This window comes from Jatropha curcas, chromosome 2 (genome assembly GCF_041381405.1).
Source record: "Jatropha curcas cultivar XTBG-Jc1 chromosome 2, XTBG_Jcur_1.0, whole genome shotgun sequence".
Taxonomy (NCBI): Eukaryota; Viridiplantae; Streptophyta; class Magnoliopsida; order Malpighiales; family Euphorbiaceae; genus Jatropha; species Jatropha curcas.
In genome coordinates, this window is record NC_143152.1 from 4,281,110 (window position 1) to 4,396,537 (window position 115,428).

Below are 115,428 nucleotides of genomic sequence, written 5' to 3' on the forward strand. Positions count from 1 at the left end.
AAAAAATATTGATAAATCGGATTTTAACATTTCTGTAACATCCCTTCCCGGTCCACCCGTAAACCCGAATAAACCGAGCCGAGACTGTAACATCCTACTGAATCGAATCGTTGCATAGAGTCGAGTCGAGTTGGGCCGAACAAGAACCCGGTTCGAGCCATTTAAATCCAGAGTGGGGTAGAATGGGATGTAACTTAAATAAGTACAAGAAGTGGACTTACTTGAATGAAACAAAAAGATCAAAGTATAAGGAGTAGGACTTACTTGCACTAAAATATAAAGTTTAGGTATTAAAATGTAACATATGGAAAATATAGGTACTATTTGGTAATTTTTAACACACAATCAAAGATAAATTTGGACTACACGAGACTTCCATTTCAGTTTGCCTTCTTCATTTTCTTCATCTTCATCTTCAACGTCTTCTTCATCTTCATCTTCCTCTTCATCTCCTTTCATCTTTCTCTTCATCTCCTTCCTTTCTCCATCCATTTTCATGTGATTTAAACACTAAATTCAACCTAGAACTCTATCCAAGTAAGTAGCCCTTCTTGATTTTCATACTTTTGTGATTTTTTAGATGATTTCTAAGAGTTATTATGTATAGGAGAGGGGAACTCAAAGTTGGAAGAAAAGGAAGCTAAGAAGAGGATTTAAAGCTCTTTTGGTTGAAGGTTTGATATCTCTTTTAGTTTTTCACATTTTCTTGCATGAAAACTTGTGTAGTGTCTTGATAATGAAAACATATATTGCTGAATGTTGAATTAGAGGTCTGTAAATGGTGATAAAGCATGGGATGAATTGAATGAATGAAGTAGATATTGATTTCATGCTGAACCCAGTTTGTTGGACCATTGACCAGAAACTTCACCCTGATTTTGACTCTGTTTAACGATGGAATTAGGAAGTGGTATAGAAGAGTTATTTGTTCCTCTATGTTTTATCTGTCCATGAGTTTTTGAATCACCTAATTTGGAGTTATAAATTGAGAGATATGACCAAAATAGTACAGACTATGCAGGCTAGAAATCAACAGTCTGGACGGACTGGAAGTTGCTCATTTCGGTAAATATTTGCCTACCTTACCAACGTAATTAAGAGATGTGGTAGAAGACAAATTTGTATCCTAATGTGTTAGCTAACCATAGAAGGAAGAATCACCTAAATTGGAGTTATATATTGAGATCTGTGACCAAAATAGTATAACTTGTGCAGGCTGGAACCCAACAGCAGGGCAGACTGACAGTTGCTACTTGAGCTCAATGTTTGACTACCTTAACAACGTAATTAAGAGATGTGGTAGAAGACAAATTTGTAGCCTAATGTGTTATCTAACCATAGAATGTAGAATCACCTAAATTGGAGTTATAAATTGAGAGATATGACCAAAATAGTATAAACTGGGCAGGCTGGAAACCAACAGCAGGGCAGACTGGCAGTTGCTACTTGAGCTCAATATGTGACTACCTTGCCAACATAATTAAGAGATGTGATAGAAGAAAACTTTGTACCTTAAGATGTTAGCTAACCATAGAATTTAGAATAACCTAAATTGGACGTATACAGAAAGAGTTATGATAGGATTTGTGAAACATGTACAGGCTGTCTGACAGATTTCAAGAACACATTAGAAATGATGTTGGAATGCATATGTAGATTCATTCACCCGAAAATTATTACTGCATTTTACCTTCTAAGTGAACTTAATTCAAACTAAGAATTTCCTTAATCTGAATGGTATAATTTAGTTACATAAATATTAGTAAGAATTGCATCGCGGGTGCAATAGCTAGAGTATTTCCATGCAAGTTACTTTATACATTATCAATGGTATGCATTATTCCTCATTAGATATTTTCTAAATAATTCTTGTATTATCACAATACACATAATATGCTCCATTAAGGTTAGGCAGAAACCACGTAGATAAGACTATGTCGCGACATAGGATAGCAGATCTGCGCCCCATACAGTTTGGTACTCCAGCTACAGGCTGTTGAGTGGATATGATTTATATACGGGCCATAACAGCCCAGCCATACAGTATTCATCCAGTTTCATACAGTTCATACAGTTTTTCTTATCACTTTGGTTTCACTATAACCTTATGGAGCCATGCAGTTATGTGATTTATTATTTATAAAGTATATACGATGGTTAATAAAAGTTGCAAAATTTATACAGCATCATGAACAGCAGGTAAAATCATGAAAGTATAATGATATGTGTGCTTATATGTTTATTGTTTTATTTCTTATTAAATTGAGATATCCACTGAGCATTATTTGCTCAGCGAGTTATTTATTTAACTCGTAGGTTTCGAGACTGGACCGTAGAGAATCAGCTTACAACTGCTGCAGTTCATCTGTGGAAGACTCAGTCTTCAGGGTAGCTATTCATTTGGATATTTTGATTCTTTCTATCCTTATCATGGCATGTACAGGGCACACAGTTGAGCCCATTTCATTTTGAAAATTAGTATCATGTCTTGTAAAAATATTAAGTACATATCTATATTTTCCTAATGTAAAAAGCAACAGCTTGACATCATAATCAGCATACAACATGATATTAGCATGAAAGGACATAGGTTCAACCAGATTGTAGCATCTCAGCTCGGTTCATTTGAGTTAACGGGTGGACCGGGAAGCGATGTTACAAATTTTGGTATCAGAGCACTAGTTTAGTTCCTCGGGCTTAAATGCATATGTCATTATAGTGTACATGCCATGACTACCCTGATGAACTAAGCAGTTGTTATTTTTATAGGAGGATGTCACAGGAAGGTGAAAGCGAGTCACACGCCTCCAGAGCTGTGGAGGGTGAGGCTCCAGTAGCACCAGGTCAAGAGGTGCTGTTAAAGCAACTTGCAGATACGTTTAGACAGATTGCAGGGGTGGTACCTCAGACATCAGTAGTAGTAGACAGAGAAAGAAAGTCCCCACTAGAAAAGCTTAGAAAATATGGTGCAAAAGAATTCAGAGCTAGCAAGGACGATAATCCCGAAACAGCTGAGTATTGGTTAGATGGTACTTTAAGAGTCCTGGAGCAATTACAGTGTACACTAGAGGACAAGTTGATTTGTGCCACGTCATTACTGATAGAGGAGGCATACACATGGTGGACTACTGTTCAACAGAGAGTACCAGCAGAGCAGCGTACCTGGCAATTCTTTTTGGATGAATTCAAGAAAAAGTTCATCACAGAGGCTTATCTTGATGCTAGAAGGAAGGAATTCTTATACCTGAGACAGAACAGAATGTCAGTTGCAGAATACGAAAGAGAATTCACCAGACTCAGCAGGTATGGTGACCGGATAGTGGCTACAGAGGCAGAGAGGTGTAAAAAGTTTCAGGAGGGCCTGAACGATGAGATTCAGATGGGAGTGGTAGCTTCCAGATTCAGAGAGTTCTCAGCTTTGGTAGAGGCAGCTCAGGAGATAGAGCGAATTCAGGCCAGTCAGCGTACCAGACGCCAGCGGTCTCAGCAGAAGAGAGATCAGACTCAGAGTGCACCCAGTACATATCAGTCGGAGAGCAAGAGATTCAGAGGTGGTAGTACTTCAGCTGGTCCTAGGCATCCTTTTAGCCACGGCACAGCTAGGGGTGCTCATGCGCCAGCGGCATCAGTTGTGGCTAGTTCTGCCGGTGGTGGTCGAGGTTCAGGCAGAGGAGCTAGTAGAGGCACCAGTAGAGGCACAGGGTCCGATGGTTATACTTTTCCACCTTGTGAGCATTGTGGCAGACGGCATGGTGGAGATTGTTGGATGGTGACAGGTAGATGCATGATATGTGGAGCATCAGACCATCAGAGGAGGGACTGTCCTAAGAGGGCAGAAGTTTCTACACAGTTCATAGCAGGCAGAGGTAGAGGTCGGAGTAGAGGTGAGAGCTCCGGAGGGCAGAGACAGCAGTCAGAGACTATGGACAGACCTGATACCAAAGTTCCAGCCAGGGTCTATGCTATGCGAGCCAAGGAAGATGAGGAAGCTCCAGATGTCATAGTTGGTGCGTTTTCTTTATTTGATCATACAGTTTATGCTTTAATTGATCCTGGATCATCACATTCATACATTAGCGTACCTAAACACTGGGTTAAAGGGTTAGCAATTGAGCATGTGAGTCAGGGTATTTTGGTTACTAATCCATTAGGAGATACAGTAAAAACTCATATAGTAGTCAAAGGGTGTCCAATTGTTATTCATGGAAAGGAGTTTCCAGGAGATCTTATGGAGTTACCATTCAGAGAATTTGATGTTATTCTGGGTATGGATTGGCTATCTAGACATCAGGCTATAGTTGATTGTGCAAAGAAAAGGGTGACATTATATACAACAGCAGGGGAAGAGATTACAGTCGTCGGGAAGCGACGAGATTTTCTGAGTAATGTGATATCAGCCATGGCAGCAAAGAGATTAATTCAGAAGGGTTGTGAAGCATACTTAGTTTGTGCATTGAAAGCAGAGAAAGAAAAGTTAAAAGTGCAAGACATACCAACAGTATGTGATTATCCAAACGTATTTCCAGAAGAGTTACCAGGGTTACCACCAAGGAGGGAAGTGGAGTTTACCATAGATGTCTATCCTGGAGCAGCACCAGTATCAATTGCACCTTACAGAATGGCACCAGTAGAGCTAAAAGAGTTAAAGCTTCAGCTACAGGAGTTATTAGACAAAGGCTTTATTCGCCCCAGTGTATCACCTTGGGGAGCACCAGTGTTATTCGTAAAGAAGAAAGATGGATCACTCAGACTGTGTATTGATTATAGACAGCTGAACAAGCTGACAATCAAGAATAAGTATCCATTGCCTCGAATCGACGATTTGTTTGATCAGCTAAAGGGTGCAGGCATGTTTTCTAAGATCGATCTCAGGTCGGGATACCATCAGTTGCGGATAAAGGAAGAAGATATCTCCAAGACGGCATTCAGGACCCGATATGGTCACTATGAATTTTTAGTAATGCCATTTGGTCTCACTAATGCACCGGCGGTTTTCATGGATCTTATGAACCGCGTGTTTCATTCATATCTAGATCAGTTCGTGGTGGTGTTTATAGATGACATTTTGGTCTACTCCAGAGATAGGGTTGAACATGATAAACATTTGCGGATTGTACTTCAGACACTGAGGGATAAACAGCTGTATGCCAAGCTCAGTAAGTGTGAGTTTTGGCTGGAAGAAGTTTCTTTCTTAGGACATGTGGTGTCATCAGAGGGTATCAGAGTGGATCCTAAGAAGATTGAAGCTATTATTGATTGGAGACCACCCAGGAATGTTACAGAAGTTCGAAGTTTTCTGGGTTTAGCCGGCTATTACAGAAAGTTCGTAAAGGGATTCTCCATCATTGCATCACCTTTAACAAGATTATTGAAGAAAGAGGTTGTATTCCAATGGGATGATAGGTGTCAGCAGAGTTTTGAAACTTTGAAGAAAAAGTTGACTGAAGCACCAGTGTTGACCCAACCAGTGTCAGGTAAAGAATTTGAGATTTACAGTGATGCCTCTCATACTGGGTTAGGATGTGTACTCATGCAAGACAGTAAAGTGGTAGCTTATGTCTCCAGACAATTGAAGCCACATGAATTGAATTATCCAACCCATGATTTAGAACTGGCAGCCATTATTCTAGCGTTCAAAGTATGGAGGCATTATCTATACGGTGAAAAGTGTTACATTTACACTGATCATCAGAGTTTAAAGTATTTACCGACACAGAAAGACTTGAATTCAAGACAACGGAAGTGGATGCAGATTCTGGCTAATTATGATTATGTCATTAATTACCATCCGGGTAAAGCTAATGTGGTAGCTGATGCCCTTAGTCGAAAACCATTGTATGCTTTGAGAGCAATGAGAATCAACATGGAGTTGCAACAGCAGGGAGCTATTCTAGCACAAATGCAAGTACAACCATCTTGGGTTCAGGAAGTTGCAGAAGCACAGAAGAAAGATGAGCACATAGCACTATGGGTTAAACAAGTACAGGAAGACCATGGTGGGAAATTCAAATTGGATAACAGTGGAGTATTGTTCTATGAAGACAGAGTTGTTGTACCACAAGGGGAAATCAGACAGAAGATTCTGCATGAAGCTCACAACAGTCCATATACAATGCATCCAGGCAGTACTAAGATGTATCAAGATTTTAAGAAAGGCTATTGGTGGCCCGGCATGAAGAAAGACATTGGAAACTTCGTAACAAGATGTTTGACATGTCAACAAGTAAAAGCAGAACATCAATTGCCAGCTGGGTTGCTTCATCCAATAACAGTTCCAACATGGAAATGGGATCAGATCACGATGGATTTTGTTACCGGATTACCTCAGACGCAGCGGAAGCATGATGCAGTATGGGTAATTGTTGACAGATTAACCAAGTCTGCGCACTTTCTACCAGTCAGGATGGACTATTCTCTGGACAAGTTAGCAGAAATCTATGTTAGAGAAATCGTTCGACTACATGGAGTTCCATCATCCATTATATCGGATCGTGATCCAAGGTTTACATCGAAGTTCTGGGGTAAACTGCAAGACGCATTAGGAACGAAACTACATTTCAGCACTGCCTTTCATCCTCAGACAGATGGCCAGTCAGAGAGAGTAATTCAAATCTTGGAAGACATGATGAGATCATGTGTTATAGAATTTGAAGGCAGTTGGGACAGATATGTACATCTCATGGAATTTGCCTACAACAACAGCTATCAATCGAGCATCAAGATGGCACCATATGAAGCGTTGTATGGCAGAAAATGCAGGACACCTGTATGTTGGACAGAACTTAGTGAGAAGAAGATTTTGGGTCCAGATTTGGTTAGAGAAACAGAAGAGAAAGTGGAAATCATCAGAAAACGGCTGAAGGAAGCAAGTGATCGACAGAAGTCCTATGCTGATTTAAAGAGAAAGGACATTGAGTATACGGTCGGTGATAAAGTATTTCTAAAAGTGTCACCATGGAAAAAGATCCTAAGGTTTGGAAGAAAGGGTAAGCTTAGTCCTAGGTTCATTGGTCCATACGAGATTCTTGAACGTGTAGGACCATTAGCCTATCGCCTAGCGTTACCTTCGACATTAGATCGAATTCATAATGTCTTTCATGTATCAATGTTAAGGAGATACAGATCCGACCCATCACACGTGTTATCAGCAGAAGAGATTGAAATTCAACCAGATCTCACTTATGAAGAAGAACCAGTTCAGATCCTAGCCAGAGAAATTAAAGAATTGCGAAACAAGAAAATAGCATTGGTCAAAGTTCTTTGGAGGAATCATAAAACAGAAGAAGCAACTTGGGAATCTGAAGAAATCATGCGACAACAGTATCCGCATTTGTTCACAACAGGTAAACTTCGGGACGAAGTTTTTTATTTAGAAGGGTAGAACTGTAACATCCTACTGAATCGAATCGTTGCATAGAGTCGAGTCGAGTTGGGCCGAACAAGAACCCGGTTCGAGCCATTTAAATCCAGAGTGGGGTAGAATGGGATGTAACTTAAATAAGTACAAGAAGTGGACTTACTTGAATGAAACAAAAAGATCAAAGTATAAGGAGTAGGACTTACTTGCACTAAAATATAAAGTTTAGGTATTAAAATGTAACATATGGAAAATATAGGTACTATTTGGTAATTTTTAACACACAATCAAAGATAAATTTGGACTACACGAGACTTCCATTTCAGTTTGCCTTCTTCATTTTCTTCATCTTCATCTTCAACGTCTTCTTCATCTTCATCTTCCTCTTCATCTCCTTTCATCTTTCTCTTCATCTCCTTCCTTTCTCCATCCATTTTCATGTGATTTAAACACTAAATTCAACCTAGAACTCTATCCAAGTAAGTAGCCCTTCTTGATTTTCATACTTTTGTGATTTTTTAGATGATTTCTAAGAGTTATTATGTATAGGAGAGGGGAACTCAAAGTTGGAAGAAAAGGAAGCTAAGAAGAGGATTTAAAGCTCTTTTGGTTGAAGGTTTGATATCTCTTTTAGTTTTTCACATTTTCTTGCATGAAAACTTGTGTAGTGTCTTGATAATGAAAACATATATTGCTGAATGTTGAATTAGAGGTCTGTAAATGGTGATAAAGCATGGGATGAATTGAATGAATGAAGTAGATATTGATTTCATGCTGAACCCAGTTTGTTGGACCATTGACCAGAAACTTCACCCTGATTTTGACTCTGTTTAACGATGGAATTAGGAAGTGGTATAGAAGAGTTATTTGTTCCTCTATGTTTTATCTGTCCATGAGTTTTTGAATCACCTAATTTGGAGTTATAAATTGAGAGATATGACCAAAATAGTACAGACTATGCAGGCTAGAAATCAACAGTCTGGACGGACTGGAAGTTGCTCATTTCGGTAAATATTTGCCTACCTTACCAACGTAATTAAGAGATGTGGTAGAAGACAAATTTGTATCCTAATGTGTTAGCTAACCATAGAAGGAAGAATCACCTAAATTGGAGTTATATATTGAGATCTGTGACCAAAATAGTATAACTTGTGCAGGCTGGAACCCAACAGCAGGGCAGACTGACAGTTGCTACTTGAGCTCAATGTTTGACTACCTTAACAACGTAATTAAGAGATGTGGTAGAAGACAAATTTGTAGCCTAATGTGTTATCTAACCATAGAATGTAGAATCACCTAAATTGGAGTTATAAATTGAGAGATATGACCAAAATAGTATAAACTGGGCAGGCTGGAAACCAACAGCAGGGCAGACTGGCAGTTGCTACTTGAGCTCAATATGTGACTACCTTGCCAACATAATTAAGAGATGTGATAGAAGAAAACTTTGTACCTTAAGATGTTAGCTAACCATAGAATTTAGAATAACCTAAATTGGACGTATACAGAAAGAGTTATGATAGGATTTGTGAAACATGTACAGGCTGTCTGACAGATTTCAAGAACACATTAGAAATGATGTTGGAATGCATATGTAGATTCATTCACCCGAAAATTATTACTGCATTTTACCTTCTAAGTGAACTTAATTCAAACTAAGAATTTCCTTAATCTGAATGGTATAATTTAGTTACATAAATATTAGTAAGAATTGCATCGCGGGTGCAATAGCTAGAGTATTTCCATGCAAGTTACTTTATACATTATCAATGGTATGCATTATTCCTCATTAGATATTTTCTAAATAATTCTTGTATTATCACAATACACATAATATGCTCCATTAAGGTTAGGCAGAAACCACGTAGATAAGACTATGTCGCGACATAGGATAGCAGATCTGCGCCCCATACAGTTTGGTACTCCAGCTACAGGCTGTTGAGTGGATATGATTTATATACGGGCCATAACAGCCCAGCCATACAGTATTCATCCAGTTTCATACAGTTCATACAGTTTTTCTTATCACTTTGGTTTCACTATAACCTTATGGAGCCATGCAGTTATGTGATTTATTATTTATAAAGTATATACGATGGTTAATAAAAGTTGCAAAATTTATACAGCATCATGAACAGCAGGTAAAATCATGAAAGTATAATGATATGTGTGCTTATATGTTTATTGTTTTATTTCTTATTAAATTGAGATATCCACTGAGCATTATTTGCTCAGCGAGTTATTTATTTAACTCGTAGGTTTCGAGACTGGACCGTAGAGAATCAGCTTACAACTGCTGCAGTTCATCTGTGGAAGACTCAGTCTTCAGGGTAGCTATTCATTTGGATATTTTGATTCTTTCTATCCTTATCATGGCATGTACAGGGCACACAGTTGAGCCCATTTCATTTTGAAAATTAGTATCATGTCTTGTAAAAATATTAAGTACATATCTATATTTTCCTAATGTAAAAAGCAACAGCTTGACATCATAATCAGCATACAACATGATATTAGCATGAAAGGACATAGGTTCAACCAGATTGTAGCATCTCAGCTCGGTTCATTTGAGTTAACGGGTGGACCGGGAAGCGATGTTACAGAGACGCTACAAACTGGTTGACTGAATGAACTGACATGCTGAAATCATAATGTATAATGAATCTAATATCATGCTGAGATTGCTTATAGTAATGATGTACTGAATATTTACAAGACATGATACTAGTTACAAAATGGATTGGGCCCAACTGTGTGCCCTGTACATGCCATAAAAAGAATAACAAAATGAGTTTCTACCCTGAAGACCGAGTCTTCTATAGATGAACGGCAGCAGTTGTAAACGGACCCTCTACGGACCAATCTCAAAACCTGCGAGTTAAACAGGTAACTCGTTGAGCAAATAAAGCTCAGTGGATATCTCAACATAAAACAACAATAAGCACACATATAAGCAAAAAGCATTATGTAAGTACATATAATCACACATAACATGCGGCTTTCATTTTACCTTAATGATCTTTCTTACTGTTTATTTTACTGTATGATTCATGCAGTAGCAAGTTAAAATATCTGTATGGCTCCATAAGGTTATAGTGAAACCGAAGTGATAAGATAAACTGTATGAAACTGTATGAATACTGTATACTTGGCTGCTATGGCCCATATAATCATATCCACTCAACGGCCTGTAGCCGGAGTAACAAACTGTATGAGGCGCAAATCTGCTATCCTATGTCGCGACATAGCCTTATCTGCCTGGTTTCTACCTAACCTCAATGGAGCTTCTTATGTACATGTCAATTATAACACCATAACACATAAATGGTTGCATAACTTCATAGTTCATCATGTTGATTTGATTTCACATCATATGAATGCTTGTATGTTGTTTTAATCCATGTTCTTATGTTGTATTTTTGTTGTAAAATAATTGGATGCATGCATGTTGAGCAAAGGAATGTAATTACATAGCAAATGAAAGGCAAAAGAGTGTCACAGCATAAGTTGGAGCTCGCCTTGCAACATCGCGAGCGCGAGAATCGCGACTGAGAGTCAGAGGGTTTCTGGCTCAAGTCGCGACCGCGTATGTGAAAGTCACGAGCGCGACTTGTGCATCCTGAGAGTCAGTGTGTTTCTGGCTGAAGTCGCGACCGCGCAGCACAAGTCGCGAGCGCGAGATGAAGTCGCGAGCGCGCTTGTGTGATTCGCGAGCGCGAGATGCGCACACTGAGAGTCAGAGAGCTTCTGGCCAAAGTCGCGACCGCGCATGTGATCCTCGCGAGCGCGAGTTGTGCAATTGAGAGTCAGAGAGCTACCTGACTCAAGTCGCGAGCGCGCAATGGGAAGTCGGGAGCGTGACGTGCTTTCCAGCATGCGCGAGCGCGCGACGTGATTCTGTGCAGTCTGTATTCTTTTGGCCATAACTCTCAATAGCTATCTCCAAATTGAGTGATTCCAAAACGCATGTAAAGCTAACACAAAAAGGAACAAATAACTCTTCTGTGACAATTCCTAATTCCATCATTAAATGGGTTCAAAATCAAGATGAAGTTGCTGGTAAAATTTCCAGCAAACTCTGTTTCCACTTCATATATTCATCCCCTGTTTTCACATCATGTCCACTCTTCTCACTCAACAATAAGCAACATATCATCTCACTAGCAACACACCACACAATTTACATGCAAAGAAAATAGTAAACAACATGAGATATCAAACCTTGACGTCAAAAGCTTGACCTCTGTTTCAGCTTCTCTTTTCTGCACCTTTTGAACTTTCTTCTCTTATACACAAGAATTCTCATAACTCGTCTCCAATAGAACTAAATGAAATAGGAAATAACATCACACTTCAAGGAATTCTACTTACTTGAAGTTGACTTAATGCTTAACTATGTTGACAATTGAAAGAAAATGGGCGGGACAAGTAAGAAGAGAAGGAGAAACGGGAAAATGGGAAAGTGAGTTGATAAGAACGGGTAGTCTCTAGATGAAATGACTTGGCTGTGTAAACTCCCCAATTGGTACCTCAAGTGTACAAAGGCTACAACTTAATACACAAGCTGTATATTTTAATGCAAACAAGTCCTAACCTTTATATGCAAATAAGTCCACTTCTAATCTCTTTCTACCCCAACCAGGTTTGGTTCAACTCGACTCAACTCAATGCAAGACTCGACTCAATGCAAAGACTCAACTCGGTAGGATGTCACAATTTCATTCATTTGCACGCAATCAAAAGAAGAATAATATATATATATATATATATATATAGTAATGAACTACCCCAAAAATAAAATTTGATGGATTTTTCATTTAAAAATTTATTTTTAATATCAACCCAATGAGATTGTATAATAAAATATTTTATTATTACTTAATCGGACTCGTAAACTAGTTTGAAACCTTCAAAACCAAGTAAAAATCAGATTAAATCCTGATTTGGATCAAACTGGTTCGAATCGAACCAAAAAGACCTAGAAACCCTAGACTTTCTTTTTCTTTCTTCTTCTTTCTTCTTCTCCCTTCAATGCCACTCAGCCTTTCTTTCTTTCTCTCTCTTTGGTTCTTGATCACCGATCAACATCAACACTGTCTTATCGCTGTCACTGTTCCATTGCCACCTTTTTCCTCTTGTCGTTTTTGTTTCTAGAAGATGCAGCGATTGTTGGAGAGCGATGATCTCATCTTCGATCGAACAGCGCTGCCCCCAACACTCTTCTTCGTTTTTCCGGTGGTTCCGACACTGATGGCAAGCATCAGTTGATCCCTTTCCTCCCTACGAACAAAGCGGCTATTAACGGCGAGGTTAGGGTAATTGTCGATCTCTCTCCGGCCAAATAGGCCATGTACTGAGTAAACCACCACTGAAAATGAGCTCATGAGTGAAATTCGAGCCAGATGGTGTGAAGAGCGCTCGACTCTGAGCAGCCACGATTTTTCGACCACAGTAGCCGGCAGCGCCTGCAACGAACTGACGAGTCTCCAGCAAAAACCTCGAGAGGCAGAAGTTTGAGAATTGCACACTGAACTTGATCCAAAATCAGATTTTTAATTGGTATTATTTAAGATTCAGTTTATTGAATTTAATGTAAATTTCAAGTTTAGAAATTATTATTTTTGGATTGAATTAATTTTGATTAAAGTAATTAAGGATTAAGTATAAGATATGAACTTTATTAAACTGGAGCAAATTATAATTGCTACCATAAAAATAAATTGAGCTAAGGATTATAAACCAAATAAGGAATTGAGTTGGATATTTAGTGTTATATGAGTCGTTCAGGAGATAGAAAGTAATTTGAGTAAAATGAAACTTATTGTTGGATCAGTACCAGTTATTTCAAAATTAGAACTATATAAACTAAGATGGTGATGAAATAGGTTACTTAGAGGATATAAAGTTTTGAGTGAAGATTAATCAAATAAAGGATTATTTATATTTGTTTATATAAATGATTTATTGTTTGATAACTGGTTAAGGAAGTAAATCATATCGAGATGAAGTAAAAATATCTGAGAATATATTGAGATTGGATTGAAGGTTATTTTAATCTATAAGCTATAAGTTGAATGTCAAATTAGTACTTGTAATGATTGAATTGACTGATTGTCCCATGGATGGGCTATGTAAGCAATAATTGATAAGTATATTAAGTTATCAGTATTCGGACAAGTGGAAAGTCCTATTTGAGGGAAGATACTACCAGAAATGTGAAAAAGATTTAGATTGATTATGTAATTTCTTATTTAAGGAAAGTCATATGTTTAGTACAGTCTTTTATTTATATTTGTGTTTTATCTAGATTGTCCGAGTTTGTCTACTGCTTCTGCTAGTCAAAATCCAAATGATGGCTTGCTCCTTTTTTTATTACTGTGAGTAGTAATAAATGATGTATACTATCATTTGCATACATGCATCAATCATTTTGTACCTCAAAAATATATATATACAAATGATACTCAGCCTTCACTATTTTAATACTATATTATGAGGTAACATTATTTACATTATGATCATCGAATAAATTATAATATTATAAGCATATGAGAATTATATATTCATTCCATAATTACATCATATGTGCATTATGATCTCCTATGTGATTTTCTATATTGTATGAGTTGATTGAATTACTAGCGATATAGTCATATTGTGCCTTGTTTGCAGGTGAAATTGGGATGAAATGGATCACCAATGGATTGTGATGACGGTCCGGGATCGTTGGCCAGGTATAGGAGATCAACGCCTCTATGTGCACCTGACGAAATTTGATATGAATGAAATGGCAAAACCATATAGTGGCCTCCTGTTGGAAGTGGAAAAGAAAGAGAAAATGGAAAAAAACAATGTGAGGACTGATCAAGTGAGAAATGGACCAATTGGCCAGGTATGAGGGATCGGCTCCCTGATGCACACGTATGAGAGGACAGGCCATGTGTGATGATGGCTTGTCGGGGATTTTGTGATGCCACTAAGTAATCTTCATTTGATGTGATTAATTGAAGGTGATATTATTTATGGATGCTGATATTGTGACATGCGCTTGACCGAATGTGTGTTCATTATATAAATGTGAAAAACATCATATGTGTTTGTTTGGACTATGCATTATTTATTATTATTCACTTAATTTGTGAAACTCATCCCTTCCATAAATTTTTCTCCAGGAGGAAGACATCTACTGATTCAAATAGGCTCTGCTTCTTTCTCTGTAGAGTTACAATATTAATTTTCAATTTTTGCTAATATTTGAATGTACAATATTGTGTATAAAAAAAATGTATCCATCTTTATACTGAGCTCCGTAGTTAGGGGCCCATATAATTTATCATGTAAAAGTTATTTGTGTGTTGTTCAATAAACTTGTGGATTTTCTAATTGACACTTTAAAAGTACGATTGGCCGAATTTGCCCATATTATAGACGACATGGATAATATATGAAATACATGCCTGACCTATAAATTATTTGAGAAATAGATGTTGGGCCAGAAATATGATTCGACAGTATGATTTAATAACGTCGTATTATGAGCTATTGTTCCTGTAATTGACTATAAAGAAATGGACTAAGGTGAGTTAGACTTACTACGGGTCTCGGGGGTCTTAAGCTTACCTGGGCCCTAGTGCCGGTCCGACCAATGGTTTTGGGTCGTGACAATTAAGTAACTCTACTACCCAATTTTAAATAGATTTAAAAAATTTTATATAAATTCAATAAAAAAATTTTGATGATCTAAAATAAATAATTTAAATAGATTAAATTATATGAACTAAATTTGTAATTTAAATAAATTCAATATATTTTTTTTCTATCCAAAAATTTAAAAGTTTGTAATTATATTTTTATATGTAATTATTAATTAGTTATAAATAAAATTTTTTAAAAAAGTAACAAAAAATTCTCTAAAATTCAAAAAACTTAAAAGTTATAAATATCTATTTATATATTAATTATTCAAATAATATATATATATTGAAAATTTTTGATTAGCTATGACTAAAAATATTTTAAGATATCTCGAATTTCATTAAGAATGTTTTAGAATAATTTCATTATTCTTCTCATTCCCACATTTTATTTATAGTATAAATATATATATTTAAAATAAAAAAAGAAAAAAATATTATAAAGAAAAAATAATTAATTTTTCATATTTATATAAAATCAAACATTACGACTAGTATAGATAGATTTTATTTTCAAACAATATTACTACAATTAACTACTGATATAATAATTCAATGACGAAATAGTACTTGTTTAACACATTAATTTTATTTTAGCATGCCAATAACTATGAGTATAAATGAGCAGAGTTGAACTCGAGCTTACCAAAATCAAAACTCAATTCAATAGTCTTTTATTCGACTTGAAGTTTGACGAATTTGGCAATATAAGCTCAAACTCGACTTAACATTCAAGTTCAGTGCAATCCATATCTATTTATTGCAAGTGAATAATGCTTTTATATATATATATATATATATATATATATATATATATATATTATCCAAGCATGAAACTTGGCTCAATAGTCTTTTATTCGATTTGACGCTTGACGAATTTGGCAATATGAGCTTAAACTCGACTTAACATTCAAGTTGAATGCAATCCAAATCTATTTATTTAAAGTGGATAATACTTTTATATATATATATATATATATATATATATATATATATATATATATATATATATATAATAAAAGTTCAATAATGACTCGACAAACTTTTGAGTCAAATATTATCTAAGCATGAAACTCCGTTCAAAGTCTTTTCGACTTGAAAAATTTGGCAATACGAGCTCAAACTCGCCTTACCATTTAAGTTCAGTGCAATGGAAATATATTTATTTCAAATGGATAATACTTAATATATATTATAAAAGCTCAATAATAACTCGACAAGCTTTGGAGCCAAATATTATCCAAGCTCGAAACTCGGCTCAATAGTCTTTTATTCGACTTGAAGCTTGACAAATTTGGCAATATGAGCTCAAACTCGATTGAACATTCAAGTTCAGTGCAATCCGGATCTATTTATTTCAAGTGGATAATACTTAATAATGATTCGACAAGCTTTCGAGCCGAATATTATTAAACTCAAACTCAACTCGTTCACTAAATAGTTAGCCCAAACTCGAGCTCAAGTTCGATTTGAACTAAATTTTGTTTTGCACATTCTTCAAGCTAAGCTCAAATAACTCGCGAGCCTAATATAAGAATTTTCTTGTGTGAATTATTTTTTTTTTAGTAAGAAAAGTAAAAAGGATATTGGAATAAAATAGAAAACAAACTTTTTTTTTTTTCATTCATTGGATCCTCATCATATCAAAAATTAAATAACGAAAAGAAAATATAACTAATGTTTTCAATATTTAAATATTCATTTTAATGCGACTCTTTTAAACTCCAAAGCACTTATTTTAATATTAATAGAAAATCCTAAAATTTACTCCATCATAATTAGGGATGAAAATATGACTGAATATTTTAGGATACCTATTACGTTCCGATTCGTCAAACGAGTATAGAATAATTATAAATTGATTTGAAATAGATAGGGATATTTGAAATTATTAACCATGACATATACGCAAAAACTATGAGTATAAGTCTATGAATACCTACGAGTATCTCACTCATTATTAATAATAAAATATATTTTAAATAAGTTCGGATTTGAATAGTTTAAAATATATAGATACTTTGTACATTTAAAAAGTACTTTAAACAATTTTAAAATAAATACGGGTAATAAAATTTTAAACGAGTTTTGGATACATGTATTTAAATAAGTTCAAAACTGATATAAATAGTAATAAAATTTTAAATGAAAATATGTATATGTAATCTAGAATTTGCAACGTTTCCATCTCTAATCATAATTGGTCGAATGTGGTAACTAATCTAATAGAGTAAGACTTTGAATTATTACTACTTGTTTTTGTAAATAATTCCTCAAATTTTCATTTAATGGAAATAACTTAATACTCAATCTGTCTCATAAAATTAGATTCACTTTATTATCCTTTTTCCAAATTACAGTTTTATCTCCCTATTCTCTATTTGACATGCATCTCGATCAACAAATACACTAATATTACAATTAATCAATTGAAATAGATAGAGTTATTATTGATAGCGAATTTCATTCCCCTCCCTATTATTTTTTATTTGTTTAAATTTTTATGTTTTTATTAAATAAGTTACAAATATATGTCTATTTTATATAGATCTATGTTATTTATATTTCTGTTATTTTTCGTGATTTATCTCCATCTTGTGTGGAGTTTGTGATATCTCCATTTTATATGGAGTATTTGTTTTGTTTTATTCGGCTAAGTGTGTAATTTACGATGATCTTTGTTTTTTGGAGTCTGATAGTACAACTTGATTATTCCTCCATTGGATTTAGTAGTTTAAATCCTTTGTGTTTGTCATAAGTAATTAGTTCATGGTTATTAAGCTATGTAAGGAAGATTTAGAGAGTTTATCTAACTAGCCATTTTGAAGATTTATTAACTTTTTTCAAGTTCACCTTCCAAATTTTATTAGGATTTCTTATTTGATCAATGAATAAAATTATATTAGTTATAATAGTTTGGTTCTGTGTCTAATCTTGAGAGGGTCATTCCTGTATTATTTGTATTGATTTGAAGTTTTATATTAAAAAAAATATTAAAATAAAAAATTATATTTTAATTAATTTTGAAATGTACTGCATATTGCATATTCAGATGAATATTGCTTATAAGGTTAGGAATTTGTAAGTCTGGAGACACCATAATTGGAATGTTAATCTGAATATCCCCCTAATTTGAGTAAAGTTATAATGAGCCAAGACAAGTTGAGCTTAAACCTGCCAATTTTTCAAACGTTCTTTGAGCCAAGCTCAAATAGCTCGCGAGCTGACTTAGCTGTTTTACACCTTTACACATGTAGATATATATAAAAACAAAAATACACATAGGATCGTTAATACAATGTTTTATTAGGAAAAATAAGCAAAAAATTATGGTTTACCCATATCAAGTACATTTTCCTAATAGGTGTGGAAACGAAAATAAACCTACTTTTATAGGATGAAGGGGTAGAAACTAAAAACTATGAACACCATTATTTCTTTTTTTTTTTTTACATGTAATAATTTTATTATTATGTTTACTTACAAAAAAAAAATTCTTTATTTAGTTTTGTTTAATTTTATCACAAATCTTTCATTTTATTATCCAAATTTCAAATACAATTAAGTCAAAAATTTCGTCACACCTCATGTAAAAAATAATATAAAAAACATTTCATAAAAATGAATCAATGATGCACGATTTTGAGCTCAATAAAATACATAAAAAATTAAAAAATATTACACAAAATTAAATTGCAAAGGATTAAAAGTTTTGATACCAAATTATTGCAATTTAAAGTTAATATATATATATATATATAATTTCTTATTATTGAAAACAAAATTATAATCCAGCCCGTTAAACATGTAATGTAACAGTAGTCTCTTAATCTCTCTCTCCATTTTAACCGTCTGTCAGACTGTCACACACAGCTCCACCACAATACAATTTTTCCATTGCCATTTTCTTCATTACCATAAGCCTCCAAATCATTTTTCTTTTCAATCCCATTCTCTCTTTCTCCATATATATATATATATATATATACACACACATATATATGCAGAGGCAAAACGCAGCAGCACCAAATCTCATCTTCATCAACCAAAAACCCCCCTTTACGTATCTCTTCTCTTTCTAAATCTCTCGATCTCTTTCCTCTCTAATCCTCTCTTTCCCTCCAAATCTATCCCATAATTTTGTTAATATTGATAAACCCATCACTTCTCGATCCATATACTATCCAGTTTTTGGTTCTTTAATTCAATTTGAATACTGTTTTTGATTCTGATCGATTTTTTTTTTCTTTCAATCGATCGGTTTTTGGATCCGTTTTTTAGCTGCAAATGAGGATGTGCAAAATGGAAGGATTTATGATGGATAAATCTATGTTAGTGTGATTCTATAACAACAATAAGATAAAATATATAGATTACAAATAAGATGCCAGGAATAGCGCAAAGAAATGAGCAATTCAGTAATGCATCATCGGGCGTTTACTCGCTCCCTGCTAATGGATTCTGGTCAAAGCACCGGGACGATGTTGGCTACAATCAGCTTCAGAAGGTACTAGTGTATATTGGGATTGAATCCGATCACTGTTTTCTATATAATTTTTGTGTTCCTTTTTTTTGGATTTCTTTTGGTAATTTGGTGTAGATTGGATCTTGCTGCTCAAGTTATTCAGTGATTTTGGTTTTTAAGTTCTGGGTGTTGTTTACTATTTCTGTATGTTAAGGTTGTTCGTATTCTCTTCCGCAGATCCACTGTAACACCTTGTTTATGAGATTTGCATATGGAGTTTTCTTTGCAATAGAGGTGGTGATTCTGTGGCAGTTACGATTGTGTATGCCAGTAGCTTTCTATTTTAGGTTTGTTTACCGGATAATATCAACCATTTTATTGGGTAATAGATTCGGGTTGAGATAATGGCATTTCAGTGCTCCGCCTGGTTGCTTACAGGACAAGTAGTTGTGTTATAATTATTAAATTTTTGGTCAGTCTAGTAAGAACCTGTTTCAAATATGGTTCAAAATTCTGCTAATGAGAATTGTTGTAGTATTGAAGGTTTTTCAATCCATTAGAAACTAAAGGCAATTCTGCAATTGGATAATGAGAAATTTTGAATGTGCCAAACTCCCCTTCTGCTTCCAGTGTGCAAAAATGTTTTGGTGTATATACCTTCTTATGCTTACAAGTACTGGCAATTTGTTTGACTTTTATCTTCATAAGAATTTCAGGACTGTGTTAAATGTAGTGAATTATGACCACTAATAACAAAGGTTTATGTACTTGTGGTGTAGTTCTGGAGTGAATTGTCACCACAAGCTCGCCAGAAGCTACTGAGGATTGACAAGCAAACCCTGTTTGAGCAAGCTCGTAAAAATATGTACTGTTCTAGATGCAATGGACTACTGCTCCAAGGTTTCTTGCAGATTGTCATATATGGTAAGTCTCTGCAGCAGGAGGGGCTAGGTGGACACTTTCCTTGCAACAGACCAGGGGCCTCAAAAAATCAATGCGATGGAGAATCAAATATGATGAATGGGTGCCAAGATGAAATTCAAGATCCATCTGTCCATCCCTGGGGGGGTCTGACCACAACACGTGATGGCTCTTTGACATTATTGAGCTGCTATTTTTATTCAAAGTCCCTCAAGGGTCTTCAAAATGTGAGTGCTGGTTAAATTTCATAATCCAATGACACTATCCCTTTCAAATTTAGTAGCTGAAGTCTGGTTGAATCAGGTATTCGACAGTGCACGAGCGAGGGAACGGGAAAGGGAATTGCTCTATCCTGATGCTTGTGGCGGAGGAGGTCGAGGTTGGATTAGCCAAGGAATGGCAAGTTATGGTAGAGGACATGGAATAAGAGAAACGTGCGCTCTGCATACTGCCAGGCTTTCTTGTGACACATTAGTGGATTTCTGGTCGGCACTTGGAGAAGAGACTCGACAATCTCTTTTAAGGATGAAGGAAGAAGATTTTATTGAGAGGCTTATGTACAGGTGTGTTTGCGCATAGCCAATTGCTTATTCTTTATTAACATCATTCAGTTTGAAATCAATGGACTACATAATGAGAAGTCTAGTTGGCCAACTCATGTTTATTTGAGCTTAAAACTAATTGCTGATAGCATCTTGGCGAAACTGGAAAGGAAGAAAAAAAAAGTAATTAGGCATTATGAAAGATGTAAAACTTGCAGTATGTGCCTCTAGAAAGCCTACAAAATGCAGATATGGTGCTGTCTTCTTTTTGAGAAGTGCTGATGCCTTAAATACCATAAGCCTCAGAATGTCAAATAGTTATTGCTCATTTGATCTTCTCAGCTTAGCATTCTCCCTGAGAGATAACATCACTAAAACAGAATATATCTGGATGGAATGCTGTTAGGAAGCAAGTGACTACATGTTTCACATTGAATTAAGGATAGTTTCAGTAGTTGCAGTTTTCCGTCATTGGTGATATTTTCTGTTTTTTTGGACAAGAGAAAATGTTGTCAATATTCAGAGTTAAAAATAGATGACTTCTGTTGGGATGAGAAACTAGCAAAGCTTCATTTCATAATGGGCAGGAATCCCTAATACTTATTCATCAAGGCAGTCTATTACAAATTCATCTTAACAGAATTTATTTTGTTGTTTAGTTAGTTTGTTTTCACATTTTAGTTTTCTTGGAGTGTGATGTTCTGTTGAGGTATGAAAGGGCCTAATTTGTGACATTGGACAATCTCCAAGAGCTATGCAGCAGATATCCTGACCACTACTTTTGTAGGTGTAGAATACCTGGTGTAACTTTGGGACGTAGTCTTTGTTTATTGAAGCATTAAGAAACAGAAGTAGAAGGCTGGAATAACTAAAACTTTGAAAAACCCTAAGGGATGGGGGACACTCACCCATCAAAATTACATCTTTTGAGGCAATCTTTATTGATGTGGGAGAAGACTTAAGGAGTAGAATTCCAACTTTCTATACTGGAGTAGACTTGTAAGAAAAACATTTACCCTCCTTTTTTGAGGGCAAACTGAATCAGGCTTTACAATAAAACTTGATCAATCATAAAGCAGACATATCTTTCTGTCTTTCTTTCAAACAAAACACATGTCCTCTTCTCCTAATGCAGCTTGATCTCAGTCTTGCTGATAGCCTGTATCATATCAAATATTTATGTTTTTGCTTTGGGAAAAACATCATATTTCACACAAATAGAATAGTTGGCACTGTTCTTGGCTCAAGAATAAGGTTATATTTCCTTGACCTTTTGAATGCATGTTGTTTGGGTAATCATATCTATTCATACAGTGACTATAATTCAAACAGATCGAGGCCACCTTGGCATGGTTAAAAAGAGAGAGAGGGAAAAAGGAAAGGAATTGATAGAAACTTCAGAAGAGCAAAGAACTTAAGTGCTACCCTTGCCTTTTCATGGATATTGGTCATAAGAAAATAGATGCCATTCCATTATGTTGGAAATGAAAAATATGGATGGATTTCATTGCCTAGAGCTGTCAAATTTTCAAGAGGTAGAATTGCTCTACTCTTTTATTTCCTTGGGTAGTTAGGTCTCTGAGTGATCTTTGAGAAATAAAACAAATGCAGGGAGTTTTGTTGAGAAGGAGAAATAATTGGACAGAAAATTCCAGTTCTTGAATTGATAGCTTTCCCCGGAAGGCAGGTAGCAATACTCTTAGGAAAACTGAAATTAAAAAAAAAAAAAAATCTGAGTTTGTATATTCTGCTCCCATTCATGTTAGCCTGTCCTTTATCAATTAGCATTGTCTTTATTACCATTATCAAAGTTTAGTTGTTTCAGTGGTCGTTAAAGCGATCCCCTTGTTGACCAGGATTATGTTGGTTAAGGCATTATGCCTGTAAAACTGGCATGCTAAAGTTGAAAAACATACTGAGAAAAGTGGGTATAATGATATAGCATATATCGGTTGGATATGAATGCATTAGAGACATGTAGAGGTTTTGAACTGATGATATGACAAAGATTTGGTTGTAGATTTATATGGATTTACTATTGATACACTTAAGTTGGGACTTGAAAGAAGTTGAGGGTGGGTCAAAGTGAAATTGAGTGTAAGATAGGAAGGGAGATTAGTTAAGTTTTGCTTCCCTAGTCTTCTGCATGGAAAATAAGTTTCATCATTGAATAATTATCATACTTTTAGGTTTGTTAATCTTACAGTTATTTATCTGATACCTTGTCATTCATGAGCGGCTCTTGTTCGTGCTCTTCCTTCTTTGTTTATTTTTATCTGATGATATTCGTTTTTTTCTGCTTAAAATGATCCTAGCGTAAGTTTTCTTTCAATTGTGTGAACAAACAGACGCCTACATCCTTAATTGGGTTAACAAACAGAAGCCTACAGCTTTACTCATTCCTTGAACTGTCACATATTTATTAGCTATTTTTTCCCTCTCCCATTGTAATATTTGCTATTAAGGTTAGGCAGTTATGTGTGTAAATAGTTATGGCTGCTTTTTCTTTACTGCTGATTATGTGCTGATAGTTCGTGCCAAACATTTTCCCTTCAGGATTTTGTGTTTATTCTTTCTCGTTTTCTTCAATGAAACATGTGCCACAGGTTTGACAGCAAGAGATTTTGCAGAGATTGCAGAAGGAATGTTATTCGTGAGTTCAAGGAGCTAAAGGAGTTAAAACGCATGCGGCGAGAACCTCGCTGCACCAGTTGGTTTTGTGTTGCAGATACAGCTTTTCAATACGAGGTATTTCTTTCACTTTCTGAATTTGTGATTTTGTGTTTTTGAAGAGTGAGGATATCATGGTCACCAAAGAAATGCCTGTCATGCTATTGTTTTTATTGATAGCTCATGTATTATTGACTACTAAATGAAATTTCATTAATGTGATTGTCATAAACCTAACTTTCTCTACTATTTCCTCAGGTATCTGATGACACAATTCAGGCTGATTGGCACCAAACTTTTTCTGATACTGTTGGATCATATCACCACTTTGAATGGGCAGTTGGAACAGGGGAGGGAAAATCTGACATTCTAGAATTTGAAAATGTTGGCATGAATGGAAGTGTCCAAGTTAATGGCTTGGATCTTGGTGGTTTAAGTGCGTGTTTTATCACTTTGAGGGCTTGGAAACTAGATGGCCGCTGCACTGAGCTTTCTGTGAAGGCTCATGCATTAAGAGGTCAACAATGTGTGCATTGCAGGCTAGTAGTTGGTGATGGTTTTGTTACAATAACAAGAGGGGAAAGCATCAGAAGGTTTTTTGAACATGCTGAGGAAGCTGAGGAAGAAGAGGTAGTTCAGGTTTAATTATACCTTCTTTTCGCTCCTCAACAATGCTTTAAATCTCATCAAATATTTTTCACGATAATTCCTTTTGACATTGTTGTTAAACATTATCTTTATGTTTTCTACATTTGTAGGATGATGATTCCATGGACAAGGACGGAAATGAGCTGGATGGAGAATGCTCCCGTCCTCAAAAGCATGCGAAGAGTCCAGAACTTGCTCGAGAATTTCTTCTAGATGCTGCGACTGTTATTTTCAAGGAACAGGCAAGTTTTATGTCCTTCCAATATGCTTGCTGTTCTTTCAGATAGTTCAAAAATGAATACCACTTATTCAGACGTTTATTCCAATCTGGAGCTCTTGAAATCCAAAATGTGCTTATGCTGGCTTCTAGAATTGGAAAGTATGTGGTAGGTTGCTTTAGGGAAAGCGGTGTCGTTTAAAAATGTCCACGGGAAGGAGTATTTGAATGAGTTCTTCGGCCAAACCATGTGAATTAGATGGGAGCATTGTGTAGATTGGGTTGCTTCTGTACGAGAAATTGTAATTCTGAGTCTGGACATTTGAATTTTCACATTTTCCACTAATTCTATCTCATTCATTTTTCAGGTTGAAAAGGCTTTCAGGGAAGGAACTGCACGCCAAAATGCACACAGTATCTTTGTTTGTCTTGCACTAAAATTGCTGGAAGAGCGCGTTCATGTTGCATGTAAAGAAATTATCACATTGGAAAAGCAGGTATTACTAGTGATTTGGGAAAAGATTTCATTTTGAGTTGTAAATCAAAAATAGGGAAGGTTTCATTTATTTTAGGAGAAAGGCTTAGTGCAATTGTTCCTAGCAGATGAAACTTCTTGAAGAAGAGGAAAAGGAAAAGCGTGAAGAAGAAGAACGGAAGGAGCGAAGAAGAACAAAAGAAAGAGAGAAGAAGCTTAGAAGAAAGGAAAGGTTAAAAGGGAAGGAAAGGGATAGAGATAAGAAGTGTCTTGAATCAAATCATACACCTGAAGTCTCAAAGGATGAAATATCTGCAAGTATAGATGAGGAGACTAGTAATGCCATCAGCTGTAGAGATTCAGTAAGTGAAAATGGTGACATTTCACTATCCAGGCCTGGGTCGCCTGATAGTCAAGAACGTCAATCCTTAAATGGGTGTGCCACTTCCATAATGCAAGACGACTCCTGTGGAAGTCCTGATGGAGAGGTTACTGATATGAAAGATGGATCTGGCTGTTTTACAATGGAACAATCAAAATTTTCTCGTCGGAGACTGAAATTTCGGAAAGAAGTTCAACTTGATCCCTCTTTGAAGTGGTCTGATAGACGTCGATTTGCAGTTATTTCAGAAAATGGGACTGTCGCTAATAGATCCGAGTCGAGACATTACAGTGATAATTTTGATAATCCTCCAAGGGGCGTCAGTGGGTTCAATAGGCAGTCCAGGATAAATGGACCAAAGACTAATGGTCGAAATTGTGGCCTTAAGTTCAATGAGAAATATCATTGTTTCAACAGCAGGATGAATGACAGATATGATTTCCATTCTTGCAGCTGTCACCAAAACAATGAATACAGGGTGAAGGTTGAAACTCAAGTTTCTACGGTAAGAATTGGCAGAGAGAGCAAATCTTTTGGCAAGTCAGAGTCTACACTGGATGTATCTAAGCAATTTTATCGTGGGAACAAGTATGTGCAAATAGATTACGGGCGTGAAGGTTGTGGAAGACCTAAAAGCAAAAGCATCACAACGAACAATTCTTCCAGCAGGGATTTGCTTCATTCTAAGAAAGTTTGGGAGCCCATGGAATCACACAAAAAGTATGCTCGAAGCAACTCTGACAGTGATGTTACCTTGAGGTCATCAACTTTCAAGGTTGAAGGAGTAGATTCTGATAATAAGTCATTTAAGTTATCTGGTAATACTTGTTTTGGTGGAGTTGCTCAAAATTTTGGAGAAATTGATCATGAAGATGATAATACAAGGAAATCAGGAAACTCTAGCCTTGGAATCAATAAAGGATGCCAGAACGGAAACAATGTGAAAGTGAAGGAGCCTTGCTACTCAACTGAAACTCCTTTTGAGGAAGTCAGATCATGTCTTGCAAAGAACTCTGCCCTGAATGGGACATCTGATCCCAGCATGAGTAGCACTTCAAATTCTGATAACTGCTCATCATGCCTCAGTGAGGGAGATAGTAATACAGCCTCTTCGAACCATGGAAATCTGGAATCCTCATCCACATCAGATTCAGAAGATACCAGTCAACAATCAGAAGGAAGAGAAACTTCACCATGTCAAAATGGTTTTTCCAATTCTCATGAAGCGACCAATGAGAACAAACCAAGTGCAAATGGAGGTGCGGCATTTGGAAGCAGGAAACTGTTTGAACTTCCACCAGATGGTCCAAGGATGAGTGGTTTGGGAAATACAAAACCTTCTCAAAATGCTGATAATGGTATACCAACTGTTGCAATAGGTTCGCAACATCAAGGCATGTTTCCACCTATGCAAAACCAAAATTTACAATTTCCAGTCTTTCAAACTCCTCCATTGAATTACTACCATCAAAATCCAGTTGCTTGGCCAGCTGCTCCACCTAATGGATTAATGCCCTTTCCCCATCCAAACCATTACCTATATGCTGGCCCTATTAGCTATGGTTTAAATGGAAACTCACGTTTATGCATGCAGTATGGTCCCGTACAGCATTTGGCAACTCCCATGTTTAATCCAGGTCCTGTTCCAGTTTATCAGCCACTCGGCAAAGCCAATGGCTTGAACTTGGATAAGCAAACGAAGACGTGTACTATGCCAGAAGTTTTAACTGAAGCTAAAAAAGAGAATGCAGCTTCAGCTGGATCATGTCCAACCGCAGTTTCATCAAATGGAGAAGGTGGGAAAATGGACAATTCTGCCAAATTGCATGTCAGTGACACCAGCTTTTCCTTATTCCATTTTGGCGGGCCTGTAGCGCTTTCAACAGGATGTAAGCCAAATCCTTTACCTTCAAAAGATGGGATTGTTGGAGATGTTTCTTCAGAAGTTACAGTGGAACAACTTGAAAATAGACCTGCATGCAATAAAAAAGAAACTACTATGGAAGAATATAATTTGTTTGCAGCAAGTAATGGCCTAAGGTTTTCTTTTTTCTAATATACTACTGAAAAGCTGTGAGGTGGCTGTTTCAGAGTACAGTCCCTATCTTCTTATATGCTATTGGAAGTTTGAGTACTTTGAAGCCAATACACAATAATCTTCCTCTGAGAAATTGCACTTTTATAGTTTCTTCAGTTGTTTGATAACTAATTTGTCTTTTTTCCCCTTAAATTTTCAATGTAGAGAGAGAGAGGTTGGAAGAGTGTTATAATGCTTTGAGATTTTCTGTATGAGGTCAGCTTTTTTTTTTTTTTTTTTTTTTTTGATATTCTATTAATGAAGCATTTGTTGGTATTAGATTTTTTTCCTCCTGGGTTTTGTATCTTTAGTTTTTGGTCTTTAGTACTTTGTAGTGAGATTCGGGTACAGGAAGCACAATTTGCGAGAGTAATGAAGTACTACTACTTCATAGTGCTTTTCTCAATAGCAATTGAAACAATCGCGCTAAACAGGTCTATGAACTATTTCATGCTCAAAAAGAAAAAGAAAAAGAAAAAGCAAAATTGTGGCTTGTATGAGTTCTACTACTATATTCCTTGAGTTTCACCAACCATTCTCATCTCTTCAATCTTAGATTTTAAATTTTCAACTCTTAATATTTAATTTTATCAAATAACCAACTTAGTCTTTACTTGTAATAATTCATTTCATTTCTTTTCTTTTATTTTCTTTTCTTTTTTTTTCATTTGATTCCATATTGTTTCTTGTATTTTAGTTCAGCATTATTCTGTCTTTTCTTTTTTTTTTTTTTAAATTGAATCGAATAAATTAATAATCTTTTATTATTTTGATTTTCTTATTAAATTAAACTACCACTAAATCTTTAGATTAATATTACTTAAAAAAAATTAATTATTTTATATTATTGAAATATTGCCATTATTTGTCAATGGATTTTAAAGTGTTATCGTTGTAGCCATGAGCCATTATCCCTCCTTAAAATTTTAAAATTTATATTGGTTTCCTCTTCCTTATAATAAATTTAAAGTTATATTTAATAAACTCGTAATAAAATGTAATTTAATATAATTAAAGCACTTTAGTGTAATATTTACATTAAAATGTTTTTGATTACACTACGCACGTTCATTACGGCTTAATAAATAGGGCTTGTGTACTTTTACCTTAATCTAAATCATGCATCCGTCCATAATTGTAAGCAATAAAATATGATTATTGAATGAAAATCTCTCACATTAGTTTATTAATTATATAAATAAACATGTTTAATTCTTAAATACATCTAAGTGGAAAATTAGTTGTCTTTTCTTCTTCTTATGTATATATATATATATATATATATATATGAAAACTACAATTCTAACAATCTTTATATTTCTACAATTTGATTTATTTGCGAAAAAAATTTGTCCTTGGGACATTTTTTTCAGAGCACAGGTATGAGAAAGAAACAGTATACATCCCTTACCAAAACTAAATTCCTTCTTTAGTTTGAAAAAAAAAAAAAAAAAAAGTTGTAAGAAAAATGCTGTTCTCAAACTATTCCTTAAAATAATTAGTGGATCGATATTGAAATCGCTTTATTGAGAGAAGACTTCATAAATAATTTCAAAGAGAAAAAGTTGCATTCATTTCATGGAGACCCAGACAAACATATTTGTCACAGCATGGAAATGTTAGGGCATACCAAATTGCAACAAATTTTCAAAGCTTGCTTTCTTTTGCAGAGCTTCTTACCGAAAAACCACCAATGAACACACCAGCATTGTACCATTGAATTCACATTTTAATGTATCACAGAATTCTTCATCCTACAAAAATGGTTGAAAATTGAAAATCTTTTCAGATTATTTTCCCAGAAAATCGTAAAACAGCAACATAGAATCTTGGCTCGTCCACAAATTCAGCCATCTCAAAAGCATTATCAGCTGCAACCTTCTGCAAGGTCATCTTATCAGGCAATTCAGAAACTACAACATCTTGGTATTGTTTTTTTAGCTGCTCTAATCCTTCTCTTCCTTGGAGATGGCTAATGACAACTCTTGCACCTATACAATCAATAGGCAATCTATCAAAAACTTCAAAATAGGCGTTCAAATTTTCTATGTATTTAAAACAAATTCATGATTCCATGCCAAATAAAACTTCAATATCACCATCTCACCACATTTGGGAAAAAAAAATCTTATAAAGTAAATATAGACCCGGTAAGGCAGTAAACTCCTTATTTACCTTGTGAGCAGTGTTTTGCAAGTGTCCCGAAAACCTGGTCGAGTTTAAACGGCAAGGCTGGCAGAAAATAGAGAAATACAACATCAAAAGGACCCCACTTTTCTGGCACATGTATCAGCTCTCCTTGCCAACATTTGACCTTGTCATATTTTTCTTTTATGCAAGCTAATAGAAAAAGTGAATCATGGACGACAAGCAAAAAACTGTATGGCAATGTATCAACTAACTGATCTACAAATTCTTCTGAACCAATTGAAACCAAAACCCTCGAAGTGTCTTCAACCTCTCCTGCAGATATTATCTGGCTAATTTTTTGTTTATGCTCTTCTTCAGAATTGATATCATCTAAATCAAGAAACGACCAATCTTTTTCTATAAAATCTTCAAAAGTGATTGCAGAAATTGGTCCCTCATCTGAAGGAATTGCAGCACCGATTAATGACTGGTGAGTGCACAAGGAAAGACGTAAAGAGGACGGAAATGAACAAGAAAGAGAAGAGACAAAATGAACACGATGACTGACAAAACTACTGGGAACGTACTGAGGTTGTAACTGATGACAAGGTGAGGAATGACAGGAAGGCAACTGAAGGTTGGGAGGCGAAGCCAATAACATGGGATTCATGGAAGAAACTATATGCATTTCCTGATGGAACTATTTATGGTTTAAGATGAGTAGTTCTGGTGTTTTAAATGGTAATTCAGAATGAAGCAAAAGGTGTTACTGTCAACGTTTACCCAAGGAACATATTTCGCTGATCATCTATCCACATTTATGTCCTGTCAAAAGAAAATACGAACTTTAGTACTTAGTTGCTAAAGTGTATTAAAGAATGGAAGGACATGTAAGACAGTAAGAGACAACAGTCGAACAGCCAAATAGGACTGCAACAGAAAGTCGCAGACCAATAGAAACATAGTTATTGTTTCTTTTCTAATGCGCAACATAATATTGACTTAAGATTAGTTATGCAACTCAACCAACAAAGACTTGTTCTGATGTTTAGGTATCTATTCTAATTTTCTTAACTTATAGGAGTAGGACGAACCTGTTCCTGAACTTAAATCAAGTCAAAGGTGACTGCAATGTAACTTTGTTTTACAAAAAAACTGTCAATGAAGATTCAGAAATTTAATAAAATCAAGCTAATAATATGACATGAGCTTTAGGCCAATATTGAGTTACACAATCTCAGAATCCATGAACTGAAAAATGAAAAGAATACAAAATATAGTCTAGCATAAAATTACATAAATTACTATACAGAAAATTGTTCGAACTGACCTGCCTGAAAGACTCAAGATTGGAACTTAAATCCTACACCCTACACCCTAAAACCCTCATTTAGTAGAGAAAATACCAGTGACGAGCAAATTTCGAATTTTGGAACAATCAACGATTATGATAAACATTTGTTTGTCTATTAAGAAGTTGCAGAATTCACACTAATGGGCTCCTAATGCAAAAAGAAGAGAACTAAAATTATGTGCATTTAATTTCAATTTTTCACCTACTGAGAATATTCTTCAAATCTTATCCAGAACCCATGAGAATAACAACTACCTAGACTTACTCTTATTCTTTTCTTCCACTTTCTCAGTAAACAAAAAGGAAAATAGAGGGAGAGAAAATATAGACGGAATAAAGAAAAGCATTGACAATGAATATATTGACAAAAGAGTACCAGAAGCTTAATTAGCGACTAAATAGACTAATATTCATAGGAGCAGAGCAAGAAAATTAGATAAAGAGGGAGAGAGAGAAAGGACGCTAACCTCCAGAGCTCGCCGGTGGAGATGAAACAACTACTATCTTACTAGCAATATATTCACCGGCGTGAGAAAGGGGCAAGCTTTTAACCTTTTGTTGTGACTTGTAAATTGTAATAATACCATACCAACCTGACAATTTTATAATTATGAAAGAAATTAAGAAAAATAAATAGAATTAAATGAACCGTGGAGATAACATATACCGTTTCTCACGGCCTTGTAAATAAATTTTTTAGTTAAATTTGAAATCAAAGGTATAAATTAGCTATTGAATTTGATAGCAATAAATAATAATTTAGGTTTCTTCTTTTTTTTTTTTTTTTAAAGAAGGTTTCTTCCTTTTTTTATATGTTTTACAATTGTTAATTTTAAATATAAATAATAATTATTTAATTTATATTTAAGATCTCAATTTAAAATATTAGTTTATCAATTTATTTAATAATTATTTAAGCTCATACAAAATTAATTATATTTCAGTAAACTCTAATTTTTTTTTCTTTGAAGGACAATGAGCTTTAATCAACATTATCAATATACTAATTTTTATCTCAATAATAAATTTATGATTATAGCAAATTATAACCCTAATTACAATAAAGTGTATCTTGATGATCGAGAAATCTCGTTCAAGTCAAGGAAACAGAATAAAAAAAGTAATTTCTTTTTGGAAATTTCAACCGTTTTGATCCATTTTAGTGGAGACGACATTTTTTTTGTTGTTGTTGTTGTTGTTTTTTTGTCAAATTTGAAAATAATTAATCAACAAATTTCTTCCGTTACTTCTAATTTTTCAATGTTCTGAGGTTTTTTTTTTTTTTTTTTTGAAGCGAATGTTCTAATGAGTTTGTTTTGGTCATATTAATATTATATATAGAAACAAAACACAGAAATGTGTTGATATGAAACGAAATCGACAACTTTGGGCAAAGCCCAAAAGATTAGGCTACCAACAAAAATAACACAGTCAATGAATTAAAATCCGCAAAAACCTTACTTGATATTGTTTTTCAATTCAACTCTCATCTTCTAATATTATTAACACAGTGACAGAGCATTTCGTCCAAAAACAAAAAGGAAGAGATGCCTAGTATTACAAGATGATACACTATTAGGAAAACTTCGAAACTTCAATCCTTATTAGGAAGTCTGACGAGAACAGAGTGCTCTGGCTTGTGTGTACACTCGTAATCAAGATGAACAAATGCTCTCTCCACTTCGGGAAGTTCTTCAATCTTTATCTGCAATGATTCTCCGATCGAATGGGCTTCCTTCAATGGCAAATCCTCTGGTAGTTCAATATCAACCTGAAGAAAAACACAAAACAAATGTAAATTAAAGAATTGAAGGTTTTTACTTCAATCTTATTTCATTTGACATTGCTATTTCAGTTGTTAAAAACCACATTATGTCGAAAATGTTAATAAGAAATCTTTAAAGCTAATTCTTAAAGTGAATTGCAGATGTTCTAGTCATAAAAGTTTCGAAACAACTAAACAGCAGTTCCAAAATCTAAAAACTAAAACAGAACTGACCTCAACAAAATAAAGAACCCCAAAAGTATATGCACGAACTGTGTCAACTCGTTTGATTTGAGGATGGTGTCTGAGGACGAGATATGTCAGCTTTTGCAGTACCTCAGGAGACGCTGACTGTCCGATCAAGGAGACTAAAGAAGAAGCAAATGTGAACATTTAAATATGACTAGAAGTTCTTGAACATGAGACAAAGATATTACATATTTTGCGGAAAATAACCTGCATTTTCTAGTACAGTGCCAGACCAATTTGAAATTGTATAAATTGCAAGAAGGATAGCACCAGCTGGATCAATCCACCAATAAAATTCATCACCAAGAACAGCAGCTACTAAACCAATTACATTTGTCACCACATCAAAATAATGATCCTAGCAAACGCCAAAAGAACGAGAAATGCTTTAAACATTGGTTCGCTAATTTATTATTTGCTGTAAATTTGCATTTAGGAACAAACCTTTGCATACGCCCGAACAATCTCATTTCTTGAACTTCGACAGTAACACCATAACACAAGTTTTATTCCAGTAGCAGTCAACATAATTGCATACAACCATATCAATTGCTCTGCACTCATCTTCTCAGAAGGTTTATTTTGAATCAATTGTTCTACTGCCTGGATCAGCACTTGGAACCCTGTATCAGATTATTTGCTAAAAACTTAAACCTCGTTTAAATTTTATTTACATAATTTAAAAGAGAATATCAAATATTTTAAAATGTACGAAGAAATCTCATATCTTAGAATATGATTCAGAAGAATAGACCAACAATAGATTCGGCAGTAATTTTCCTTCTGAATCAATAATTAATCTAATTCCATTTTTTGTTGAAATAAATAAGGAAATGTTAAAAAGCACATCTAAGTAAGTAACTGCTTTGACATTGAGATCGAAACTGTTTTATTCAAAAAAGTATTATATGAGCCATTAGGATATGAACACATGACCTTCTGCAGTATAAATTAGCTACTTGATCACTGAAGTACTAGCCCAATTGACATCAAAACTATCTTAGAAAATAAGATTTTGATTACTTTAGATTAACACACAGAAACTCATCAATCATACAAATTCAAAGAGAAATACACATGTTACCATATCGTACCAAGAGTAGCCATAACAGCAGCAAAAATGATGATGCCTACTGGTTGCACCCTCAACTTTCCAATGGGATATTTGTAAATATTTATGCTTTTCATTGACAAGTGTGTGAACCAAAGAATACCACCAGCCATTAGATCCAGTAAAGAATCTAGTGTTGATGCTGCAATAGCTAAAGAACCACTCCTTATAGTTGCATATATCTGCATTACATGACAATAATAACACAAATATAATTCATTTTCCCACAAAGACATGTTATGTATAAAAGAAAAGGGTAGAGATGTTTGTTTTACCTTAAGAACAAGCAAAAAAACATTTGCCCAGTTGGAAATGTTCATAGCTCTCTCATGTTGGGCTTGTTCTACATTTTCTTGCTCTTCATTGATAGCTTGCAAGTGTAGTGAATCAACTTCCTCAAAAGATTTTAGGGTTTCAAATTGTTTTTGATAGTATTCCTTTTCTCCTAATTAAAAACAAAATTAACAAATGTACATTGATTCATTAACATTATCATAATTACCTTAATTATAAATTTACCCACATAAATAAAATATGAAAGAAAATCAAATTATATACCTTGAATCAAGCCTTTGGTTTTAGAAATGTCAAGCTTGAAAGGGGTTTCAGGATCAAGACCAGCTCTAACCTTATCAGGTAAATTAGAGATGAAATCACATTTCAGATGAGTAGCAGAGGTCCGACGCCGTATTAATCCATTCTGATTATTGCATTGTTTAGCTTCACTTGACAGCAATGGAGTTCTCAAACAACTACCACCATCACCACCTTCCATAGTATTTCAAAAACCCAAAAGCCAGTATCTGAACATTGAATGATCCTGTGTCTCTTTATTCTGCGAAAAAAACGTGATCGAATTTGTTTTATCTTGTTTCAGGAAAATAAAAGAAAGACAAAAAAAAAAAGACTCAACTGCTTCACGCATTTAAGGGTTCGAAATGTCAACAATTGTCAAAAGACGGACTGTCCTGGCCGCCTGCAAACCCTAGCATCTTTGACCTTGTCTCTATCATAACAATGAAAAGGACAACCACTTCAATTTCACGTACAAAAATGGAAATCTAGGGAATAGATGTTGATGATTATATTCATGTCATGGTAGGTGTGCCTGGCATGCTGATAAGGTTTTTGAGTTACCTAAAATAACTCTCCAAAATTAATTTTCCATCTTTTTTTTTCTTGTTTCATTCATGTATTTAAAAAAATTAAGATATTACCCTCGCGAATTCATTTATTTGGACAAAATTTCTAATTAGATGTACCTGATTTATTTAGATAAAATTACTAAATTTAGTAAAAAAATCAATACAAAGTTCATATTACCCCTGTATAGTTTTCTTTATTGCATTAATTTGAAAGCATCTAGACAAACTACAAAAGTTGCATTCGATGTGGTTAGATTTTCAAATCAATACTTTTATCTCTTTCTCTATCCATCATGATTAAAAAAATGCACGGAAAATTCTTTTTTATGATCGCACTTTTTTTTTTTTTTTTTCACAATTCTTATAATTCCCTTAAACAACGGTACGATTTGAAATATTGTGCCACTTCTAAGTACCCTTCATTTTATTGAAAATTGGTCCGTCGATACTTGCAAAGTTCAGAATTATATGCAATGACCTTCTTGAAATGGAGAATGTGTTAAACAGTCTTTTCAATAGAGTATAGGTTTAGCATATTTTTTAAATTAATCGAATTTATTGAAGGAAGAAAATATGATTTAATTGACTTAAGTAAAGAAAGTATAGTTAATGCAATGTTGAGATAAAATTAAGAAATTTTTTTTTATTAATTCCTGTGCAAAACCATTTTTGTCCAAATAAATGAATAAGTAATAATTATTTTATTTAAATTTTGCTCTTATTTAGATATCTCTATTAAATTTTATTTTAATTAACTAAACGTTAATTCATTTATACCAAGGTCATAGGACCTACCTTAGCCATTACACTATGTTTGATTAGTATTATGGTACAAGGTTATATATTATAATGTAGTAATTCAAATAAACTTTTAATTTTTTTTTTCTCTCCGGACTATTTAACCCTAATTTTTATGTAGAGTTGTCGCTATTAATCAGCGGTAGCTCCCTACTTTTTTTTTTCTTCTTTTCACTCCTAATCTTTTATTCCTTTTTAATAAACTTAGATCTATTTTATTCTAATACATCTTTTTTTTCTTTGTTCTTTTGTCCCTTCTTCCACGAGAGTTTAGTATTTGTATGAGAGTTTAGTATTTGTGAAGGTTTGTTATTAAAAAATATGATATTTGATTTTATTTGGATGGAGAATTTAGATATTATTTAACTGATGTGTATCCTCTATCAATGGAAATTGGTAGTGCGACTTGTTTCTTCATTGATGCTATTAACTGCAAAGTGGCATAAACTCATTCGTGTAAGTCATATGCAATAAATTTTTAGAAAAGCAATCAAAGCATAGAAAATTCGGAAAATTTATTTTATCATCCAAATCAATTAAAGGATCATTTACTATTACGAAGATTTATATCGGTAAATGTCATCTCTAAGCAGAAAAATTTAAGATTATTTCTTTTAATTTTAATTTTATTGTTCAAAATAATATATATAGTTTTTTTTATCGTTAAAGCATCAACAGATTTTTTAATAGTAAATTTTATGTCTAATCTAACCTATTATTTATAATACTTGATTGCATCATTGATGAATTATTTTAGAAAACAAAACACCTTTAACTTGATGCAATTATGAATTACAAGTTAAAGTTTGACGAGGAGAATCTATACAATGACAGAAATAATCATTAATATAAAGAATGGTCGTGTCGTGGAATAGAAGTTGAGATTTTTTTTTCCCCCAAGACATCACCTCTTATACAAAATTAGGAGATCATTTACTTTAATAGTACTAATTGATAAAAAAATTTTAGATTTTGGTATACTAGTTAATTATTTATTATTATGAATATATAGACAAAGTTAATCGATTAAAGTTGACTTGTTTTGGTTCAAATATTCTCGGAAAGGTATATATATAGGGAAATATTCTTCTAAGGAAATTATCTTTTAGAAAGTGTGGATTTAACGTGTTTTGTATATAAATTATTTTTTTGTAAAATAAATTGTTCTCAAATTATAACACATAGTAAATATGATAAATTTATTGTATTTAATTAGAGAAGTGTAACTTTTTTCCTTATGTAAAGAAAGTTACGATCTATTTACTGAAAATGACAGTTCTCCCTTTAAATGACATTTTCCTTTAATTAGTGATAATTTTTATAAAAGAGAAAATTCGAATTCGAGATCTCTTACTATTTACATTTTCTACAAGATGTAGAATGATCAATCAGATCACATCTAATTGCTGTTTAATTTAAATTTTAAAATTTAAAAATTGAACTTTTGATTGAATTTATGTTTTTGGGTTCAAAGCCATTTAAACCGAACGGTTGAGATATTGGATAGTAATTCTACCATAATTTCATATTAATTAGATAAATCATGCAATTATTTTATGAAATGTTAAGCAATCATGGAAATTACTCTGTGGCGGAGTTAAAAATATTTTCTAGTAGAATCATTTTATTTAATTTAATTTTTAGTGGAGTGAATTAGATTAAAATTTAAAATTTTTCACTTACTATATTTTTTTAAATTTTTTTTATCAATTTAATACTATTTTATAATCATTTTTCAATAAATTAACCGGAGTAGATTGACCTCACTGCACATAATGCGGCGCGGTACCCGGTTAACTATTTAATTGTCCCCTGTTAACTACTTTATTTTATTTTTTTAAACCACCACTTTGAGATTTGATTTAACTATTGCTTCAAATCAAATCAAAACCAAACATGGCCAAATAAGAAAAAATATATTTATTTTGAAAATATTTTTTTAAGCAACTTAAATAATCTAACCTAATCAATAACCATTAAAAAAAAAAAAACACGCTGGTCACAATGTGACATTTGGAAGAACATATAAATCATGACTTTTGGAAATGATTTTGTCTTTTTTAAATGGAAGTATAAAAGACGAATATAAACTGCTATTATATTCTTTTCATTTTTTAATCGGATACTAAGCCTCATCAATTATTTAGATGATGGATGTAAAAATACAACATAGAAAAAAAGACAATTGAGAAAAAAAAAATAGTAGATTTAAAATTTTCTTTTCAATAATAAGGTGATATTACAAATCAATTTTTTTACACTGTATTGAGTTGATTTCCTGATAAAAAAATCATAAAATAAAAATTATCTCATTTATAATTTAATCCTATCAATTAAACCTTAGTAATTTTAGCATAGATTAATGGAAATAATCTAGAAATTTTCATATTTCTTTTGTTGACATTTATAAATTATATATGCATTTGCACAACTACTAATTACAAAAAATTGAAGTGACTTGATAAGGAAAATTATTATTGTACCAAATTCTATTGATGTGGATATCTATTCATTTACAATTTAATATATATGTTAAAAAATGCCACTTATGTTATAAGTTTGAATTCAATAAGCAAATTCAAACTCAACTCGTTTAAACCTATCAAATGATTTTTTAAAATTAATCTTGAGAAGTTTACAAGCAGTTATATATATAATTTTTAATTCATTTGAAATTTTTATGGATTAAAATAACATTACGGACTACAAACTAGTTAAAACGCTAAAAACTATTTAAAAAGTCGCTATTGAATACAACCGAAATATGTGTGTTTCTCTTGGATTTTTATGTCTTTCTCTCCATTCTCTTAGCTCTCCCTTATTCCATGACCCACCTTAAATCTAAGCCAACCCTTCACCTGTTTTACAATAGTAACCATAACCCACTAAATTCAGCAAACTCCCACTCAAAAATTTGCATCTTAAAGTCTCTACTAGAAGAAAGGTTTGTTCAAATTCTTTATATGGAAGAGGATGAGTTCAAGAAAACATCTTGAAACTATAAAATCAATTGATAAAGATAAAGAAAATTTGTAAAAAGTAAGAAAAAAAGGAACCTTTCATGGAATGTGGAGGTGTTTGGCATAGAGAAAATACAAGAAAATCTAGGCAATTAGGTTTGGGGTAGGCCATAAGGGTGCTTTAGGGATAAATATTGTATCTCTCTCATTTGACTATGTCTCTTTCCTTTGACTTGTACTAAAAAAAATGAAATAAAATGGATGTAACGACAAAATTATAGGTATTATAGTGTATTTTTTAAAATATAGGGATACACTAGTAATTTATAGCAAATCACATGGACAAAATTATAATTTTCCCAATAAAATTTTAATGACTTGAAATCATATTTTAATTCTATTTGTTAATGTAACTATATTTTTTAAATCATATTTATTCACTATGATTATATTATAATTCCATTCCATTTTATTTATTTTTTATGATAAAAAACTATTAAATAAAAAATTTAATATTTATTATATACAAAATATTAATTATAATGAAATCCTTTGTTGAATTTATTATTTTTTAATTCTATTATTTAATTAAAAAAATATTTTTATTGAATGGAAAAATAAAGATTAATTATAATGAAAAAATAAAATACTATCACTTTTATATTTTAATATGTTGCCATATAAGTATTTATGCTTTATAAATTATAGATTTACGATAGATATAAATATATAGATAGATTTTTAAATTAAATTAATGTTTAATTTAATTAAACTAAAATTTAATTTTATTAGTTTTTTTAGGATAAATTTTATTAGTTTTAAGACTTTAGTAAAAAGTATAATATCTATTACTATTTGTTTTCTCTTAGCATGATATTCGACTCGAGTGGGTATCACAAAATTTTTACTCCATAGTAAAATCGATATATATCCCAAGAAGTTGATTCGTGGCATAATGCCACCTGAAATTTTTAAATTTTAGTGATGCTATGTAGAATTATAATGTCACATATATTGGCGTTTTAAATTTTGATAGTTCAATATAAATTTTAATTATTAATTATTAATTATCATAATTAATAATATGAGTCACTCTCTCTTTCTCTTTCAAACCTAAAATTTAAAAGTTCATTTTTCTTCTTCCACAGACAGCCACCGGTGAACTATCACCGATGGTCACCCATTTTTCTTTTCTTTTTTTGTTTATTTTTTTACAAATAATACTCAGATCTGTGTATAGATCTGAGTTATTGTCACCCATACATTGAAATTTTATTCTTACATCTAATTTTGAGTTATTATTATCACCATTATGATGATTTTGTCTGACGTATTTTATTATTTGGATAGATATGTAGAAATAAGTGTAGATCTCCAGAAGAAATTTGAAGGTAATCAGATCGAAAAGACCATAAAGTAGAACAGTGGTCATGAATAGTGTCACGACCCATTTCCATGGACCAGACCGGCACTAGGACCTGGGTGGGCTTAAGGCCCCCGAAGCCCGTAGTAAGCCTACATTATGCAAATCTCATTTACTATTCATAATTGTGGATACAGGCCCAATAATTTATTTCAATTATGTACCACTAGTACAGTTCATCTACACCCCACCAGAATACAATTGCGGAACTCTACCTGTACATTTACATCATCATTTATTTATCATTTACAGTCTTCTATACTTATGTCTCAACTCCATAGGATTTTTCTTTCTTCTATTACCTGGAAAAAAAAATAGATAGGCAGGGGTGAGCACCAAACTCAATGAGTAGGGTTAGATAACCCTCTCACCCCACACAATCATACAGATGCTAAAATATTTTTATTTGTTTATCGATTAAATTTATGATTATGCAGTGTCACACAAATGGCCATACAACAGCAACCACAATTAGTATCACCTTCATATAATCACATTACGTGGAAATTAGTCAGTGGCACCACCTAAAACCCCAACGAGCCGTCCTCACACATGGCTCGCCCTCTCATACATGTGCACCAGGGAGCCGACCCCCATACGGCCAACTGGTCTAATCCTCACTGACCAGTCCTCTCATTGTTTTTCCATTCTCTCTTTTTTTTTAAAAAAAAAAAAAATGCCAACAGGAGGCAACCCGGTGGTCTCCATCCAATCTAGATCATCAAGTGCTCACAACAGGAGGCCACCCTGCGGGCTACAATCAAATCTAAATCATCAGGTGCGCAACAACAAGAAGCCATCCTGTGGTTTTCCATATAATCCATATCATCAGGTGCACACGGGGGCGCCGATCTCCCATTTACCCGGCTGACGGTCAAACTCCATATCATATCATATTCAGGATCCATATCACATAGACCGTCCTCACAAATCCATGGTGGTCCACATCATCCCAATTCCACACAAACAAGGCACAGCAATATCACATCACAGGTAATCAAGCATTATTTAATATCAACAAATAGTGCATCACAATATAGCAGTAATGCATGATAACATTTAGTCGTGAATGCATGAATGCAGGCGGATGAGGCGAATTATCTAACACTACTCACAGTTTTTTTGTTGTCCTTCAAAGGACTGCCTTTCTTATTGTGCGCTCCCAGCCTTTGTCTTCACAGTCCGAAACTTTATAAGTATCTATATAATAAGAAAATTCTACATAAGAATTCTAATTTGGAAAATGCAGTTTACATTCATTTATTTGTTTTCGTTACTCGTCGGTTCACTAACTTATCAAACTAAACTGTATATCTATAGTGCATCTTTATTTGATTTATTTCTTCTAGTTTATTCGTTAAGTAAAACGTCTAATTATTTGGTAATTAATATTTTATGATACTACTAATCAAAATATTTAATATGATTAATAATAATATTATTAATAATGATAATACGATTGATCATATAATATTCATAACGTTAATAACTTTAGTCGGTATTTAATTCACTGAACTATATATAAATTCATTCCTCTTGTTTATTTATTTATTTGTTTATTTATCCCTCTCATAATCTTATTCTATATTTTTAATTTCTATGAATAATTTAATCGCTATAAGTAATTTAGTTTCTAAAATACAATTTATTTTCTACTGACTTTTCGGCAGCATCTCCCCTAAAATTTGGATTATCCACCTGTTAAAATATCAACAGTTTATCTAATAATTTCAAACCACACGGCCCATCCATCGGGCAATTAATCAAATGACATTTTCCCATCCTCCTTCAATCTCAACATCACCACACAATCCAATTTATACATTACAATAACATTATTTTTAAACTACCTTAATTATATCAACACTAATATTATAAAGCTATTAACTACTCACAATGACCAAATTAAATTAACCAAATTAATTAACTACAAATAAAATTAATTTAATTAACTAACATTACTAACATTAACTTAACTAAACTAATTGACTACAAATAATAAAATTAATTTCATTAACTAATACTACTAAATTAATTAACTGCAAATAATAAACTTAATTTAATTAACTAATATTATTAACATTAACTAAATCAACTAAAATTATTAAAATTAAACTAACTAAATTTAATTAACTATCATTAATAAAATTAAATTAATTAACTAAAATGTATTTAAATTAATTTATACCCCGATATAAATTTTTTTTTTGTTGAATTTCTGCTAGCTTGGTGATCGGAGGCGTGCTGGAGCGGCGGCTAGGCGGTGGCGATGGCGTGACGAGCTGGGTGAGGCGCGGCGCTTGCTCGATCGAAGGCAGAAGGGGCTGTGGTGGCGCGATGAGCTAGAGGAGGAGCTGGCAATGACGCAGACCCAGTTGCAGGGAAGAAGAAAGGGAAAGAAAGAAAGAAAAAGGAAAGAAAGAAAGAAGAAGAAGAAGAAGAAAGAGGAAGAGAAGAAGAGGAGAAGAGGAGGAGGAGATGAGGTCGACGCAGGAGAGGAAAGGAAGAAGAAGAAGAAAAGAAAAGAAATAAAGTATGTCCAACTTCTAGATGATTCCGGTTCGATCCGAACCGGATCGGTCTGATTCAACGACTCATCTCGATTTTTACTCGATTTGCAGGTTTTTCACATGATTCTCAGGCTATTCATTTGGTTTTCGAAAAATCAATTTGATTTTTGGGTCCGGTTCGACTTATTTTGTTTATTTAGTTCGGTTTCGCAATATTTTCTCTATTTACTCAATTATAATACAATATTAATAGTAATGATATTTGATTTTAAGACAATTAATTTATATTGCAGTTACATACATATACATACATTTGTAATCAATTAGTAACTAGAGTCCCATTTTATTTCATCGAAACTTTTTAAGTGTTCTCTAATCGAAATTCCCGAATAATCTGTTTTTGGGCTTGGGCCCAACTCAAAAATTTGGGCTCGATTTGAGACTGTGTTACATTTACAGCCCACACTGTCAAAATTTCTTATTTTTGATTTAAATTAAATTTGAAAATTTCGAAAATAAAAATTCGGGGTATTACAAATAGCCACCAAGTGAAGTAAGCAATCGCGGATGGCACAAATATTATGCTCTGTCAACTCGATCAGATATTTCAAATCAAGATTGTGTTTTCTTATTTTTTGTATAAATAGTTTATTATTAGATTTCCAGAAACATGTTGATTTGTATCATATATCTCTATACAGTTTCCTCTTAATGAAATTTATAGTTTGATTTATTCTAAAATATCATAATTAATATATATTATTAAATAATTATAATAATTATAATATTGTAACATATTTTTTTCTCAATTAAAATTATATAATATTGGTATTAATTGTCATTCAATTATCATATTAATATATATTAAATAATTAAAATTATTATAGTATTATAACTTATATTTTAATTAAAAAATTATCATAATATGTATTATAACTTATCATTTTAATATGTATTATAACTTATCTTTTAAATTAATATTATTATAATATTGATATTGAATATCATAATTATCATTTATTATTATGAATGAAAATTTTATATTTAAAAGAATTGATAGGGAAAGTTAATGATGAAAATATTTATTAATAGTTTTACTAACCATAAATGTTTAAACGTTTCAATATTTATTCTAAAAATTGCAATATATGATTGTTTTTATTAGTTTTAAAGATGACATATTGAATTGCACATTAATTGTATATTAATGGACTATAAATAGAGAGAACTCTTTAGAGGTTTGGTAAAATGAACTTTTTTTTTATAATTTCAATAATTCTTATACAATTTATTTTTGACATTGATATAGTTGTTTTTCTAATTTCTATTACTCTATCAAATTAGGAAAAGTTTAATAAATCATAAAAGAAAGTGGTTTATGTGAAATTAATATATATATACGTCTATGATTGAATTTCTATTATCCATTTTGTTTTATTATTTTTTTTTATTTTTAATATCATCTAAGAAAATTTATTAAATTAATGAGTTTCGAATATATATTTCCTTTCCCTTTAATTTTACTATAGATATTAATTTTTATATAATTAGTCTGATGTTTTGAATTTGAAATAGATATTTTTTAATTTAAACAATTTTCAACAAAATTAATAAAAATTTAAAAATAATTTAAATAAAAGTTTTTTTAATTAAATATATATTTTAAAATATTATTAGATAATATCTCTAATATATATAAACATATTTACTGTGTTATGCACAGCCATGCTGCTAGTTTCAACTGAAAGTTAAGAAGTTAAAAAATTCTGTACCACTCCACACACAACTAATTTCCCCTCGGTGATTTCCAGTCGGAACGAACTTCACCCAGAAGGCCGGAAAGACCTTTCTCCTAGTTTCTCAGTTCTCAAACACAGCTTGCCGATGGCTACGCCTCAATTCCTCTCATCATTCAAGTATTCCGACAGCCTCACGGTTGTCGGAATCTCAATGTGTACCGCTGTAGTCTGTGAAGCCATCTCCTGGATCTTAATTTACCGCACAAACTCCTACAAATCTCTCAAATCCTCCATCGACAAAGCCTCTAAGAAGCTTGAGAACATGAAAACTGAAACCACCAAAGTCACCAACAAGAAATCTAAGACCAAGAAAATAGACCGTGTCGAGAGCTCTTTAAAAGAGTCCAGTCGTGATCTCTCTCTCTTCAAGTTCAAATCCGGTGCCGTTGTGGCCTTGGTACTGTTTGTCGTTTTCGGATTATTGAATTCGCTATTCGAAGGGAAAGTGGTGGCAAAATTACCGTTTAAGCCTATAGGGATCGTGATGAAGATGAGTCATAGAGGATTGCAAGGCGACGATGCGACTGATTGTTCAATGGCGTTTCTATATTTCCTTTGTTCAATCAGTATCCGTACAAATCTCCAGAAGTTTCTAGGTTTTTCACCGCCGCGTGGAGCCGCAGGGGCTGGATTGTTCCCGATGCCTGATCCAAAAACGAACTGATCGGGTTTGCTGTTATTCACTTATTGATACTTGACAGTCTATTAATTTTTAGTGTTTTTAGGTCATAATTATCTGTTTCTCTAGTGAGGAGTAGGATAAATGGACTTATCGTTGTTGAGTAGATGGATAATTATTTGATATTGGATTCTCTAAAAACTGGGATGACACTCCACTGTTGTTTTGGTGATTGTTGTGTTTTATAACTGTAATTTGGGCAACATCAATGAAGTGTTCTTGGTTTAGTTCGAATTAGGATTTTCCCCTGATTTTGATTAGCTAATTAGGTTTAGTTATTTACTGATTCTGATTAGCTGATAATTCTATAGACAATTTTCTGATGTTTGCCTAAATTATTTTTTTCTTTTAATTACATGCAACAACTAATATTATAGTAATACTTGCGCACACATACATGATCATTTTATGTATTTGGATTGATTTTGTTGAGAACTTAGTCTTAAGATTCATCATCTATAAACTAAAATGTCGAAATATTCAACAAATAGAATTTCAAAACTTTGTTTTGTACAATAAAATTCCATTTCGCTAGATAATCATTTGCAATGAGTGGTTAATAAAATTTGATTTTGTTATCCAAATGGAATCCAAAGTTTCTTTAGCCTTGTGTCTTTATAATCTGATTATTATAACCATGAATTTTACTTGGGTTCTGTGAAGATTGAATGTGCTATATGTTTATTAAGAAACGGAGTTGTTAAGATGCCATCTAGTTTTTAATTATACTTTATCCAAAATGTTAATGGATGACATTTTTTCTTTAAATCTCTAATTCCATTGCTTACGTGTATCTCCAACAATCAGCATGAATAAGTATATATGAAGATTTAAGGTTAGAGTTTTTTAATATCAAATCTAATATTAATTAGTTAGTACATCGGTTGAGGCTTTCCTTTTCAGTCTTCTTTTGCTTTAAGGATCAGCTCCTCATTTCTAGCCTTTTTTTTTTTTTGTCTTTGACATTATACTATCCAAATTATGCATTAAATTCTTAAGATTCTCTTTCTTCATTTCATTGTATGTCCTATGACAGTTTGAGTTTTGATAGAATAGTATTCATGAATCAAAGTTCTGCAAATATATTTGTCATGCTAACATTTGAGTTGTGACCAATATGAACTTAAGCATCAGAGTTCAGAGGTCTCTTTTGAATGCTTTTCCATGGTTAATACATACTGCAAGTTGGAGGCTTGGAGCTTCTTATAATTATCTTGATTAGACTCTTAGGGAAGAGCTATAGGTTTGGGTTATTACTCTGCAACTGTCCATAGGATCGCTTATCTGTACCATTCATGCAATATATGCATCGCATGCTATACATGATAACTGTGCAAGCATTGCATCAACAGCTTACATGAGTGATTGCCTGGATATTCAAACACAGTCCATGCTGATTGAGTAATGTTTGGAAAATTATTGTATATTGGTTGTCAGGATTAGTATATCAGACAGATGATATGAATCTGAATCCTGCCTTAACATATGCTCCATATTGCACTTAAAATTTTAATAAACACTGGATTTGTGAAGTTCAGCTGGATTTAAGAGACATGAATTTCCATTACAGCTATATGTTATATTTACAAATGTTGACTTGATTGTAGAAACATCCGGTGCTCATGAATTATGATGAAAAAAATCATTATTTTAAAAGATGTTATCTTAAACTCAAGTTGCTGCTCCCAATTCACAAACAGGGCTTGTGCATGATTTAACTGGATGTTTATTGCATTTGCTTTGGAGACATTTGTTAAAAATGAAGGAATGAATAAGAAACTTGCTGTCAACCAGTTTTAATTTAAAGTTGGTCTTGAATGTATTCATGATCTCAATTTGTATAACTTTTGTTGCCTTTCCTTGGACTAGGGTGTCACTATAAGTTCAACTTACAGATTATGATTAACAAGTCCTGCTCTGATTTATTTTGTGTTTGTCAAGATGCAACCTTTGGATTGTTTAGTACGTGTCATGTTTTTCATATGATAACCAGTTAAAATGGAAGTGAAATTGTTGATGCTTCTTATCTTTTCCATTTCTCTTTCTTTCCTTAGATGTTCCAAGTGTTGGAATGGCTTGTACATTTTTTCTTGAGTGCTGCATTCCTTATTGCTGTGAATTATATTGAAAGGGGAGAAAAAGTTAACAGCTTGTTTGACATGATAAGAGTCGTTTTTTTAGCTTTTGCTATTATAAATTCAGAAGGCGCCTTTTGATTAGATAACAGACGGCAAATTCTCTGTTGCAAATACTTCTTTCTTCTATTATTCTGTGTTGGCTTTCTTGTTTGCACCTTTGCTAAATTACTTCTTAGATAGCAAAATCCAAAATGGAAAATGTTGAACCAAACAGTACCCACAACTTATTGTGAATCTTGATTCTTGAATCTTTTCTTCAGGTTGTGGCTCTCAGATAAAGGTTTCCAGCAAAACTCATTATTCTAGTAGTCTTACACACTATGTATTTGTTTAAACATTTACTAGCATGCTAATCTTGCATACTTCCTTGTACTTGTTGTCTGTGTCCCATGTTGCTGTGCAATTAATAAATTGTTGGCTCGGTACACCTAGCTAGTTATTCCTCTTCCCACATAGTGGAAGCATGCTTATGTGTAGATCTTATTTGTTTTGGTTACCAGCTGGATGAATTTGGTTTTTTAACTTGGCATGCTGTTTCTTTTTTCATTATTTCTAATAGAAAAGGTTGACGTTATTCAGAAGAAAACTGCACTAGAGTTGATCTCTCAGGAGTCGGTTTGTTTGGGCTGAATTTTTAAATGCTGAATGATTCAGAAGTGGTATATAGTGTTGTTTTATAATTATAGAGACAATTTTATCTTTTTGCCCAATAAGTTACATATTTTATTGAATTTCCTCTAAAAAGAACTCTTTCATTTAGGCAAAATTTGACTTGCAAATTCAGCTCAAAACATGTTTATTTGTTATTATTTGAATGAATAAGACGGAGGTTCAATATATTGTTTTAAAACTATAACAAATAGGCCCTTAGAAGTTCTAGCCAACTGAATAGTCAACTCAGTTTCGGGGTTTTCCATCTTTGAAGTATTTTGCTTTTTCCCATTAGTTATTTTATAACATGCTGAATTGATATGGTATAGAAATGTAGGATATGATGTTACAATTTACATTGTTTGACACAGGGTAGGCTGTTCAGTTTTTAGGGGACCAAACTGCTATTATTTGTTACAGAATGCCAATAGTTTGTTATATTAGCTCATGAGAATGTAAAATACAACTAATTCTATGTATTGCTTGCTTGTCTACAACTTATTGAAGATCTTTTCTGGTCCTTAAATTGTCAAACAAAGTTTCAGGCCACCAAGTGGTGAAGCCTGACTTGAGATAAATGATATGAACAAGTTTATTGTTGGATAAGCATCCAATACCTTGTATTGCTTTGACAAAAATTGAGTTGCTGCTTTGTTTCCAGCAAAGAGCTGAAGTACCCAGCCTCCTTTGATGCTTCAATTGTCTTCTGTAGGCACTTGATTATCGGGCCTAAATTGTCCTAGAATTTTAGGAGTCTAAATTGAATAGAGTTGATTATAAGTCCAAAGCTCGAGAATGATAAAACTTGATTCGAGTTTAATCGAATTTTGATTTTCATATTTAGGTCATTTTCAATTACTCATTTGCAAAATATTCAAGTTCGGCTTAATTCAATTTGATTGTCATTGCACATCAAGACATAGTCTAATGATAAATGTATATGTGATATGTCTGTAGATTCATTTTGGAATCTCCTCTTTTTCAATACTAAAAAAGGAGAAAAATTTTGATTGTCATTGAGAAAATTTTAAAATTTAAATAAGCCTAAACATATCAAACTTTTCTCTTTGATATGCTACAAATATTTAAAAGGATGAGGTTGTTTTGAACTTTTAATTTTTTTTTTTTTTTAATTTATCAGAAGCTTATATGGGCCGACATGACACATAATATGGGTAGCCTTTCCTTTAACTTATCAAATTGGTGAAAACAATTATGGTAAAAAAAATTCGAACTTTTAACTTTTTTATGCTGTGATAAATATTATTTATAGTATGAAATAAGTACTCAGGACAATTAAGTTTTTAGTACATGATTAAAAAGACTACTTTGATGCTATTCATTTAAATTATGTTAAATAGATTTTAATAAAAGCTTACTTGATATAGAGATTCGTGTTAGAGACTTAAATTATCAATTTTATGAAAGTAATTGTACTTATATTAAATTTTATTAGAACTGGTAAAACTTACAAATAAATTTTTAGCTATAAGCTTAAAATTAAATTAGACTTCAATAAGATTAATAGAAATTGGAAATGCATTCGATGTTTAATAAAACAAAAAACAAAATTTGAAAATTCATACTTACGTCCTACGTGATGTGTGTAACTCTTTTTTTTTTTTTTTTAAATGTTATTAGTGGTCTGTTCCTATATATAAACCCTCCATCAACGCGAGTAAAACGGGAAATCCAAGTTCCCGCCCATTCCGAAATTCAAATTTACTTTTTATTTTTAACCGTTACGCAAGTGTCTTCCGTCTTTCCACTCTCTGGGATAGGAGGGGGAAAAACAAAACTTCTTTCTTTTAACTGAGAAATGGGCAGACCCAGCAAACGGGAGACCCGTGAGCTAGAAGACGACCCTATTTCCACGGCAGGAGGGGATCCCATTACTCTCTTGTCGTCAAGAGCTAAAAAGACCAAAAAAGCACGGGTAAATTCTGAGTTGTCGCTCGTCGGAAAACCCATTCCGGCCGCTGAAGCACGTAAAAATTGGCCGCTCCGCTACCAGTCCCAGGTTTTTCTTATCCTCTCTCTTTTTATTTGCGGTTCCGTTATCTGCAATTCTTTCTTTTTGTCTCTTATTCATATGCTTGTTTTTTCATCACAGAATAAAGTGAAAGGGTCTGTCACTGGGACTGCTGATGGGTAAGTTTTTGGTTTTCTAAAGGCATTTCTTTGAGAGAATTTTTTTTCGGGGCGTTGTTTATTTATTAATTTATGTAATTTTTTTGTTGGGTTCTGAAGGGAATCAAGAGAAGCGGAGGATTTATTGCAAGCAAAATACCACTATAAACAAGCAACAGTGGATGGTATTCTATATAATCTTGGAGAAGATGCCTACGTCAAAGTATTGCTCTTTGGCGACCACAATACCCTCTCTCTGTATCTTTTTTTGGCTTAAGAAAATTAAATTTCTTCTCGTTTCTATTTTGGGTTTTCCTGGGAATCTAAACCAGAAAAGGGGAAACTTTAAATCCTAATCGAGATGCTTGATGCAGTATAATTGCTTTTACATGGGTGTGTGTTTCTGTACAACTGCTCTATGGAGATAATTTTGTTTGTTAATTCTTTGCTTAGTTTTATTGAGCTCTGGGCTTTGTTCTCTAACACTTAAGAATTGAGTAGAAATTAAAACTTTCTGTTCCTTCCTCTTAATCAAAGGAAACCCATCCATTTTTTGTAAATGCCTTCTAGTTCCTTCTTTTTGGTTATCAAAATTACAATTTGATTATTCTTGCATTCAATTGAGCTGCCTTTCTTTATATTATATTTATATTAATAAAACAGAACCAGTTAGTAATATTATGAACAGTTAACTTCCCACTGATCTGTACTCTTAAAAGTAGTGTAGATTTGGAATAATCAACAGTCTTATACTAAATTGGTATTTTTCTGGTAACATAATGTTTCATTGTCGCACTTTTTCTTTGTCATAATGTGCTTGACTGTTATGCGTCATGTTGTATCAGGCTGACGATGGCAGTCCCAATTACATTGCTAGAATTGTGGAGTTGTTTGAAGCTGTTAATGGAGAGCCATATTTTACTGCTCAGTGGTTTTATAGAACTGAAGACACTGTGAGATGAATATTTCATTATCTATTTGTTTTGTTTATAATGTTTCTGGTCTATAAAATCTGAACTTTTACATGTTCCTAGGTTATCAAGGACCATGTACAACCTGCAGAAAGCAGACGGGTGTTTCTTTCAGAGATTAAAGATGACAACCCATTAAATTGCATTGTCTCAAAAATCAAAATTGCTCTAGTCTCACCAAATGTATGATTATTACATGCTTGTTGTTATATTATTTTGACCTTTGCTTTGTTTAATATTCTTGTGTTTTAAGAGATTCCATTTTTTTTTTACTTTGCACTACAGATGGATTTAGCAGCAAAGGAAAGAGAACTTCCACCTTGCGACCTGTATTATGATATGAAATACACATTGCCCTTTTTAACTTTTCAAACAGTGAAGACCGGTAATTGAATTTTTCTCTGTATTATCATTATTTTCTGTATTATCATCTGAAATTTGTCCGGGATTCGTATAAATACCAAAACTGTGATGACTATTCGGTCATTGTGTTTTTTTATTTATTATTTTTATAATTTTTTTTAATTTCTTTTTTTATGCTCAGTTAATTAAAAGATTTGTTTGCTGAAACCCAGATGATGCTAGAAGAGATAGTGGTTCATCATCAACTATATCAAGTGAGAGCGATTCAAACAACAGTGTTAATGATGTTAATGCTGCCAGTGAAAAAACTTCAAAGGTTCATGGGTCTGAGAAGTCAGAGATGCATTTGTTGGACCTGTACTCAGGTTGTGGTGCTATGTCAACTGGCCTTTTCATGGGTGCTTCATTGTCTGGTGTGAAACTAATGACTGTAAGTGAATTTAATGTTCTTTTTTTGGCATTATTGCACCTAATGATGTGCTAATTCTTGTAAAGTTAATAGCTTTTGTGATTAACTTGCTACTATTATTCTTATTATATCTATTTGCTAATAGGGATATGTTTATTTGTGTTTGGTAATACAGAAATGGGCTGTTGACATAAATCCTAATGCATGCAAAAGTTTGAAAATGAACCACCCTGAAACTGAGGTAAAATATGTACTCTTGCCAACATCCCTTGTAATATGATAATTTGTCTAGCTCTAGTAAAAATTTTCAAATCCTTAATGATCAACAGGTGAGGAATGAGGCAGCAGAAGACTTTTTGTCTCTATTAAAAGAATGGGAAAAGTTATGTAGGAAATTTTCATCATTTGGTTCTGAGGGACCTGCTGAGCAGAGTTCTAATTCTGTAAGCAATGAAGAAGATGAAGAAGACGAAGAGGACCGAGATAACGATGGTGATGATGACTCTGAAGTTCCTTCTGGAGAATTTGAAGTGCATAAGCTATTAGCAGTTTGTTTTGGTGATCCTAACAAAGTCAGGAAACGAGGGTTATATTTTAAGGTATCTTACTTTATTTTTAAAGGTTGGTAACTGGTCATGTGCTGTTATTATTTCCATAGTATTGTGGAGAGCATGGATTTTGGAAGCAAATGGAAGCTTTATGAATGAGGGTTTTAATGCTAAGTGCCGTGAGAATTAATACGTTGAACAATTCAATTAGGAAATTGACTTATATAAAGTTGGTTAAATACTGAACGGATTATGAGTTTACAGGTAGTACAGTCTTCAACGTTTATGAAGTATTTTGAGGTTTTGGATATGATAGATAATAGTCTTGTACAGCTATCAACTTTGAATCTTTGTGTGAATCACATTTGAACACTCATGTCTCTTAATCTTGTTTAGTTGTGTATGAATTGTGAAAGTAGATAACGATTCATAAGGCTAAGTTGAATGAAAGTGGAACTGCTAATCTTTCATTTAAGACATACGTACAGTAGGTACATAAGATTGAACTGTAATAATGCAAATAAAATATGAGAATAAATTAGTCTAAGCCTCCACTTGATGAATAACATCAACTGAAATTAGCTGATGGTTGTTATTAATGTGATTTGCTATCAGTTAAGAGTGACTGCAGCCTCAAATGGATTCACTATTCTTGTCACATGTAGATGCTGGATCTTTGTGCTAAAATTGAGGAAAAATATAATTATATGCAGTAATAGTCAATAGTTGTCTTAGAAGAGCACAAGGAGCATCATATGAAAAGAGAGTTGTGAAGGCAGATGGTTGAACCAGGAGATTATAATAGTAGTTACTGCAGGATGGCAATGAAAATCTGCTGAGGTCTAGTACAGAAGAAGGTTGATAATTGGAAAAGATTTCAGAAAGCCTGATGCATGCCTAGATATTGAATGCCTTAGATGCCTGCTAATTGATGTGGTTGAAAATTCACATTAATAAGAGTTTATATTTGGGAGCTATCTTTATTGATTCACTTTAGTTTTTCTGGATTAGTCATACTTTTGTTCCCTTAATTCAGTTCATTTGCATCCTTGCTTTGTATATATGAAATCATATAGGTGCGTTGGAAGGGTTATGGTCCGAGTGAGGATACTTGGGAGCCTATTGAGGGCTTGAGGTAATCTCATCACTGCATTCCTCCTTGAAATTTTCCCTTGTTGTCCATATTAACTGTTCTTGTTGCCTTCTTATTTACAACAGTAAATGCAAAGACAAATTGAAGGAGTTTGTGACAAAAGGTTATCAGTCAAACATCTTGCCTCTTCCTGTGAGTGCTTTGTTCTTTAATTTGTTCATTCCAATTAGCCACTTTGCCATCTTAAACGCCATTGGTTCTCATTTACTTTTTTGAATGATGTTCCTTCACAATTGATTATGTTCAACTGCATGTTTATATAGGGTGATGCTGATTTCATATGTGGAGGCCCCCCATGTCAGGGGATCAGTGGCTTTAACCGGTTTAGAAATTCAAATGCTCCCTTGGATGATCCCAAGAACCATCAACTGGTGGTGTACATGGATATTGTTGAGTATTTAAAGCCTAAGTATGTCCTCATGGAAAATGTTGTAGATATTTTAAGGTTTGCTGGTGGCTTCCTGGGGCGTTATGCCCTTGGTCGTCTTATTAATATGAACTATCAAGCTCGACTAGGAATAATGGCTGCAGGATCATATGGTCTGCCACAATTTCGAATGCGGGTCTTCTTGTGGGGTTCTCATCCATTGGAGGCAAGTCTACTTCTGAATTTTGTTCTAATGCAACAAAATACAAGTCTTACTGATCTTGATATGAATTTCAGAGCTTGCCCCAGTATCCATTACCGACACATGAAGTTGTTGCAAAAGGAGGCATTCCAAATGAATTTGAGGTATATATGATGCCAAAATTAAGCATTGTTTTTGGCTCTATAAAATATTCACATTGTGATTTTACATGAATCTAGGAAATTGCTGTTGCCTATGACAAAAACCATCCTTGTAAATTGGAAAAGGCTCTTTATCTAGCAGATGCAATATCGGATCTTCCGCAAGTATGAGTCTTACTTTCTTGTGATATTGATTACTTTGTCTCTTTGTTGGAAAAGAAAATATTGAGCTGTGAATTCCTAACACAGAAATATCCTCTTGGTCAATCTTAGGTGACAAATGATGAGAGTCAAGATGAAAGAAAGTATGGGACAACTGCACGAACAGAGTTTCAAAGATACATCAGATTGAAAAGAAATGGTAATCTTGTCTTAATGCTTCTGGTTAGTTTGATTCTAAGTTTTCAGCATGAGCAGCCACTAGACTTTGAAAAAGCATACTTTTCATGTGCATTTTATCTTCTTCAGTCATTTTTCCGTCTCTCTTACTGGGCTTTTTGTTGGTAGTTACTAGTTAATGCTCATGCTTAGGGGCTTTTCAAGTTGCATTTAGCTTTGGACTTTTCTTTTGTTAAAAAGGTGAAGTGTTTGCTTTTTTTTTTCTTAAGTTAATATCTAAAATGTTACTTTTATTTGAGGATTGGGTATTTTAAAAATTTTGAACAAAAATAAACATATTTAAATGTTGTTCTTGAACAAGGTTGCTTCAGATTCTACATAAAAGCGAGTAGAGTTCAAAGGGATTGAGGTTAGGTTTCTCCTTTGTTCATATGTTGCCTAACCAATATAGCTGACCAAAAAATTTATCTTGCGGACTTGGATCTAGTAGATAAATCACATGTCAGCCATGCCTGTCTTCATATTCTGCAATAGTTAGATGTTTAAATGGCCATTTTTTTTCCGGAGATAAGATGATGAATATTGTGATGGAAAGAGCAACAGAATTCTTGCATACTTTCATTATTATCTACTTGGTTTGTGATGTCATCTTCTTAATGACAAATTGTTCTGAATGTAGACCTAGTAGGTTATACAACTGCTGCTGCTCAAAATGTATCATGTCCTCGGAAGTTGTATGATCATCGACCTTTAAATTTGAACATTGATGATTATCAACGAGTGTGCCGCATTCCAAAGAAGAAGGTTTCTCTAATTTGTTTATTCTTAATCCACATGAATGGTTACATGAAGATCTTTCCTGGCATTTCTTCCATGGTTCTTTACTTTGCCTCTTTTTTCCTAGGGTGCAAATTTCAGGGATCTACCCGGTGTCTTGGTTGGTTCAGATAACAAGGTGGAATGGGACCCATCAATAGAAAGAGTAATGCTTCCATCCGGCAAGCCCTTGGTAAAGTACCATATCCTTGTGCATCTCCTAATTTTTTCTTCTCCAGGATTTCTTTCTCATTTTTGAATTATATTTATAGGTTCCTGATTATGCAATGTCATTTGTTCGTGGGACTTCTCAAAAGTTAGTACTTTTACTTTATATACATTTCAGCTCTGCTTGGATGGTTTTCTTGCGTAGATTCTTATATATCAATTAAATGTAGGCCTTTTGGTCGTTTGTGGTGGGATGAAGTTGTTGCCACTGTTGTGACAAGGGCAGAACCTCACAATCAGGTTTCATTATTCAACATAGTATACATATCTTATGCTGTTTCATGTGTATGTCCTCTTGGATTGGTATGTCTAAAAGAAATTATTGTGCTAGGTGGTTCTTCATCCTGTGCAAGATCGAGTACTCACAATTCGTGAAAATGCAAGATTACAAGGTTTCCCCGACTGCTATCAGTTATATGGACCTGTGAAGGAGAGGTCAGCGTTTCTTGTATACATAGGCTCATCCTCAAGTTTGTTTGGTATGATTGTTCTACATTAGGGAATTGGCCTAGGGATTTTATTCAGCAAAGCCATCTTACATTCTTTGTTTTTTTCTTGTGATTGTTAACTTTTCTGTACTTCCCTTAACACCCAAAAGGATACCATAGAAATCCAAATAGGATGAATTTATATATGAATCTCTATATGAATCTATATATGCTTAAAATTTGAATTTATTTATGCATTTTGCAATATTATTTATATCATTGGAGAGAATGAATAATTTGTGTAATAAATGTAATGTTTTTAAGACAAACAAAATTTCCATGTTTATAAAACTCAGTATTATTACACAGAAATGTATCATTTTAAAGTTGGCATAAAAACCTAAACCCATCCTCAGAATTCCGGGCAGGAGAGAGTTTGCCATCCATCTCTATCAAATTCAGTCAGAAGTTCTGAGCTTTAGATTGTCTTACTTAGATGTAGTTCACATTTTATATTCTATTATTCACTTTCAGTTCCTTTCCATTTGCAGGTACATACAAGTTGGCAATGCTGTTGCTGTTCCAGTTGCTATTGCACTGGGATACAGTTTTGGATTTGCATGCAAAGGATTTTCTGATAACAAGCCTCTGATTACCCTAACCTTTAAGTTCCCAAATTGCCTTCAACGATCATCTTCGATGCAAATGGAAGATGATTCTGATTGATTGGTGGAAATAATAATTTATATTTAAAAAAAAAATACATTATTTGCAGCAATTCAACAACTAGATACTGAAAAGAGCAACATTTCTATATTATAGGAGTTGTAGGGAAGCTATGTATTGAACAACATGATGTCTTATTCAACTGTTAAAAGACAATTTTCATCTTATTTTTGCTACCATTTCAGTTTATTATTTCTGTAATTCATTAAGTATCAATTTTTAAAGATGTTTAGATATATTATGTAGTCCAAACTTCCTCTCTCATTGTATTTGATTTTTGAACAATATAATAATTCATAGATGTATATTTAGATTATGATAGCATATTTTAATTATATAATTATATAATTAAAATTATTTTATGGAAAAATTAGGCACCATTATGGATGTTATTATATAACAATGTCTGAAGCTACTTCAATTAAATAGAAAAGGATTGGGAATTGAAGAATAGAGAAATCAAAATCAAATTAAAATTTTTGGTTCTTCAGCCTTCTGATTTCAATTCTAATTCCAAGAAATAAAAAGAAACTCAACTTCGATTTGATGTTAGGAATCAAATCGGGCTTAGCCTTAGTTCTTACTCTCCTAAAATATTTATCTACTCTTGGAGTCTAATGACTAATGTGCCCCTAACCTTCTAAGCCATGCTTTTATGTTTACTGTTTCATTTTTTATTATATAGTATTTAATTTTCCTTGAGAAAAAATAGGATATAGAGGTATAAGAGAGAGACAGATATTTGCATTTTTGGATGGGCATGGAAAAATGAGGGAAAAATCCAAGAAAGAAAAAGGGTTTTGGCTCTCTTCTTCTGTGTGAGTTCATAAGATGAGCCTATTGGGATAGAAAGCAGAAAGAAACTGACATTTTAGTTTCACCGTTAAACCTACCACCTTACATTTGGTTTGCCTCGGAGGACACGTGGCTCTTCGTTCTCAAGGGCATTAGCAACCCATTAATACTCCTTTATCGAGTAGGTTATAAAATGATTCCTTTTTATCTACGTACAAAATATTTTCTTTTTTACTAAATATTTAATTTTTTCTTTTGTATTTATTTGCACACTTTTTTCAAACTCAAGTTAATACTTCTGTTTAAAAAATTAGAGTGTTTTCAAATAAAGATAATATAGTCAATTCACTCAATAATTTATTATAATTTAAATAAATTGAATGATTTTCTTAAAGGAAATGAAATCTCAAATTTGACAAATATTTGGAACTGAGGGAATAAAAAACTTCTTAACAGTAATAACTCTAAATTTCAAGTTCTTGATCTTGCAAGTAATATTGTCTGAAAATACAATCATTTTTGCTAATTTATTCAGGTGTTTGATACACTTATTAGTAATTTTAATATTGCAATTTATCATATAATTTATCATAAATATTATTTTTATATTTTTTGAATGTCTTTAACGAGATTAAACTTTGATTTCTCTGATATGTTAGAGTTTTTTTTAATAAGAGAAAATTAGAGTTTTCGATATTTCTCAATGAATAAGTATTTATTAATAACGTGTAAGAGAAATTAATTATAAAAAAACAAAAGTTAGTGCTGATAATAGCGGGAATCATATAAGTTGACCTATAAAAGTATGAATTAGACAAAAAAACTGAGTCGTTTTGGTCCACCTACCATAACCCGAAACTCGAGACAGGGAGAAAGAGCTGTTGTCTACAACTATAAATTTTTAGATTTTACTTGTTTTAGTATGTAAAATGACAAAAATCCCAGCAATTTGTCTATATATTACTTATATGTTTTTTTTTTGTAATATTGCGTTAAATTATTGTTCAAATGAGACTTAATGTTACCATATTAAGGGTGCTGTTAGGAATCAGACCACCTGTATATAAAAGAACTTAAATATTATATATATATATATATATATATATATATATATATATATATATATATATATCTTCCATCTTCAAAATAAGATTTACTTACACTTACTGAGTTTTGATTATTTTTCACTTAAAAGCTTAATAACAATTAATCACATAGTTAATACTAAAAGAAAACATTAAGCTACAATGAATTAATCTATAATAATAAAAATGAAACCAAAATAATTTAACTAGGGTTAGGAGTGTGAAGCTAAAAACATTCCATTTGTAAGTCTAGAAAGCAAATTCTTTTAACCCTAGTTAGAATCTCACTCATCTTCTCACAGGCGTCTCACTTCACAAATGCATGCACTATGTACAAGTCTCACTTCCCCTCCCAAGTTACATTTTTTTTTTTTTTCTTTTTCAGAATGGCTCTATTATATAGTATAGATAAACCATTTAAATTTATAATTTTTTTATAAATGGGAAGCTGTTAGATTCCAACTTTAAACTTCCAATTTTTATTAATTCAATACTTAATTATTGATTTTTTAGTTTACAGCTAATTTACACTAAATGAAAATTAAAGAAGAATTTATATTTTCAATAGTGAGGAAATTATATAATACATAGGATACAAAATCACATAATATTCAAATTTAATTAACTTTAATTCTGTATTTTTAGTTTTTAAATACCGGTAAATTTTATTAATTCTTTTTTTTATACCATACTAAACTAAGGCCTTGTTTGACAACAATGTTTGAAGTAGTGTTCAGTGTTTTGATTGAGTCAAAATACTATTTTAATTAATTATTTGAGACAATGGTATTTCCTGTTATCTTCATTAATATTTAGTGTTTTATAATTTTTTATGATGCCTATATCCATCACTTGTCTTTACTTTATTTCCTGCTCATACTTTTTGTTTGTTATTTTATATTAAAGAGCTAATCAAATAATTATTTGTATTGAACACTTTTATAAATAGCTAACCCGTAGTAAAACTATTAATAGCTATTAAAACAGCTAACAGCTGCTAGAACAACTAAAATTACTGAATAGACACTAAATTTTAATTCTATATTTTTAATTATGAGTGAATAGTAGTAATTCCTTTTTTATATATGCATACTACATTAAATTTTAATTCACTGAGTATTAATACCATCTTTATTTATATTTATAAATTGACCCCCACTTCTACTTTCAATTCTTCTTTTTCTTTTTTCTTTTATTTTTTATTTTTTGAAAGTCAGTTTCGCCCTTATTTGGTAAGTGAATAATTTCAGGAAACGTTACCAGCAATGGTAAAATCCCTACCCAAAAAATTAACTTTAAATTACTAATTAATTAAGCTTAACACCAAACAACTCATGATAAATAGCCTTCTCCCTCAGCCATTGAAACCACACCAAGCCTCTCTCTCTCTCTCTCTCTCTCTCTCGCTCTCTCTCTCTCTCTCTATATATATATCTATCTTGTGAGTTACTAATCTTCTTTCTGGTTCTGTTTCTGTTTCTGTTTCTCATCATGCAAAGCCAAAGCCAAAGCCAAAGCCAAGCCAACTCTTGTGAGAGCTCAAACTCACCATCACTTCGAAATCCAAGTTGTTTGGTTTCTCTTTTGAGTTTCCATTGCCCCCACTGCTCAAAAGGCTTCCCTTCCTCTCAATCTTTACGCCGCCATCAAAAAGCTCATCGCAAAGAACGCAATGCATTGCGTAAAAGATTGATCCAATATCGGAAGCTTAAAGCTCAAGCCCGCGCTCGTGGAAAAGGCAAATCCCCCCTTTTCCCTTCTGCTCGTGTTCTCAAGCCTCGACCAATTAGGGTTGCTCCAATACCACTGCCACCGTCTGAAGACGGAATCCGCATTCCTCAGAATGCCCATTTCGGTTTTCGCTTTGACATGCTAAGCTGCCCTAGTGTTAGTAATGTTATAGAAAATAATAGTGAAATTGCTTCTTTATCAGAATTGCAGAAATTTCTCGCTTTTCAAAGCTTTTTAGCATCTCCTAACTTTGTTTCTCCTTTTTCTGCTGCTAATATGGTTTCTGGACAACAAATTAATCTTAATAATGAGTGCCATGTCAAGATTCCAGACAAGGAGAAGGTGACGATGGAATGGGAGGCTGATTATGAGAAAGACGAGGAAGATGATGATGATGATACTGATACTGATACTGATACTGACGACGAAGACGACGACGATGATGAAGCCGATTACGATGAGGATGAGGATGGTGATGAGGGAGATCATGCATGGACTGATAATGGTGACAAGGGAAAGGAGAAAGTCACCTTTGAGAAACAATTGGACCTGACTTTGAAGCTCTAAATACAAATAACAATAAAAAAATATAAATAAAATCATGTTTTCTTATTACTAATCAAATATTATATATATGTAATGATCAATAAAAAAAAGAGAAAAAAAGAGTTTGCTTATAGTTCTATTATAAGACAATATGGTCTAGTTATCTTCCTAAGCTTTTAAGTTTTAATTTTGTAATGTAATGATAATTAAGGAGTAATTAATAAAATGTAATATTGTTTGTTGTCTTCATTTTATAAAGCTCTTAACTATTTTTATTTTCATTATTCTTAATATTTCATCCATCCTCTAAAAATAGATTCATTTTTATTTTTCATAGAAATAAATAGATTATTATTATATAGTGAAATTAAAAATCTATTCAGTGAACGATTGAGCTCATTCAATGAAAACATGATGAAAATGTAACGAAGACTATGAAAATATGATGAAAAAATAACAAAGACTTTATATAGTTATAAAAATAAATCAGTACAAGTTACAAGGTATTAATTGATATGATTAAAAGTACCGGTCAAAATTTTAAAAAAAGAAAAAGGTTTAAGTATATGATTTTTTTATTCATTTAACTTTTAAACAATAATTTTATTTACATTTTTTCTTATATACTCTTATATTGCTATTAAATATTAATTAATCAAATGAAATAATTGGTAACAAGAGTATATTAGAGAATTTAACTTTTCATACGAATTAAGAAAATAATTGAATTATATCGATTTTAAAAAAAGATAAGGACAATTAACTAAATTACCCTTCTACTAATTTTTATAATGCAGATGAATAAATTATGATTGGGATATCTTATTTAGACAAGGATAATATTGAAATAATATAATTAATACTATCTTAAATTCCTAAAATTGTCTATTAAATGGAAAAAAACATTAAAAAGCATGTATGTATTAAAAATATTAAAAAATATTCTTAATTAACAGAACAGATATATTATATATTTAGTATGTATATCATAAATTTTAATTTAGATGGTAACTCCAATATAAATTATCAGATTTTGATTAGATTGGAAAAATTAACAGTGTGATTATGTTAATGGCTAATATTTTCCATAGCATGGCTAATATTGGGTAAATCAAATTAACTTGATTTCTTAAATCTTCAGCTTCAACAAGGAACAAGAGCTTCTTGAACCTCCTTGGCTGGAGTGATGGGTACAGGATTTAGACATAGAAGATAAAACATATACACATAACTCTATTATAATTTTTTGACTGTCAAATATAATTTTACAAAAAAAAGAAAAAAAAATTTTACTCGATCCACGTCAGTATGCGGATTTATATATATATATATATATATATATATATATATATATATATATATATATATAATTAGAGATTAATTAGAGCTTAATGACAACGGGAAGAACACCCAAATCACGTGAAAGGCTTTTTGATTTGAGAGAAGAGAAATGACATTGAGTACTTCATTTTGTTCCAATATATTCTTAATTATTATTATTATTATTATTATTATTTTGGCAATTTGTATTTCTCTGGTTAATTAGCTTCAGCGAGTGGAATTTAAACTGTACAGTACAGTCTAATTAAGTGTGATTGTTTGATGAGACGTTGCGTCCATGCAAGATATGGGACCCACCATTTGACAGCAAAGGTTGAGTCCGGGTTGACTGTATGTACATAATAATACTAGACAGTTTTTAACTTTTTATAAAAAATTTTTTAAAAATAATTTTTTATAAAAACTAAGAAAATATTCCCTCCATTTCCTATTAAGAGTCCATTTAGCAAATAATTTTTTTTTAAAAAATTTATATCTCTTTGATAAAATTTAAATAATATTATACAAGTATTTTCAAGTAAATGCAATTAATTTTTTGCCTTTTTTCAATCTCTTCTGCCAACTTAGCTTATTCAATTATTTCTGATTAAAAAGCATTTTAGTAAAATTACAGCCCTATCAATCATTTTGCATGATTTCTTTAATTCTAGTGAAATTCTCTTAACCAACACTTAATATGAAATGAAGGGAGTAATTGAATCACCTCAATTCTGAAAAAAAAAAAAAAACATAATTAACTAAATTTATCCTTTAATTAATATTTATTTAATTGAGATCAAGTTCAGTGTAAATTTATAGATAAAAGTAAAATTGAAATAAAATAATTAATGTTATTTTGATTTTCTAAAAGTGTCACCTAAATAAAAATAAATATACGATTAAGTTAATAAAAGTCATATGGAGGGTGGTATTTCTTGTATATTTTGTTATTTTTTCCTCTCAATTTATATAAAAAAAAAAACCTTTATTACATGTACATTATATATATATATGAGAAAATTTTTTAATCAACTATTACTTATTATATATTTTATTAATTTTTTTAACAATTATCAATTATAAATTAATTTTCTATGAGATTTTTCACTACTACTAAAACCCCACACAACAATATAATTGTTGTCTTTTTCCTAATTTTTAGCCATGCCTAGTTGTAAAATAAAAACGTTACTAAAATGACTTTATTTTGTTCCTTTATATATATTGCAAAAAATAACCTGTCATTTGTTCCAATTTATAATTATTGTATTGCCTTCACTGCCATAATTATATTCTTCAATTCTATGAACTCTCTTCTATTTTTCTCTCCCACAGAGAATTTCCCTTCTCTTCAACAACTTGCTTCCATTAACTTTTCTTTTCAATTCTTATCATTATGGATGGAGACTCAAGCTCTGGTGATACTACAGCTTCTTCTGTTCCTAGATGTTATGTATGTACTATTTGTTTCAGGGTTTTTCCTTCTGGTCAAGCCTTAGGTGGGCACCAAAATGCTCACCAATATGAGAGATCACTTAGGAAAAACATTCCAAATATTTTAGGAGCAGTCCTAAATCATCCTCTTCCAGACGACGACGACGACGACGATGATGATCTGGCTTTGACTGGATCTAATTTCTCTGGCCAACATCCGTCATCTGGAACCTCGCCAGGGTTGAACATGCAAGCTGATGGATCCCAGACCGAGAAAGGGAAAGGTGCTCAGAACCCAGTTGATCAGTCTAAAGTAAAAAATGGATATCATCCTTATCAAAAACCAGTTGAGGAAGAGACTCGTCGAAAGCTTCTTACGAAGAATTTATTAGGAGAATTGAAACCAGTGCATCAACTCAAGGAAGGAGAAGGAGAAGGAGAAAGAGAAAGAGAAGGGTTAGAGAAAAACTCCTCTGGTGTTGATCTTGAACTTAGTTTGAAGAGGAAAGAGTGTTTAGACCTGGAATTGAAGCTAGGGTTTTAAGTTGGTCTGCCTTTTGCCTCTTTTTCTTTGTTTGGGATATGAGGCATATTTAATATATTTTTATGTTAATTTTTATTTTTATTTTATCGGTTGTAATCTTTCTTGTTTCTTGGTTGGTGCTAATTTAAAGGAATATAGAGAGCTATGGAAGTTTAGTTCTAGCATGTATAATTTGTTTTTTGCAAACTAATGTATTGGGGGTGTGTTTCAAATCTTGTATGAAGCAATTACTGTTCATAGGATAAAATTAAAGATTTTATGGAAATCTTTGGAATGAATTAATATTTATATGTTTGAACTTTCTGCATTTCTTTGTTTGTTAGTCTTCATGTAACTCAACACTTAAGAAAATGATTGTAATTAAGTTCGATTCATAAAGAACACTTATGAAGATGGATAGTTATGTATTTTAAAACGAGATTAGTCTTATATATAAAAATGGCATGGCGATAATCGTGGAAAAATTATACCAAAAAAAAAAAAGAAAAATCGTGTGGTGATAATCATGGAAAAATATAAAAATAAATAAAAAGATTTATGTACTCAATAATCAATTATGGAATTAGAAAACGAAAATTTTACAATGTTTTTAATGATTATTAAAGTTTGTTTCTTTGATAAATTCAATAGTAATTAATGATATATATATAGACAATTTTATGATAAAAATATGAAATTCTTTAAACTGTTTATTTAATTAATGATTAATCAGACAATTAATTAATGACTATAACAAACTCTCATCGTTTTTAAATTTATATATGGATAAACATATTATAATATATGACAAATTTAAAAATCTCAAGAAAATTTGGCTATTTAATAGTTCTAATTATGATAACTATACGGTAAGAAAGGAGTTATAAAGTATCAAGTATGCGTAAAATATCACATTAGAAGCGGATGATATATATAAAAGTGAAAATAACCTATGAAGGATTTCAATTGGGGTATGTGGTAAAATTAGAAACAGATAGTTTTATGTTTATTTTAAATATAAAATTAGAAACAGATGTAGCAATGGAAATACATTTGAGATTCGATTTTCAAAGGTTTAGAAATGGAAGGGGATCCTATTAACTTGTTCTGATCTAGAATAATAAGCTCATGAGCTAGGTCTTCACCGTTGAGAAAGAAGACTTCCGCCGACAAGTTTAATTCATACGTAACTCCCTTCTTTTTGGGTGTGAAACTAAAATATTCAATATACATTACCTCTCCAACAATAGATTAAAAAGCTTAGAAATGAATATTAGCAATAGATTATGAATTTAGGAATGGACTAGCGATGGATTTGGATATGGTAACGGAATAAAAATGGATTGAAACTAGATTCGTCTGCAAATGACAACCAAATGTAGCTACGGAAGTGACAATAATTAGAAACAGTTTTTCTTATTTTAGAAACGGAATAATCCGTTTCTAAATCGTAATTTTAGTAGTAATGTATGAGTTTACTGTGTTTGTAACTGTAAAACAAAGTGAGATTTATGAAATAGCACATTAAAGAGAAAGGACTAATGAGATATATATATATAAATTCATTGCCTTAAAGTTTTGGTTGGTATGTGATGTCAAAATTCATGAGTTTGCTCTTTTTTGAAGTTTTAAAATGATTTATTTATTAATTTCTTATTACATTCAAATTTTTTTATAAGTCTCTTTATAAATTTTTTAATTTTTAATAAGATATACTATTTTTATATGAGTTAATTAATGAAATTTCATTTTCCTATTGAAGTTATAAAATGGAAAGAAAATTAAATTAATCACATTTGTGTTGACGAGATTCATTTATATATATTGCATATAGATTCACTTATACATGATAGCTTTGACTGCTATATATAACATTGAGAGCAACATTCGTTATGCAATTAGTAATATCACGATAAAATAAATGATTTAGAGAAAAATGAATATGTCTTAAGTGCTCTAAACTCATGGGGATGAAGGTAGATGGATTGAGCACATTTGGAGATTATATATATATAAATGACTCTAACCTTTATTAGTAGTAACCCTAAAGTAAGGTGGGAATTTAAGAAATCAAGTGTGAGTAAAATATTTTAGTATAAGAGAATGAATTAAGGGAGAGAGATATGTGGTACTATAGCCCTTGAAAATATGTGTGTTGCAAAATAATGTAATTCAAGTGTGTTATAATGGTTCAATTATTGATTATTTTTCCGACTGATTAAATAAAAAAAATGCATATACATATATTAGAAATTTGAGTAACACATCCCTTTTCTTTCCTTTTTTTTTTTTTAAAATAACACCTCCCTTTCCTTTCTTTTTTTTTTTTTTTAAATAATACCTCCATTTAAAATTAACTTAATACATAAATTTGATTCTGAATTTTGATGGATCCTCTTTATGGTCCCTTGAATTTTACAGGTTTTAATCATGAGCCTATACCTTTGAATTTCAGTAATAACTATATCTCTTTCCAAAATGAAATAACTTTTTAAAAGTTGAGTCATGACTTTATAATTTTATATTTCAGTAATAACTATGTCCTTATCAAAATGTAATATAAAAATGCAACGTCATGATAGAATTCCTGTAAAATTTAAGGGGCCACAAGGATAAACACTATTGGTGAAAATTATGGATTAGGCCCTTTAAAATCATGTTAATTTTAGTTAAATTGCACATGGCATGTAATTCATTTACAAATGATAATGTTGACTGCTGTGCATAAGAGACAAATGCCATTTGAAAATGGAAAATATTTATGGTAACATGTGTATGTTTATGACAGTGCATTATTAATACAAAAATCCAAACGCACTTCTGCATGGCTTAGATATAAAGCTAAGTATATATATATATATTTCAAAAATAAAAATTATATAAAAAAAAAAAAAATGACATCACTTAGGTCAATGGTTTGGGGTAGTGGTTGTTCTTCAACTACAAAACCTGACATTTGGATAGAAGCATTTTGTTTCTTTAGTGAACGTGGCCACTTAACAAAATATAGAGACAATAATAGTAGTTCTGCTTTTCTTATTTCTCATGATATCCCATTAGTCAATATGGCTAATGGTCAGAGAAATATTTATTTACAATGGACCCAACATGTTTTTTTTTTTTTTTTTTTTTTTTTTTTAATATATGTATTTTTATTCTCCACTTGGGATTCTAATTCGAGTAAAATTCTTATACTATCGAATTCTATGTATCTATTAAATTTTAATATATAATGATAATTGATGCAAATAAAAAGAAAAATAAAATAAAACTAAAGAGTGACGATTTTTTTTAAATAATAATAAACTATTTGTTGGATGTATGATAAATAATGAAATATATTAATTAATGCTTCCATATCCATTAGCTTACATGGTAATTGATTAGTGATTCTCTCTCTATTAATTGTTTAAATATATATAGAAAAATTAATTTGCGAGGAGATAGCTAAAGCTAAGTATGGAACACGATTTATAGCAACGCTAGCTCTTTGATATTTTTAATTATGAAAATTAGTTTATTAAACAAGAAATACAATTATATAAAAATTATAACAAGAAAAAATTGCATTACATTGTCTCATAGAAAATTATCTGTATGCTAATTAAATAAAATTTAAAAATATATATAATACATTTAGTCTATCAAATGTTTTTGCTACTTTGTTTTGATTTTTAGACGTAGCTCTCAATCTCATGGACCCTCCATTGGCAATGCTTAAATTAGTCGATGATGGAATTATTAAGAATATATAAAATATATAATTAATCTATCAAATTTTTTAGACCAAATGCATAAATGTATCTACTCACTTAACTTCACAACTTTTAACCTAATGGCATTTCAAACTATGAAGAAGACTCGCTATATCGTTAAAATTACAATTTTCATAACAATGCATATCTTATCATACTATCAACAATAATTTTTAAAGTTTTTATTCTTTGTATGGAGAATATTAATTGGATTTATGTTCAGTATAATTTTTGCAACAATAATTTTCACAGATACGCTAGTTTCACATTGTTGAAATATCAAGCTATCAAATTAAGCTATTGTTTGCCACATAATTTTTGTTTTTAGAGGACATTGAGAATCCATTTGGCAACAATTCATTAATATCAAAGAAATTATTAATTTTATTCATTAAAATTATTCAATAAATTCAACATATATAAACACAATTTCTCATGATCATATGAAATTCGTTTTCTTTAAATTTAGATAGATCCTAAGTACAAATTCTCATGCTACTTAATTTAAACTCTAACCGATATATATTATTTCTCATGTTAATCCATTGTTTATATCAGGAATTTTCATATAAGCGTTATTAGAAAAAATATTGAGTCCTGCGAGTAAAATATTTTTCTTTTATTGTATTCTCTGATAAACTTTATTAATAAGATCAGTGGTTTAAAAACTGAAATTATCATTATCGGGTAAGTTCTACTTGAATACTACTTTCGAACTATATATGAATTAATCCTATAGGTACAAACAAAGCATGTGGCCATATCACATAGTAAAAAAGAAAAAAGAAAAAAGAGAAAGGAAAAGAAAAGAAGAGTGCGTTACATATTTTTTCCATAAAGGAAATGTAATACTAGCAAACAAAAGGTAATTAACTTTAAACAATATACAAAGTAATTAAATCCATTTTCAATTCAGAAAATACCTTTTATAGCTCCCTTTGCAAATTGCACCTTTACATGCATTTCAATTGTTATATATACCCTTATCTCTACCTCTTTAACCTGCCTTGTTTTCATCGTTTCAAACCCTACATAACGTTCCTTTCTTCACTTTCCTCTTTCTCTCCTCTACAAAAATTTCCCCCAACAATGCAGTCCGATTCAAGCTCCGATGACTCTAACACCGCCACTTCCAGTCTTACACCTAAATATGTCTGCAAGCGATGCTCCAAAGAGTACGAAAATGGCCATGCTTTAGCTGGCCACTACAACGCTCATCGCTACAGAAGCTTCCCTAGCATAAATCTTCTTACTGTCAACATGGCGATGGTCACCAACTTCCACCAGAATCCACCACCACCACCGTCACCAGCTGTGGTTGCAGAACAGGCGGTGGTGCAAACCACCCAGTTCAACGGATCTCCTCATGGAGTTCTCAAACTGAAGGCTAGAGGTTCTCCAAGGTATCATCCTTATCTTGTCAAGAAGAATAATGGTGCAGACTCTAGTAACTCTCAGAAAACCATAAGTGATCCTTTGTCTAATGTGTCGAAGAAGGATGCTGATGGTGTTGTTGGATGTGGTGATGAAGATGGTGACGGTGTTGAGGCGAAGAGCTCAAAAAAGGAGGAATTGGACCTGGAGCTGAGGCTAGGGTTCTATAAGGTTGACGGTAAAAAAAGGTTTTAAAATCAACTGAGAGTCGGTAAAATGGATAACGGAACCAATGAGTTTAGCTCAGTGGTATTGGTATCATCTCTACAGTTGAGAGGTCTCAAATCAAACCTTAATAGTAATCAAAATAATTAAAAAAAAAAAAAAAAAAGAAGAGAAAAATGAGATACCCAGTTTAAATTTTAGTTGAAGCTTAATTTAACAAACTAATAATAATAATAATGAGTTTTAGGATAGAAGATGTTTCCATTTCTTTTCTAAAAAAGAAAAGATTTGGCATGCATATATCTTCTTCTCTAAGGCGCTTGAAAAGGCAAGACATTACATGCAGCCATGACAAAGCAGATGGATTTGTGGGGAAATGTTATTGCCATTTTGGGTATACTTTGTATTTCTTTTTTCTTTTTAAGCTTTGTCATATTTACATAGCTATATGTATTCTCATTCTTGAGATATATATTTGATATGTAAATTAATTATAAAATATGAATATATATATATATAGTTTTTCATTATCTAGCTGCAATTCTTTAGCAATTTTCTTTTTTCAATAGGCAATTAAGTGAAAAATCTAGTCCCATCATTGATAGATGATTTAGACTCGATATTATGGTTCTTAATACCAAATAGTGTTGGAATAAGTGATTCGATACTGTGAGGTAAAAAATTCCATCCTCATGGATGGAGCATGCACTGTAGGGATACCTGTAGTTAATGCCAAATGTACTACTTTGATAATATCTGCACATCAAACGTCATAACTTCCAAATGAGAATTTTGTGCAGTGAAAAGAAGGGAAAATTGCATAAAGAAAGTGAGAATGGAGTTAGAAAAATTGCCACAAGCCCAAATGGTCCAGGTTTAACTTAGAATAATCAACTTGGACTTTAGGTTTGTTATTATCATTGGACCAAAGCCTCATTTGCAATAGATTATGATAACATATCATGATATGTCCAGAGTCCAAATCAGAAATTTAAATTAAATGGATAAAGCTTTTTACATGTAAATTAATAGCCAAACGGTTAAAGTAAAAAGAATAAAAGTGTAGGTTAGAATGCAGCAGCTGAAAAGTAACAAGTGGCTTTGCCTCTGGCTAAGACTTACCTCCAATGTGTGATCTAAGCTAGCGGTTTTCTTTTTCTACATGGCGCAAATAAACTTGGCATAGTAATTGCCTAGTTTGGCTTGATATAATTAAAACGTATCCATCAGATATCGTAACCTACATATTACAATGGAAAAAGAAGCTTCAATAATCTGCAATGAGAAAAATTAAATTATGCTTACTAGCACAAGTGGAAAATCCATCGTGAAGCATACAGGAAACTTTTTCTTTTTCTTTTTATTATTATTTTTTTTAATATGTGTAATATATAACCTATCCAATGGAAGGTTGAAGAGTTGGAAAAACTGGTCTTATATGCATAATAAATTTTTCATTTTTAAAATAAAAATTGAACATAAAATAAAATGAATTCGAGTCATTTAACAAAAATGCCAAGGTCGATAATTTTCTGTCCCGCAAATGACATCAGAACGAAAATAATTTTAGATTATCTCGCCCATCGCACTTGAGAGTTGAGACGTAGTCGAGTATTTCAGGTTTTACCCGTCACTTTCTCCAAATGAGAGTTGCATTTGTTTTAAAATGATGCTCACCTACATGGAAATTTAACCAGTATCCACTAAAAAGCTAATATTTTTTGCAGCTACTTTCAACCTCATGATGCATTTTTCTCATTTGATAACGCCATTATTTATCTGCAAACGCCATAATGTTATGTTTTTGTTTTTAATTATTTTTCGGGCAGGGGAGTATTCTAATTCTTTACACTGTCATTCTATATACGAATCATTAAATGATCAAGCATTCACAATAAGACCCCTAAGAAACAATCGTGGGTGATTACTTAATACAAATATTGACACATTAGAAAACCTTAAATAAACAAAGGCACAGGAAAAATAGGCCAATAGGCTCATTTGTTGAAAGAAGAAAAAGAAAGAAAGAAAGAAAGAAAAAAGTCATTTGCAATACATAAACACCCCTGACTTTGTAATGCACGACACAAATTTCTGCACACTAACTCTCAGACATTGCTTTAGAAGAAGCTCTGTTGTTCAGACGTTGCCCGTTTCTGAAGAAATCAGTGTCCAAAACCATCAATTCTTGAAACCTCTGTTGTTCATTCTTAGTTATCTGGGTCGGCACCATTCGCCTTTTTCAATTTTGCTACAAGAACCCACATGTTAGCTAGTTCATTTTCAAGATAAGCTTCTCTTTGCTTGGATTCCTCAACTTTCCTTTGAAGCTCGGCCTCTCTTTGATCTTTCTCCACGAGAGCAGTTTCATATTGAAGTTCTCTTTCTCGACTTATAGCCAACTCTTTCTTCAGTTCTGAAGTCGGGCCAACTTGGTCACTGCGTTTCATGTGATTATTCTCTCTTCGGCCATTCCGAACTGAGCCACTAGTTCTACGCTGTGCAGGTGAGTTCTTAATTGCTGCCAGCTCAGCAGCTAATCTCTCATTATGATTCATGAGCTTGGCAACTTCTTCTGATAATGCCTTAAGCTCAACAGCAGCAGCTGATGCTAGCCCTTTTGCATAAGAACTTTCATCTGCCAATTTTTGATTCCGCATTTCCAGTTGTTCTTTTGATTCTGTCAATGAAATAACTTTTTGCTTCAGCTCTTCAATCTCTGCGACCTGAAAGATGATAAGCAAAAATCAGCTACAAACATCAAGTTATGCAGCAAGTATTGACAAATTGAAAAGAAGACTTTTCTAGCTACGGATAAGTTTACAACTATGTTGACTATGACAATATATACAAACTACAGAAATGCATATGCTTTTACAACTTATACACTAACTCCAGTATTCTCTCACAAGGAAAATATGAGTTCTGCAATTATTATAATTTACAATAACAGGCAAACTTGAAAAACTAAAACTGAAAAATTTTATTTGCAATTAGTTAATTAGTTCTATAATTGATGAAAAAAGTCTGATCAACTATTGGCCATCTCAGTAAATCATCTCAAGGAACAACAGGGTCATTATAGGAAATTTATATTATTCTCTATTCTGATGGAAGATGGAACTTAAGAAAGTTAAGACAACATATCAACAGAAGTACAGTTAGGTTTTACATGAAGCATGCTCCAAAAGACAATGTGAGGATTCTCCAAATCTTATTTCCCCAGAAACCCCTCTACACATAATGTGAACTCAGTGTCCCACAAATCCTTAGGATCATTCACCTCATATTTCTTGGTGAGACATAATTGAGCCAACGAAACCATGTCAATGCATACAACGAACAAACTAGGTAAGGGCAAGATAATGGGACTTGGCGGAAGCTGATCTCAAAGACAACATAAAAATATAGAATAGAATATATGCATACTATATATTTTACATTCTTGCTAACCACATATGTCCCTAGATCAGCATGATAGTCAAGTAGATATTGCTGAAAAGAAATTTGGAACCTTATTGCTATTGAATAGGCTGGTTAGATTTTTGAGAATTGTAGCACGAAGAGAAAGTCGACCCAGTGTGTCACGTTGGTTTCTCGATATATGTTTCCTAGAGATAGTGGACCTACAATACCCAGTCTCACTTTAGGTTTCACTTTTGCAAGATATGATACAAAAATGGACCCTGTAGATTGTGTTACTGACAAGATCTGAACATGACAGGATTATCTTGTTTTTGCTACTTTCTCAAAAAAAGTTTCTCAGAAGAACAGGGAGATCACAAAAGGGCATGATGTAATTTCATACTAACAATCACTTGATGACCTTAAGAACAAACCTGAGCTTGTTGAAGCAAATCTTCATTTCTATCTTTTGTCGCTGCAATTTCCTTTTCTGCCTGTAAACTTTTTAATTCAGAAAACTGCTGTAAGTAACTGGGTAAAGGACTACTATTTCTCAACTCTAGCGCATCAGAGAGCTGCTGCTTCAAAGAGGCAACTGTTTCCTGCAATCCTTCACATTCACATATCTGATAGAAAGGAAAAGCCTAGTTACATCTTATTCTCAACTGATAAAGAAACAATTCAAATGTATGTACATTCAGATTTGGTGAAGGTGCATTTTTAACCTTTTGGTTGAGCTGCTCCTGGATCACCCGATTATCTGCAGCTTTAACCTGGAAAGCGGAAAGATAAGATAACACTTATCAGATAAAAATAAATAAAATCAAATGGCTAAAAGGAGTAACATGTGGAAGGATTATTGACTGAGAAGTTCCTAATAACCTGTGAAATTCTTGCTGTTCCATTTTGTATGCATGACATATTGGGATATAGAACAGATTATTTATATAATGTACATTCATATCACTCAATAATTTCGACAAGATGATCTTACTTTAGTGACTTGAAATTAATACTTAAAATGACCGCAGACAGAGGAACAATAATTTCCCAAATAAACTTAAGATTTAAGCATGCTCAGGTCATTTTAATATCAATTGGTCATGAAAAATATCCTTATCATGCAGAACAAACAGTTCCCATATTATATCTCATATCAAATTTTGTATGATAGATCACCTCTAGTTCAAATGATTTCTCGTTCAATTGTTCTGTCAGTTCCGCAATTGTCTGCAGCAAAAAAACAACTCATAGCTTAAAGATCGATTTAGAAACATAGACAAGCAGTTTGTGAAACATAAATGAAGCTAAAATTACTTGGGACATTTCCAATTTATCCATCTTGCTCTCTGAAGTCATGATGGAGTCTGTAATTTGCTTTTCCAGCAAAGCAATTTGTTCATTCTTCACCTTGATTTCATCTCTCAGCCTCTTCATCTCCACCTTGAATACAAAAAGCACAAAAGAATGAATTTTCTAGGCCAAAAGAAGCTAATGGAAAGATGGATTTGGATATTGAAAACAACATAATACATGAATCTGTTCCTTTTGGGGATTCCTCGAAGCCTCCTCAGACAATCGCTTCAAAGCACTTGAATGAAGTGCCACCTCTCCAGACAAAATCTTCTGCTGCTCTCTAAGAAGATCAATCTGATCACTTGTTTTTATGCTAGTCTTGAAAACAAAAAAGGCACAGGAATTTAAGCCAGTAGGCTATGCCCAATTCATCCTCATTCAAAAGAAATATTAATTAGCAAATTAAAAAGACTATCAGCATACCGAAGGAGTTTCTTGACCAAGGAAATTTTCATCAGGAACTTCTCTATCTGGTTGAACCTCAGATGGAAGATCAGCAGATGGAGAGCTGTCTGTAAGTAAAGGATTTGAAAATCTGGATTCTGTGTGAAAATTGTTATGTTCTGCTTGAGGTGTTGAAGGTGTACTAATAGATTTTACTCCACTTGATTTATCACTGGTACTCGTCCCCATCCCACTTTCTCGTTTCTGGTGAAGAACACAAAGCATTTGAGTTTCAAAATGGGTAATGAGACCAGAAAAATAAAGCAAACAGAAAAGAACAACTATACCAACTGAAAAGTGTCAATATTTTCAAAAGCATATCCAATAAGCACTTTTAATCACATATAGAAGCCAATATCTTGAGTCAATAAAAGCAGATTCACCAATTTATCACAGGGTTTAATTTTTCAGAAGAAACATGACATATACTTCATTGTTTTGATGATTCCTTCTGTTGATTATATTCTATATGCTTCTATGAGCTGCAAAGATGACTGAAAAGCAATTTTATGTTTACCCTTTCAAAGTGAAGTGAAATGAAAAGAACGCATTGAAAAATGGCCCTCCATTAGTAACTATCATGCTAAGGCTCAGATCCTATTAAGATATTGACCAGGAAAACTATACCATCAACTTGCATGAATGAACGCTCAGCATGAAAGGTTTTACATTATAACCACATCTAACGCATTTGTAAATTGAGTGTGTTACATAATGTTTCTTCTAAACTTTGTTTTTGGCTCAAGGTAAATTCACAGGAAGCAATTTGGCATGTGTTTCAGAAATTATATTTTACTGATGGTAAGGAACGTGGGACTGAAGCATCCTCTTCAACTTAGGTAAATGAATCCTGTGAATTTCTGACCAAATCCCAGGTACCTGGAGTCGAATCCACTATTTGAAATCTTAACTAGCAACTTGGAAACTGCAAAAAATTACAAGGCTACCCCTGAGAGAATCCAGTTGCAGTTTTCTTTGATAACAACAGTGTGGTAGTGCCAATTTGAGTTAGTGAAAATGCCAATGAAACCCAATTCAAGAATATAGAGCAAGAAGAAAACCTGACCCTAGCAAGACATTCAATCATCATACATACACACACACCGAATAACTTCTGATATACAAACAGGACAAGCGCTTAGAAAGGAATTAGAAAATATTACAAAAGGTGTTCTCCCACTCCCTTGTTAAAGTTCAGGACCAGAGGAGTAGAAATAACAACTCTTATCCTTGGGGCAAATATTTGATTCAAATCTGGTTTTCTTTATTTCCCAATAAATAAATAAAGAGGCGATTTTTATGTTGTTAGAAATCAGTTATTTTTGGATTTCACCAGTTAGAGGATTCCAGCTTCCTTGGCTTCAGGTTCTCAAAACCTTATATATATAAGAATCTGCTTCAAACCCAAAGTTCGTTGTTTGTACACCATGTAAAACAAATGGATGAAATTTGGCGTAAACTAGTAAGATTCAACAAGAACAACAACATTGCTTATGAAAATCCAAAAAATATATACCCGCAGTTTTAACCAGTTGAGCAATCCATGCTTCCGGGATTTCTTCTCCTCCTTCATTGTATCATTTGTGGTTTCATTGTTCCCTTCAATAGAAACATACAATTCAATGTTTTCATCATCCAACATCAAGTCTCGCCTTTTGTATGGCAGGTATGCAAGCTGCATATTACAAATAACCAACTATAATCAGATCAAATTGAGTTGAGAAAGAAAAGGGGGGAACCTTAACACATAGGAATGTCTTAAAAAAAAAAACAGGCATCACTCTTATAATCTAGAAGGTGAAAAATTAGAAAGGTAGTCGAGATAAATTAAGTGATGGTCCAAAAGAGTAAGAAATTAAAAAAAAAAAAAATACAAATTTTTATAATACCTCTTCTTCTCCAAAGGAATGTCTCCTCCTTGGACCAGGGCGGTGAGGAAACCTTGATGATTGCGAAGCTTTGGAGGAGACCAAAATTAACTTTGTCAAGCGTTGTATTCTGCTCAACAAAGCTGCTTTTGCTTCTTCTTCTTGTTCCAATCTAGATTGCAACTTGACTTGACCATCTTCTAGCTTTATACATCACATTAATACATCAAACCATTTGCAATAACTCAAAGAAGAATAAGAAGGCAAGGTTTACAGCTAATGAAAATAATATATCGAGCAATATCATCACATATTTTCAGTTGGAATCTATGTTGCACATTTACCTTTTCACAAGTTGGACAGTGCATACACAAAATTCAGTAAAGATGTACATGGAAGAGTGAGGAATGCCTCTTTTAGATAGAGTAACATTAGATGCCAGCATGAAATGATTCCATGCAAGAAAATAAAAAAGGATAGGATTTGGCCCAGGGAAAAGTATGTATGTCCAAGACCAAGTTGGACATGGAAAAGGAAAAGAAACATTAATAACAAAAGTAAGAGTTGGAATTAAATTTGGAATGGAAATAATTTAACCAAGTTTGACTTAGATCCTTATTGCCTTGTGTTCGACTGACCAATAACCAGTATAAATAGAGTGTTGTTTGGCTATTGTATTATGAGTCCACAAATTTATGCGTATAGTGTAGCGGTAGTGCCGCAAGCAGTGTGGTCCATAAGATTACTGTGTGTGTATATAGTACTTATTTTATGAGTGTTTGGCAGAGGTTATTCTTATTAATACTTGTGCTTTTTATTATTTTATAGCAGATTGTTTGTGGATTAGACTTATGTCGAACCGCGTAATTCGGTTGTATTCCTTTGACTCCTATTTTCACGGTAGTTTGCATAACATTATCACCTACACCAGGGTGGTCTCGTCCTACACACCCAAACAATCAGAAATTTTGTATGTGAAAAAAGAGGATTGCAAATTTTCTTTATGTATATTTTTTAGCATAATTATCAAATTGATTAGGTATATAGAACAGAGTATTAAGCAAGAAATCTTGGCCCAACACAATAAAGAATCAAAATGCCAGAAATTAAGAGACTATATGGATTCTAACAAATGATTCCTAAACTCCTTGCTTTTAAATTATTTTAGTCACAAAGGCCTTCATTAACAGTAAGTTCACATAGAAGTCACATGCACTACAAGTACCTTTTGTTTTAGGAGGACAATATCATCTTCCACCATATCCTTCAATTGCGGAACTGTCACAATCCCCCTCTTCAATTGTTCTAATTCTTCCTTCAAACAGCGTATCTCATTTTGATACTTCTTGATAAGGGATTTCTCATCAATAATCTGCAAATGAATGATTATTTCAAATTTCTCCAAACAAGAGCAATTTATAGATGCATACAATCTACAGGCAAAGTACCTTGTTCTGTGCTGCTTGAATTTCAATGTGTTTTGCACGATGGGCAAATTTCAAAGTATTATGTGTCTCTTCAGAATTGCTTGATGAAGGAGTGACAGTGCAAATAAGCTACAAGTTTAGAAGATAGATAAATGGATAAGAAGGAGCCAGTTAGAAGAATGTGGCATTCATAAAGTGCAATTATGCAAGTAGGAGCATGTGACAAGCCACATATCGTGACACCAGATATACAAAAAGGAAAATCTAACACATACTGATACACGGCCATGACCACTTAATGAAGATTGAAGAAGCCTGGTCAGTTTAGAGTCCCGGTATGGAATATGACTAGCCCTCCCATCTGTCAACTTTGATATAACCTATATAAATCATAAGCAGCAAATCCATGATAAATTATCGATACAGATGTAAAATAGTTTGAAATCATGAGTGGTAATTCACTAGACTATTAGATACATGAATTGTACTCTGTGTGACATTTGTATTTTAAAAAAAAAAAAAGATAGTTCATCAATCATCATTTAAAGCAAATGCCAAAAAACAATTATGTGTGATACAAGAGAGAGTGCATGTTACGTATGCAAGACAAGACATCTACCTTTATAAATCTTGACCAACTAGTCAATAGAACAATAGGCATGAGATTATCTTAAACAAAGTCCTGACAATTATAAATAAACCTTTCAAACAACTTAAATTTTCAAAAAACTCAACCAAGCTTTAATCCAATCCAGTGGGAAACATGAGCCATGGAAATATAGATATAATACGTAAATAAATCAGTCATTTTAACAGCTTAATCACTTTTGCTTTCCCATCTTACACATATTTGAGGCTTTATGTGAATTCTATAGCAGAACCAATTGCAAAGAATAGAATATCAATAAAAATGATAAAGGTACTCAAATACATACAGATACACACTTCGTGACAAGCTTATCCAATTATTTTCATATTAAACTGATTGTTGTTAAATTCTGAAACAAAAAATAGAGGCTGGACAAATAAAAAATAGTTTCAAATCTAGAGTGGTCATAGAACAAAAGAAGGGAGAGGATCAGAGGTCATATAACTTTTATCTAGTATTTTTGAACCGAATAATAATACATTACTTGTTAAATATTTTTGATAAAATAAAATTTAAAAAAAAAAAAAGAATTTTGAATTTTAGTGAACAAATATTTGAAAGGCCAAAAGCATATAAATTTTATCTAGTATAACTAACAACGTAAATAAATAAGTTAAAAAGATCAGTCTTTAATTTTCATAATAACTTTCAACATTCATTAAAGTACACTTCCACATATAATTTAAAAAACAAAAACAAGTACACTTCAATAATTTTCTTCAACGCACATACAATGAACTATGAAACCTTTAAACCCTATCCTTAATATAATTTTAGTTTTAACATTTATAGATTCAAATTTTTTCAAATAAATGAGTGCTCTTTTAATTTTAGTATTTCCAAGTAACGTATATAAAAGGAATTTCGTTTTGCATAAATTTATAATTATTACTTAATTATGTCCTCAATATCTATTAAATACTGAGGTTATATATATATATATATATATATATATATATATATATATATATATATATTTTTTTTTTTTTTTTTTTTTTTTTGAAGAAACTGAGATTATACTTCTTAAATGAATGAGAATGCAATTTATTATATTTATATTGCTTAATGTGACAAAAAACTTGACAGTGAAGTAACCAAGACTTGAGTAGCTAGGTGGCATGACAGCCTTTGCCATAAGTGAGGATGTAGGTTCAACTAAAAATTGTCAATTATATGCAAAGAAATTGAACAGTTGAATCACAGATTTTTTACTAGTTTTGTGCCCAGTTCAACCATCCATTAAGCTCATTCAATGCTGGTTTTAACTAAAAGAAGGTTATAAAGGAGACCCAGAATGGAACAGCAGTCAGTTCCCAGTTATCCCAGTGTTATTGGCTAGTCTGTTTTGGGTCTGAAAACATTGCAACTAATATAATTGCTTGAAAACAGTGAGATTGTAGATGGTCGATCACATGGAAGATGCTCAACTATATATCTAATGATGAACAACAAAGGTGTATGAGTCCTCACAGTTCCAAGTGTTAGCAGGCTCTTATTAATGTAGGATCCTTCTTTCCGTCTTACACCAGTGGTCTCAGCTTTTGAACTTTCAGAACCTGCCAGATCGATGAGGTTCTGCAGGTATAAGTAATAAGATGTGGAGAAGTTAAAAAATATCACTGGCATCAAGAGAAGTACATGTAAAAGAAACCAATAAAAGACAAGGTAGTCAAGCAACAAGACCAGGTACAAATTAGAAAGTAATCAGGTAAATAATAATCAGTATACGAACACAAGTGATAGAAATTACCAGTTGAGACAAATTTACAGCTTCTCCCTCGCTATTTTCTCCATATGGGCTACTCTCTATTGTCTGTATCAATGTAGTTTTAGAAGTGATAAAAAGCAAAGAAATGAATGCACAAAAACATAAATAATTGATCATTGATAGTACTACATGTGCCACAAGTGCAACAATCAATTATAATTAAATCGTTCTTTGATTAAGATACTGCAAGATTACCAGTGTAAATATTGTATGGCTCCGGCTGCTGAGTAAATTAAAATTAGTAGACCCAACATGCCTGTGCTCTGTACAGAATAGAAAATTCCAATCACCAATCAGACAGAATGAGATTTTGTAACTTCTGACAATTATTTGTATAAGCACACTATTACATGATGCTTTTCAATTTTCAGTTTGATTGACTAAATTATTCTTCTATTTTATGTCTTAAGGATTTGGTTCTTTAATTTTATAAAGATTCAATTTGATTACCTAAAAGGGGTACACAGTTAGAAAGGGGAATTGGACCTGACTAACTGAAACGGACAGTATACATGGATAGAAGATGATGGAGGATAATATGAACCTACCTTATCCATCTGTTTACGTATGCTATATTATAAAAACGTGTATATAACATTTTGAATGATTCCAGAATGCTTCATAATCAGCATTCTGAAACTTGGGATCTAATGTATTGGAGAAGCCATCTAGGAGATATAGTTTAACATTACACTATTTGATGAAAGAGCAAATTACTTGTTTAATAAATGTTTGCTTTGTAAGAATCAACGTAATGGGTGCAATCAATCTGGTGTTTGGCTATATATCTCTTGAATTAATTGGCTTCAGACATAAAAACTAAAGATAGAGAGGATCTCAGTGTTAGGCAAGACACAAGGAGATATGATTTGACAATTCTTGGCCACTCTGTGGATTACCTGCAGAGAGAAAAATAGGAGAGCTTTTGAGAAAGAAACCCCTTCAACTTTTAGATGACAGTGAGAATAGTGCTGACTGGAGCAATATTTGGTTATAAATGAAAAAACAGAACTGAACGATAAAATATAATTCAGTTATTTCAATTTAGAAAATTTCAGTTTTTAGTTCAGCTAATATTTTGATAACTTTTTCAAGATTTTGTTACCTCAAGAAATTGTAACCAAAATAACTAATTTTTCCATTGAATATATATATATAATGTATGTATCTATATGTATATACATATTCAAAACTTTCTTAATAATACATAGTTCATAATTGTTTTTTAATTAACAACGTATAACTTAAATTGTAATTTTTTATCAATAACTGAATAACCACACCTATATCACACTTATGAACTGAAGCACAAGGGGGTCTACATAGGACGACATATTGTCTGGTCATGTCCGATGTAGACCATATGCTCCAGGTCATAGGTATGTTATGGTAGAGACTGCTAAAAGGGGAAGAGGTAGACTTAGAACTGCACGGAGGGAAGTTGTCTCAAAAGATCTACTTCTTGACATTAGTCAGACCAAGTTATGGATAAAGCAAGCAGAAACAAAGGATCCATATAGCGGACCCCAACTAGTTTGGGATCAAGAATAATTGTTGTTTTAACTGAATAACCAAATTGAATTACGTTGGATTAGTTTCTAAGGTATTTATTTCAAGTACAATTCCTACTTACAGGGTTTCAAAGATTTGATTAGTATGGAAATGTGTTCAATCATCCAAATGCTCACTTCTGAGTTAGAATGGTGGTTCCATACTTCAATTTTCTTTTGAAAGACGAACTTGTTTGGATCACTTAGCTTCTATTAATCTCGTAGACAGTTTTTTCACAGATTTAGTGCATGCTAATGCCAATTAATGATAAGTAATAATGTCAAAAAGTGAAAAGTGAAAGCCCTCCATATGATATGACATGAGAGTTACCTTCTCCAGCAGCTATGAGAGAAAGTGCATGAGCAGGGGATAATACAACTTCTTCCTTTATTCCTTCAACAAATGTGCCCTGCAGAGTTATTATGATTAATGAAAAATGCTTCTGCAAAAATATAAATGATGTTTTGATAAATTATTTGGTGACATCATTTGGGGAAAAAAAATCACAATTCAGGAAAAAAAAGATTACAATTCTACAAATAAGAATTGAAATTTTGCATGCTTTGGCATATATAAGTCAAGAAGCAAAAGCCTAGTCCTAACCTCACACCAAGATTTAGCCGGTTGAGAAGAACTTCCCTAGACTATTTCAGTAAAAAGAATTAGTAACTCGGATAATAATAGGCCCCAAAATCTGAGGTGAAACAATAAAATCAAGCTCCTTATTAATTGCCTTCTTGGTCTTCTATGAATATCAAAACTTATAATGATTAATTGCCCAAATATTGAGGTCCATATTTTCTTTTTCTCCTTTTCTTTATTATTTAGCATGTGGATGGAGGGGGCAATGCATTTTGGGATTCAGATTTGACTAAGATGCTTAAATGCTATGAATGTTCATTAGGTCATAATGGTGCCTCAATTGATAGCTTATAAAATTCATCCAGCATCTTTCCCACAGCAGTGATCAACAAACACATAACTAAATGCCTGCCTAAAATAAAGATCTGCCAAGCACCAGTACAAAGAGCACAACCTCCTGGCACTCCAAACCCAATGACTATTGAAAACAACACAACCGTAAAATCTGAGTCTAAACTTCATCTGTAAGCTTAGAGTACAACGAAGAAAAGTTTGCAAACCAACAAACAAAACACGATCCAAACAAAATAAAAGTGAAACTAAAGCATCTGGAAATTCCCCAATCTGCCTAAAGAGTCAATCATAGTTGCACTTGCAGCAGAAGATTTGGGCAGATACCCAAGGTTGCACTCAATGTTGTCATGCCATCACCTTCATTACACAATCAAGATTCCCTATCACAGGTGCAGGTTGGTTTGTAGAGAACTTGGTATCAAGAAGGATGAGACTTATCATCTCAACCATTGTTATGCAGCATCTTGAGAACTTCTCCTTTCATCATATACTTCTTATTTATTATGATGATGACCATTACCTCAACTTTGCTAAATATTTGATAAACCAACTCATACTGAGGCCCTAAACTGCAAGATCACAAAGAGTTTCCATTATTCTTCACAATTAGTTGCAGGCGGTCGTATCCATTCTTGATTCAGCCATGTCATTCGGATACAAGTGAGGTTAAACCTTCAGCAGGTTGTACGTGATTCAATGAAAACAAGCTGCATGGTGCAAATTATGCTTTCAATTTCAATACTATGAATTTGTGCATAAAAAGTTGCTTCTAGCTGAGACACTAGCCTCTCGACAAATACAAGTCTGGGTATAAAGTTATATAGAGGATTCAAGCTAAATGCTTAGAGGGTTCATGAGCGGCAAAATATCTTATTTGAGAGTTAGACTTAGCTTAGACCATCTTCAAGATTGAGACACAGAGTTCGCATGTCCAACTTTGTACTAACATGATCACATGGAACTGCAAGTAACAGATCATAGGCATAATTCAGAGAGCTTGGTGTCACCAACTGGAACCTTTCATGAACTAAGAAGACACAAAACTCAACTGTATGCCCAAATCTTGTAAGTTTCAAAAAACAAGTCAATGTCATCTCCTTGGCCTATCTTTCCTCTGCAATATCAAGCCATAGAACCAGACCAATCAATAAAGTTCACACCTATCAGGACTTGGGAATAGCCACAGATGAATTTCTGCTGATAGGATCCATGCCAAAGGGAAATGTCAAATCTATGTGTATAAATATGCCCATGATAGTTGTTGGCAATATGTTGTGTTTTAGGATTGTATTAGCTCACAAATTCATCAATAGTTATGATGTCTAAATTAAAAAAAAAAAAAAAGAAAAAAAAAATTAAATTTAAAGCAGCAAGCTGCGATAAGCCCATGGATGGTAACATATTTCTGCATCATGGAGTTTTAACCGCTGTAGCAGTATCACAAACTAAATAGTGATCCATCAAAGATCACATAGAAAACAAAATCGCAAATCGATAAACAAGTACCTGAGCATCTTCTCTGATTCTTAAATTTTGTCCTGCTGGATTCAACAAGTCATTAACAACCTGAAATAAGAAAATCCTAAAGGATAGTGAAGTCGCAAACAAGGAAAAAGAAGTAATGGCAAGTTCACATCAGCACTGAAAGGTAAGATGGACAAGGCATTGAGGGAGATAGAATTGGAAGAAGCTAACCTCATTATAGATCTCTAAGTATGACACACGAAGGAGGAACTCTCGGTTCGGCGTCTAAGTCACAGAGAAAGGATAGATTGGCAGTATTAAACATGGATCTGACAGATAAAATTAGACAAGTAATCGTGTTCCATTTAAGTACCTCTTGAATAATACTAAAAGCATCTTTCACCGCCAAAGGTATAATTCCAGGAGACCTCTGGTCACCCTGTCATTTGCGTATCGTGAATGTCAATGTATTGCGTAATCTTAGTAAATCAAACACACAGCAGACGGCATGATTAAGGACGCTGGCATTTGCTATTGGTCAGTGGATTGCACTTAAACATGGGACTCAACAATAAATACAAAAATATGAGACGTGATCATACAAACTCTTCATATTATCTTACGTTGCAGTCTCAGAATGATCAGGCATGGGATAGAAGGCAAACATATTTAAAAAGCAAAATTTTAATGAATAAAAATTGCATCATTATTGAGTTTTGCATGCATTATATAAATATCATGAAGTACATCAGACAAGTGAGTTCAAAGAAAAGTAGCATATATTACTGCATCTCACATGCATAGTGTGAGTTTTCCCACTGCTTGTTACACCATATGCAAAAATAGTTCCTGAAAGTACATGATTTTGAAAAGTTAAGACACTGCAAACAAAAATAAAGTGCAGAAAATCATAATTGCTAAGCAGAGGACTGTTTGTAACACATACCGCTGATGCCTTCCATAGCACCACCGACAACATGCTGGGCAGCAACATCATAGACATGACGAGTTGTAGTTGTAGGGCCAAATACTCTATCTATTAGGAATATCAGAAAGTAAATAAATAAATGAGTGTATATATATAGTGACAAATAAAGAAAAAATTTAACATGAATATGCTTTATTTCTAACATCTTCAAAAGGTGAAAAATGGAGAATAAAGCAGCGTTTGTGAACTAATAACAGTATACACAATTGCATTCCTTAGAATTTATAGAGAAACTTAACTCAAGGTTGACTTGCAACAACTGTAGGCATTATGATTTAAGGGAAAGTATAAAAAAGTACCCTAAGGTTTTGCATTTTTCACTTCAGGTTTGGTGAATTTTATTCTGTTTTCCTTCTCTTTTTTTTTTTTTTTTTTTTTTTTTTTTTTTTTACAAAAGGAAAAGGTTTATATTTTATTCAGTTAGCAACTAAGGGTCCAAAACCTTAACACGATAAGTGTATCGCTTGGTCCAAGATGACGGCATTAGACAAATGATGCTACAAGGAAATTAATGGTCTACCATGTCAGTGTCACATTAACACGAACTGATAGTGTGAAGATGTCGGGTTCTTAATTGTTCATACACTCTGAAGTGAAAAGACAAGAATCACAGGATACTTCTTTAGCTATATCCCTGTAATTTAAACTCCTTCCCTAAAATGTACAAGAATGACTAACTAGAGAAATAGCCTCAATAAACCAGGCAACCGAATTTTTATGCATGAATGATTGTTAGTAAAATTTTACAAAAATAAAAATAAAAAGTAGTAATAAAGATTAATATACCATAAGTTAAGTGTACTGAGTGGTATTTAATGACTATTTAAAACGGCTTCACATGTCAGCTGAGGGCGACAACTTATAACAAAAAAGGTTAAACAGAAAAAACAAGCTAAACTTATGCAAATGCTACGTAATTTTATTTGGAAAATTAAAGGCTTGATTATGTCCTTCTCGTAAAAATATGCTGTCTATTAGAAGAAACTAGGAATCCAAGAAAAAGTTACCTCCCACTCCCAGAAACTAAAATTTGGAATATATGCCATTGAGCAAGAATGTTTAATGGTCAACTGTCAACCAAGTTTCTAGTTTTTGATTGATTGTGAGAACCAAAGCCAAACTCAACATAATTCAATATAAGTTTGCAAGATATTAACAGTACAACATAAGCAATATTCACCAATTTCAATGCAATTTTGTGCAAGCATACAGTAGATCCTGTGCAATTCAGAAGCTTCTAAAAATTGGTAAATTGGATGGTGATTTTGCACTGAAATAAATTATAAACCTTCTATGGCAGTTTAATTGGACTTTTAATGTAAACTATTCATGCATATGGCCTTAATCTCAACATTGCCTTGTGTCTCGCAAACTTTTTAAGCAGAACATAGAAGAGCATGTTTGATTTTACTTTAGCTATTTATGGATTAATTTGAGGAGCATTAAGCTCAAATTACTGATGCAACATCAACTAACCATAAGCATATGCGATTGTTGGATTGTGTTCGTTTCTGACAATAGTTTCTCCATCAGCATACCAAGCAATCTCCTCCCCTTGACGAATTTCCCTAGGACTACATAACCAAGTATGAAATGAACAGACCACTCGCGGCTAACCCATTTACTAAGGAAAAACAAGAGAATGCAAGAAAGGGCAGTGAAATGCAGACCTTAATGGACGAAAACGAACTGTAACGGTAACATTTTCTTTGGATCTCTCCACATCTAAAGGCATGCTTTCTGAGTAAAAATACTGTGGCTTGCTTCGAGCAGACGATGATGCAGGGGAGCTCTGACCGTCTATGGAGGTTTCCAGAAAATGTTTAGAAGATGATGTCGTTGAAGAAGAAGGAGAATTGGCAGCTTTTGAACTTCTCGAACCTAACCTCTTCGATTTTGATCCTTGCTTTGACGCCATTATTGAACGAACTCAATCAACCGAAATTAACTTCACCAAATTAAAAAAATAATAATAAAAAAGAAATTAGCCGAGTAATCAACCAAAATTTGAGTTGGCAATCAAAAATTAATAAAAATGCAGAACCGATGATTTCGAAAGTTAATTAAAATAAAATAGGAAGAAACAAACAGAAAGAAAGAAACCATAAATTCTCGCCTTACAGCTCAATAAAATTAGCAATTTACTTTCAAGGGAAAAAAAAGAAAAAAGGAAAATAAAATCCAGACCTTCCGTTTGGTTACCGAGAAAATGCAAAGAAGAAAACTCTTTGTAGTGCAAGAAACAGAGAGACAAAGAAGGAAATTAGGAGATTACCTTGATTCAGAAAATAAAAAGAGCAATGTTGTGAGCAAAAGAGAAAGAGCAGTGCATGGAAGGATAAACGAGTCTTCAACAGAGAGATCTTTTTCGAAGAGACAAAGAGAGTACTACAGAGTAGATCTGCTAGAAGAGACAGACAAAGAGAAGAAGCTAATGAGTGTAGAAGAAGAACATCATCATCACTCTCCTCTGGTCAGAGTCCTATAGACAGAAGGGTGAGCCTGTGATTACTGTTAATTTAGCTTTTTCTTCTTTTTTTTTTTTTAAAATTTTATTTACATTTATATTTTTCTTGTCTTTGAAGCGATGCCCTTAATCAAAGGATAACTGCACTTTCAATCAAGAAGTAAACATTAACACTTTATATGCAAAGAGAAGTCAGAAATTAGATATTGGTAAAGTCTACATGTAGAGAGACAGAGACAGTGTGCCTGTGTGAGATAAAAAAGGTAACAGTAAAGAGCTGTAGAGTGGAGAGCATGAGAGTTGATGTTTTATTTATTTTATTTTATTTACCAGAAATCAAAATTATTAAAAATTATTTAATTTTTAATTCATTATTTTAAGTTTTTTTATCTTCTGATTAAAAATTTTTCAACAATTTTTTTTATTAAAAAATTTTCAACAATTTTTTTTATTAAAAAATTACTCTTTTTTTTCTAAATATTACTATTACAAAAATGTAGCTAATGAGGTTGGGTGTGAGTCCCAGTGAAAAAGTTACATATACCTTTAATATTTTGTATTTAGAGTATTATGTTTAATATTTAGTTTTTCTAATAGTGCATATATTTATCTATGAAAGTATGTAGTGTGCATTTTGGGGTCTTATACTCTAAAAAAAATTCAAGATTTGTTTTCATTTATCATCTTTCATTGTTATAATTTTTTCACTTAATTAGAATATATATATATATATATATATATAGGATCTACTTTAAAAATTATTTTTCAACATAAAAATAATTCAAAAAGTTTCACACTTTTAAGATGGATTTCAATAATTTTAAAACCTTATCATTTTCTGTTTTCATTATTTCTTTATTTTTTTTTTTTTTGGCTTATGGCTCTTAACTTGTTTTTTATCCATAGAATGTATGTGAGTGCTTCTCACTTAAACAAACCTCCCTTAATTAAATAACAATTATCAAAAAGAAATTTAATTTTTGTAAGGAATGATTATATAAATTGGCGTTTTTAGTAATTCACTCTGGTGAGCGGGCGGAGATCACAGGACTCGCGTGTGATAAGCTGCTAGAATAGAATGGGGATAATAGTGGGTCCCATTTACCAGTTTATTACGTGTCAGCTGTTGAAAATAGTTTTAACTCTCATTTGTAATTGGGAAAATATTTATTTAATCAATGAGATTTACAAACTTATTCAACGCATCCTCATATTTTTTAATATTAATTATTTAATTTCTGAGATTTAGTTCTCTCTCAGTTAAATGGTCCTTTTATACAAATAAATGATTTTTTCCATTAAATAAGACTAGAAAAGAAGAGAGAGGATAAATAATATTTTTTAATGACAAATGCTACCTTCACTAAAATTTTTTTTTTATTTTTCTTTTATATGATATTTGTGTCTCTCTATCTTCAATCCCACGTTTTCTCTCTTCCTTTAATTCTCGTCCATCAACAACATTTAATAGTAGGAAACAACAACTGAAACATTTGGATTCTCTCTTGTTAATGCATCAATCTCTCTGTCCAAGTATATTGGTGCTACTCTGTTGTTTGTCATAAGTTTGGTCATGAACACGTCGAATGAAAAATCAACCATTAATGATATAATGAAATTTTTTATATTTGTTTTTCACTTCAAGAAGAACCCACAAGAATCAACAAAGCGCACAGTTCACAATACCTTTGGAGCAATTTAGATCGATCAAAAAGTCAAAATTTAATGTAAATCGGATAGCTCCGATTATTCAAATCGACTTAAACAATGGTAGGATTTAAAATTTACTTTACCAATCGACTGATCCATAATCTGTGTAGAACTGTCAATTATTTTCGAGAATCTAGTCCGAGACGAACTTAGAACCATCATCAACTATTAAATGTGGGTCGAAACTTGCTGGTGTGTGTCTTTTGCAGAAAAACAGAATGGAAGGATAGGGGTAAATTAGTTACGGTTGAGTGTATGTTATATAGAGATGTGGTATTTAAAGGGTGAAAGTGCTTTAATGACATGGGTGATTTCCTTCTTGCACCGCCGCCAACCATTGGGCAAACCTCTATTACCGTCGCCCTCTCTTCTTTTCCTTTCTTATTAGCCATACAAGATGACCGCCTATGCAACGCAAACAATAGAAAGTTTGCCCAACCCACAATGAGACAAGGTTTTTGTCTTTTAGCGCCAGGGATTTTGGATCTTTTAAAGACTAAATAATTAATATACAAAAATATGATTACGAATTGAATATTTTTATAAAACATCAAACACGAAATAAATACTTTCCTTTGTGATTTCCAGCATAGTCCGCATTAAGCAAACTGCCGTACATTTGAACAAATAAATAAATAAATAGAATTGGGAAAAGATCCCCGTCCTGTACAATATTAGAGTAAGCACGAGACTTCAAGACTGAGTGAGTTGAGTCAATTTCGAAAATAATTTTGATTCTTAACTTGAAAGCATTTAAAATATAATATTTTTATAAATATTAATAGTAAACTAATAATAATAGTAATAATTTATGGCATATTAATGATTAATGATACTACTAATAATACTTTAGTTAATTTAATTTTGATTAAGATTTAAAGATTGTGGCAACACAGACAAAAATTTAAGGGAATATGGCTATTTAAAAAAGAAAAACAATTTTCAGTTTAAATCCTTTTTTTTAAATAATTTTACCCCACAATCAAGTAAAGTTATTTTTTAATCCCTAATTATTTGGATTAGGTCCGCTATTATTTATAGTTCTAAACTTAATTAAGTTTATTAAGTTAATCACTCATCATGGATTTGGGACGGATTTGGATAGTATTTTTACTACTTATATCGAATTCAGGTGAAGTTCAAGGACTCAGGTACCTGCTACCTGTTTAATTAATATTCTAAAAATATTTAAAATAATTATTTTTCTAAAGAAAAAAAAAATATATATATATACCTTTTTAATTATAATTAATGCTATAATTATATTTAATATTTATATTATATTTTTTTATTAAATCAAAATAATAATTTTATAATTCTTACTTATTTTTCATTTTTGAAAAATAAAAAAATTTTAATGTAAACGAGTATTTAAATGGGTTTGGATATTTAAATAGGTATTATAATCAGGTTTGGGATAAGTTCAATTATTAAAGGTGAATTTCTAAATGGGTTTAAGTACTTAATTTCTAATCGGGTATTTAAATGGATTCAGGTATTTATAATACATTTCACGATCATTTTATTATTTTTAAATGACGTTATAAAAAATTATTTCATCTTTTAATGCTGCTCTGCGCATCACGCCGATGCTAATACTAGTTAATTTAAATTTAGTACTTCCTCCATCGTATAATAGTAGGTCTATTTTTCTTTTTTACTTTCAAATATTATAATCTTATTTCATTTTTTAAAAGAGGATAATCTTATTTTTTTCTATTTTACCTCCATTTAATATACATCTCGATCAAAACAATTATATAATTATAATCAAAATTTGAAATAAATGAAGTGAGTATTATTGCTATCTATGTTAGTAATCCATAACTTTGAAATATGGATTATTTACTATGAGGGTTTATTAAGAAAACGCTACCTAAAAGAATTATTTAACCATATAGACTGTATTTTCTGGTCTATTTAATTGTTTAACTACTATACCCCTATTTAATCTGCCTTATTATTAATAACTTTCGATCGGATTTATTTATTTTAAGTGACATATAATATTGATTTAGCATATATTAAAAAGTTATAGATAAATTTTACTTTTCAAATTATATCAACTAATTTTCTCTCTTTCTCCGAAAATCTTAAACCACTATTTTCTTTTTTTGGTCACCTTTTCCTTTTTTATTTGATATTTTACAAATAATCATCAGATCTGTTTATAGATCTTTATTATCGCATATATATTGAAATTTATTATTTCCTATATATTGAAATTTTATCTTAAAATTTAGTTCTGAGTTATTTCTATATAAAAATATAAAACATATCAATTTGTATTCCATATCTATATACAGTTTCTAATTAATAAAATTTTAATTTGATTTTTCTAAAAAAAAATAATTTTCTTAATCTAAATAAAAATATAAATTGATCTATCTTTGTGGGACGGTATTATTAAAAATATTATTTTAAAGACATCTTTTATCTAAAAACTAAAAAGTGTGTCCGCGTACTACATATCGTCAATATTAATAATGCATTAGGCTAGCTACTATTAACTGGAATAAAGCAGTTTTAATTTAATAATTATAGGAAAAGCTTCCGTTCACATTTTCTAATAAAAATAAAATACTCACATTAATATTCCACCAAAAAAATACTTCAATTAATAAAGGAATAAATTGCAATACACATTTTAAAACAAATAATAAACTTAAAACGAAAATTAAAATTCATTAAACTAATAGTTTTATAATAAATCGATTCTCTTAATCCATAAGGAGTGGCTCAAACAGTAAATTATATTTAAGTTCCGTTGATACTCTTATGGTATAGACATTTATTAGATGTTGTAAGCATCACTCCCGACGCCCAAAGTTTATTATTGTTAATTTCTAAATATTATGCTTACTCGATTCAAGTTGAATCGAATTAATATAAATTCGATCAAAATTTCTTAAATATACACCGAATTAAATTAAATAATGTATATAATCATATCGAATTAAATGACTTATTTTATATAGAATAAAAAAATGGAAGAGATTCAAGGTTTTTTTTTTGTAGGTTTAATATAAAACAAATTGAATAAAAAAATTTCAAATTTCTCTATTAAAACCAAAATAAAATCGATAATATATAAATCAAACCAAACTTAATCCATTCCATTTGATAATTGAATTTTTGTAGATTAGGCTTCGCACAACTTTTTAACATTCCTATATACGCCAAAAGAATTAGGTAAAGCAGATGCTTTTGGCTGGAAATTTCATGATTTTGGATTTTTGGTGCACAATCACACGACTTTGACACACCAAAGTTACATTTGTGTGATGAGTAGTTCCAAGTGGGTCATCAAAACTCAAAACCTAAAACATTGTTGTTGCTTCTCTTTTACAATACAATAAATTTTTGCTTTTTTTGGTCATTCTTTTACCAAGATTTGAAGCTACCTATCCTTATCCATTTTCACCATATATCTTCCCTTTCACAGAGGCAAAGGCCGCCATTGATGCATACCCACCATCAAGCATCAAGAGTACTGCATATATACACTATGCATATATTATAATGATTCAAGAATAGTTACATTTCACAATACCAAACTCTTGATTAAATATTTAAATTCACCCTAAATTTTATTACTTTAATCTTGTGACACCCTTAATTTCAAGAGAGAGGGATTATGTTCTAAATTATGAACTTTTATAATATTGTACATTTTTTTTATATTAACAACAATAGTTTTTAGAGTTTTTGACATTTATATATAAAATATTAATTTGACATGTGGTTGGCACAACTTTTAGAATACTATTTTCACATTTCTAAATATCTGATTGGTGTTTGATTGATCCAATTTTACAAGTTAATAAAATGATTTTTCAAGTTGAAGTGTTTACTAGATATATTTTATAAGTTAAAGTGTTCAATAGAAAGGTGAGGATACTACAAAGTTAAATAATAAAGTTCATGAGTGATTTTACGTATTCGGTCGAGACACAATAGGTTTCTCTCAACGTTGAGGATGCCACAAGATCAAAGTAAAAAAAGTATAAGTGAATATATATGTATTTGACCATTCATAAATTTATTCATGAACTTTGAAACTTTAATCTTGTGATACAATAAATTTGACGAGGAACCTATTATAACTTTTAATTTGTAAAATTAGATTAATAAAACATCCAGTGGACGGATGAATAGTGCGAAAATGATTAAATAATGATGTACTAGCATTCGGTCCCATGTGTAAAGTTTTGGGGCATTTTTATTTATTTAACATGGTTAAATAAATCACCCCATTACAGCCGTTGGATGTGATGATTTCTCGATAAAGGTGCCATTTTCAAAACCTTTTGTTTTGCGAAAATGACTACTCTAAAGTCTAAAGGCAACATGCCCTATAATTTGAACTGCCAATTGTATGTGTACCAGCTTGTAGGTTATCTGTCCCTAGTTTGCTAGATGGAAAATGGAATTTAGTGGTCACTAGAATTTGTTTTGTGTGTGTGACTTAGAATGGGACAAAAAGAATTTTGTTTTTCCCCTAAAAAGGCTTTTGTATCCGATAAATTTCCTTAGATGCCTTAAGAAAGCATGGCAATTCAAAATTTTTCAAATGAATTTAGTGGTTTGGATAATTTTTCAAATAAAATCAGAAATTAATCCAAAATTTTCAAACTATTTGATAAATAAAATCAATTCAAAATTTTTTTTGAAAGGAATTTAAATTAAACTATAATAATGATAATATTAGATTCCTAAATAAACTCAAATAAACAAATAATATAAGATTTATAATCCTTATCTTAATATAATTACTCGGAATTTGGTATATATACTTCAACTTTACTCCATTAAAAGGTTAATTTACAATTTACTACACTTAAATTCTGAGAGTTTGACAAAAATATTATTATTATTATTAAAGTTCTTAGTTTATTATTTTATATCAATTATTGATTTATATGTTTCAATAATATGATGAAAATTAATTAAAATCACATACATGCAAGTGCATGCATATGTATAATTAAGCATTTAAAAATTATATTAAAATAATATAATATTATTTTATATTATTAATATGTTAATTATCTAATTAAATTTGTAATTGATTTGAGATCAATTAAATTCAAGTCTTCAAATTTGATTAAGTGACAACAAATTGATTTGAAATCAATATGTATATATATCATTTTCTTTCAAGGTCATCGGGACTTCGGTAGAATAGATATGATTTAAAATCAAATGATCGGCATTACGGGATTGGGGGAAAATGGGAGTGTTGTAATCTCAATCAATCAATCAAAATTTGAAGGATGATTTGTAATTTCAAATTTCAATTGGAAACAGTGATTTCTTTGAAATTATAAATTTGAATGGCTGTGGGTAGTATTATATTCGAGGGAAATGCATAAATATATTTTTGTATTTTAAAAAAAAAAAATTTTGTGACGCTCTAAATTTTACGAGTGATTTATTGTACTCTTAAAATTACGAATTTTGTCAATATTATATCTCTATATTAATAATAATATTTTTTTGATATTTTTGGTATTTATATGTAAAATATTCACTTAATATGTGGTTAGTATAATGTTTGAAATAATAATTTTCATATTTTTTAAATATTTAATAACTGTTTAATTGATCCAAATTTATTAAATAGAATAATTTTACAAATTGAAGTATTTAATTAATAAAATTTTATAAATTGAATTATTCAACAGATCAAAGTAAAAGTTGAGAATCCCACAAAATTTTTTTACGTAAAATACATGAATGAATTTACGTATTGGCCATTATTTATTTGATTTTGTAAACTTGTAATGGAAGTAAATTGTCTAAGCCAATTGATAGCAAACAATCAATATGATTATTGTCTAATAACAGGTAAAAAAAAAAGAATAATGTCGAATTTGCCCTTTAAATTTGAATTAATTAATATTACCACCGCAATGATTAGAATTAATTAATCTGTATTAAAATTGTGTAATGGCTATTTTACCTACAAATTTACCAATCACACCTTCCCCATAATTGGAAGTAATAATAAAATTAACTTACATAGAACAAAAAAAAAAAAAAAAGTCAACGAAATCAAAGGCAGTGGTAGGACAGCTTTGAGACATTGTTTTTAATGTTTTAATTTAATATTATTATATTATTTAGAAGGTTGAAAGGGTAAAAGGTTGTTTGGCACCCACTCCTTTGCAGGTAGAGTAAAGGATTCCTTTGGTGGATGGAATCTAAAGTAATCCATGCGTGTGCTTCCAAGAAAGTAAGATTCTTTATCAAAAGCCCAAATTAAAAGAAAAGGCTTTTTTTTTTTTTTTTTTTTAATGAATTTTTCCTCTTTTATAATTACTCTCTATCACTATGCATATTTAATTATAGAATTATAGCTTAATTAATCAAATCATAAAATGTGAGGTTATGGAAGCTTTGATATGATGAAATTATCTAACCCTAACCCTCTTTTTATAATAATATAATTAGTAATTACATTCTAATGGACCTCAAATGACAAAAGTATTATAATTATAATTATAATTAGAAGTATATGCTTGGGAATAAATTATTCCAGTGTGCAAGTGTTAGTTATAGTTTCCCCATCATCTTTATCATAATTGAATTCTACTCTGTCAAACAAATGGGAAACGTGTAAAATCTTTTAATTCTACCATAAATTTGTTACTTTATTTTCTAAAGAACACACACTTGAGATAACTAAATAAATAAATAGATAATAGTAATAAAAGATAGAATACACCTCTTTTTTTTTTTTTTTTTTTGGAAAAACTTATTTATATCTTATATATGGAGAGTCCAAAATGTCTGAGTTAACAATGCCTTTTAGTAATGGAGGCAAAGAAGCAAAAGTAGTAAAAATACAATTAATTGAGTACAATCTGCTGAAACGTGCTAAGAAATTAGCTGCTTGGTTCCCCTCGCGATAAATATGACAGAAGGAGACATTGAACCCCGAGATGGAATTCTTGATCTGTATGATAAACCGAGGTGTTCTGGCTGAAGTTGAGGAAGTGATGAAGTCGATAGTAGTTTTTGAGTCACTCTCAATAATAAGGGGGAAGGTGTTTAGGCTTTGGCACCAACTAAGACTGAAAAGTAAGGATTTAATTTCAGCATCTGCAGAGTCTTTGGCATGAATTGGGAAGCAGTATGCAGCAATGAGGCTTCCTAAATGATCTCGAATTATAGCTCCTCCTGCAGACGAAGAAGAAGAGTATGAAGCATCAACGTTGAGTTTGTAAAATCCAGCTTGTGGTTTGATCCAAGATACCAGCTTAATTTTCAATTTTTTTCCGAAGAATTCAGGAAGGTAATCCTGAAATAAAGGAATGAACTTGGCAAATTTGGATTCAGAGTGAGCAACCCCCCATTTGTAGATCATGGTATGAATCTGTTCCAGCAAATGGGGAATATGAAAACCATCCCCTTCGCCCCATGTGAGACAGCAGTATGCTGACCAAATAGAGTAGAGAATAATTTGGGAAATGAATCTCATTATTATGCCTGGTGATGATTTAGGAGTATAGTGAATCCACCATGAAATTAGTTCCTGTCGAAGAGAAGTTGATGCTAGCGGTTTAGTGCAGAATGTATCTCGAAAGAATTTCCAGATCAGTTGGATTGTCGAACAGCTTAAAAAAATGTGATTAAATGAACCTTCAGCTGAACAACAAAAGGGACAATAAGAAGCAAGCTGGATTCCCATCTTTTGTAATCGAGATGGAAGAGGTACAGCCCTTTGCAAGACTTTCCATGTGAAGATTGATATTTTAGCAGGGATATTTGGATCCCAGATCGAACGGTAAGAGAGAGTGGCCGATTTCTTTAGTCTCACAAAATCATATGCGAATTTTAGATTGAAGTTCTCCCTGTTGTTATCAATCCAATGGGGGCCATCTTCCTCGATTGAAATTAAGGAACTAGCTGTTGATTGAATCCGACAAATTCTTTTCCAGGTACGAGAATCAGTAATTTTAAAATTCATTTGATCTCTTCTATAGTATTTCTTCCGTAGCAGCTTTGTCCATAATGATTTTCCTTCGCAATATCTCCACCACAGCTTAATAGAATATGCTTCTTGGAGAGAGGATAGAGATCGAAGACCAAGACCTCCTTCTTCCACTGGGAAACAAAATCTGTCATATTTCAGCCAATGATATCTGTGAGTTTTAGAGTCTGAAGACCAGAAGAAATCTGCAAACTTTTTTTCAAGGATAGCAATAATACTCTTCGGAAGAGACATAGCTCCCAATGTATGTATCGGAATTGAATTCAGTACATGTTTAATAAGTAGCAGTCTGCCCCCAATGGAAATAAATTTTTTTGTCCATCCTTGCAGTTTAGCATCAATTTTTTGAAGAAGATAAGTACAGTACTGAGCTCTATTAATTCCTTTATATATGGGAGCTCCCAAGTACATGAATGGAAGATCTTTACCTGTGATAGAAAGAATAGATTGAATTTTTTCCTTATAAGCCGAAGTTCTTTTTGAAGAACAATAGAAGGAGCTTTTGTTGAGGTTAACCAATTGTCCAGAGGTTCTTTGATAAAGTTGTAGGAATTCTTTAAACCGTTTGGCACTTTAACACCCCCATTAATGAAGATGAGGAGATCATCTGCGAAGGTGAGATGAGTAATTATATCACTTCCTCTAGTTGTCTTGTAAGGAGCAATTTTCCCATCAGACACCAGCTTCTTAAGACCCCTTGAAAAACCTTCCGAAGCCAAAATAAACAAGAGAGGAGAAAGAGGATCCCCCTGTTTAATTCCACGAGTAGGGCGAAATGAGCCATAGCAACTATAATCGCAATAGAAGAGCCCCAATTACTTACGGATTGTGGCTCAATTAGCAACATAGAGTGAGCAAGTTGAAAGAACTTTCTGGTTCAATCTCTAATAAATACACCTGCAAGAAGGAGAGCGAAAAATCTTAATTATGACTAAAGCTCGAACCGGATTAGACGGTCCTAATAATAGAGTCAGAGTCCCAATTTGCCATTCAATTTATGCTGAAACTTCGATAAAAATAACTGTTTAATTACGATAAATGTTAGAATATTTAAATATAATAACTTGGGCCCTTTCTTCTTAGTTTTGACCTCTCTAAACAACAAAAAGAACTGCGTTTAGGTAAGGGTGATGTATTTCTGCAGGTTGACCAACCAAAAAAACAAAGTAGGTCTTGGGGTCCATATTAAAATAATAAAAGTTGTTCTGGCTCCAATTGTCTAAATTTTTATACAATTAGATAAATACTCGACTATTGAATTTTTAATGTTCTTCCCATATAGTATAGTATCTTCATCCAAATTTATTTTTTACACCCTCTAATTTTTCTTTATTCAACTTGAGCAGAATAGTAAATAAATGCAAGTATTAGTAACATAGCAATGATATGTATTTTTCTTTATTCGCTTTAATTGCGATCTCTTAAGAGAATCAATGACTTTTAATGGTAATGATTGCTAAAATCATACATACTTCAAGTGCAATAATATTAATATATCAATTTTATACATGTAAATAAATAAATAAATAAATCAAGAAACAAGAATAAGCTAAAAAGAGCTTACCAATATCATAACAACTGTCACAATAATTTCAGAATGATGAAGCCAGCCAATACACAGACCTTATTATTAATTTTAATTAGAATTGGAACTTTAGAAATGGTTGGACCAACTAATATATTTTTTGTTTCTAATATGCATGCTTGGCCCTACTCCTTATAGAACCAACTCAGCTAATTTTTTTTTATTAGTAATTTCATCCATCATTTAAAGCTTCAAAAGGAATTTGCTTAAATGAAAATATGATTTACAAAACGCGATTAATTAATGGTAGTATTTCCTCCATAAAATATATCCACTCCGTCTCATTTTATTTGCATAGTTTAACAAAACGCGCATATTAAAAATTTAATCAATAAAAATTAATTTATCGTTTTTTGTGCTTAATAACTCATTAAGGAAATGTGTGGATTATATAAATTAGTATATTTTTATAATTGCTACTTAACGTGTCTGGGACTCATTAACGGGCTCCACATAGAAGCAATGCCGATTTAGCAAAAACAGCAGTGGTTTGAAACAGGAGTACGACAGTCCATCTAAAGAAGCACATACCAATCATCAATTCCTGAAAGTGAAAACGAGCAAGTAAGTATGATGGAATATTAAGGTGAAAATAAGTGACCCCAGTGCATGGTGGGTAGGTCAATGGGGACTTTTCATCATAGCAAATTTGATGCCCACATGCCCCTAAAAGTACATAGCAACAAGCACCATTCTTTGGTTTCATCACTATGATATAACATAGGATGTCTCCAACAATTATCAGTAGGCCTAATACTTAAATTTATCTTGATTTACCGGTTTTTTTGGTTGAATACATAAATTTTGACTCTAAAGTTTAATCGATTCTTCTTATGGCTTTTTAAATTTTGCGAAAATTCAATTATGATTTTATATTTTTATTTTCAATAACGTCTATATCTCTTATTAAAATGAAATAATTTTATTGAGTTCAATTATAATCCTGCACTTTCATGTTTTATTTTAACAAAAAAATATAATCATTATTGAAATGTGAAAGTATAAAATTATAATAAATCCATTGTAAAATTCAAAGACCACAAAGGTAATAGCTGGAATTACGAAGTTGAAGTTGAATTTATAAATTAGGCCATTATCATTATTGCCAATTTCAAATAAAGGACGCCTCGTCAGTGTCAATTTTTGAAGATAATGCACAGAACTTTCAGGAGATTTTGAGAAAGAAATGGACAAAACTACTGTAGAGAACAATAATATTATGTACCAATGCAGAAATTATTTTGTATCTTCCGATTTTGATTCTTTAATAAGGACCGTTAGATTATATTATAAACAGTAACTTGTCACCGGCCAAACATGTTAATAAATGTATATATTACTGCGGATCTTTTTTTCTCCCTTCATCAACCCTTCCAAAATCTGTCTACACAAAAACTCTATGATGGATTATCGTTTATTGCATCTCTTCATCAACTCTTCCAAAATCTGTCCACACAAAAACTCTATGATGGATTATCGTTTAGAATGCAATAATACACAAGCAGTAGCACAGTTTTAAACAAGTATGAATATAACCAAGAAATCCCAACGCAAAACTAGTAAGTCCACATGAAGAAATTGTTTAAGAGGCCCCTATTAGCCATGAACTAGGGAAAAAAATTCATAGCATAACCAAAAACCATATTTTCAAAAACAAAAACTCGTATTACAAACGGTAAAAGATTATAATTTCCATAAGAATCGCAATGTGGATAATCATTTCTATTCACCATGAATTAAAAACAAGAAGACGACATACCATGGCACCAACTTAGATTGATAAATCGGTTTATCAGTCAAGAAGAAGGCCAAGAAGAGGATTCAATTTACTTCATTTTTAATTGCCTTGTTTTTAGATTGATGTTTACCTCTCTCCTTTTGGAATTGCAAAAGCCACGCAAATTAGAGCAAGAACGAAGATGGAATAGAAAATGACAACATATACAGTTCTATGGAAAAATAAAAATAAAATTGATAAATTAAATTAAAAAATTAACCGGTTAAAGAAACCTATTGCAATAGATTTTCCTAACACGTGTAACTTCTCTACTAATACAGAAATCACAAATTGTGTATGGTAGTAAAAGCCGAAAGAAATTAACATGAAATGCTATAAAAGAAAAAGGTCTTTGTGGCAAACATATAATCTACTGTTGCAGTCAAGAATTAAAATTGCATCATATCACATTCTCCTCTCAACCTTTGTTGAACAAAAATCATAGAAATATGAGGCCACAGGCTATGTGTTAAAATCAGGGTTCCTCCTAAAAATAAATAAATAGTGGCCTGCCAGCTTATTCTGTATGTCATCAAATCATGCTAATTTCTTACAACACAACCGCATATCAAGGTTTGTGTCTCGTCGAAAACAAACTATGAATTAACAAATCAACAAATGAATTTTCTAGGTCTAAATATTGTGTAATGCATATCAAAAGTTTGCACTTTTACTCATCTTTCTCAAAATAGTTAAAACTATTTAAATTATGAAACAGTTCAACTGGTCTTAGTGCCCAGACCAGAGGAAACATGTCGGTTAAAAACTAATTACCTTTTTGTCTCTTTTGTTTGAGACATGAACAGAAAAATTAAGTCTCTCATTTTCTGAACCTAGATATTGCTAGTTCTCATACTCAAAAAAGTCATAATCAGATGTCTGAATGACTTTCAAGTAGCTATGGCTGAGTTCATCTCATTGAGAATACGGTAATATTTGTGGTGATCTGATGTGTTTCCAAATCCAGGAATGAAGTCTGAAAAGAATCTCAGGACAGCTGCAAGAAGCTGAGAATCATTGGAAGTCAAAGCAGCTTCGAGAAACAATGAAGGCCGGACAGTACTGACCTGAAAAAGGAACTGAGCACTTAGGAACTAATTACATCTAATATTTCTTTTGTAAAACATCACGAGAACATTAGCTGAATAAAATGTGAGATAATAAAGAAATTTCATGCAAAAAAGGGAGAAAAAACCACTGGACTGGATTTATCGAAACAACACAAGATTGGAACTGCCATTGCAGCAATTTATTACCAACATTGCCATTACAACAATTTATTACCGCCATTTCGTTGAATTATGGAAGACGACATAAAATAACTAAGAAGAAAATTGATAAGAAATAAAGATGATAATGCAAAGAATATTTTGGGTTTTCAGTGAAGCACTAACTCTTTCAATGCTTCTGCACAAAAAATAAAAAAATAAAAAACAAAGAGAGAGAGAGAGAGTAGGAAACTTTCAATTCATCAGTAAAAACTGCTGATGAAATAAACAGAACTTGGATAGCTAGATCATGTATACAAGAGTTGGACCTTGACCTTTTTAGTGCCAATTGTTAAATATACCACCTTTTGTAAAGCCTGACATTTTAGATGAGTTAAATAGTATTTACCTTATGCTTCCTTGCATAACGCAAGGCTTCAAGATAATATCCATCTTGCACTAGCAGCACTACATAGTCATGATGTAAAGAGAGATGTCTCAGCATATCCAGACCCAGCTTCCTGATTTGGCTATTCTGACGGCCTGACTCTAGAAGCTGCATTGCTACTTCTTTTGAGGGCTCAAGAACCTGTAAAAAAATAACTCTGATCATAAATAACAATAAGAATAATAATAATAATAAAAAAACCTAGAGTTTTTCTTGACTTAATAAGCACACTTTTAAAAGACATTTCAAAACCTTGTTTATGACAAACAATGTAAGTTCCATATATCGCTCATTGCGGGCTAAAACTTGTATCGTCAACACATAGATGTTTGGATGAGCTTTAATCTTTTCCAAATTTGTGCTGCAACATTGAAAAAAAAAAAAAAAAAAAAAAAAAAAAAAAAAAAAAAAAATACACCACTCAGAGAAGCAAACTCAAATAATAAGAAGAAATAAGATAACTTCAATCAATGTACAAAGTATTTTGAAGCCATCTTCTTGGACCACTTCCCTGGTCCAAGCCATCCAATAGATACATAGATCATTACAGATGCAAGGCCTAAGATAGTTTGCTAAGGTTTCCTGGTTCACAAGACCAAAGAAAGCCACTAGTTTGATTATATTTCTGAATGGATCCATCAAGTAAGAGTTATTTTAATGTGATATCTAATAAACCAGCAATTATTAAAATTCTATTAGCAATTTTACTTGGTTATACAAATTTATTGGGATAAGAGGCAGTGCATATTTCCGTTATTCCAGTTGGCCTCATTAATACAACCATGATGGACTCAAGTTAATTCATTTAATGCAGGTTGCTTTGCAAAAGCAATGGTTCAGATGTAAATCCATGAAAGCCAAGTTAAAGTGGAGTATTAAATCAAGTAAGAGTAGAAACCATATCTAATCACAGTGTTAGCAGTGCAAAGGCTTGAATTGTTATAATCAATAGCACACCTGCGGAGGAATTCAATAATGATGGCAACCAAGTAAGACGGATCTCCCACCATCTCTTCTTCAACTGGAGCAAAAACAAAGCTATACATCTCATCAGGTGAAATTGCTGGTGAAGCAAGTTGCAATTCCTGCCACTCAGAAACATTAGCATTTAGAGGGTTGTTTCTCGGTCCAGGACGATGAGGTTGAGAAGATGATGGCTGGACTTCGGAGCTAGCATTTTTAGCACCCAATAAGGTCTCCCCGTACACCTTCTGAAGACCACTCATGGTGGTTTTGAGTGATTCAGAATGTGCTTCACTTTCCGAGTCTGAAGTAGAAATATTTGGAGACTTATTGACTGATTCATTCTCAACACCAACAGTAGGTGTATGTTGGTTTGATTTTCCAAGTATATCAATCCCACTCGCAGATAAAGTGGCACTGGGAGTGGAACTACTTATATGTGCCCTGCTGGAAGCTGAAGTCCTCTCCACTTTTACTCCCTTGAGATAGCTTCCTGTTTTGATTGAGTAAGAGTAATTAGAAACAAGGACATCTATTGCCCTGGCAACCATGGACACTGGTCTCCTTTCCAAGATGATGGTACGTGTTATTGCCAGGCACAACTGTTTAGCCTGAAACAGCAGAAGTATACAATAACCACATGTTAATCATTAAAAATTCATAACCATCGAGAGCACTTTATGGGTACATAAAGTTTAAATCATTCTGTAATTGATTTCTTAATACACAGGCCCCATATTAAAAAATTGAAAGAGTTAAAAAACTTTCTCCACCTTGTTAGCTTCCAACTTCCGTCGCTGCAGGAACTCTAGTACTGAAGGAACTTCAGAGCTACTGGCAGAAATTGCCTGGAAGGAAAGAAAGAGGTTAATTACACAATAGTACTTATACTGCACAAAAACATGCAATAGAAAACTGACAAACTTACCTCTAAGTCTAGATGAATCTTCCACAACAAATTACTGGCAACATCACATATTAGGTCAGGAACTAAAAATGTCCAGTCATCTCCATAAATGGTTGTTTCATGATCACTTGTATTGGCCTCTGCACTTTCACTATCTTTGCTACTAGATCGAGAGTAAGGAACATTTGACCTAGGGAAACCTCTAAACAGTAGAGGAAGTGGAGCAGATATGGGTGCTCGAGAGTCGGCAAATATGTCATAGAGTATAACAACCTTTGCATCCACTTGATGAATGAGCAGTACATTATCGACTACACTCACAGCAATCTTGCTTGAATATATTGGCAAGGAACCCTACAAAAAGCATTGCACCAATTCACATTCTAGCAATTTTACTAATTGCATTAAGTTTTGGGTTTCTAGTAAATTGATTTTTTCCCCTTGGAAAACATAATAAAGGTGCATTGCAGATCAAACGACCCAAAGCATCAGCTGCGTGTACAAATGCCAGTGCATCAATGCCTAGCAAAATTCAACTCCTCACCTATTTAATAGACTGTAGTAAAGCATGCTGCTCAACCCTATAGTAACTGTTCAAAATTAGTTCGGTCTGAGCTAAGAAAAAATTTGGAACAAAAAATTTTGCCCCTTCAGCACATAACATTTATCTAGTGGTAGCCCAACTACAAAAGAGAAGCTATTTACAAGAGACGGACTTGGCGAAAACACAACATCAACAGAAAACTCTCAAACATACTAAAAACTGGTGGTCCTTGTCATTAACAACATTTTAAAATGGCCGCCTTAAGCTAACTATCAGGTAGCGAAAGGGAGGTTTTTCCCAACAATTACATTTTATTTGCAACAAGTCTTATCACCAGTACTAGAGATTAAGCATCCACCCTTAGCAGAGGCCTGAGACGAAAAGAGTGGTGAGCAATTTAAACCAGGGATTACCTGTTGTACAACAGCATCGCGATAAAACCGATATGAGTGAAGTAGCATTGCTATCCTATCAACTTGCAAACAGTATATCCTCCCATAGCTGAAAAATGTTAATAGTTTGACAATTATTATAGGTGTGACTTATGCATAATAGTGAAAGAAACCAAACCAAAGAAACTTACACAGTCACAATATGGATATCTTCAGCATCTAGGACAGGTTTACTGTTAGCCTCAGACTTGGCCGTTGCCATTTCAAATTTTGGCAAGCGAACAATACCTGCAGATGAAAGCTGAAAAGAAAAAATAGCAACCTTGTCAGAGTAATGAAAGAACCCAAAAGTTGTAGAAATTGCAACATGGTTGTCAAGAAGCATTAATTGATAGCCATATCAGGCATCACATAACTGCTTCCCTAATTCATGCCTCAATGATAAGTGGTCATTTTCATTTATTGAAGAAGAAATTTTATTGAGAAAGAATAAAGAAAAGTACACCATGGAGGAAAGACTCAACAACCAACAACATTCAAAGTGAATACTAAGTAAAAACTGATACCCTCAAGATAATGCTCAAAAGAAACCTTCCTCAAAGTTCTAGAAGCATATTCCAATATAGAAGGCAAATACCAACTTATCCCAGGGAAAAGAAAAAAAAAATCAAAAGACAAGCTATCATTTCTTGAAGATGCAACCATCTGGACTCCATAATTTGCAATGTTCTTGACATTAATCCATATAGATCACTTAAGTGCATGTTGTTGGACCATGAAGGAAAAAAAAAGACGATTGGAAAATGGAATCGCAAATGATTATTAATATAGTTTTTCTGGCAGACTAACCATAGGTGAAGAGGATGTAGCCAAGTTTAAAATGAACTCAGTAAAACTTGAGCTAACAGTGATGGTTGCAGACACACCTGAAATCCAGTGATTGTCTTGCATTGCATTCCTGAAGCAAGAAGAACCAAGCGACTCTCATGTGTATAGATATACCAACTGACATTCAGTTTCCTTGTCTCCACCAAGTCGAGCAATTTTGACTCGTGATCATAGGCAAGTAAATCGAGCCCACTGAGGTTAAAACTCAAATTTAGTCAAATGAATAACAATAGATGTTGGAAACGTATAAAAAGGAACTGTATCTAAACAGAACAAAAAAATAATAATAACAAAAGAAGAAAAAGGAGCAAGTATTACTGCAGGGACCTTTTATTTATCTTCTTTGGGACAACAAACCAATACAGGTTATCTTCAATTTGTTGTCAGACAATATTTTTTCAAGTTGATTGAGTAACAGAAGTTCGTAGAAGTTTTTTAATATGGGTTACTCAAAAATTCTCTAACCTACTACTTCAATGTTGATTTCTAACTGTATGTTCCACATTCCCAGAAAGAGTTTAAACCTTAAGGAACATTTTCCTCTGTGCAAAAGAACGTACGCCAATTAAAACCCAGTAAAATACGCTAAGAAGTCAATAAAGGAATGGCAAAATCAATTCCTTAATATTTACATAAACAAAAAGAAAATTTTCTCCATACCTCGTTTTCACAAGTACTAAATCACACAGTGGACAGTCAGTCCAAAAGAATCCTAGTATACTCTCTGACTCTGCCCTGCACTTGTGACTGAAAGTTTCACCAGTTTCTCTATGCCAAATCTGTATCTCTTGACTAGACCGTTGGATTGCTATTAGCTTTGTGTCTAAAGAATATCGAATAGATAAGATTGGCCCTTCAGTTATTGAATCAGATGTAGGAGCAACACAAGGATCAAAAGGAACGGTCTTCCAAGAAAACACCTGGATAAAAGAAAAAAGATGGAAAAGATAGCAGTATACAAGACCTTTTAGTTGAAACAAAATTGACTTATTGTCACATTTAAATATGTAAACAAATCATAATCTAAAAAATCTTAATGCAATTCAACTTTTCATGCCTGAAAGATTTTAAGATCACATTTACCTCATTAGCCGTTGGGGCAAGTAGCAACTTACTCCCATCATCATAATATAAACCCCTTGACCCCGGAATGCTACATCGCAAAGGTGGAGATTGAATATAAACATGTGATAGCCCACCAGACCCACTAAAACCAACAGTAAGCTGTGAACTTGATGCTTTCCCAGACATTCCTAAGTTCTTTGCCTCTCAAGCTTGAGATTTAGACAGAGTATATGGCTAGCACTGAATTGAGCAATCCTGAGCCAGAGTCATATGCTTTAAAAATCCGTAAAGAAGAATTAAATCAATGGAGAAGAAAGAAATGTTTCAGTTGTGAATCAAATAAAAAAAACTATTAGATGTAAAAGAGCATCATAATCCCAGAAAGACAAAGCTGCATTTTTTAGCCAGTATTTAAATGAAGCCTTTACCAATGTATTCCCCACTACACGCTGAGAGGCTAAAATGGTGCTTACTTCAGTAGATGCCTAAAATAACAATGACAAATGCCTAAGCCTTTCCTCGTATCTGCCAATCAAAAGCAAGGAGAAGATATGAAAACATCTTCATAAGAATACAAATGATAAGAATTTTCCCTCTTCTTCTTCTTCTTCTTCTTAATTCTTTCTTTCTAACAATTTTAGGGTCTCACATGCAAGTAGGGTTGTTGCTTGCTTTGAAATATTATAATATAAATTGAAATTTCAAACTGATTTTTACTTCAAAATTATGGAATTTAAAATGAAATGTACTTTTTAAAGTATTGGTAGATGGAATATGGAATTAAGATATAATAGAAAATTCCATATTACAGTCTATATAGCAAAATTTTATCTTATTATTATTTTATTTGAAGTACACATTTGTATAGAAAATTAAAATATAATAAAATATTACCTTATATATTTTAACAAAATATTTTCAAAATTTAATATAGAGAAAAAACAAATCCTATTTAATTCTAAAACTAATAGTATAATGGAATACTAATTAGTAATTAATATAGGTTATATATAGGCGAACATATTGGCAACTCGAGACAAATCAACAAAACAAAATCGACTTCACACAGTTACAATTTATATGTGTTCCCCATCAACCATCTTTGATTCTATGGTGCATTGCTCTTGAGTTTGAAGTTGTCCAGTTATCAGGAAAATGTACTTGTGCTTATATATATATATATATATATATATATACTGCTCTGTCTTTTTACTATATGTTTATGTAATATCTTTTTCTTTTTACATTCTCAATTATCTTTCCTCCTCCCACCAAGCAAAGCATTCATTCTATTTGATTATGTTTTTATAGTAACATCATTTTCCTTTTACATTCTCAATGATCTTTCTTTCCCCCACCCAGTAAATCAATCATTCTAATTTCCTTTTTTTAAAAACATATATACTATTTAATTATTTTTTTATTTTTCATTGTAAAGAATAACTAACTATAAATTAAATTTCATAATCACTTCTAGAAAACAAAAAATAGATTATTACTGAACTAAGAAAACAGTAATATACTTTATTTTTAAAAAAAATGGCGTTAGAATCGATCAAAGGACAAGTACATAGAAACCATGAAACAATGACCAGCACTAGCAAGAAGCTAATTAGACTAGAAGATGGCCTTATGATTAATAGCATATAAAACCGCATATGCGATAATTAGATCGTAGAGAATAATTGTCCACTTTTTCAAATTTTCTTTTATGCACACCCTCTAGCACGAAATTAGTTGTCCTTTAAAATTGGTATTCCATGTTTAATTTCCTGGAATTTAAAAAAAAACCAAAATATCAATTTGTTTCTTTATTGCAATTTAATTATGTTATCTTAGTATTTATAATTTAATTTAAAACAAATATAGCAGTTATTCCTTATTAAATTAAAATTTTTATATATTAAAATATATCGCAAAAGCTAGAATTTCATTTATGGTCGAGAAATTAAAAATTGTGAAGTTATGGAATTCCAAACCGAATTTCAATAGAATGGTATGGAATGAAATTTTAAATTCTAAAAAATATTTGGAACAGAATGGAATGAAATTTTAAATTCCAGAATATTTGAAAATAAAATAAGAATGAGGATCATTCTATTCCACATCAACCAAATATACGCTACATGTAAACTTAATTTCTTATCAACTAAAAAAGTATGCTAACCGTATTCTGCATGCAATTCTTCAGTGCGAGAAATTCTTTCAAGCACATATCACGCTCAATTTCTGGAACCCTTGCTGCAACACAACTTCCATAATCTTTTGCCTGTAAAATAGGAACTCAATGAAAATTTTGCATCATGGAGACAAGAAGACTTCACATGTATCAAACAGCTGATCCTGGTATGCATCTTTCTGAACACTCATTTGATAAAGCAAAAACATACTGAAATATAGGCCTATAAATTAGTTCATTCCCAATAGTAAAGGAGAAACTTTGTGGTATTATAAATCCAAATGATTAAAGAATTTTTTCTAACAATTTGTTCTAGAATGGTAGAAACTAGAGAGAGTTCATATGTGGGAAATGAAAAAGGCAAAAAAGAAACCTGTCATGCATGAACTGAAATTCTTCATGCATACCTTTGCAACTATAAAGCAACTTATTAATAATTGAAAATTATTTGAAAAAATGGAATTAATTCAAAATCATTAAGTAAATGAAAAGCATAAAGTTTCAAAGAGTCAAACCATAATAAAGGTCTTATCTTTTCAAAATTTTTCATTTTTTAATGTGTTTCCTATATCTTATGCTTGTAGTCAAATCTTTTACAACAAATCATTCTACCTTCAGTTTAGACCATTTCAGCAATATTAGCAGACTTATATATGTAAATTTTGGAGGTGTAATTTTCCTGTTTTGCCAACTATAATGAAGCCTAAAAGTTTTAGCAGACTTATTTAATAGAAGCATCACTTCCTTGCCACTGATGAAGCCTAAAAGTTTTAGCTGTTAGGAAAAGACACACCTTCAAGTCACTAACTTGAATCTTATCAACAAACCTGGACAGTACAGTTGACTAAAATGCGCTTAAGCGTTGAAGTAGTATTCCTTTCTTTCATGTCCACAGAATGCCTGATAGAAAACGCAAACCTAAATTAAATTAAAAGTTATCAGCAACCATTTCACAAGGACAAATGGCAATATTTATCGAATTGCAATTAAGGGTTAATGTGCTGATACAATCATCAATAATAACAAACTAAAACAGCTTTTTACCTTTTACCATCAATAGCAAAATTTTCCTCAGTACACAACGATAACCCACAAATTTCATTGAAAGTTTTAAAACACTAAATTTATAAATTACAATACTAAGAAGTCACTCTAAATTAATGAAGTCACTCTAAATTAATGAAGTCACTCCATTGGACAAATAGATTGTTGTTCAATTCCTCAATTTATATCAGTAGCCAAAAAAAAAAAAATGATAGGTAGCAGTTCATTGGAAATGATCAAAAGTTATCACTAGGTTCTCCTCCTCAGTCAATCTTTTCAATTAATCCTATTGCTATAAACAGCTAAAACCCTAATGCCCAACATGCTCGATAAGCAACTACAATCTTCAGCATCCACAACTAGTTTAACTAATCAAATTTCAGGCGCCAATTAGCTTCAAAGAATCATAACATCTCCAACAATATAAAATGAAATTAACTTTAACAATCGATTAAAGACTCAGAACAGATTAGTTTTTCCTTCTTATGAAAAATAATCAAGAGGTGTAATAACAATTTAGTAAAGAAATAAATCTAATTATGCGAAGATTGAGAGATTTGATCAGCATAGGATTGTGAGAAAGCGAGGGAAAATACCTTGAGAATGGACCATTGATTTTGATTGTCCGCTTGGCTACTGGGAAATGTTAATTCTACAGTAATTCATCATTGGCGAGCAGCGGAATCCAACTAACAGTCAATTGAAGAATTCGAGACACTGCTTCTGCATTCACATTTCATGAGGAACGGGACTGGCTGCCACGTGCTTAATCGCGCGTGTAGAAAAGCTGAGCCTGGGCCTCTTCGTCTGCAGTGTCAGTTTAGGGCCGTTAGTTTGAGTTTTCGGTCAGTTTGGTTCACACCGAGCCAAACAGAAGCAAACCAAATAAATTGAAAAATTTTAAAAATAAAAATCGAATTAAAATAAATAGTGCAGAGAAATTAACTGAACTAATTCAATATGATCGGTTCGTCTGTTTTTAGCTATTTTTTAATATTTTTAATTTTTAAATTTACTTTTAATGGTTTTTTTTCCTTCAAATCATTGCATGTTTTTCAGTTTCAGTAAGAAAGTTGATAACAACAAAATACGCATGCACTTTATCATTTGTTTTAATTAAATTTAGCATCATTTTGAATGTTAAAATAAAAATAAACTCCATTTTAAATAGTTTCCTCTCTTTTATTTTGTTGGCACATGAGCAACATCAATATTTACTATTTTAAGCAAAAATGAACCAATTATGATCCATTTGGCACCTAATCAATGCAAAGAAATCCCTTGAAGTCTTGTTGCTTATGAAGTCCAAATGATGCTTTTAAAAGCCAAACAAGTATAAGGTCCAACGCACATTCAGCCAAAGAAGAAAGAAAGAAGGAGAATTGGTCAACGTGGAAGAATGTGGACCAAGTGCGAAGCAACTTGTGAGATGATCTTCTGACAGATCGTTTGGAACAAAAATGATGCAATTTTGAAGGAACATTGCACCTACCTTAATGAACAACTCCCCTTACCATTTTTTATGATTTCTTTGGGTGATGAAAACAGCTTTTTAAACTCAACTTGTGCAATGACGTGGACCAATAAGAGCCAAGCAAAGAATCCATACAAAGAGCAAAGAAAAAGAGTTGAAAGGGTTGGACACTCTTGGCACTTCATTGTGCCGCACGTGCAAGAATAAAGAGAGTGAGCCGATCAGAGTAGAGAGAGTAACAAAAGGAGAGATAAAGCCTAGAGTTATTACACCTCAGACGGGCAGGAGCTACTTCGCAAACTTGGACGTAGACAACAAGGCCAACCAATCAATAAATTCCAAAGTCTGTTTTTAGCTTTTTATTCTTTTTGTATATTTTATTTGTGTTGATATATTTGTAATAATGCTGGACTAAATATCCAGATCTAGTCATGAGATTTTTCTATTAATTTAAAATTCAACTTTGAATAGTTTGCTTTGTGTTTAAATGCTTAAATTCCTAATTTAATATGTTTGAACTTAATGCATATGAATATGTCAGTACCTATATTTGCATGATTTTAGATCTGTTTAAATAGATTGAGAGATTGACAAATTAGATTGGACCATATTAAACGTATAATTTTAGACCTAACGATAGGCTAAATTCTTTGAGGGTAACAATAGACTAATTTTAGATTGGATCATATATCGGCCCGATTCTTGTTCACTATAGATATATTTTCAATAATAACAGCAATATTATTATCCCGGCAACAATATAAATATATTTTCTGAAAATGTTCGTAAAAATTAACGATCGTTTATCATCATGCTCTCAGGTTTTCTGTAATATTGAATGTTTCTGTTTTTATATTATAGACAAAAGATGAATATAAAATTATATATAAAAAATTAAATTAATGTGTGACATAATTTTGTTTTTTAAAAAAATAAGACAAACTAATCTTTTATAAAAGTTAAAAAATAAAGTAATGAATAGATCAACTCAACTACATGGATAAAAAATAGGCTCGAATTTGGAAGAGGTTTTCGAGTGGGAGTGACTTTTTACCATATGAAGACCATGACCCTCTATTTTCAAACTCTCTGATTTTAATTTCAAATTTGATAAAGTAATCCTCTTTAGACAATTTGATTTTTTTACAGAATTAAGAAAATGATCGAAACATATTAATTTTTTTAAAAATATATGATAAACTATTTAAATTATCCTTTTTAAAATTAAAAATTCTCCATCAATATTGTTAAAATTCTAAATGAACACTTAGAATGAAACAATATAAAATGTCCATTTGTTGTTCTTAAAGTGTAACAGAGAGAGTAATATTTAGTCATAAATAACAAATTAATTAAATTAATCATTGAAACTATTTTACCCTTATTTTTAAAATAATAAATTAATTCAAAATTTAGGAACTAAATAATACATTTTCCAATTTTGATAGCGTACCTTTTCCAAATTCAAATGCTAAAAAAAAAAAAGGAAAAAAATCAGCAGCCATTGAAGGTGACTCAACACTCAAGTCAAGTCCACCGTCACTGTGTAACGTGGCTTTTACTTTTTAGTCATATCTCCATTACTCCCATCGCACTTTTGAAAATCTAGCTCAACTTTCCCAGTGAATTTATGGTTCTAAATTGCGCATAAAACAATATAGCAACAAGTCTTTTCTTTTTCCTTCGTCTCTCTTTCACAAGTTCAAGAATTTCTTACCTGCAATGGCCAAAACCCTCCCATTTCTCTATTTTCTCTTCACCATTGCCTTATTTTCACTTGCCACAGCAAAATCAAGCCGTTTGTCAAGAATTTTATCTCCGGCAACGCTTGGCCTCAAAAAAGAGAAGCTAAGCCACCTCCATTTCTACTTCCACGACATAGTTAGTGGTCGAAACCCGTCGGCAGTCAAAATTGTCGAACCACAATCGAACACCTCCGACACAATGTTTGGCTTGGTGGCGATGATCGATGATCCATTAACTGTTTCGCCGAATCTGAGCTCGAAGCTCGTAGGTAGAGCGCAAGGCATGTACGCATCTGCGTCGCAAAGTGAAGATGGTTTACTAATGGTTTTGAATTTCGCTTTTATGGACGGAAAATTCAATGGAAGTGCACTTAGCGTTTTGGGTCGGAACTTGGCGCTTGCTCCCGTTAGAGAAATGCCGATCGTCGGTGGCAGTGGTGTTTTCCGATTTGCCCGTGGTTATGCTCAGGCAAGAACTCATACATATAACCCAAAAACTGGAGACGCTGTCGTGGAGTATAATATCTATGTTTTCCATTATTAATTGACATAATTAATGTATTTCCTTGCTTTCTTTTTTTTTCTTCCCCAAGATAGAATAGTATTTAATCATATTTTTCAATAATAAAATTTTTATGCCAATCTACAAGATGATCCGAGTGAAAAAGCCTCAATTCATTAAAATAAGTGGTCGATTGGATTTCCGCTGGCAGCGCTTACCTTGAAACTTTTCACCAAATATATATATATATTTTTTTATTGAAGAGGAGAGCCACCAAATCAAACGGAGCTCGAGACAAAAGATGAGTTCCTACGGGAGAATTTCTAGCATACTTGAAAAAGCAGGCAGCACTATAATTAGCCTCTCTATAGACATGGCTAATAACACAATTCCAATTTATCTTGGATAATATTATTTATAACCAGAATAGGCTGTTGGACACCTCCATTTGATGCCATCTTGCCTCGTATAAGCTGAATTACTGTTTCATTATCACATTCCTCCTTGATATGGGAGAATCCCATCTATTTGGTGATCTCAAGTCCTGGAAGATGGCCCATAACTCTGCATTAGGTATAAAATATGTCCCAATGACAATTATGAAGCCGTTTAATCCATTATCCTGAGATGTCCCTGATAAGGCTCTTCCGTGTGCCATTTGCTCTTCTTAATTGATCAAACTATTTATCAATGAAAATCGAAAATCAAAATATGAGGAAAAATTTTTCAATAATAATAACAATAATAAAAATCTAAATTCATTTTTCAATTTTCGAATCACAAATGAAAAATTTTGTTTCCTCTATGGCAATGGGCCTGCCTTTTAAACAGACTCAATGGCCCAAGATCTACTCATGTTTGAATAAATCACTATGATAGGCCTCTT

General features: G+C 32.2%; 10 protein-coding genes and 1 long non-coding RNA gene across 27 annotated transcripts; 6 read left to right on the top strand and 5 right to left on the bottom strand.

Moving 5' to 3' along the window:
* Positions 1-220: 220 nt before the first annotated feature.
* Positions 221-14,152, top strand: LOC149498089 (uncharacterized). 9 transcript variants are annotated; one of them, XM_089717462.1, is made up of 6 exons: positions 221-537; positions 608-674; positions 2,317-2,388; positions 2,770-4,007; positions 7,907-7,973; positions 14,030-14,152. In XM_089717462.1, exons 4-5 carry the CDS (start codon positions 2,774-2,776, stop codon positions 7,954-7,956), a joined length of 1,284 nt encoding a protein of 427 aa, XP_089573588.1. In that variant the 5' UTR covers positions 221-537; positions 608-674; positions 2,317-2,388; positions 2,770-2,773; the 3' UTR covers positions 7,957-7,973; positions 14,030-14,152. The 9 variants fall into 9 exon arrangements, 5 of the variants coding, with proteins under 5 accessions (XP_089573588.1, XP_089573589.1, XP_089573587.1 ...); XM_089717463.1 differs by lacking the exon at positions 14,030-14,152 and adding an exon at positions 9,616-9,852 and having other exon boundaries at positions 2,294-2,388; XM_089717461.1 differs by lacking the exon at positions 14,030-14,152 and adding an exon at positions 9,593-9,852.
* Positions 14,153-18,941: 4,789 nt separating this feature from the next.
* LOC105637253 (uncharacterized) lies at positions 18,942-27,660 on the top strand. 5 transcript variants are annotated; one of them, XM_020680561.3, is made up of 9 exons: positions 18,942-19,558; positions 19,754-19,810; positions 20,296-20,664; positions 20,741-21,000; positions 23,610-23,727; positions 23,908-24,288; positions 24,408-24,539; positions 24,883-25,011; positions 25,118-27,660. In XM_020680561.3, the coding sequence occupies exons 1-9, from the start codon at positions 19,436-19,438 to the stop codon at positions 27,425-27,427; spliced, it is 3,879 nt and encodes a 1,292-aa protein (XP_020536220.1). In that variant the 5' UTR covers positions 18,942-19,435; the 3' UTR covers positions 27,428-27,660. The 5 variants fall into 5 exon arrangements, with proteins under 5 accessions (XP_020536220.1, XP_020536218.1, XP_020536219.1 ...); XM_020680559.3 differs by having other exon boundaries at positions 18,943-19,558; positions 23,586-23,727; XM_020680560.3 differs by having other exon boundaries at positions 18,944-19,558; positions 23,586-23,727; positions 23,908-24,279.
* A 1,334-nt stretch (positions 27,661-28,994) lies between these two features.
* Positions 28,995-31,557, bottom strand: LOC105637252 (DNA-directed RNA polymerase subunit beta). Its single transcript, XM_012220665.4, has 3 exons — positions 31,400-31,557; positions 29,624-30,403; positions 28,995-29,439 (listed from the first exon to the last, which is right to left on the bottom strand). The coding sequence occupies exons 2-3, from the start codon at positions 30,264-30,266 to the stop codon at positions 29,234-29,236; spliced, it is 849 nt and encodes a 282-aa protein (XP_012076055.1). The 5' UTR covers positions 30,267-30,403; positions 31,400-31,557; the 3' UTR covers positions 28,995-29,233.
* A 786-nt stretch (positions 31,558-32,343) lies between these two features.
* On the bottom strand, positions 32,344-35,167 carry LOC105637251 (Cation efflux family protein). Its single transcript, XM_012220664.4, has 8 exons — positions 34,971-35,167; positions 34,616-34,892; positions 34,333-34,502; positions 34,041-34,239; positions 33,391-33,569; positions 33,154-33,304; positions 32,932-33,065; positions 32,344-32,703 (listed from the first exon to the last, which is right to left on the bottom strand). The coding sequence occupies exons 2-8, from the start codon at positions 34,830-34,832 to the stop codon at positions 32,527-32,529; spliced, it is 1,227 nt and encodes a 408-aa protein (XP_012076054.1). The 5' UTR covers positions 34,833-34,892; positions 34,971-35,167; the 3' UTR covers positions 32,344-32,526.
* A 5,177-nt stretch (positions 35,168-40,344) lies between these two features.
* On the bottom strand, positions 40,345-42,897 carry LOC149498090 (uncharacterized). The gene is made up of 3 exons (XR_016319411.1): positions 42,572-42,897; positions 41,499-41,583; positions 40,345-40,685 (listed from the first exon to the last, which is right to left on the bottom strand). It is a non-coding gene; the product is annotated as an uncharacterized LOC149498090 (long non-coding RNA).
* Positions 42,898-44,614: 1,717 nt separating this feature from the next.
* Positions 44,615-45,605, top strand: LOC105637250 (transmembrane/coiled-coil protein (Protein of unknown function DUF106, transmembrane)). The gene has a single exon (XM_012220663.3). It carries the CDS (start codon positions 44,778-44,780, stop codon positions 45,354-45,356), a length of 579 nt encoding a protein of 192 aa, XP_012076053.1. The 5' UTR covers positions 44,615-44,777; the 3' UTR covers positions 45,357-45,605.
* A 4,255-nt stretch (positions 45,606-49,860) lies between these two features.
* Positions 49,861-57,190, top strand: LOC105637248 (putative DNA (cytosine-5)-methyltransferase CMT1). Of its 2 annotated transcripts, none has more exons than XM_037641720.2 (21): positions 49,861-50,180; positions 50,274-50,311; positions 50,411-50,513; positions 51,136-51,243; positions 51,325-51,444; positions 51,547-51,646; positions 51,837-52,054; positions 52,209-52,274; positions 52,363-52,632; positions 53,658-53,716; positions 53,800-53,866; positions 53,998-54,327; positions 54,399-54,467; positions 54,543-54,629; positions 54,738-54,825; positions 55,483-55,607; positions 55,708-55,812; positions 55,892-55,935; positions 56,018-56,087; positions 56,179-56,326; positions 56,827-57,190. In XM_037641720.2, exons 1-21 carry the CDS (start codon positions 49,980-49,982, stop codon positions 56,925-56,927), a joined length of 2,517 nt encoding a protein of 838 aa, XP_037497648.1. In that variant the 5' UTR covers positions 49,861-49,979; the 3' UTR covers positions 56,928-57,190. The 2 variants fall into 2 exon arrangements, with proteins under 2 accessions (XP_037497648.1, XP_012076052.1); XM_012220662.4 differs by having other exon boundaries at positions 49,864-50,180; positions 56,179-56,282.
* Positions 57,191-60,282: 3,092 nt separating this feature from the next.
* LOC149498091 (uncharacterized) lies at positions 60,283-61,316 on the top strand. The gene has a single exon (XM_089718506.1). The coding sequence runs from the start codon at positions 60,373-60,375 to the stop codon at positions 61,177-61,179; it is 807 nt and encodes a 268-aa protein (XP_089574632.1). The 5' UTR covers positions 60,283-60,372; the 3' UTR covers positions 61,180-61,316.
* Positions 61,317-71,623: 10,307 nt separating this feature from the next.
* LOC105637247 (P-loop containing nucleoside triphosphate hydrolases superfamily protein) lies at positions 71,624-88,253 on the bottom strand. The gene is made up of 24 exons (XM_012220661.4): positions 87,921-88,253; positions 87,316-87,593; positions 87,122-87,219; positions 85,604-85,693; positions 85,454-85,506; positions 85,031-85,096; positions 84,889-84,942; positions 84,700-84,759; positions 82,588-82,666; positions 80,902-80,969; positions 80,689-80,751; positions 80,409-80,513; positions 78,565-78,669; positions 78,311-78,418; positions 78,088-78,234; positions 76,884-77,066; positions 76,511-76,669; positions 74,974-75,198; positions 74,728-74,868; positions 74,512-74,637; positions 74,374-74,424; positions 73,920-73,967; positions 73,629-73,820; positions 71,624-72,515 (listed from the first exon to the last, which is right to left on the bottom strand). Exons 2-24 carry the CDS (start codon positions 87,561-87,563, stop codon positions 72,000-72,002), a joined length of 2,985 nt encoding a protein of 994 aa, XP_012076051.2. The 5' UTR covers positions 87,564-87,593; positions 87,921-88,253; the 3' UTR covers positions 71,624-71,999.
* A 13,578-nt stretch (positions 88,254-101,831) lies between these two features.
* Positions 101,832-109,867, bottom strand: LOC105637245 (C18orf8). Of its 4 annotated transcripts, XM_012220657.4 has the most exons (13): positions 109,766-109,853; positions 108,072-108,123; positions 107,617-107,853; positions 107,194-107,453; positions 106,572-106,725; positions 105,837-105,946; positions 105,667-105,754; positions 104,731-105,063; positions 104,576-104,650; positions 103,797-104,413; positions 103,092-103,200; positions 102,801-102,980; positions 101,832-102,250 (listed from the first exon to the last, which is right to left on the bottom strand). In XM_012220657.4, exons 3-13 carry the CDS (start codon positions 107,782-107,784, stop codon positions 102,074-102,076), a joined length of 2,271 nt encoding a protein of 756 aa, XP_012076047.1. In that variant the 5' UTR covers positions 107,785-107,853; positions 108,072-108,123; positions 109,766-109,853; the 3' UTR covers positions 101,832-102,073. The 4 variants fall into 4 exon arrangements, with proteins under 4 accessions (XP_012076047.1, XP_012076046.1, XP_089573819.1 ...); XM_012220656.4 differs by lacking the exon at positions 108,072-108,123 and having other exon boundaries at positions 109,766-109,867; XM_089717693.1 differs by lacking the exon at positions 109,766-109,853 and having other exon boundaries at positions 108,027-108,123.
* A 4,022-nt stretch (positions 109,868-113,889) lies between these two features.
* On the top strand, positions 113,890-114,682 carry LOC105637244 (dirigent protein 22). Its single transcript, XM_012220654.4, has one exon. The coding sequence runs from the start codon at positions 114,018-114,020 to the stop codon at positions 114,582-114,584; it is 567 nt and encodes a 188-aa protein (XP_012076044.1). The 5' UTR covers positions 113,890-114,017; the 3' UTR covers positions 114,585-114,682.
* The last annotated feature ends 746 nt before the right edge of the window (positions 114,683-115,428 follow it).

Coding starts and splice junctions, on each gene's coding strand:
- LOC105637250 (XM_012220663.3), top strand. CDS start 44,778: ATGGCTACGCCTCAATTCCTCTCATCATTCAAGTATTCCGACAGCCTC.
- LOC105637253 (XM_020680559.3), top strand. CDS start 19,436: ATGCCAGGAATAGCGCAAAGAAATGAGCAATTCAGTAATGCATCATCG. Junction 21,001..23,585: donor ATTGAGAGGCTTATGTACAG/GTGTGTTTGCGC, acceptor CATGTGCCACAG/GTTTGACAGCAAGAGATTTT. Junction 24,289..24,407: donor AGGAAGAAGAGGTAGTTCAG/GTTTAATTATAC, acceptor CTACATTTGTAG/GATGATGATTCCATGGACAA.
- LOC105637247 (XM_012220661.4), bottom strand. CDS start 87,563: ATGGCGTCAAAGCAAGGATCAAAATCGAAGAGGTTAGGTTCGAGAAGT. Junction 85,694..87,121: donor AACAATCGCATATGCTTATG/GTTAGTTGATGT, acceptor TATTCCTAATAG/ATAGAGTATTTGGCCCTACA. Junction 72,516..73,628: donor ATTTGCTTCAACAAGCTCAG/GTTTGTTCTTAA, acceptor ATCATCTTTCAG/GTCGCAGAGATTGAAGAGCT.
- LOC149498091 (XM_089718506.1), top strand. CDS start 60,373: ATGCAAAGCCAAAGCCAAAGCCAAAGCCAAGCCAACTCTTGTGAGAGC.
- LOC105637245 (XM_012220656.4), bottom strand. CDS start 107,784: ATGTCTGGGAAAGCATCAAGTTCACAGCTTACTGTTGGTTTTAGTGGG. Junction 105,947..106,571: donor AGACAATCACTGGATTTCAG/GTGTGTCTGCAA, acceptor TTTTCTTTTCAG/CTTTCATCTGCAGGTATTGT. Junction 105,064..105,666: donor GCGATGCTGTTGTACAACAG/GTAATCCCTGGT, acceptor TGCTTTTTGTAG/GGTTCCTTGCCAATATATTC.
- LOC105637251 (XM_012220664.4), bottom strand. CDS start 34,832: ATGGAAGGTGGTGATGGTGGTAGTTGTTTGAGAACTCCATTGCTGTCA. Junction 34,240..34,332: donor TTTTTTTGCTTGTTCTTAAG/GTAAAACAAACA, acceptor CATGTAATGCAG/ATATATGCAACTATAAGGAG. Junction 32,704..32,931: donor GGGTTCTTTATTTTGTTGAG/GTCAGTTCTGTT, acceptor GTTTTTCTTCAG/GTTGATATTGAACTACCAGA.
- LOC105637252 (XM_012220665.4), bottom strand. CDS start 30,266: ATGCATATAGTTTCTTCCATGAATCCCATGTTATTGGCTTCGCCTCCC. Junction 29,440..29,623: donor TGCAAAACACTGCTCACAAG/GTAAATAAGGAG, acceptor TTGATTGTATAG/GTGCAAGAGTTGTCATTAGC.
- LOC105637244 (XM_012220654.4), top strand. CDS start 114,018: ATGGCCAAAACCCTCCCATTTCTCTATTTTCTCTTCACCATTGCCTTA.
- LOC105637248 (XM_012220662.4), top strand. CDS start 49,980: ATGGGCAGACCCAGCAAACGGGAGACCCGTGAGCTAGAAGACGACCCT. Junction 51,647..51,836: donor TTTTCAAACAGTGAAGACCG/GTAATTGAATTT, acceptor GCTGAAACCCAG/ATGATGCTAGAAGAGATAGT. Junction 55,813..55,891: donor TTCCATCCGGCAAGCCCTTG/GTAAAGTACCAT, acceptor TTATATTTATAG/GTTCCTGATTATGCAATGTC.
- LOC149498089 (XM_089717462.1), top strand. CDS start 2,774: ATGTCACAGGAAGGTGAAAGCGAGTCACACGCCTCCAGAGCTGTGGAG. Junction 4,008..7,906: donor AGCTCCAGATGTCATAGTTG/GTGCGTTTTCTT, acceptor TATTATGTATAG/GAGAGGGGAACTCAAAGTTG.